The 144,179-nt window shown below is 45.6% G+C and overlaps 2 long non-coding RNA genes across 2 annotated transcripts; one reads left to right on the top strand and one right to left on the bottom strand.

Moving 5' to 3' along the window:
- Window positions 1–27,217: 27,217 nt before the first annotated feature.
- LOC126065534 (uncharacterized) lies at window positions 27,218–81,821 on the bottom strand. The gene is made up of 4 exons (XR_007514860.1): window positions 81,732–81,821; window positions 81,300–81,500; window positions 44,468–44,717; window positions 27,218–27,252 (listed from the first exon to the last, which is right to left on the bottom strand). It is a non-coding gene; the product is annotated as an uncharacterized LOC126065534 (long non-coding RNA).
- Window positions 36,527–127,693, top strand: LOC126065535 (uncharacterized). Its single transcript, XR_007514861.1, has 3 exons — window positions 36,527–36,739; window positions 40,493–40,571; window positions 127,650–127,693. It is a non-coding gene; the product is annotated as an uncharacterized LOC126065535 (long non-coding RNA).
- The last annotated feature ends 16,486 nt before the right edge of the window (window positions 127,694–144,179 follow it).

The raw sequence follows: 144,179 nt of genomic DNA, 5'->3' as shown, positions 1-144,179 counted from the left end.
AACAAATTACCACAAGCTTAGTGTAAAACCATACACATTTTTTATACGTCACAGTCTAGTAAGTCTCACCAGCTAAACTCGCAGTGTCAGCAGGGCTGCAGTCCCCGAGGTGGCTCTAAGGGAGAATCCATTTCCTGCTCATCCAGGCTGTTCCCTGGGGTTGCAGGACTGAGTCCCTTTTCCCTGCCACCTGGCAGCAGAGGGTGGCTCCCAGCCTCATGCTGCGGTCCATAGTCCGCTTTTCTGTCTCTATGGCCAGAGACAGTGGGCTGAGTCCCCCTCACACTTCCAACCTCTTCTGCCTCTTTGTCTCTCTCCCCATCTCTCTCTCTCTCTCTCTGCCATCTCCTCTTCCATTTGTAAGGGCCATGTGCTTATATGGGACCCACCAGGACGTACAGGGTCATCTCCATACCTCATCACACCTGAAAAGTGCCCTTTGCCACATGCAGTGACACATCACAGGTTCCGGGATTTCGGACATGTTCATCTCATTTTCCTTGAGGTTTCTAAAAACCCACTGGACAGCCACCTCCCTTTTTTGCTCACTTTGGAGATTTCAAAAAAAAAAAAACAAAAACCTGGTTGCCTGGCCTCGTGGAGCTGTTGCGTTTACCTGGTTTGTGGAAATGGCTCAGCTTGCCTGCTCCGCCTTCTGTAGCTGGTAGCCATGTGCAGTGAGCAGGTGTAAGGAGAGTAAAGGGCCAGTGCAGACCAGAGGTGCAGACACACTGTGTGATCTCTGGATCCTCACTGAGGGCTGTTGTTTGGTGACAGTTTCCCTGGATCTCTTCTATGGATGGAATGTTCCCCTTTCCTCTGTTAGCTCCATTTTTAAAAGTCTCTACTTCTGTTGTGTTGTAGGCTGACTACTGCTCGCTGTCGTTAGACAGAAGTCTTCAAAAGTCACTTCATGAGAGACAGGAAGAAGATGACGTATTAGGTACTGCTATAGTTGATTAGCCATCATTTTAAAACCAGGTATTTTTAATTATGCAAGATTGCCTGCATTTTTATCCACACACCTTAAATCCATAAAGCTTTTTGCAAACAATTATCCACACCCTTCTCTTTGTTCTCTTTGTATTTTATTCACAACTCTAGAACTTACGCCAGCGTATTGGCATTATCTGAATTTGGGTCTCTCTCTGATTATACAGTTCTTACAGACAGGAATTGCTGACTGGTTGTTTCGGTACCCCCAGCACCCAAGCAGAGAACTGGAGCTCGTTAAATATTTGTAGAAGTGAATTAAATGTGAAATATTGTATAAAAAATCCTGCACTGGGCTCTGGGGCGATGTCCTTGTACTTCATGCATAATAAATACACAGAGGCTTTCCACCTGAGTGGAGATCAGAGCTCTTACTGCTACTTGCCTTGCTAGGGAGCTTTCTGTCCACCCTTAGGCTAGAGCATCAGGCTTGCATTGGGGGCCTTTTCTGTGGAGGAAAGAGAAACTTTGCTAAACCAAGACAGTGACCATTTTGAACTGCTGGGGACCTGATTCTATGATGATTTGAATATATAAAAATCTTCTGGGGTCTAAAGTAGAAAGGCAGCTTTTTTTTGGCTTGTTTTTTGTTTTTCCCTGCAAATCCAGGGTGGACTTGCTTGTGAGCAGGTGGGCCCTGGCAGCACAGGAGACAAATGCAAGCCCAGTGCTCACAAACTCAAGCATTGCTTGGGGATACTGCTGACCTTTCTGATGCCCCTCAGGGCTCTCTGCCCCTCCCTTCTGTGTCCAGCCACATGGACCTCCTGTGCGTTCCTGGAACCACCAAGCTTGTTGCATCTCAGGACATCCGGCTGTCCTTCCCCTTGCCTGGAATGTTGTTCCCTTAGGTCTTCATATGGCTGGCTTTTCCTCCTCGTGAGTTCTGCGGTCAGGTGTCACCTCTGTTACAGCTTCCCTGCTCACCCCAAAGGCTCCTCACTCAGGCCTTCTCTCTCCCACTATTTGGTCTAATTTTCTTAACAGCACTCCCTGAGATAATCTTATTTATCCGATTAATGCGTTTAACATCTTGTGACCCCACCAGAATGCCGGCTTCCTGCAGGCAGGGATTGTGCCTGTGTTGTGTAACTTTTTATCCTCAGGGATATGACCAGTGCTTAGCATGTGGTGGGAACTTGGTAAACGTTTGTTTACACCTTCGGCTTTTGCATCCCACAGTTAGCTCCTGTGCTGTGGTACCTTGTGATGGAAAGTAATAAGACAGGATTTCGTAAATCCTGTCAAACGTGGAGGTTGTCCACGTCAGAAGTCTCTATCCCTGTGTCACCTGCTGTTTTGACTCTGATATTTTTTCTAAATAGTCACTTACCACCAGTTGGAAGATTTCAAGAGGACAGACTTTTAGTTGTGGAATGGATTAACCTGTTGGTGCCACTGCCCTATTGGTGTGTGATGTACAAAGACCTTGCTCTGGACTTGAATTTCCTCATTACGAATTTTTCTTTTGGGATTGGAGTAGAGGGAATCCAGGAAAGGAAAAAGATTACCAAGCTTCTCTCACTCCCTGAAGTCCATCTCTGGACTATCTTCCTTTTTTATTAAAATCCAAAATGACTTTTTAAACCTGAATTTCCCAGAGGCGTAGGGAACACCTCCAGTATCTGAATTCTCTTGAGGATTTGAACAGCACAGACCTCAGCTCAGCTCACCTGCAGATAGGTTTTCCCTCACCTAGAAGCAAACAGCGGCTGGTTCTGAGGATCCTGGTGAGTTGTCAGTTCCATGAGTCCCAGCTGTTTAGGGTACAACCTGAACCAGGGCCGTAGCTAGAAGAACACCTCCTAGGGGGCCTCGGGGGACTCAGACAAGGCTTCCGAAGGCAGCTTCTGCTGCACTGGCCCCTCCCCTCTCTCTTTCTCTTTGGCCGAGACCTGCTGTCACTTTGCTGTGCTTTGAAGTTTGACTTGGTCAATTTTTACCCCTCGGTCTTGCCTGTTGTTGCTAGGTGCCATGGAGTCAGTTTTCAACTCGCATCAAACCATGTGACAGAGTAGAACTGCCCCACAGGGTTTTCTAGGCTGTAAGCTTTACGGGAACAGATCTCCAAGTCTTTCTCCCGTGGAGCCGCTGGATGGCTTGGAAGCGCTAACCTTTTGGTTAGCAGCTGAGCACTGAACAGTTGCCCTGTCAGGGCTCTTTCTCAGTCTTGCCTAGCCAGTTATAGTTATGTGCAGGAAAGCAAATGGAGTGAAGAAGGAAAATGTTCGTGGCTAGATGAGCAATGAGCTAGACAGATAATCCCATGCTTACCTACAGGCTCACTAACTCAGGCTCATGGTTTCCTGTTGAATGAGAAAAGCCACCAGGAGCCAGATCTCATTTTGCAGTAGGGCCGGATTGCACAGCAGAAATCCGTAAGACCTGATACCACATTTCCGTCACTGTGCAGGTTAATAACACCCCTAATAGGATTTGCTGGCTGGGAGAACCAGACCAAGCTGAAAAAAAAAAAAAAAAGGCTGAAGCAAGGGTTTATTTGCCATTTGTATGTAAATCTCACTTACAATGGATACTGTGCCAGAAATTTTATTGCAATTATGTAGCATACAATGCACTATGGTATTTGAGCTAAGATACAGAAAAAGGCAGCCTCTGTGTGTGTGTGTGCGTGCGTGCACCCGTGTGTGTGTGCGCATGCGTGCAAGCATACGTGTATGAAAAATGCGACTCATTCTTGCTTCCTCTGTGAACCTGAATCTCAGTCCCTGAGTCTGATCTGTGCTCAAGGTGGCTGAGTTGGTTAAAAATACAGCAGTCGCCCAATGGCTGGGCGGTGGGGAGTGAATTGAGCAGAGAAGAGATATCCAAGCCTCCCCTTATTAATAGCTCTTAGAATGCGGTGCCAATGTGTATTTTCCCAGTGGCTCCCCAGGTGACTATAAAAAGTTTCCTATATGCGGCTAAAAGACAGATATTTTTGGAATTCATTATAGCTAGTCGTAGAATAGAGAAGCACTGTTCCTTTTCAGTAATCTAAAGAAACCCAACAGACGGGAGGCTATCGAAGGATCAGGATTTAGCTACCTGGCCATCAGTTGCTTCTGTGATGAACGTCTGGGGGCGGAGGGGCCGCTAGTGGCAGCAGGCTCTTTCTAAGTATACATCACACTCCAGACACACTGGGAGGGGCTTTTACTTGCTGTAGGTGTAGATTCTGTTTTTGGAACTAGAGAAAGTGGTAGACTCACTTCTGGTCAGAACAGCATATGATTTAAAGCACCTAGGGATAGAAGACGCCCAGACCTGACCTCCCTCGGCCTTTCTGAGTGTCCCGGGTGCCTGATTCCTCCATTCTTCCTTGTGAAACTGAGCTCTGCGAACACGGTACCACGTGGTACCTGCCAGGCCATCTGCCCGAGCGCTGCGCCTGCTTTTGCCCCGAGGACCCAGTGTGACTGCTGTCTCCCGGCCCCTGAATGGTGCACTCCCCGGGCAGCCCCAGGCCCTCCCTGGCCCCTCAGCCCCCGGGAACGCCTTGTGTCTATGTGCAGACATTTCTGCAGATCCACCCCTCCTGCATGCATGCACGCGTCTGTCTCACCGACTCCACGGAACCAGAAAATGGTCTGTTTCCTATGATAAGCCAGAAAACTGACATGCAGGCAGGACACTGGGGCTCGTGTTGGGGGCACTTGTGAACGTAAAGGGGTGCAAAGCAACTGATAGCCACCCCCCCACACCCCCAGAGGAACGGGGAAATACTAAGATGACCTCTCACCAGTGACCCGCTCTCATCTGCTATCTCACCACCTGTTTAAAATCAAATATATTTTACAGATACATTTTCCAGTCAGCACACTTAAGGCAGCCGTGTGTATAAAGACAAGGGCAGTGAAAGTCAGCAGTGAAGACCAGTGGGCCATCCAGGGGGATGCAGATAATGCGGCCACCCTCTGTGTGGCCACCACCCCGACATGCAGAGCAGGTGCACATTCAGAGCAGGGGGGCGCCGAGATCCTCAAAGCGCCATGATGCCTGCAAGGACTGAGCGAAATAATGAGTCACTTTGCTTTTATGGAATGACGCTTCTCCATTGAATGGTAATGCGTTCCCGTAAGCTCAGCCACACAGCTTCTGAACGGCCCCATTACGGGGATGTGCGCCGGATGAGGCTTTTATCCTTTGTGCCTTTTATACACAAACGACCCAATTAGATTTGAGGTGGCAAAAATTACCTGAGTTCACATTTGTCCCAGAGAGGGTTTCAATAACAATTATTTTGAATTTATGGTTATATTATTATACCATTATTATATTTTGCAGTGCAGAGTTGAGGACTGAAATAGAAAGCAGTTGAAATGATTTAAGAGGCAAGAGAAAGATATATTTTTTTATGTGCAAAGCTTGGGTGGTGCTGGCTATGGGGTAATTGACCCTTTGTGCTTGAGTGTGGTCATTTCGCAGATGGGATACCTGGGTACTGGCTCTTTACTAAGATTGAAAATATCCCAGGAGTTCAGAATACTGAGCACGTGAGCCTTGGATTGCTGGCCGGCATCCTCTCTTCCTTGGCCCGAAGGTCGTTCTTAGAATTTATGGGATTGACCTCAGCCAGAAGCAGAAAAAAAGTCATTGGCATTAACTTTGTAGCAATAGGTCGAACGAGTTGTCACCCTTGCTGCAGAGCCTTCTACAGAACCTTATGGTCCTTTTACTACCTTTCCCTTTTACTGAGCGCACACTTCCATTGTTGTTAGGTGCCATGGCGTTGGTTTCGTCTCATAGTGACCCTGTGTACAACAGAATGAGACACTGCCCAGTCCTGCTTGGTCCTCACAATCATCGCTGTGTTTGAGCTCATTGCTGCAGCCACTGTGTCAGTCCATCTTCTTTTTTGCTGACCCTCTACTTTCCCAAGCATGATGTCCTTCTCCAGGGACTGGTCTCTCCGGATAACGTGTCCAAAGTACATGAGAGGAACCCTTGCCATCCTTGCTTCTAAAGAGGGTTCTGGTTGTACTTCTTCCAAGACAGATTTGTTAGTTCTTCTGGCAGCCCATGGTATATTCAATATTCTATGTCAACACCGTAATTTAAATACATCAGTTCTTTGGTCTTTCTTATTCATTGCCCAGCTTTCACATGTAAATGAGGCAATTGAAGATAACCTTGGCATGGGTCAGGCACACCTTAGTTCTCAAGGTGACATCTTTGTTTCCTAATACTTTAAAGAGGGGCTGTTGCAGCACATTTGCCCAGTGCAATACATCATTTGATTCTTGACTGCTGCTTCCATGGGCATTGATTGTGGATCCAAGTAAAATGAAATCCTTGACAACTTCTGTCTTTTCTTATCATGATGTTTGATGTTACTTGTTGGTCCAGTTGTTAGGACTTTTGTTTGTGTTGAGGTGTAGTCCATACTGAAGGCTGTAGTCTTTGATTTTCATTAGTGTTTCAAGTCCTCTTCACTTTCTGCAAGCAAGGTTGTATCCTCTGATATTGTAGGTTGTTAATGAGTCTTCCTCCAATCCTGATGCCATGTTCTTCATATAGTCCAGTTCTTTGAATGATTTGCTTAGCATACAGACTGAGTAGGTATGGTGAAAGAATACAACCCTGGTGCACACCTTTCCCGACTTTAAACCATGCAATACCCCCTTGTTCTGTTTGAACAACTGCCCCTTGGTCTATGTACAGATTTCTCATGAGCACAATTAAGTGTCCTGCAATTCCCTTTCTTTGCAATGTTATCTGGAAATTTTTACGATCCATGGAGCTGAATGGCTTTGCCTAGTCAATAAAACACAGGTAAACATTTTCTTGTATTCTCTGCTTTCAGCCAAGATTCATCTGACATTAACAATGATATCCTTTCTAGCGGGTGCTTAAGTGGTCAGGGTAGTGGGCTAGTCTGGACATGGCTGTCCTATGCCTTAAAACCACTGTGGACTACCATTGCATTCAGCTTGGACCTGGTAGCTGCCACCACATATTTTGTTACGGTCTGTTGTTTTTTATTCTCTGGGCAGTAAACTGGTTTAAATTCACAGTGTTGGACACAAAGTTGTTGTTAGTTGCCCTCAAGTCACCTCCTACCCACAGTGACCTTATGTATAGCAGAGTAGAATGGTGCCTCATAGGGTTTTCAAGGCTATGATATTTTGGAAGCAGATTGCCAGGCCTTTCTCCCAAGACCGTTACTTGAACCACCAACCTTTTGGTTAGTAGCCTGGCGCTTAACCTTTTGCACCACCCAGGGATTCCTTGATATTGTGCTAGAGAAGTCCAAATGGGATTTTCTAGGCCTTTGCCCTCAGAAGCTGTCTGGGCACATAATGGTGTTAATTTGGTCTGTGCATAAGAAGTGTATTTTGTTGGACTATACAACTGATCGGAGCCCTGATGGTGCAGTGGTTAAGAGCTCGGCTGCTAACCAAAAGGTCGGCAGTTTGAATCCACCAGCTGCTCCTTGGAAACCCTATGTGGCAGCTCTACTCTGTCCTGTAGGGTCAATATGAGTTAGCATTGACTCGAAGGCAGTGGGTTTGGTTTTAGGTTTTTATACAACTGAACAAGTTGTAAATGTTTGTAAAAGGAAAAAATAACTGCAAACCATGGCTTCTGAGGATGAGTTCTTCATTCTCTTTAGAAAGGGTGTAAGTTTACATGAGGAAAAAAAAAAAAAGTAACCAGAGTTAGATAAATATGAGACTCTTACATTTTAATGTCCTTTCCCCTTTCTTCTCCATAATATTTCTTATTTGGCTCCACTTGTGCTATACAAAGTACAAAAACGCAAGAAAACTGCTTTTGAATTCTGTCATGCGCCTAGATAATACCTCTGTACAACCCATGGTCAAGTATGAATGAATAATTCCTCCTTTTGTACTTTTTTGGTTGTCACTGGGTTGTGTTATCAAGTAAGATGTGAAAAGAGGCCCCTGGGATGTGTTTGGCTGCAAACCAGGTGAATATAAGAATGTATGCCTGATAGAACACCCCACACAAAGCCGTGAGCTCCTCATTGTGTCAAGCTTGGGAGGAATAGAGTTGTGACAGAATAGAATGTACAATCTGTCCGAAACATCAGGCCGAGGGATTTTTCAGAAGTTGTTGGAAGGAAAGACGTGATGGGCTCTGTGAGGATAGAGAAGTTCTCTATTTGAAAAAACCTGATGAACTCTCATTGTGAAGAAATGTGCGTGATGAAGGTAAAACATACATTGCGGAGGAGTGTTGTCAGAGGAGAAGGGATTAGGAAAAACAAGCAAGGTTGACAGTGTCTTGACAGGTAACACTGGACTGAAGGAAATGCAGGTCACCTAGTGGTGTTGTCACGTGGGGACCTCATACCACCAGATGCACGGATACAGGGCGGTTCCTGGGATGATTTATGTCTGTGTCAGTGGGAGCCAATTCCCAGAGAAAATAAGCTGCACCTTCTAGGGTGGCCAGAAACCGTTGTACAGTCTGCCCTGACCTCGAAATTAGAACGGAGATCAGTGAAAAGCTCAGTGGTCCTCCAGAGAGAACAGTCTGCTACTTTGTAGTGTAGAAGGATTGCCGGACCTTCTGTCTTGGTTTTCTAGTGCTGCTATAGCAGAAATACCACAAGTGGGTGGCTTTAACACAGAGGAATTTATTCTCTCACAGTCTAAAAAAATCCATTGCTGTCAAGTTGATTCCGACTCACAGCAACCCCGTAGGACAGAGCGGAACTGCCCTATAGCGTTTCCAAGGAGGGCCTGCCGACCTTTTGGTTAGCAGCTGTAGCACTTAACCACTACACCACCAAGGAGGCTAGAAATCCAAATTCAGGGCGTCAGCTCCGGGGAAAGGCTTTCTCTCTCTCTCAGCTCTGGGGGAAGGTCCTTGTCCTCAATCTTCCTCAGTCCAGGAGGTTCTCAGCACAGAGACCCTGGGTCGAAAGGACATGCTGTTCTCCTGGCTCTTGCTTCTTGGTGGTATGAGGTCTTTGTGTCTCTGCTGGCTTCTCTCTTTTATATCTCAAAAGAGAATAGCTCGAGACACAGTCTAATCCTGTAGATTGAGTCGTGCCTTGATAACATAACTGCCGCTATCCCTTCTCGTTGACAGCATAGAGGTGGGATTTACAACACACCGGAAAATCACATCAGATGACAAAATGGTGGACAGTCACACAATAATGGAACTCATGGCCTAGCTAAATTGATGCACCTATTTTTGGGGTACACAATTCAGTCCATGACACCCTAGTACAGGTTTCTTAAAGAGACCATACACCCTTTTCCATTATAGTCCCAACTGAAGGTACAATTGGGATCAAAGGTCACTGGGAGTGCTGTTGTTGGTGGTGTGTGCTGTCGAGTTGATTCTAACTCATAGCGACGCTAGAGGACAGAGTAGAGCTGCCCCGTCTTCCGTGGAGCGGCTGGTGGTTTTGAACTGCTGACCTTTCTGTTAGCCCGAGTGCTTAGCCACCGTGACACCAAGGCTCTTTAGTGGTTGATAACCTGAAACCAACCTTGAAGGAGTCTCTGTTTGTGTACATCAATTAATCCAGACCGTATTCTAAGCATCTGAGCAGAGGATAGGATGATTATGTCGATCAACTGGAGACTCATTGCTTTTTGTGCAATTAAACATTTGAACGCTGAGCAAAAACACAGCAAGACTAAGATCCTGGGATAGATGTAATTGCATGGATGAAACTAGGCAGCCTGATTCATTATTTGCATTTATTTAATTTTTGATGAAATGTAGCATTGTTGGGCTTTAACCCTGTTTTATAGAAACTGCGAATGCTGTTCCCAGGTCCTTGTCTTTAGTTTTGTTAATATTATTATTGCTTTAGGAGATCTTCTTGATTTTTCTGTTATCAAGTCAAGCTGTCATTTTCTGTAAGGTGGGGGCTCTGCTCCTGGCGAAGCAGCAGACTGGGGATAGAAACCTACTTAGACTGTGTTTTCTAAGTTCAGTCCTGCTCCCTCACCCATGGATTTTCTGACATGCCACTGTCCTCTGCGTAACTCCCTCCCGAAGGTCATATGTCTTTTTTGGTCAGGTCATTTACCTCTTTAACTTTCAGATTGGGGGACGAGTAGCAATTAGGCATGGCTTCACTTGTGTGTGTCACGTCACATCTGACAGCTTCAGGCTCACAGATGTGACCGTGTATGTCGTACATCATGGTACTGTCACTGCTGCAGGTTGGCTTTGTGATTCTTCGTATGTGCCCTGAAGCACACTACAGACCCCTCAGCGTCAGGGGCTGGGGCATCTTTGGATTCCTAGCGGCTGGTACAGAGCCTGGCACGTAGGTGGTGCTCGGTGGCCATTGCTGGATTAGCACTACCTGCTTTTCAGAATTAAATGCAGCATCAGTATAGCTTGGCCATCCTTTCTGTTTATGGCCTGCAGTGCACTGGGTGATTTGGCTGTTGGTCTCCTATTTCTCTGTATAAGGCAGTCCATTGCCCTGAGCGGGGCCCAGAATATATTGCTCATTAAATTGAGTTCCAGACAAGACTGCAAGGGTATTAGCCCGCTGCTCCGGAGTAGCAGCAAGCCTCAAGGGCAGAGTGTAATTATTCATTTGCTAAATAACCCAGGCACACAATGGCTTAATTATAGTATTTTGCTGTGAAATAGAATTGTAGTGATTTCCACATCAGAGTATCTCGTTAGTGAGATTTGTTCACTGTTATTGGCAATATCATGAAATGCCTTTTTGCTTTAAATCACTTTTCCAAATTGCTAATGTCACTTGTGGAAGAGGACAGAGGAAACCCTCCAGTGGGGGTGAAATCTCAGGGCTTTGAAAATCTTCAGAGCTAATTTCTTCCCCGGGCGGCAAGACTTGATGGCGTGACAAACCACCTCTGAGGTGTCAGTGACTCCACTTTGTCAGCATCCAGGTGCTTCTTCCGCCGAGAGCCCATGCACCTGAGTACACTGGCAGCCAAGTGTCCTGCTTCTGTAGCCAGCTCTGCCACTAGCAGACTGCGTGACCTTAGACAAGATGGTTACCATCTCTGGGCCCTGGTTTGCTTGTCTGTTAACACAGTTGGGTTCATTTCTTGAGCATTCCAGGCCCTGTTTTGGGCACTAGGAAGACACAGCAAATGAACGGGCTCCTGAATTCAGGAACTCACAGCCTAGTAGCTAGCAAACAAACACAGTCAGCCCGTAACTGGATATGTATATGAGATAGCCCAAGCTACATTATCATTTATAAGACAAATAAAACGTGGAATTGCATTGAGAAATACTTGAGAGTGGCTACTACAAGAGAGGAGGGTGGCCAAGGATAGCTTCTCTGAAGATGCTGATGTATTAGCAGAAATTTAAATAATAAGGAGCCAGCTTTAGAGATTGTGGAAGAACGTTGCAGGCAGAGGGAATACGTATATACTTATACACGTGTGACGTGTGTATACACATATACATACACAGACAGATATACACATGTGTGATGTGTGTATACACATATACATGACAGACACACATGTGTGATATGTGTATACACATATACATGCAGATATACACATATGTATGATGTGTGTATACACATATATACATGCAGATATACACATATGTATGACGTGTGTATACACATAACATATACAGGCAGATATACACATATGTATGACGTGTGTATACACTTGTACATATACATGCAGATATATGCATATGTATGACATGTATATACACTTATACATAGATACACATATGTATGACGTGTGTATACACTTATACATAGATACACACAGGTATGACGTGTGTATACACATATACGTATACAGATATACACATATGTATGACATGTGTATACACATATACAGACAGATATATGCATATGTATGATGTATATACACATATACATATACAGACAGATATACCCATATGTATGATGTGTGTATACACTTATACGTATACAGGCAGATATACACATGTATATGACATGTGTATACAGATATGCATAGACAGATATACACATATGTATGACGTGTGTATACACTTATACATAGATACACATATGTATGATGTGTGTATACACATATACATATACATGCAGATACACATATGTATGACGTGTGTATACAGATATGCATAGACGGATATACACATATGTATGACATGTGTATACACATATACATGCAGATACACGCACACACATACATATGCATATTTCTGTTGCTTATCCCAGCTGCAGTCAAGTGTAACCTGAAAACTGGTAGTTAAAGGCAGAGCAGATCCAGGTTTCCTGGGGCCATAAGTCTCCCCTCTTCCACAAGGTGGAGCAGTCAGGAACCCCATCCTCCAGCATATTATAATCTGTGGTCCCAGTAGAGATCCAGGAAATCATTCCGGGAAGGGGAAGAAGGAAGGAGCAGGTGACCTACCAGTAGGAGGTGAGGGTGTCAGGAAACTTGATTGTCACTATCCTGGAGGCCTGGCTGGGTGATGAGTCAGCGGTATTAGCAATTTAAGGAGCCTCGGTGGTGCAGTGGTGAAGCGTTTGGCTCCTGACCCAAATACTGGGAGTTCGAATCTGCCAGCTGCTTCTTGGAAACCCTATGGGGTAGCACTACTCTGCTCTATAGGGTTGCTGAGTTAGCATTGACTGGATGGCAACAGGTTTGGTTTGGTTTTATGGGTGCACAAGGGTTAAACACTCAGCTGCTGACCTAAACTTTGAACCCACTAGTGGCTCCTCAAGAGAAAGACCTGGCTATCTGCTTCTGTAAAGATTAAAGAAAAGCTTAAAAAACCCTATGGGACAGTTCTCTGTCATATGGGTTCCCTGTGAGGAGAAAATCTACTCAACGGCAGCTAACAATAACTGGCAATTTAAAACATGAACTTGCTGAAATAAAGGACAACCTGATCCTAGATTCGAGTTTGGAATCTTCGTTGTTATCCTTTCTTAGCATGTGTTTTGTTGATAAAGTCGGGCGTGCAGATAGGAGTTAGACGTGCAGTCATCCTTCGGTTATTTCAAGAAACCTACTGACTGTATAAGCTTAATAAAACCAAATTTCTGATAAATGGGTTTATTAAACAGTTCCAAAAAAAAAGTGAGTTTAATTGTGTTAACTTAAAAAGGGGTAATTTAAGGGAATTGATCTAATGCATTTTCACTAATTTATTTCTGCTCTATAAATTAAGAGCATCAAGAGACTTGGTTGATAATCCCTTGACATACTAATAAATGAAAATCAGGCTTTTAAAATGGAGAACGGATATAATTAGAAAGCTATTAACTTCTCCCGTTCCAGCATCCTGGAGTGAGCAAGCCACAAGACACATGTCCTTCAAAATAATTAAATTTCCAAATTAACATTTTGGTTTCAGAACTATCTGATGTAATTTTTTAAGTTAAAGTGTATGTCTGTGAATATAGAGATCTGATTCCCATTTCTTTCCCTGCATTTGGGAGCTCTGCCAGCACTCACCCAGGGCTTACTGTATGCTGAGCATACATACCTGCTGTATTGTTGTTGTTAGGTGCCGTTGAGTCAGTTCCGACTCATAGCGACCTATGCACAACAGAACGACAAACACTGCCCGGTCCTGAGCCATCCTTACAATCGTTGTTACGCTTGAGCTCGTGGTTGCAGCCACTGTGTCAATCCATCTTGTTGAGGGTCTTCCTCTTTTCCGCTGACCCTGTACTCTGCCAAGCATGATGTCCTTCTCCAGGGACCGATCCCACCTGACAACATGTCCAAAGTAGACGCGGTCTCTCCATCCTTACCTCTAAGGAGCATTCTGGCTGTACTTCTTCTAAGACAGATTTGCTCGTTCTTTTGGCAGTCCATGGTTTATTCAATATTCTTCGCTAACACCACAATTCAAAGGCATCAGTTCTTCGGTCTTCCTTATTCATTGTCCAGCTTTACATGCATATGATGCGAATGAAAATACCATGGCTTGGGTCAGGTCCACCTTAGTCTTCAGGGTGACATCTTTGCTCTTCAACACTTTAAAGAGGTCCTTTGCAGCTGATTTACCCAATGCAATGCGTCTTTTGATTTCTTGTCTGGTGCTTCCATGGCTGTTGATTATGGATCCAAGTGAAATGAAATCCTTGACAACTTCAATCTTTTCTCCATTTATCATGATGTTGCTCTTTGGTCCAGTTGTGAGGATTTTTGTTTTCTTTATGTTGAGGTGTAATCCATACTGAAGGCTGTGGTCTTTGATCTTCATTAGTAAGTACTTCAAGTCCTCTTCACTTTCAGCAAGCAAGGTTGTGTCATCTGCATAACGCAGGTTGTTAATGACTCTTCCTCCAATCCTGATGCCCCGTTCTTCTTCATATAGTCCAGCTTCTCGGATTATTTGTTCAGCATGCAGATTAAATAGGTATGGTGAAAGAATACAACCCTGATGCACACCTTTCCTGAATTTAAACCAATCAGTATCCCCTTGTTCTGTCCGAACAATTGCCTCTTGATGTGTGTAAAGGTTCCTCATGAGCACAATTAAGTGTTCTGGAATTCCCATTCTTCCCAATGTTATCCATAATTTGTTATGATCCACACAGTCGAATACCTTTGCATAATCAATAAAGAAAAAAAAATCAATAAACACAGATAAACATCTTTCTGATATTCTCTGCTTTCAGCCAGGATCCATCTGACATGAGCAGTGATATCCCCAATTCCACGTCCTCTTCTGCAAGCAGCCTGAATTTCTGGCAGTTCCCTGTCGATATACTGCTGCAGCCATTTTTGAATAATCTTCAACAAAATTTTGCTTGCGTGTGATATTAATGATATTGTTCTATAATTTCCACATTCAGTTGGATCACCTTTCTTTGGAATGGGCAAAATTATGGATCTCTTCCAGTAGGTCGGTCAGGTAGCTGTCTTCCAGGTTAGCCTCTGTGTTATCATCTATTGCAACGTAACAAGTTGCCACGAACTTAGTGGCTAAAAACCGGTGTTTATTATCTCAAGGGTCGGTGGATTAGGAATCCAGGCACAACTTGGCTGGGTTCTCTGCTCCAGGGTCTCTCATGAGGCTGAAGTCAGGGTGCCAGTCAGGACTGGGCTCTCAACTGATGGCTTGACTGGGGGAGGATCTGCTTTCGAGATCGTATGGCCATTGGCAGTGTTCGGTTCTTTGTGCGGTGCTTGTTGGCTAGTGGCGGCCTTCAGTTTTTTGCCACCTCGGCCTGTCCATAGGACAGCTTACAATGTGGTAGCTTCCTTGATCAAAGCCAGCCAAGAGAGTATTGGCTAGGAAGGCAGAAGTCAGAAGTCACGGACGTGACATCCCATTCTCCCATTGGCTAGGACCAAGTTGAATGTGTCTGCCGATACTCAAGGGGTGGGGATCACACAAACCAAGCCAAAAACCAAACCCAGTGCCATCGAGTCGATTCCGACTCTTAGCTACCCTATAGGACAGAGTAGAACTGCCCCATCGAGTTTCCAAGGAGCGCCTGGCAGATTCAAACTGCCAACCCCTTAGTTATCAGCTGTAGCACTTAACCACTATGCCACCAGGGTTTCCATAGGGTGTGAATACCAGGAGGTGCCACCATTAGGTACCATTTTAGAGTCTTCCCACCACTGTCTTGGTTTAGATATTTAGATAAAGCTAGAAAACATTTACATACATGTTGTGGTTGTTGTTAGGTGCTGTCGAGTCAGTTCCGACTCAAAGCGACCATGCATACAACAGAACAAGACAGTACCCGGTCTTAAGCCGTCCTCACAGTCGTTGTTATGCTTGAGCCCATTGTTGCAGCCATTGTGTCCGCCTTTGTTTCAGTGACCTTATGTACAATGGAGGGAAATGTTATCTGGTCCTGCGTCATCCTCACACCCGCGGGCATGTTCGAGTTCATTGTTGTGGCTGTTTCGCCGGTCCATCTCACCAGGGTCCTCTCCGGCCCCCTCCAGCCCTCCGTTTCACCAAACGTGATGTCCTTCCCCAGCAGTTGATGCCTCGTGATGACGTGTGCAAAGCAAGTGAGCTGCACAGCATTCTCTTGGGATCCATACGGCTTTCACTGGGTAGTTTTCTGAAGTACATCACTAGGCCTTTCTTCCTAGCCTGTCTTAGTCTGGAAGCTCCACAAGACCTGTCCCCCATGGGTGACCCTGCAGGTATTTGAAATACTAGTGTGATATCTTGCAGTGTCACAGAAACACGCAAGCCACCACAGTATGACAAATTGACAGAAGGGAAGTGAATGTACTATCTATGGCGGGGGCCGAGGGAGGAATGAACTAATTAATATAACACTCTCCAGTTCAAGACCAAAGGAGAAAACCACAGCCCAGAAATTCTTGCAGGAATGCCAGAGAGCGTTTCTGTGAGCATTGTGAACACAGTCAGGGACCAAGGAATATCTGAGGGAAGATGCCATGGAAGAGAGAACATAAATGAATATATTTATGCCCTTAGAGACAGAGCTTCCTGGAAGCCCAGAGGACGGTGGATCCCTCCAAGCGCATCCTATTTCCAGAAGTGCTTTCTGACCCACTGCTTCCCTTCTCTATATGAAGCTCAAACAGCAATCAGTCAGAAAGTTCTGTATCTGTGTTGCAAAAACTTCCAAACATAATTAGTGCATTCTTCCACAGTAACAAAGGAGCCGCGACAAAGTTGCAAATCAAGCCACCATCAAAATTCTCCCTCTCTCCTGTTCCGCCCAGGCTTTCATCCCAAGTAGGAGACAGGTTTGAAGAGATGAATTCACACATACACTGCCAGACATCAGAGGCGTCTAATTAGCTGTCTAAAAGGCTTAGAACAATATTTTGAGGACACTGCAGAAGTTGTGCTAACAAAACATAGACAGCAGCCATTGCAGGGGCTGTCGGGAGACATCGAAGACATAGCCACCGTCACATTTTAATGCTCCCAGTCACGGTTTTGACAAATGTGGCAAAGAAAACCGTCCTGTTCCCCAGCTCTGCGGTGGAAGAGGGAGAGAAGCAGAACTTCCTAAGACCACAGATGCCCACCCACCATCAGCCAAGTGGCTACCTTCTTTTAAGAGGATTATCCCTCCTCCTTGATTAATTTTTCGGCCGTTTTTTGTAACTTCCTGGCATTCCGCTTGTGAACGTAGCTTAAGTGTCCATCCAAGAGCTGCCTTCAGAGGTCTCCTTTTAGCTGAGTGATATCCCAGGTACAGAACCAGCCATTTCAGTGAACTAAAGGAGCTCTGCTCTAAATATTGTGTTTATTTTACCTAAAACGGCCCAAAGAAAACTGTCAATTTCATGTTCTTCCACAAGAATTTGAATGAGGGTCATATGGACAGTAGTTGAAAACCAGGTCATTGTTCAGGACAGAAGATTAGAGGGGGGTCCAGGGACTCCTCCTTCCCAGGGCTCTGGAGCTTCACTTATTTTTGGTCTTCTTATTAAGTAACTTTGGATTTCGTGAGTGAATCCAGCACACTTCCAGTACATTCCCTATTTTGTTACCCCAGTTCTAACGGGGTTCTGTTCTTCCCAAGGTAACCTTCCCTCTCTAGACCGGCGTCAATACTGCGCTCTGACCTCCAAACGACATTAACACAGAGGAGCACAGACCATCATCTCTACTTTAAAAAGCAAATTAAAATCCAAAGATACTCATTATGCCAAAACTCTACCAAATGTCTCCATGGCTAATGAATCGTAACTGCAAAAAAAAAAAAAAAAGTTTCCCAAAGACACACATTTTATTTCAATAAGAAATATAGTTAAGGTCCTAGAAAAAAAAAATTATGTGTTTTACTGAGAAGGAAAAAAACAGATGAAGGAGTTCTCTCCCTTAGCTGAATGATTCTGCCAAATTCCCTCTTAGAAGGCAAGAGAGTAGGTCAAGTGAGATGGAGAAGTACGAGCTGCACCTTAGAATAACTGCTTTGCCTTGCTCTCTGGTTGGATCACTTTTCTCCTGATAGATTTTTAAAATTAGGAGACAATTGCTTTTGAGTTTGAATTGTTTCATAATGCATTCACCCACCTCCAAGTGCAAGTGACAGATGAAGTATTCCAAAAAGGGATATGAGACCGGATTAGATTGAAACGCAGAGGGAGGTAAAGTGTTCAAGCCATCAAGACGTGTGTGAATTATCTTGTGCCGGGGTTGATGGGAGCTTGGTTCTCATAGAGCTGGTGTGAAATCAGAATTAGAGGAATGTTGCCTGCGTATGGTTGTTAGTGTCCAGCGTCCAGGCGTTCTCTTCTGAAATACTTGGTACACTTCACGTACACCAGCTCCCCTCTACTGGCGCCTCACGTTTTCTGTGATTGGGAAGATTGGGCTTTATGATGTTCCATGCAAGTTATTGCTCATCATTTTCCCCAAGTCTGGACAAGAGAGCTAGAGCAGAATTTCAGATGTCTTCCCACAGAGCTGTATATGTGAGAAAGTCAAGCTTTAAATAGCAGAAGCTTCTAGGAGATAGGCATTCCAACTAGTTTTTTGCCTTCTGTAGGAAGCTCTCTTTTAGTACTATTTTGAAAAGTCATTCTTTTCATTCTCTTACACTATACATCATGTTTTCTCTTATTTTTTTATACCTTTTGTTACCGTTTTTCTCTCCCCAGATATTAACTTGAACACATTGTAATGTAATTACAAGGGCTACAGAGTAGATGACAGTTTTACATTACGAGCTGATGCTACCTTAAAAACCAGCACTGGGTTTTGCAACAACTTTTGTACCCGTAAGCGGTCAGCAGCAACGTGGAAATTAGCTTACTTAGCATTTCATGGTGTTCCAGCACAGTGCTGTCCGGTAGGACGTTCTGCAGTGATGAAAATGTCCTGTACCTGTGTTATCCAACATGGTAGCCACTAGCCACATGTGTCTATTCAACACTATATTTTATTTCAATTAATTTAATTTTAAATAGCTACATGTACCCTAGTGGCTTCTACGTTGGACAGCACAGTTCTGGAGACATCTAAATCTAACCATTTTCTAGCACAGAAGAAAAAAATAATCTTTCATATCTTTTCACCTTTTCCAAGAAAAGTGTAGGGAGACAGCATATCTCTTCAGTCTCTCTTCTAGGCCTGACAGCCACTTGATGGGACATGTATCTTTGGTGACCTTCAGTAGTTAGTTACTATAATGGCAGTGGAATGCCAGGAAATGTCAGATGGCAGGTTGGCCCTGTAGAATGGCCATCAGTGCATTCCTTTGGCAAACACACTCAGGTCCTGACAGAACTGCTGACTTTAGGGAGTCCAGGGACTTACTTCAGAGCTGGTGGTAGCTGCTGGACTGGGGACTGGGTCTGTGTGTCTCTTGTACCCATTTTCTAAATTAGAATACTTGCCGTCCTATAAATTCAGGAATTCGGTGAATCCCAACTTCCCCTTACCCCCGTTGAGTGTGAAGGTTATGTGTCAACTTGGCTGGGCCTTGATTCTCAGTGGTTCGGCAGTTATGATGAAGTCTGGCAGTTGTCTGATGATGTGGGAACCCTGGTGGCCAAATGGTTAAAGAGCTTGTCTGCGAACCAGAAGGTCAGCGGCCGCTGCTTGGAAACTCTGTGGGGTAGTTCTACTCTGTCCTGTAGGGCTGCTATGAGTCCGAATTGATTCAACGACACTTTTTTTTTTTTTTTTTAATGATGATGTGATCACCTCCATGATGAGATTTGATACAACGTGATCACCTCCATCATGCGACCTGCTGTGAGTAGCCAATCAGTTGAAAGAAGAGTTTTGCCTGCATCAAATATAAGTGGACTTTCTGGCAAGGCTCTCGGGCTTTTGCTTGCTCTGGATCCTGCAGCTGGCTCCTGTTCGTCTGACCTCTAGTTCTTGTGACTTGAGCTAGCAGCTTACCTGCCACCTTGCCTGCCAATGTTGGGATTCATCGATCTTTGCACCCTGTGAACAAGAGCCCTGCTATCTGACCTGCTGATCTTGGGTTCGCCACCCCCTGTGGCTGCATGAATTAGGAGAAGCCTCTAGCCTGACCTACGGACCGGGGGTATTCCAGACTCTACACCGTGTGGCCCACTTCCTTGATAGAAATCTCTCTCTCTATTTACATACTTTACTAGTTTTGCTTCTCTGCAGAACTTAGCCTAAGACACCCCAGCAGCAGATAATCCATGTTTTTACCAGCACAACTCAGAAGAACAGAGTTTCTGAGTTTTCAGAGTTGTGAATATTTTCAGGGTGTCACAGGGAGCACGCCTCTGGCACCTGGATCTCCCACAAATTGCTTCCATCGGGCTTAGAAGCCTGGGACTGTTGTTGAAGTAGGAAGGAAGCGGTCTTCCTGCCCTGAGGTCCTAGCCACATGTCCTGCCGTGAGGGCTCATCCTCATAGGAAAGCAGAGTAGGTGTTGACATGACGAGACTTATTCCACTAGTGACCCCGCTGAGAACCTGCCTCACTCTGCCCTGCTGGGACTTACTTTGGAGGGCCGTGGGAAAAGAAGCCAGTGTTTCGTGAGGAATTGAGTTTAGATATTCTGCAGGAGGCTATAGTTAGTACTAGTCCAGTCCTGGATTTTGCAGTGTTTGCAAAAAATAAATCTAATTGCACAAGCATTGCAGAACACCTAATCTATGCCAGCTATGTCCTGGATTCTAGCGATGAGCAATTGGGCTTTCTTTGTCTTGTCAAAACTGAAATCCAGGTCTTAAATTTGGGTAGAATTTGTCAGAAGGTAGTGGCTTTGAAGGTGCCTTCAGATTTGTCTCCTCTTGGTCATTTTGGTGGCTCAGACGAATCCCCCGAGTCCTGCTAGAAGTCCATCTACCACCCTACGTTCAGTCCATCAGTAAATCCTGCTAGCTGTAACGCAGAATTCAGCCACCTCTCACTTTCCACTGCTGTGTGTATATTCTAAGCAGGTAGTTTGCAATTTGTAAACTATTTTCACATACTGTCTTAGAAAAAAAGAATTCAAAGCTTTAGCAGAAAGCTTTGTGCCAGATTTCTCTACCCCGATCATTTGACTTCTCAAGAACCAGGTTTTTGTTGTTGTTGTTCAGCAACATTGCTTACATTCTTCACACTGTGTGAATATTCTCATTATTTTTGTTCTGCTTGTTCTGTTTCCATTTATCTATTTTCTCTGCATCCTTAGAGTCTCATCTTTGTTTTAAAGTAGTTGTTGACCGTTTGGTCTCATATAGGTGATTTTTTTTTTTTTTAAAAGAAGCACAGTACTTATGGACAAAATTCATTATTTTGTGAACTAATCTGTTATTTATCTACAGGGTGACGTCAGGGGTTAGTTTTGGTTGGAGATTTGAAGAAAATCTCAGGGCAGTAGTCTCAGGGAGTCCTCCAGTCTCAACAAGTTCAGTAAGTCTTTTTTTTTTTGGAACTTGAGGTTCTGTTCCACATTTTTCTCTCATTCTATCAGAGTCCATCTATTGTTGCCCCGATTAGAACAGTTGGTATTGGTAGCTGGGCACCATCTAGTTCTTCTGGCTCCAGGGTAGGTGAGGCTGAGGTTCAAGTAGACTATTTGTCCCGTAGATTAGTTTCTTCTTTGAGTCTTTGGTTTCCTTCTTTCTCTTCTACTCTGGATGAGTAGAGACCAATAATTGTATCTTAGATGGCTGCTTGTAAGCTTTTAAGACCCCAGATTACTCACCAAACTAGGATATAGAATACAACTTTACGAACTGTATTATACCAATTGACTGAGATGTTCCACAGGACTATGGTCTTAATCCTTCAGATGCAGAAAACCAATCCCGAGAGGTGTGTGGTTATGTCTAAGAAGTATCCACAACTGTGCCACGTGTGTGTTTATTATGTATATGAATGTATGTGCATATGGTCACGTAGATGCATATACATATATATACTCACATATACACACCTGTACACATTGTCTTAGTCATCTAGTGCTACACTAACAGAAATACCACAAGTGGATGGCTTTAACAAAGAGAAATTTATTCTCTCACTGTCTAATAGGCTGCAAGTCCAAATTCAGGGTGTCAGCTCTAGGAGAAGGCTTTCTTTCTCTTTCGGCTCTGGAGGAAGGTCCTTGTCATCAGTCTTCCATTGGTCTGGGAACATCTCAGTGCAGGAACCTCAGGTCCAAAGGACGTGCTCTGCTCCCGACACTGCTTTCTTGGTGGCGTGAGGTCCCCCTGTTGCTGCTCGCTTCTCTCTTTTATATCTCAAAGAAATTGGCCCAAGACACTATCTAATCTTGTATATCTCATCAGTATAACTGCCACTATTCCATCTCATTTCATCATAGTGATAGGATTTACAGCATATAGGGAAATCACATGAAATGGTGGACAATCACACAATACTAGAACTCATGGCCCAGCTAAGTTGACAGATATTTTTGGGGGACACAATTCAATCCATAACGCACATATATGCCTAAAGACATACATATATACCTGCACATGTATGTTCTGGTCAAGAACCAGTGTGTTTTAATTAGCCCTGTGGCATGGAGACAGCCATGGTATAGAGAAGTGTCCCATTGAGATGGCTGAGAAAATAATTAGAAGGACAATAAATACAAATTGAACGTAGGTGAGGCTGTTGAGAGCTGAAGCTTGGTATTGCACTGTTAGCATTATTAGTTGTGGTTGCACCGCCTTTGTGTAGCTAACATCGCACTGAAAACAAAGTGAAGGTAGACCAGCTAGTGTAATTTAAAGCTCCCATTTACCCCGAGCGCTAGTTGCAGCTTCCCTGGCTGGCTAATCAATCTGTTAAGCATAATTGCCATTTTCGGCTGATGGTATTTAATCATGTTTGGAATGTGATTATCAGCATGTATTTGGAATAAATTGCATGGCTTTCAACAGAGAAATGACTGCAATTAGACTATCTGGGTGCCATGGCTTGTTATCCCTTGATTTAAGAACCAGCCTGTCTGATCCTGCGGCAGAGGAGCTCAGAGGGTGCCACCTGGGGTTCGGAAGTGTTTGGGAACCATTGGAGTCTGGTTGCTAAGGCTTGGTGCCCTTAGGGATTGGGAGTCCTTGGACTGTCCATGCTTGCAGGGGCCACTTGGCTTTGTGGCCTAGTCCCGATGCTCTTAGTCTGTCCTGGCTGAAGGGACCTTAGCCCTGACACCTGCCTGAGTTAGCTGTAGAAGAGGGCAGCCCTGGCTGGTTAGTGAAAGGCCGGGGAGGGTGAATACTGTTGCTGGCCCTAACCCCCCTAGAATGTATTGCTAGTGTTCAGAGACCCACGCCTGCTCCCTGCCTACCTGCAGCTATTTTGGGTTAAGGTTCCTTGTATTCTGCACTAACAAAGGCAAACAAATATGTTAACGTTAAAATTAAGTCATTTAGCTCCTCTGTGTTTCATTTGCATTTGTCCACCCACATGGGAACCCACAATGACAAGGTTCTGGGGTGGGAGTAGGAGGTCTGGAGATGAGATGCCACCCAGAGAGATTAGGAAGTCAGAGTCATTGTCCTGCACCTGGGGAACGTCTCGGGGCACGTCTGTGACTGAGATCAGTGCATCTTTGTGTGTGGGAATCTGTGTGCATGTGTGTGTAGAATGCCTTAACGTGACAGGCTGTTCCTACCTCAGGGCCTGGTCCCATTGCCCAAGTCCTGGGCTCTCAGCTCCAACACCAACTCCGCAGAGAAGCACGTCTTCACTACTGTGTTAGATTATTCTCTCCTTCACGTCTTTGTCTCTCTGGCTGCGTCAGTGTCAGTATGAACACACTAGCTTATGCTGAGGTATCAAGCAAATCTCAGTGGCTTTAAATAGCCAAGGTGTATTTCTCACTCACACAACACGGCCGTCTCAGGTCAGCCGAAGACTCTGACCACCACACTCACTCAGCGACCGAGGCCGAAGGAGCAGCCGCCATTTTGGATGCCGCTGGTCCTTGGAGGGTCTTGTACGGGCAATGAAATGCTCCTGCCCCCCAGTGAGACGCATCACTTCTGTTGATCGGCTAGTCAGAGGACCAGCTCTAGTCCTGTACATCCAACCTCGGGTTGGTGGAGGGGACAGGAAGTGCAGAGGGAGTGCTCAGAGGGCAGGAAGCTGGGCTCTCCGGGGGAAGGCCCACATGGCTGCCACGTCACTGTCTTCTCAATGCCTCGTTTATTTTTTTGTTGGCTTGTTACTGGTCTCCTCTCACTAGAATAAAAAATCTAGGGAGGCAAGAAGCTCCCTTGCCTTTTTGCCTCACAGCCTGGCTCACGGGAGCAGTTCAGGGACATTTTACTAAATGTATGGATGAGTGTGTCTGCCCAGAGGCAGGGGCCTGGCCAGGGTACGAGTGCACGAGTGTCTGAAAGTGGAGATGGTGTGTCTTCAGCCCCTGGTTTCTTCATGGGTGTGCCGTCCTGGACTTTCCAGGGCCGTCCTACCTTCAGCTGTTCTGTTCCTTTGTTAAGCTGACACCTGATAGACACCGTATTTTGATTCTGCATTCCAAGAGTGCCGTCTCCAGCTCTCATCATCCCTCATTAGGGCAAGTCAGTCAGCCCAGGACAGAGGGAGAAGACATGCTTTTGCTCTGAGACTGAGCAGTTTTCAAAGACATGGCTCCAAGGACCTTGACCTTGAGTATTAGAGCTGGTGGAGAAATTGACTCTTTGTTGGGCTACTGGGCCTGAGCCCAGCCCCCCAGCAGGTTGTGTTTGTGTCTCAGCATGCCATTGACCCTCCCCTGTGGCTACAACGTGAGGGAAAGTGGGGCATGCCCATAAGGACAAAGGTCAGTCTAACCAGTGGACCTTAGACTGCCCACAGCCCCTCATTAGAGCAGCGTGGGCAGGGTCACAGTGGCTGGGCCACCGGCACGAACATCACCTCTCATTCTGTCCTTTTGGGCCCATTAGTGGTCTTTGTCCTCTGGGGCCTGACCTGGCACCAACCCCATTGTGATCTCTCCGTTATCCTGAATCAGTGTCATGCCTGAGATTGCACTCCTGTGTGGTCCCTGAGAATGAGCTTTCCCGCTCTGGCCATGTGCCGGAGCGCTGTGTGAACGCCTGGAACCCGTAGAAACAGTTACTGCAGGAATGCATGTGGACGGCGTGCCCTGTCCTGAGCCACACTTGTTCTTGTGTCCCCTGACTGGACCCCTGAGCAGGTCTTAGGGGACAAAGAGAAATGCTGCTTTTTACCACTGTCCCCAGTACCTCATGCGTGGGTCTCACTTAGAATTACCCGCTGAGGATAGATCCACTGTCCTAATCCAAATACGGCAGGTGAGGATGTGGGTACGGTTCCACCCACAACATTTAGGAGTAATTGGATGAATATAACCAGCAAGGGAGAAGTTGGAGAAGTCACGTACATAGTGATTCTAACTGTAGTTGGCTTAAGACCAAATTACTTTATCACAGTTGTTCTATAGCATTTCTCAGCTGGGGGTGGTTTTGCCCCTGTCCCCCTTGGGGACATTCGGCAATGTCTGGAGACATTTTGGGTTGTTGTAACGGGGAAGGGGAGGTGGAGAACTCCTGGCATCTAGTGCGTAGAGGCCATGGATGCTGCAAAACATCGTACAGTGCACAGGACGGCCCCCACTACAAAGAACTATCTGGCTGAAATTGTCAATGGTGCTCAGACTGAGAAAACCTGTCTTAGAAGACAGGCTGTTGTAATTAACACAATGGGCCAAGTAGGCAATGTGACCGAATTATAGGATTTTCATTAATTGGAGACAGATTATTGTTTGCTTCCTGAAAGAGGCCTCCTCACTTAGGGGGATTCACATACCTTGGGTTTACAAGAGCCAGCAAATCCTTCGCATTGAATTTCTGCCAAGATGAGACGTGTGGGATAGACCCCAGGTTAACTGAACATTATAAGTATTCCGATTTGCTTTTTGACTCACATGGTATCCAGGGCGCCATTTCATTTGTGGTCTAATCCTAACTCCCTCTCTCAATTTGTGAGGTTCCTGGAACTGAAGGCGCTGTTTAAGGTTGTCTTTCTAACTCCGGTGTACTTGTGTTCATAGATGCTCAGAAAATGTGCTTTGAAGTATAGTGTCTGAATCGTTGGTTGTGTTTTCTCTTTTGGAAAAAAAAAAAAGTATATATATACATACATATTTATAAATATTTTTTAGTTTTGACCTTTTTATTAATTCCTTTTTTTGCTCTATCTGCAAAATTACTGGTGTCTCTGATGTACTGTGGAGTTCCCAGGTGGTACAAATGGTTAACACGCTTGCCTGCTAACTGAAAGGTTGGAGGTTCAAGTCCAGCCAGCTGCCTTTGAGGAAAGGCCCGATGATATACCTCTGAAAAACCAGCCGTTGAAATCCCTGTGGCACACAGTTCTGCTCAGATGAATTCTAACTGACTTGTTGGCAACTGGCTTTGGGTTTTTTTTAATTGTTTTAGCTGAAAGTTTACAGCGCAAATTTGTTTTTTCATTCAAAAATTGTATACACAAATTGTTTTATGACATTGCTTGCTATCCCCGCAAAGTGTCAGCACTCTCCCCCTTTCCCTTTCCACCCCAGTGTCTCGTTTCATTTGTCCACTTTTCCTGTCCCTTCCTGCCTTGTCGTTGCTTTCAGGCAGGTGTTGCCCATTTGCTTTCACGTACTTGATTGGACTAAGAAGCACGTACCTTGTGTGTGTGGTCTGTTTTATACCTTGTGTGTGTGGTCTGTTTTATAGGCCTGTCTAATCTTTGGCTGAAAGGTGAACTTCAGGAGTGGCTCCAGTTCTGTTCGCAGAGTGTCAGGGGGCCGTAGTCTCGGGGGTTCTTCCTGGCTTTAGTTTTTTAAGGTCTTATGAGCTCTGGTTTTCTTGGAGAAAGCCAGTGATCCCTGTTGCTTGTGATACTTTTTGGGCAAGATACTTTCCTTGATAGTAGTTAGTCCTGTGTGACAAGACCTGCCTTTAAACATGAGTATTTCGCTGATGTTTCGCTGATGAACGTTGAATCTAGGTCACTCTCTCTTCTGGTGATTGTTCCTGTGTAGTTATCTTCAGTGGCCTCCAAGTTTGGAGATTGACTAATATTTATTGAGCACTAATTGGTTCAAAGCACTGTGAGGAATTCACAGATAAACTAGATCTGCTTCCAAGAAGCTGAACATGCAGCTTCAATAGTCTTCTCTGGTCAGCTCACACACTGCAGCGTAAACTGCTTCACGGTCAGAGCCTGGGTCTTGCACCTTGCCGATCTGCTAGTGCTGGGTACCCTGTAGGTACTTAATAAATACTCCAGGATCACTGGCCCAGAAGCATGTATACTGATTAAATGCAGGGACCAGATGTCGTACTTGGCTTGTTGAGATGGCGGGCTAGCCTGGCTTTGCCATTTGAAACTTCTTCTGGACAGAGGGAAGCCCCACTTCGTTAAGGGCTAAGCTGGCTTCCATGAGCCTGAAATCCAAAAAGGGAAATGTGGCCAAGTGACTGATGGGCAACAAACAAGACTATCTTAGTCACCTAGTGCTGCTATAACAGAAATGCCACAAGTAGATGGCTTTAACAAAGACAGATTTATTTTCTCACAGTCTGGTAGGCCAGAAGTCCAAATTCAGGGTGTCAGCCCCAGGGGAAGGCTTTCTATCTCTGTCAACTCTGGAGGGAAGTCTTTGTCATCAAAACTTCCCCTGACTAGGAGCTTCTCTGCGCAGGAACCCTGGGTCCAAAGAGTGTGTTCTCCTCCCGGCACGGCTTTCTTGGTGGTATGAGGCCCTCCCCCACCCCTCTGCTCACTTCCCTTTTCTTTTATCTCTTGTAAGATGAAAGGTGGTACAGACCACACCCCAGGGAAACTCCCTTTACATTGGATCAGGGATGTGACCTGAGCAAGGGTGTTACATCCCACCCTAATCCTCTGTAACCACAGGCAGAGATTACGATTTGTAACACATAGGAAAATCACAAAATGGAGAACAACCACACAATACTGGGAATCATGGCCTAACCAAGTTGACAAATATTTTTGGGGAACACAGTTCAACCTATTACAAAGACCAAGACAGGGACAGGGATGTGGGCAGGTGTGAATTCATAGGCAAGGACTAGAAATCTGAGCTGACAGGAAGATGAAGGGATATCACTGAGCCATTCATTCATTCATGGTACGTTCATTGAGTGCCTAGTATGTGCCAGGTGCCATTGTAGTTGAGGGCAGAACAGTGACACCATAGACAAAATCCCTGCCCTCTTGAAGCTTAGCATAGTGTGTGTGTGTGTGTGTGTGTGTGTGTGTGTGTGTGTGTAAGTATAGACAATAAAAGATGGTAAGGAAATAAAAATCCGTAGCATGTTAGATATTGTTAAGTGCTCTGGGGAAAAAATGAAGCAGAAGTGGGGATAGGAGTGCTGTCCTGGGTGAGGGTTTTAGGTTAAGGACAGCCTCACTTAGAAAGGACCACTGAATGAAGACCTGGATGCAGGGAAGGAGCGTGTAGTGTAGATGTCTTGGGGAAGCATGGTCCGGGGGGGCTGAGCCAGTGCTGAGGCCTGAGGCAGAGCCACCTGGTGCTGAGGGAGCAGCAGGGGCCAGAGGGGCTGGAGCAGGTGTGCAGAGGCATGTCCGCAGGGGCCAGAGGGGCTGGAGCAGCTGTGCAGAGGCATGTCCGCAGGGGCCAGAGGGGCTGGAGCAGATGTGTAGAGGTGTGTCCACAGGGGCCAGAGGGGCTGGAGCAGGTGTGCAGAGGCATGTCCGCAGGGGCCAGAGGGGCTGGAGCAGCTGTGTAGAGGCATGTCCGCAGGGGCCAGAGGGGCTGGAGCAGATGTGTAGAGGTGTGTCCACAGGGGCCAGAGGGGCTGGAGCAGGTGTGCAGAGGCATGTCCGCAGGGGCCAGAGGGGCTGGAGCAGCTGTGCAGAGGCGTGTCCACAGGGGCCAGAGGGGCTGGAGCAGCTGTGCAGAGGCGTGTCCACAGGGGCCAGAGGGGCTGGAGCAGGTGTGCAGAGGCGTGTCCACAGGGGCCAGAGGGGCTGGAGCAGATGTGTAGAGGCGTGTCCACAGGGGCCAGAGGGGCTGGAGCAGGTGTGCAGAGGCGTGTCCACAGGGGCCAGAGGGGCTGGAGCAGCTGTGCAGAGGCGTGTCCACAGGGGATGGCAGGTAGATGCTGGGCGGTTCAGACAACAGCGCTCGGGCTGTGTGGAGCCTCACGGACTTTGGTAAGAACACTGGCTCTTATCCAAACGAGATGAGAGTCCCTCAGGGGTCATGGACAGAGAGGTAACACCATCTGACTTCTGTTTAACAGGATGACTAGGCTGCTGCATCAGAGACGACAGTGGGGTGGAGATGGGGCAGAAGCCGGTGCAGGGGGACCATTTTGGAAGCTATTACGGTAACCCAGGTCGGACAGGACAGTGGCTTGGACCAGGGCGGAAGATGTGGACCTGACGAAAAGTGCTGGGGTTTAAAAACCACCATCACCACCGCCACCAACAGCGAGCAGCTTTGTCGAGGTATCACTCACATACCATGGAGTTCACCCATTTAAAGTGTGTAACTCAGTGGTTTTTAGTGTATTCACAGCTGTGCAGCTATCACCACCATCAACCTGAGAACATTTCATCACCCCCAAAAAGAAGTACTATACCCCTTATCAGTCATTCACCACTCACCCAACCCACCATCCCCTGGCAAACACTAAACTACTGTCTCTATAGTTTTGTTTATTCTGGACATTTCATATAAGTGGAATCACATGGTATGTGGTCTTTTGTGACTGGCTTCTTTCATACAGCATAATGATTTCAAAATCATCCATTTCGTAGCATCAATATGTCATTTCTTTTAATTTCTGAACGATATTCCATTGTATGGATAAAACAGAAAACTGAACACGTTGCTGTCAAGTCCATTCCGACTCATAGTGACCCTATAGGACAGAGTAGAACTGCCCCGTAGGGTTTCCAAGAAGCAGCTGCTGAATTCGAACTGCCAGCTTTTTGGTTAGCAGCTGGGCTCCTAGCCACTGCGCCACCAGGGCCCCGTTGTATGAACAGACCGTGTTTATTTATCCACCCACAGGTTGGTTGTTGGACTTTTGAGTTGTTTCCATTCTTTGTCTCTTTTGAACAGTGCCACTGTGGACATTCATGTAGAAGTTTTTTTTTTTTTTTGCATGGAAAAAATATTTTAATTCTCTTGGGTAGGCGCTTAGGTGTGAAACTGCTGGATCATGTGATAAGGCTGCGTTTAAGCATTTGAGGAACTGCCGGACTGTTTTGCAAAGTGGCTGCACTGTTTGCTTTTCTACCAGCTGTGTATGACGATTCCAGTGTCTCCTTCTTGCCAACACTTGTGGTATCTGACTTTTTGGCTAGAGTTATGCTAGTGGGTGAGAAGTGGCATCTCGTTTTCCTTTTGATTTACGTTTCCCTGGTAGCTAATGATGTTGAGCTTTTCTTAGGTTTATTGGCAACACACACACACACACATATATATATATGTTTTGGAGAACTATTCGTGGATACCCTTTGCCCTTTTTTTATTTGCGTTACTTGTCTTTTTATTATTTAGTTGTATTTGTCATTTATTATATTCTTGATACATGTCCTTTATCAGGCATGATTTGTAAAAATTTTCTTCCATTTTGCAGGTTGTAGTGCTAGGTTTTTGCATGTGTTTCCTGGGTAAAAGTGACAGGACTTCCTGGTGGATTGGATATGGGGTGCTAGGGCAACGGAAGGACCAAGGATGCCCAGAGTTTTAGCCTAGAAGGGTGGAGTTGCCATTAACGGCGATGTGGGAGCTCACAGGAGGAACCCATGGTGGGCAGTGGTGGTCGTGAAGGGCAGGATTTCAGTCTTTGACATTTTAAATTTGAGATGCCTGCTAGACATGCAGGTAGAGATGTTGAAGTAGCAATTGTATATAAGGGTGTGGGTTCTGGAGGAAGGTCGAAGCTCCATGACTCTTGCACCTTGTGGCTCCACCTCTTTGTCTGCAGTGAATCCCTCTAAGCAGTTTCAGTGAGACGCCTGGGCCCTTTCTTCATAGCCCTGAGCTAGCAGCGTATGGGCGCCTGTCTGGGACCTGGCTGTTGCCATCTCAGCCATGAAGAAGGCCTGTTCCATCTCATGGCCCCAGTTGCCTGAATGGAAACCACAGCATCATCCATCGTGTATGAAGACAGCCCTGCTGAGATGCAGTAAGGCAGCTCAGGAGCGGGCATGCGTTGGCACCCACCCCAGCTGCAGTGGCCAGCATGCCTGCAGGTGGTTGGAGCTACGGGTGTCCTCCATGGCCCCGTGGAGAAACCAGCTAACCAGCATGCTAAGACATGAACTGGGGACTCTGGCTTCATTAGCAGCTCTTCCTTCCTGGAGAAGTCAACTTGCCCTCTAGGTGATAAAGATATCATAGTAAGTGAGATGCCCCAAATGCAGGTGCAGAGCAGCCTTGCTCAGCATATCAGGGGTCTGCTTCAGGTGGAAGCAGATGACTGTTGAGAAGTCAAAGCTCTGTATGGCCATGATCTTGGCTTTCCTCGTTGTATATGCCGCCATGTCTGGGGCCAGGCTCTCAACGAAGAAGAGATCCATGAGTCAGTGAAGGAGCGTTAGGTTCAGTTCCCAGGGTCCTTGGATTGGGTGGTAGACCCTTGATCTTTTTTTCAATAGATGTCTGTCCCCCTAAGCCTTAATTTCCTCGTGTCATTAAAGTTGCTTACCGACCGCCTCTGGAGGTCTACCTTCTGGGCAAATGGTAGGATTGCTCTGCTGCCCCCGTGTGGTCAGACGGGTCATGCGCCTGGTTCTGGCAATGAGCTTGTAGGGGAAGTGGTGCCCATTCCTCCCAGGCCAGAGCTTGCCATTGCCAGGGGGGAGAACCCTGAGCTCCCATTTGCCTTCACTCAGTGACTGAGTGTCATAGGGTTCAGTGGGTGCCATTCCTGGGGCCAGAAGGAACACACGCATCTAATCATTGTGGATGCACCGAATGTCTTTGGTTGGTTAATAAAGGAAGGAATAGTAACATTGGTGTAGGAAGAGTATAGGGAGCCTCGGGGACAGGAGCAAGAGGGAGACTTTTCACTCTGTGTGATTTTGTACAACTGGATTTTGAATTCTGAGAATGCGTTATTTACTCAAGCAAAGGTATTAAATCAGAATGCAGGATTCCCACTTCCTGGCTCAGACAAACCACACATCCACCCCAGGGACCATGAGGCAAACTATTAGAAATGGCGCCCTTCCGCCGTGGCTGTCCCCGGACTCTGCCATGTTCCTCCTTAAGTTAACAAGAACCGGTTTGTCTTTTCGCCTTAGGGAGACTGAGGTGGAGATGGCCTATGCTGCCAGGGATACGTAATAGTTACCAACAGCAAGAGTTTTCATCTGGGGCCATAATGAGAAACAAAGAGAGGGATGCCTCTGAAAAGTTGTCTTTAGGGAATTAGTGAGATTATTTCTGTGCCTTCATTTCCTGGATGTTGTCAGAGAGGAAGAGAGAGAAAGAAATAATTGGGTCAATTGTCTTAGCCATCCCCAGACTTGTCACGGTGATTCCTACAAAATGAAACGAGCCACAGTGAGGCTGAGCTGTTAGAATGAGAAACAGTCGTGGGGCTGGCAGCTGAGAAAGCTGAAGTGCCTAAACGCTTGCTCATTATCAGGATTTATTGTTTTTGGCTCTGGGGAAGTGTTGGCTAAGCAAAAACGAGGTCACTCCAACCAGTCTGCCACGTAGATGCTGCTTCAGTGGAAAAAAGAAGAAAGGAAGGAAGAAAAAGACTGCAAGATAATTTTCCTGTGGTTGTAAAATGGGGTTAGTAGGTTGGTTTAAGGATTGTGAACCGAATTAGCAGTCTGACAGGGAATTTCTTGGAGCGTTGCAGATAAAAATAACATGGTTGAGATTAAAATAAATAGCAGTACAGTCCACCAGACGATAGCTTCTATTTTTAATTACTGTATATCCAACTTTCAGAAAAGCGTAGAAAATAGTGTAACCAACAACCATGTACCTACTACCTACAGGCGGTTGGTTTGTCAGCTGTTAATGTTGTGACAAATATCCTATAGTTTCTTTAAAATAAATACAACACGGCAGATACAGTTGAAGCCCTAACGTCCCTTATTCCATTCTGTTCTCTTTCCCTCCCTTTCCTCAACTTGGTGTTGGTCATCCTAGGAATGGGTTTATATTTTTACCACATAAGTCCGTATCCTTAAATATGTTTTACGAACCAGGCCCATTGCTGTTGAGTTAATTTCAGCTGACAGTGACCCTGCAGGACAGAGCACAAACTGCCCCGTAGGGTTTCTGAGGCGGTGTGATCTTCATGGAAGCAGACTGCCACATCTTGCTTCCAAGGAGGGTAAGATCCGCCAACCTTTCGGTTCGCAGCTGAGTGCTTTAACCACTGCACCACCAGGGCTCCTTTAAATATACCGTGTGTGTGTGTATACACACATATATATTTATATAAGATATATACTTATACGTACACACCCATATACGTACACACATACATATGTATCTTATGGGTATGTTTAACCTTCATATAATTGTGTTATATTGTGTCAATCCATTTGCAAGTAGCTTTTTAAAAAAATTGCCCATTTTACATGTGTGCATACGTACACACACATTAAATATCCCCACGTGTAATATATGCGTGCTCACACATACGTACGCTCAGGAGCGGAATACCTGGCTTGCTGGGCAGGCAGAGCTTCAGCACAGAGACTGCTGAATCGCTCCCCAGAGGGTTACACCAGCTTACAGCCCCATCGGCAGCGTATGAGAGTTTGTTTCCCTTTACCGTCTCCAAAAATGTGTGATATTTTCAGCCTGGCACATGTTTTCAGCCGACGCCCTCTTTTGGGGGGCATTTCCATGGGTTCTTGGTGAACCTGTTAGACACGGCAAGTTCCCAGGAGAGGCCTGTAGGTGGCAGGCCCTGGTAGGTGGGAGCTGTTCAGCATCAGGCCTTTGGAGATAACATTCCTGTCCCCTGGGATAGCCTTTCCTGGTGAAACCTCTGCTGCAAAGGCCAAACCCTCTTTGCTCGGAGTGACACCCTCTCTCGTGATGCTCCCTGAAGGCTTACTTCACACAACCAGGCTCCAGTTTAGCAGGCCAGTCCTCATGGGTCTCCCAGCTGATGGAAATGTCATTAGGACACAGGGAGATGAGGGGACAGAATAGGAGCAGAGGAGCTCTTGAGGGTCCCGGGCAAAGGGAGAGCCCAGACACTGGTCACAGTCAGCAGGAAACTGCAGGGAGGTTGACTGGGGTCAAGATGCTGATGGCCTGAGCAGTGCTTCACCTGGTCGGGCAGCTCAGCTCCTCCGGGTCTTGAAGTGGTGGACACCCAGGCACGGCCCTGGGAGTGGGGTCTGCCAGGGGTAGGGTCGTGTTGCCCCACATGGAGCCACTGTCTGGGAGAGCCCACATGGCGGGGGTGTGGAGTGATACCCTCCTGCTCTGTCTCCTCGCCTTTGGTGTGTGCGGATGCCCCTGGCTCCTCTGGGGAGACCAGTTATCTCTGTGGTGCACCCGCTGCTTCACTGGTCCCCGTGGCTGTGAGACTCTCCCACTTCCCCCCAATTCGGGCTAACTGGAAACTAGGAAAGTTTCTTGGCAGGGCATGAAATGGCTGGTGGCCTTAATTAGTCTGATGAACCTAGCCAGGCTGGGTGGTGACTTGTTCTTGGTACCTCTTGGTTCACTGTGAAAATTGACTCTGAAATGATTTCAAGGGACTGAGGCTACTTAGTTTTAGGTAGATGGAATTTGGTGGATGTAGATTTTTTTTTTTTTTTTAAAGATGGACTGTGTTAGCTGTCTGTAAATTTCCTAAGCTACTGCAGGTGGCTCTTGGTTGGGAAAGGCTAGCTAATGTGTCTGTTTCTTTCTGAGAGCACACTTTTCCCCGCATGGCATCCCTTCTCCCCCTTCTCCTTCTAAACTTGACTCCCGGTTACTGTGCTTTGAGCTTAGGAATTGATTTCCTAAGGTGATCTGGCCTGTGACAGAATCTCTCCATGACACCAGCCTACCATTTGACTACTTCTTGAAACCAAAAAGCCCAGCTGTGCATATTCAGATAAAATACACACCTTTCAAAAGGTTGAAATAAAAAAGTCCACACACTGGGGGAGGGGCTGTTCTAGGCCTCTGAGTCTTGGGCTTTGCATAGCCTCGAGCAAAAAGGTAATCTATTTATTTAAGCCAGTTTGGCCCAAAAACTTACAACATGCCCTAGTTGCAAATGCTTCTTTAAATTTTAAATATATATTTATACACACACATGTGTTGAGCCTGTCTTATTTATCACTGTGTCTCAGATACTGGGTTGTTGGCATTAGGAGCCTTAGAGTTGATTTCAGCTCGTGGAGACCCCATGTGACAGAGGAGAACCGCCCCGTAGGGTTTCCTGGGCTGCAATCTTGCAGATCACCAGGACTTTCTCCCGCAGAGTTGCTGGATGGGTTCAAACTTCCAACCTTTCGATTCATAGCTGAGTGCTTAACCATTGCACCACCAGGGCTCCTTTAGATACTGGGTATATGGTTGTCAGTAAGACAGGCCAGATCCCTTCTCTCAAGACATTTTTGTTCAGGAGAACAAAGGAGAAGAAATAGAGTAAAAGAATAAACAACAACATAGGTCCTTCCAGATTATGATGAAGCAATTGGAAGTGGTGGGGAGACGATGCCGGGATGGGGCTGTTGTTGGCAAGCCTCTAAGGAGCTGACGTTTGCACTCAGGGGTCAGTCAGGAGAGGCCAGATATAGAGTGCTATGGAGAAGGAGCATTCCAGACAGAGGTAGCTTGGTGTTTGAGGAACAAAAGAAGGCCATTGTGGCTAGAATATAGGGAGCAAGGGTGTGAGGGGAGGAGATGAGATTGGACAGGAAGGCTGTGGTCAGAGCACGTGGGGCCTTGTAGGCTGTAGAGATAATAGCAGAAATTGATGGGACCTTCCAGATTGCCAGGCACTGTTCTGTAGGCCTTAGTTATATGAATCCTCCTGACAACCCTGTAAGGTAAGTACTGTTTGTAGCCCCGTTTTATAGATGAGAACACTGAGGCACAAAGAGGACAAGTGGCTCGCCCCAAGTTATAGCTAAGTGGCAGTGCAGAGATTCAACCCAGACAGCCTGGCCCGGTGTCCTTCCACAGAACTGGTATCCAGGGTCATCATTTCTGTGCCGTAGACACCAGGTAGTCTGGTAGGGCCTGCAGACGCTTCTTTGAATAATGGCTTGAATAAAGTTTTTACCAAGAAAACCAATATTATCAGAGTCTTTTTTTAAAAAGGCAACTTGTATAGTATAGGGTCTCTGTGAGTTGGAATCAACTCGACGGCAAGGGATTTGGGTTTTTTTGGCTTATGTGTGCCTTTGTTAATGCTGTAAGTAGGAAGATGCACTGTTGGGTGTGATAATTCCCTACTTTTTAAGCAGAAGTGTACATAAATGATACCTGCCTCACCTGTAATGTGATTATTGTTTTTACTCTTTGGGGTTTTTTTTGCCTCCTTTCATTATTAAAGACCCCAGGTTAGGAACCCCTATACCACCTGGTACCGGAGCCTTGGGGGGTTCCATTGGGAGGGCAACATGACCTGGTTTGTCCCTAAATACAGTTACCACTGAAGTTAGGCCCCTGAGGCTCCTGTTCAGCAAATGTTCACTCATCCCCGATTTTTTTCCAGGCCTGGGTGTGGTGCTTGACTGACACACCAACCTGGTCCCTGTCCTCCAGGAACACCCACTCCAGTAGACCGACAGGGTTGTGGAGATGTTCAGTACAGCCTGGGGAGTGCGGTGGCTGAGCTCTGCACGGACAGGTGTGCCTCTCCACCCTGCACACGGATCCCAGTTCCACTGCCACCTCCAAAGTCCACGCCTCCTTCGTTTCCCTCTTGACGGCTGTAGGTGGGTGTTACATGGTGTGCAGTGTTCTCTGTACTCCCGGTGTATCACGGAGAATGCTTTCTGGAAGCATGAATAGCTCTACGTCGCTTTTTAGACTGCTGCATAATATTGCATTATTTAAGTATCCTGTTTATTCCTTAGCCGCCTTCTGTTGGTAGATATCTCTGCTGCTTCCATTTTTCAGTATTTTTGCTGCTACAATGCAAAATTTTTTTTTAATTTTTATTGTGCTTTAAGTGAAAGTTTACAAATCAAGTCAGTCTCTCACACAAAAACTTACATACACCTTGCTACACACTCCCAATTACTCTCCCCCCAGTGAGACAGCCCACTCTCTCCCTCTGCTCTCTCTTTTCGCGTCCATTTCGCCAGCTTCTAACCCCCTCCACCCTCTCATCTCCCCTCCAGGCAGGAGATGCCAACATAGTCTCAAGCGTCCACCCGATCCAAGAAGCTCACTCCTCACCAGCATCCCTCTCCAACCCATTGCCCAGTCCAATCCATGTCTGAAGAGTTGGCTTCAGGAATGGTTCCTGTCCTGGGCCAACAGAAGGTCTGGGGGCCATGACCACTGGGGTCCTTCTAGTCTCAGTCAGACCATTAAGTCTGGTTTTTTTACGAGAATTTGGGGTCTGCATCCCACAGCTCTCCTGCTCCCTCAGGGGTTCTCTGTTGTGCTGCCTGTCAGGGCAGTCATCGGTTGTAGCCGGGTACCATCTAGTCCTTCTGCTCTCAGACTGATGTAAGTCTCTGGTTTATGTGGCCGTTTCTGTCTCTTGGTACAATGCAGATTTTTTATGTTGGGAATGTTTACTGCTGTGTGACTCACAAAATACAATATTAGAATGAATGGCCGATTTTCAACAAGTTTTCTAATGGTTCCATCAGTCAGATCATAGCCACATGATGGAACATTATGTAGTTATTTAGGAATCACGTTTTTAGAGGGTATGGGAAACACGGTGATTTTCTCTAGATTAAGGAATTAGTCATATTTTTCTTCTTTTGATGTCCTGTGCTTTCTGAATATTACTCAGTGATCACTTATTGTTTTCATAATTTAAAAAAAGGAATTGCTTTTAAAAGTTGCTGTATCTATTTACCAAATAGAGTTTGATCAAGTTGTTCTCTTTTTATCTTTCGACTTACGTTTGCACTGCCCCCACTGTGAGGGTTTTGAGCTTTTCTTCAGGATTTGTTTTCAACTGTGTTGAAGTGTCATTGAAGTAAACTAGCAGCACAAGTTTAATCTGTACAGTTTGACGTGTGCTAACACCCGGCATCACAATTAACGGACATTTTTACCACCCGCCAGAGTTTGCTCAGAGCTCTTTTTGTGGATCCCCTCACCCAGACTCCTCCCCAGGTAACCACTGAGTTGCTTCCTGTCCCTGGAGAAGAGTGTGCACTTCTTTAGAATTGTATATAAATGGAATCATAAGTTATGTCATCTTTGTTGCCTGTTTTTCATTTAGCATGATGATTTTCGAGTCTCTTTCATGCCATTCCTTTTTCTTGCTGATTTTACTCCGTTATGTGAATGTATGATTTGTTTACCCATGCTCCTTTTGATGAACACTTGAGCTGTTTCCAGTTTTTGGTTATTAAAAATGAAATGGCTGTGAGCGTTCACGTACAACTATTTGTGAGCATATGTTTTTGTGTTTCTTGGGTCAATATCTAGAAGACCATTAGCCGGGCAGGTGATTACCTGCCAAACTCTTTTCCAAAGTGATTATACCATTTTACATTTCCACCTGCGGTGTGTGAACTTCGCCACATCCTTGCTAATGGTTAATATGGTCGGTGGTTTGTTTTGCTTTTCATTTTAGCCGTTGTGATGGGGGGTGTGCGTAGTGACATCTCATTGTGTTAGTAACTTGCATGTCTCAGTGACTGATTCTTCGCCCATTTTCTTATTAGGTTATTCGTTTTCTTATTATCAAGTGGTAAGAGCTCTTTATAGATTGTATTCATCTGGTGTATGTGTTGTGAATATTTCCTCCAAGTTTGTGGCTTGCCTTTTGGTTTTCTTAATGATGTTCTGCGAAGATCAAGAGTTTCACATTTTGATGAAGTTTAGCGTGTCGTTTCTTAAGATTCATACTTTTTGTATTTTTATCTGAGAAACATTTGTCTCAGTCAAGTTTGAAAAAAAAAAAACTCCTATATTTCTTTCTCAAACTTTGATGGTTTTACCGTTTACATTTCCTTCCATGATCCATTGTGTGTTCCTTTTTCTGTATGGTATGACATAAGGATGTTTTTGGTTGATGTCCAGTTGATTCAGCTGCATTTGTTGAAACGGTCCTTCTTTCCCTGTTGAATTTCTCGGGCACCTTTGTGGAAAATCAAGACCACATATGTGAGGACCTATTTCTGAACGCTGTCCTGTTCCTTTCAGAAACACGCCTCCCTTTTTACAGATACGAACTGTTCGGACCGCTGTAGCTTCAGAGTAAGTCCTGAAATCAGGCGAGCGAAGTCCTCCAAATTTAGTCTTTTTTAAAAATCGCTTTGCTCATTCTAGATATTTTCCATTTCTAAGCAAACTGTAGAATCGGCTTGTTCATGTCTGCAAAAAAATTGTGGAATTTCGGTAGGAATTACGTTGAACTTATATCAATTCTGAGAGAATTTACATCTCAATAATAATTGGGTTTTCTAATCTTAGAACATGGTATACTTCTCTATTTAGACCTTTAATATCTTTTAGCAGTGTTTTGTTGTTTTCAGTTTTCAGGCCTTGGATCTTTCTATCAGATTTATTCTGAGGTATTTTACATTTTTGACTCCACCGTATTTTTTTTTTTTTAATTTCATTTTCAAATTGACTGCTGCTGGCATATAACCATCTAAATCGTTCTTTTTAACCTGATATTTCAACCTTGCTAAATTAACTTTTTTGTTCTGATAACTTTTATAGATTCCCTGTGATTTCCCATCATCTGCAAATAGGGACAGTCTCACTTCTTTCTTTCAGATTTGTAGACCTCTTTTCCTTAACTGACTGCAATGGCTAAGACCTGTAGAACAGTGTTGGAAAAGGTGAGAGGGTGGAATCCTTGCTTGTTTCCAATCTCAGGGGAAATAATGCAGTCTTTAATCATTAAGTATGATGTTTGCTAAGATTTTACATACAAGCCTGTTATCATTTTTAGGGATTCCCTACTATTCCTATTTGCCTGGAGTTCCTTTTATGAACAGCATTAGGAGTTGGGCCATTTCTAAAAAGCCAAGAGAAGGACCACTGTTGAATTCGAGGCCAACTTCCCAACTTTCCCAATTTTCCCAGAACCATCTCTAACTCTGGAAAATGCCCACCCTTGGCTGATAAAGCAACTTATTCATAAGTGATGATGATAAGGGCCCACTTGGAAGCTCTCGTGGCAAAGTGGTTAAGAGCTGTGGCTGCTAATGAAAAGGTTGGCAGTTCGAATTCAACAGGCACTCCTTGGAAACCCTATGGAGCAGTTCTACTTGGTCCTATAGGGTCGCTATGAGTCAGAATCAACTTGATGGCAATGGGTTTGGTTTGGTTTTTTAGTTCTCTTCCGGGCAGATAGAAGGAATAAATTAGTACCATAAGCTGCCCAGGCAGTAGGAAGCCTAATGAGACAGAAAACAGCCTAATTTTCCAGGGGGACAGAGTCTCCCTGCTGTGATTTAATGTCCATATCCGAGTTTCCCTTGGAGTCTCCTTTGGACCACATTGCAGATGCAGCCATGTAAAACCAGTATCATTTCTTCCAGGAAGTGGGTTTTGCCATGATGAGCCTGCTCTTGCCTTCGGATTTCTGGCTGGTTTACCCTTGCTGCTTTCCCTACCGAGGTGTGTGCAAACAGGTGAGGTATGGTGACATGGGCTTTCATCCCTGTGAACGCACTGGCAAACTGCTGCATGCTAGTGACACGCCTGTGGCAAGAGGAAGCTGCTGGCAACTGAGAAGAGGGAGGATCTCCAGGGAGGAGCCATCATTCTGAGCTTCCATGTTGTAAAGGGGCTGGAAAACTCAATTAGGCAGGGACACGGGTTTCCCAGGTGTTGATTTTGTCTACTGTATGGTAAGCACCCGAGGGCATGAATATAGCCCGGTTTATAAATCTTTCAAGGTGCTTAACACAGGGCTGCAAACACCGTCAGGCCTGGAGCCTCAAATCGAATGTCCACAGAGAACCAGACATGACATGTAGTGGAGCAAGCAGGGTGGGTGGACGAGAAATCAGGGAATGCAGAGCCTGGTGAACGAGAGAACACCTTCCCGTCTAAAGGAAGCACCACTGCTGGGCTCCCCCTGTGCTTTCCACGTGGGAACGGACGACCAGGATTGCCGGATCCTCCTTTTTTCAAAATAAGCAAAATCTGTTGGCTATTTTCTGTAAAATATTTTTCACTTCTTTATAAAAATATGCCATTTTAAAAGTGTTTGAATATAATTTATAGTTATATTTCCTATTCTAGTTCTCTTATTTTCTTCTGCTAACTTAGGGAATTTTTATTTCACACAAGGTCATCTACATTATTTAAACATTTTTGGTATATAATCTTGTCTGATTTTTTCTTATACTCTTTAAAGTATCTTTGTGTCTGTGATATAACTTCTTAAGGACAAAATTTTGTATTATGTATGTAAATATTTTAAATTTTATTCTGCTTTAGGTGAAAGTTTGTAGGGCAAAGGAGCACCTCATTCTCCTATTTTTTAACGTTAGCTCAGACAAACAGACCAGCAGATTTGCAGCCCGATGGCTGATTGTCAGTCCATAGCACCCTCTCAGAGAGCGGGGAGCGTGTATTGGGTTTCGTGGGCCTAGTCTCCATGGGGGTGGTGGCAGCGGCTGCTTTCGGGTCGGCTCTGACGCACGCTGCTCCCCGTACAGCAGAGTGAGTGTTTCCCGGTCCTGCACCGCCCTCACGATCCTTGCTACGTTTGCGTCCGTCGTTTTGGCTGTTGTGTCGGTCCATCTCACTGAAGGTCTTCCTCCATTTCGCTGACCCTCTACTTTACCAACCGTGATGTCTTTTTCTAGCAAATGGTCTTTCCTGATGAAGCGTCCAAAGTAAGTAAACCAAAGTCTCTCCATCCTCCCTTCTAAGGAGCATTTTGGTTGTATTTCTCCTCAGACTGGTTCCTCCGTGTTTCTGGTAGTCCACGTGATGTTCAGTGTTCTTTGCCAGCACCGCAGTTTGAGTGCGTCGGTTCTCCCGTCTTCCTTTTTCATTGGCCAGATTCAGCAGGAGAGAGCAGCTAGGACAGTGTTTAGGTGTCCCGTGGGGTGATGCGAAGTGTTCTTGTGTCATGAGTTCATTAGTAAATGTGTGCATGGCCCCGCCACATTCCTTATAAAATCTGGCACAGGTGGAGCCTGAAGCTGGCAGGGACCGTGAGGGTTGGCTGCCCTTGTGACCAGTACATGGAAGCGGGGCAGCTGAGGTGACCCACAGTGCGCTCAGGCAAGGTATAAAATAGTCTTTAAATCCAAAGAAGAATGGGTGACCACGGGGTCCCCGCTACACTGTCATTACAGGCAACGCTGAGAGATGTGAGCGGCCACCTTCCTGTGCTGTGGCCTGGACAGCTCAGCTTTGGGGTTGGTAGTAGGGAAATCACAAGGGCAATCTTATATGCTGGGGTGGGTTGGCACAATATAGGCTTCGCTGATGCTCAGCTGGGCGTCAGCCTGTCCTCCAGTTGCTCAGCCATCTATGGGTGGGCAAACACTTCAAAAACTGTGTGAAGGGCCTTGGCCAATCCATGACCTGGAGTCCAGTGATGCTCACGGTTGATGATACTCACTACAATCTCTGTCCCCAGTTCTTGTGTTAGATACAGTTAGGAAAGGAAGGATGAGGGATAGAGAGAGACCTTGATAACCGTCCTTGGACCCTCAGGGCCTGACAGCCTCACCGGGAAGGACGAGCAACATCTGCATTGCCCGTCCCTCCCTGGGGCTCCAGTGGTGGGCAGGGGTGGAAATTGTGTGTCACAGACACAGCGCTGAGCCCGCTCCTGGTGTTTGAGTTACACGTGATTCCTGTGTGAAGGGCACAGATGTGCACAGACAGAAACAAAGATGTCTGTAGAGAAACAATAGCTTCTCCTTCATACGAAGTAGGCACACTGCCAGCTCGAGCTGCTGCAGTACGGTCATCCCATCACTGCCGTCCCACGTGGTGAGGCGGGGGAGGCTGGGGCTGGAGCAGACACACCTGCCCAGGCTGCATCGGATGCCATTAGCTGTCACCATCATGCACAGCACATCCTTAGGGGTAGACCAGCAGGTTCATTCCAATCGATTAAGGGTTCGAGAAGCCTTTGTGTTTCCACCAGAGGCTCCTGCTCGTTTCACTCCCAGTTGATTACGTTTTCTGTTCCCAATCTGTAGGCCGGTGCCCCAGTCATTCCAATGCGAGGTGCCTTTCAGAGGGCATCAGCGGTAACTTTCCTATGGTGGTGTTCCTGTTAGTTAACTCTGAGGAGCTGCACAGCAGTGTTTTGGGGTCAGCGTCATCCTTTCACTGGTAACCGAGTTGTAAAGCACCGAGTCTGCAGTGCTGAATGTTCTAGAGGTCTTCCTTCTCCTGGTTGACAGTCCTTCCTTCATCCCTGCCTCAGTAAATGGCGCCACCATGTACACAGTGCTCTGACCGCACACCTGAATGTCACCTGTGATGCCTTTCTTTTCCTTTTCCACCACATCTTCTCCATTAGCACGTCCTGGTAGCTCCGAGCAGCATACGCCCAGCATTTTCTCATTTCTCTCCATCCTAGCCCCAGCCACCAGCGCTCTCCCCCAGGAGAAAGCGCTGTGTCGGCCTCCTGTTGCTACTTTTGATACTAAAGAGGCCACTGTAGCCTCTCTGGCTCTCGGGGTCTGCAGAACAAAGCATTGCCCAGTTTCAGAAACACTGTGTTGAAAATGTTTTTAAGCAGGTTGAAATTTAATCCAGGGAATCGGTGCTTACAAAGCTCCAATAACAGCTGGGGTATCAGCAGCCAGAGTGACACCATGGAACTTTTGGAGTGAGGAACGCAGTGCTGAAGCTCCTTCCAAAAAATCAAACCAGACCCTTTGCCATTGAGTCAATTCCGACTCATAGCGACCCTATAGGACAGAGCAGAACTGCCCTATAGAGTTTCCAAGGAGCGGCTGGTGGATTCGAACTGCCAGCCTTTTGGTTAGCAGCTGTAGCTCTTCACCCCTGTACCACCAGGGCTCCAGCCAGGAATCTAGAAATTGCCACCCCCCTCAACTTGTCTTGACACCCACAGATTAGTGACTAGACTGACCCACTGCCCCAGGGTCCTCCACCTGTACCTGACGCCCACGTCTCCGTGACCGGCTTGCCAGCCGAGGCACCAGCAGGAACACGGCCCCTGCCTCACGGCCACTCTCAAGTTCTCAAGCACCGGCTATCGTCAGAACTTGGTTCTCTTCCAGGTTCCCAGCTGCAGTGGAGTCTTGGAAATGTTTTTGTTCTTTAATTTTTTTTTTTATTGTTTCAGAGTTATACATAACACATCATTTACCAGTTCAGTGTTGCCAGATTTCCATCGTCATAAACAACCTCACAGCTTCCTACACAATGACTTCCCCTGCCCCCTCTCACCACCCCTGCTAGCCTCTAATAAACACTTGGTCTGTGTGCGTTTGCCTGGTCTAGATGTTTCAGCTAACTGGAATCACACAATATTTATCCTTTTGTGATTGAGTTATTTCACTCACCATGAAGTTTTCAAAGTTCATCTGTGTTGCAGGGTGGGGTCCACCCAGATCAGGACTTGATTAAGATTGCTTCTCTGAGTCTTACGTCGAACTGAACGACAAACTAGAACCATTTCGAAAGTTCATCTACTGGGGTGAGTTACCGAGAGCAATGTGGAACTTCCGAACTAGACTTTGACTTCTGTTTCTGTGGTTTTGTTATCTGTGACCTCAGTCAGATGCCTGGCTTCTCCGACATCTGCGTCCTCACCTGTGGGGTGAAGAAAGTCAGAGCTGTGTTAGAGAGAGGCTGTGAGAAGAAGCCCGGTGTCTGGAAGAGGGCCTGTGTCTCAGGGAGGACATTTTTGCTTACAAGTTAAAGAAAACCACTCTGAAAGGACCAGGCTTGGCTGCGTGCCAGGTTTTGAACCCATTGCAAGGGCTGCAGTGCTGGGTGGCTTTAAGCTTGGTTCCCAGGGGGCACTTCTGGAACTTTGGGTGACATCAGCAGAAGAATAGAAATGAGAGGGCTGCCAGAGAACACGATTTCTCAGGACTGGGGGAATCGGTCATAGCAGATTTGGGGTGAAGTCTAACGTGGCCATAGTCGCACAGTCAGTGCCTCGCTCCCTCAGATAGCACGCTGCCTTGTCCTGCTCCGTGCCGCTGCCGCTGTGTGGCACTCCAAGATGCCAAGTTTGTTAACACCAGTGTTGAAAGCCATTTGCAAACTCTATCCTAGCATATAAACATCGAAATTAGATTGACTCTGGGCGTCAGCGAGACCTCTGAACATCACACCGCCTAAATTGCTGGGCTCGGTAACACTGCCTGTACCCTTTGGTCACGTTTCACCGGTTTTCCCAGTGTTGGGAAAAAAACCTTCTTAAATTGAGGTATCAAGTGAGGACATGGATTTTTTTTCCTGTTCACTAACAGGATCAGCTCAAATCAGACACCTAAATTGCTTGCCTGGGGTCCTGCTTCCAAATGGGATTTAGAAGGCCGTGTCTAGGAGCTGTGCACTTGAGGGAAATCTCCCAGCTGTCTTGATGCTCTGCCCCGCCCACCTACCATAAAAGCCAGTTGCCAGGGAGGCAACACCCACTCCTGGCGACCCCACGTGTCTCAGAGTAGAACTGTGCTCCACAGGATTTTCCCTGGCTGATTTTTCAGAAGTAGATGGCCAGGCCTTTCTTCTGAGGTACCCCTGGGTGGACTGGAACCTCCAACCTTTCGGTTAACAGTGAGCAGGTTAATTGTTTTCTCCCCCACGTACTTTTCTCATTTTCCTTCTCTAGGGGAGGCTAGCAGAGTCACCATCTTCCTCCTGGTCCTCCCCCGCCCCACTGTATTGGCTTTAGGACGTGACTGCTGGATCACACCACAGCAATGAGCAGGATTGTTATAAAACAGAGGTATGTCAGATCTTCAATCCTGTAGACCCCTGGGTCCCAGCTGGTGGCATTTTTTAGCAAAGAGCCAAGTAAATGGCAACATTTAAGGGAAAAGAAGTACTTCTTGGAACTGCTGAATTAGTGACCCGGTTCCCTATGGAAGTAGACAAGTATCCTATTCCAGGGGACTTTCTTTGTAAGCAGTGGTGAAACCTTGAAGGATGCTGGGAGTTTGCAGTTTGCTGAGCACTACCATTCCCATCTACGGAAAGGGAGGCCCCGACGTTGGACAGTCAAGGTCTTACATCTTAAGAATCTGCTGTCAAAACACCCAAACCAAACAAAGCAAATGGCTGTCTTCCCAGGGGACTTGTTAGGCAATAAGAAAGCATGTGACAGACTTTTCTTTGCGTTTTTCTCAAAAGGAAAAATTCAGGAAGTGCTTGTTTCCAGTGTCATTTTATGGAGTTTTGAGAAATGAGCCCACTCATCTACGATGGCGCGCCCAGTATAATAGCCACTGGCCACATGCAGCTGTTTAAATTAAAATTAAGTCGGGGTTCCGTCCCTGAGTCCCACTAGCCACACTTCAAGTGCTCGGGAGCCACAGCGGGTGCCCGGTGGTCAGTGCAGATTGCAGCGTGTTCACACGGTTGCAGAAAGCCCTCCGGGACGGGGCAGCACCGAGACTTAGGTCATGAAATGACGGACTTGGACTTGATGTGGCGCACAAAAGCAAGAATAGCGGTGCAGCAAGCGGTCCCATGAATATGCATTTGTGTCCTGAAACATTATGCGTAAACGCTGGGAAAGCCCCTCAGGACGGCTTCGGATTATAATAATTTAGCAAAGCATTAATTTGTATATTAAACTGGCTTAACGGACGTGTTATTTTACTCTGATCTGAAAGGTGGTGAATAGTTTATCAAGTAGAAAAAAATATGTGTTATAATTGGTCTCATAATTTATATTTTTCAAATGGGGCATCGGAAGAATGGATTTTCTCGGGTCCTCCTGACACCACATGTTTTCTTTTGATGAGTTCAACGTGGAAGGAATAGGGAATGGAATATAACTTCCCAAGACTCCTCTTGCTTGCTGTTTTCTTATCGGAAGGGAAACAATTCCATTGATTTGGGAGAGAAGGAGGAATAGAATTCTCTGTCAGATTTTCCCTTGCTTTCTTTCTTTTTTTTTTTTTTTTAAGTCATATATTCCATAGATCTGCCTTAACAACACACTTGCTTCTAAGACGTGTCTTAGTACTTGGGTCTTGAGTGCGTGTGGCAGGTCTGGGTTTAAAGATGGAGCAGTGGTGGTCCAGTGTTAGAATTCCCACCTTCACATGATGCCAGACAGGCTTCAGCAGACTCACACGGACTTGGAAGAAAGGCCGAGGCCTGGCCATCTACTTCTGCAAACCAGCCAATGAAGACCCTATAGGTTACAGCAGTCCGATCTCCAACCCGTCATGGGATGGTGCAGGACAGGGCAGCGTTTCATTCCGTTGTGCATGGGGTCGCCATGAGGTGAGTGGTGACTTGGTGACAGCTGACAACAGCAAGTATAAAGAAGGAAATAGCATCCTTTGCCCTCCCCCAAGTCACCGGCACTTGAACAGTACTGCAGTATTCCACAGTTTAGTCTGTGAGAGATGTGAGCTCGATGTGCTGTTTTGGGGGGATTTTGTTTCATGTGGTTTTGCTTATTTTGACGCAGGTTTTCTGTTTTAGGCAGTCCTGGTGGTGCAGTGGTTAAGAGCTCGGCTGCTAACCAAAAGTCACCAGTTCGAATCCACCAGCCGTGCCTTGGAAACCTTGTGGAGCAGTTCTGCTCTGTTCTATAGGGTCACTATGAGTTGGAACCGACTGGATGGCAGTGGGTTTGATTTTGTTTATTTGTTTTCTCTGTTTCAGACCCTGCACTGTACTTTGCACATATAAAACTAACTTAGACCTGTTTTTTCCTCTAAGGATATCCTAATACAGCCGAACAGCAGACGGGGGCCTGCATGAGGCACTGAGAATTCAGCCCAGGGCTGTTGCCAAGGCTCTCCTTGGAACCCACCTGGTACCCACGGTGCAGGAGGGTCCATTCACATTTAAATAAAGGCATTATATTAGGCTCGATTTTTAACAGTTTATGCTTTTCCTCTGGAGTGTTTCTCTCTGTAGTGCCATCGGATCAAGTTTAAATTTTAATTAAACAGCTGTCATCTGCTTGTTAGTCCTGTGGCAACCTGGTGTTTTATTAAATTTTAATTTGGTCCAAGCCAGAGAAGCAGATTCCTTCAGACAACAAAGGAACGCTATTAACGGGTTACGGTTGGGACGGAGCAGAGCTTTGCTGACGTGCTGATAGATTCAGGTGCAGGGAGGGAATTAAACATAAGCACCTCAGACATTATTATGAAGCTGTGGCCCCGAGGTGTGGGAAGGCCAGCCGGAGTTGGCAGAGGACAGGGCAGAAAAAGATGATCCAGACCAAGATTTAAACCTGCCTCTCCTCTGCCCTCCTCTATCTGCCTTTCCTTCTGCTCCACGTCTCTATTTTGCTCTTTCTGCCTCTGAGCCTGTGTTCCATTCGCACCAGTCTCTCTCTCTGTCTTTGTCTTTCCCTCTCGCCCCATTCCGCCCATCTGTAGTTGTCTGTCTCTGCTGATGACTCTCTTCATGTCTCTCTCTGTCTCTCTGCTGTCTGTTTCTGTCTCTAAGCCTGTATGTCGTCTGCCTTTTCCATCTCTCTGTCTGTCTGCCTTTCTGCAGCATGTCTCTGTGGGACTTTCTCTCTCCACGCCTGTAAGCGTGATTTCTCCCTGTCTCTCTAACTGCTCATCTCTGTTTCTGTGTATGACTCTCTTCTCTCTCTTCTGCTTTATCTCTCTGCTCTCTGTCTCTGTTCAAGTTTGTGTGCCCTCTGCCTTTCTGTCAGTCTGTCTGTCTCTAGCTCTCTGTCTGACTGCCTCTTTGCCTCCCTGTTTCGCCTCCCCTCTCCACTCGGATTGAGGATTCTCAGCTGTTCCCTCTTGGTCCAGAACTCAGGAGTTGCTCTGCCTCCAGCAGGCTGATGGGAACCTCTCCAGCAGCACCCCCTCCGGCCTCTGGACGTGGAGACTGGGATGCTGAGAACATTGTGGCACCACTCACCTGTCCTTGTCTTTATCAAAGACTGAGCCTGAGCCAGGCATCTGATTTTTCAAGTTTCTTAGACTTTTCTGTTTACCTTAAAACGGTATCATTCTGCTCAGTCACCAGCTCAGCAGACGCGACTCAGACTTTACCTCTGACAGCTGCATCCTCTCGGAAAACAATCCCCAGCAGTCAGTTGAGGGCGTTAACTAGGGTGTGTGCTTTGAATCGGCACTTCTGGGTGTGAATTCGTCTTCGCTGTGTGGTTTGGGGCAAGTTAGCTCGCATCTCTGAGCCTTAGTTTTCTCTTCTGAAAAATGGGTGTAATAATAGTAGCTCTCGTCAGGGTTTCTGCTTTGGCCCCAGCGCCTCTTTGCCCTTATTCTGAACCTACTTGGCTCACGTATGTGTCTGTATTGGTGAGCCTGCTCCCCTTGGGTCTCCCAAATAGCACACCCCCCTCACTTCACTCAACTACATCATTATATTCTGTTCTTCGTGGCTGATCATTTTCAAAGAATTTTTCAACCTTGGGAGTCTGAAGCCTGGATCTTGTTACTTCTGCTTTTATGGGTGTATTTTCAGAGCAGTGATCTTCTCATGGGCTTATGCTTGTTTGTTTGTTTGTTTTTAAATGGGCTGTTAAGGTGCAGATGGTTTCTGTGCTTTGCTGTTAACTGAGAGGTCGGGAGTTCGAGTCCATCCAGAAGTACCTTGGAAGAAAGGCCCGACAGTCTACTTCTGGAAAGTCGGCCACTGAAAACCCTGTGGTGTGCAGTTCTACTCTACCACATATGGGGTCTCCATGACTCAGAGTTGACTCTATCGCAGCTCTAAAAATTATATTGTTTGTCCATGAATCGTGGCTTCAGGACTCCAGAAGCCAGTCATACGTCATTAGCAGGCACTGAACTCTTTTTATTCTTGAGTAGAAATACAAATAAACCTTGTTGGCCCAGAGATAGTGCCCACCAGCTCATCTCTGCAATCATTAAGTGTCTAGGCTTTTGGTGTCAGCTGGATGCGCCCTGATGAGATGCCGAAGAGCTGATAAAAGGACATCACGTTGTGAAGTCTGCGTGCTCCAGGGCAGCACTGTTTCACAGCCTGGCTTATCAGAGCTTAAGGCAGTGTGTCTGATGACAGACCGGCTGTCAGTGAAATGCAGAGTGATCCTGCCGCCCACTTAGAAATGGGCAGGAAGCTGGCTGACGCACAGAGACCGCCGCCGGCTGTGACGCAGCATCTGCCTTGGCTGTGCGAGTGTGCGGCATGTGGGTGTGCAGCACGTCGGTGTGCAGTACCTTGGCACACGGCATGTGAGTGTGCAATACCCAGGCGTGTGGCACGCAGGTGTGCAGCAGCCACGGAAGATCCCTCTGGCCACAGTGTCCTAAAGGGGTTGGACTTACAGAGAAGATAAGACAGAGAGTGGCATGTTGTCTGAATGAGATCCCTGGAGAGGACACCGGAGCTACAGTACCTGAGCTCAAGGCACCGTGAAAGATTCAGGAGGAGGAGATGTGGACAGCTGCGGCAGGAGGCAGGGCCTGGCAGGGCTGTGTCAGCCACTGTGTGCCTTAGGACACTTGCGGCAGGAGGCAGGGCCTGGCAGGGCCCTGCTCATCACTGCGTGCCTTAGGCTTTCTGGTTACAAATAAAGGAAACTCAAAGCAAATGTCTTAAGGTGAAAGGGAAACCTATTGGAACGTGTACCTGAAAAGGGCCACTAAGGCTCATTGTAAAGCTTGACCAAGGAGCTCTTTGGGACTTGGCTTCTACCCTTCCCCACCCTCATACCCACTACGGTTCTCCATTCCCACTTGGGCCCTTTTTTATGTGGTTTGCTTTGTACAGTGAGCACAGAGACTGATTGCACATTGGTATGCTTGTGAATGACAGCTTACGTTTACTGAGCACTCACTATGTGCTCATGTCCCAGGCACTATTCTGGGTGCCTCTTAGCTTTTAACTCATTTAATCCTTGCAACAGCATCATGGGGTGAGCACTGTTAGGAATCCCGTCTTGGAGCTGGGGAATCTTATACACAGAGACATAAGTAATTTGCCCCAGATGCCCCAAACAGTAAGCGGCAGAGCTGGGGTTTGAACTCCATCACTTGGACCCCACAGCATATCCTCTGACCCACCACACTAATTGTGGCTGCCGTCCAGTCGGCCCCCAGCTCACGGCACCCCTGTGCACAGTGGAGCAGAACGCTGCCTGGTCCTGCGCCATCCCTGTGCTCGGTTGCAGATCAGACAGTGTTCTGTGGTGAACCCCGGGGTTTTCATGAGGTGAGCTTCAGAAGTAGATTGCCAGGCCCTTCTTCCGAGGCCATCTCACTCTGGAAACTGCTGAAACCTGTCCAGCATCATGGCAACATGAAAGCTCCACGGACAGATGGGGGGTGGCTGCATGTGGCCACACCAGCAAGACACTCCAGTGTTGCACCAGACGCAGCCCCATGGGAACAGCGAGTTGCTTATTTCAGGAGCACTTTTGTTTTCCTACCCTGGAATTGTCCCCCAACTGGTTTGCTTTAAGGAAGATCTAAGAGGTTGCAAGGTTAAGGTTATTGTCTTTCAGAGGTGAAAAGGTCTTTTTTTTTTTTTTTTTCTGACACATTGCAAATTACTGAACATAAATGTGTTTAGATTAGAAATTAAGGAACATACAAATAAACACCATAGAGAAGAACCTGAAATCCCTTTCTAGCCAAAACATGTTTGTACTGGTAGAGGCAGAGATGAGAGAACTCTTCTGATAAGTCATGTTGGCCCTGAAATGTACAGGGAACCCAGGGATGTGATGCCGTCTTACTGATGTACATCCCTGGGGTAACGTGGACACTCGGTGGGCCGCCTTGGGGTTAGGAGGTGCAGGAGGCATAAACCACGCTGAGCTGAGAGCACCGCAGTGAGACCATACAGCCAGGGGAGGGTGCAGACACTCAGCGGGCCTTCCTGGCTTTAGGCGGTGCAGGAGGCATAAACCACGCTGAGCTGAGGGCACTGCGGTGAGACCATACAGCCAGGGGAGGGTGCAGACACTCAGCGGGCCTTCCTGGCTTTAGGCGGTGCAGGAGGTATAAACCACGCTGAGCTGAGAGCACCGCAGTGAGAACATACAGCCAGGGGAGGGTGCAGATATTCAGTGGGCCTTCCTGGCGTTAGGCGGTGCAGGAGGTCTAAACCATGCTGTGCTGAGAGCACCACAGTGAGACCGTACAGCCAGGGGAGGGTGCAGATATTCACTGGGCCTTCCTGGCGTTAGGAGGTGCAGGAGGTATAAACCTGAGCTGAGAGCACCGCAGTGAGACCATACAGCCAGGGGAGGGTGCACTCAGTGGGCCTTCCTGGCGTTAGGCGGTGCAGGAGGTCTAAACCATGCTGAGCTGAGAGCACCGCAGTGAGACCATACAGCCAGGGGAGGGTGCAGACACTCAGCGGGCCTTCCTGGCTTTAGGAGGTGCAGGAGGCATAAACCACGCTGAGCTGAGGGCACTGCGGTGAGACCATACAGCCAGGGGAGGGTGCAGACACTCAGCGGGCCTTCCTGGCTTTAGGCGGTGCAGGAGGTATAAACCACGCTGAGCTGAGAGCACCGCAGTGAGAACATACAGCCAGGGGAGGGTGCACTCAGTGGGCCTTCCTGGCGTTAGGCGGTGCAGGAGGTCTAAACCATGCTGTGCTGAGAGCACCACAGTGAGACCGTACAGCCAGGGGAGGGTGCAGATATTCAGTGGGCCTTCCTGGCATTAGGAGGTGCAGGAGGTATAAACCTGAGCTGAGAGCACCGCAGTGAGACCATACAGCCAGGGGAGGGTGCACTCAGTGGGCCTTCCTGGCGTTAGGCGGTGCAGGAGGTCTAAACCATGCTGAGCTGAGAGCACCGCAGTGAGACCATACAGCCAGGAGAGGGTGCAGACACTCAGTGGGCCTTCCTGGCGTTAGGCGGTGCAGGAGGCATAAACCACGCTGAGCTGAAGGCACCGCGGTGAGACCATACAGCCAGGGGAGGGTGCAGACACTCAGCGGGCCTTCCTGGCGTTAGGAGGTGCAGGAGGTATAAACCTGAGCTGAGAGCACCGCAGTGAGACCATACCGCCAGGGGAGGGTGCAGACTACACAGCTCACCTGTTAAACAAGGGGTGGGGGCTCTCTTCCGGTTCTGTGGCCAAGTGGGGCAGGCGGCTAGCAGAAAAGGATTGTTCCTATTCATACCCTTTATTCATTCTTTTTTAAATTCCTCTGCTAGTCACTGTTTGGGTTTAATTTACCCTTGAAATAGCACTGCCACTCACTGTTCAACAAAATGCTAAGAAAATATTCTGGATTCTCTTCTGCTTTCTTTTAGAATTTCTCTTCCTCCCTGAATTAACCTCCTTAAAGACCGCCTTTTCCAGATAAATACATATGTCAACTAATAAAGGGTCTTTATGTTATTGAGCACTTCGGAAGCCTGTTTTCCAGGCCCCATGTGAATTCAGTTTTTTAAAATGAAAGTACTGACCCCAAGTACTGCCGATAAAATAAGCTTTTTTGTGCTGTGGCCCTACAGCAGCCATTCTTGTTAACCAATGGCTTCAACTTACAATTCCCTAGTATACATGTTACCAAGCACAGAGCCATACATGTACCAACTATTGCCCCGCATGCTTTGAGTATATCGCTTAATGAATATGTGGGTCACAGCCTTGATTTATCTTGAGGATAGTTGTGTAAAAAAGTACCAGACAGCCCTTTTCTGCACCCCCTCTGTGTCTGAAAATGCACCCATGGTGTCCAAGTATTTCCCATGTTCCTTATGGAAAGCCTTGCAGGGTGGCGATAACACTAAGAAAAGCTGCTGAGCTGTTAGCTGTGCCTCGACAGGCAGAGGGATTGTAGTCCTACACACTGGGTCCCCACCAGAGATTTTTGACTGTATCAATAAGACAGTATATTTAAAACACCTATTACAGGGTCTAGCATATAATAAGTCATCGATAAATATGTTAATTATGATTATAAGTAAAACCTGCAAAAGCCAGAACCTGTGTAAGCCAGAAACCTGTCAGAGAAGGAAAACTCAAATATTTTCCACTAAAATGAGCAATAAAAAAGTGGCAGGACTTCTCCCTGTCAAAGGCGAAAAACTGGTGAGACCCAGAAAAAAAGGCAGTAGTGTCTAGTTCTGGCTCTCACAGGTTTCACTGTATATGGTTCTTAACTGTATTTTACCTATTTTCATGGGGGTATGAAACATCCATGTTTTCTGGATGTATTTTATTTATAAAGGAATGGTGGAAAGAACCCACTAGATAGGGTTGTCAGGAGACCTCTTTGTACCTCTTGTAGACACTTTGATGCTACATACCATTAGAAAATCACTTAGCATCTCTGGCTTCAGTTTTACTCTTCAGCCAAAAGGTTGTAGTTGTATCTGGCCCAGCTACCCCACACAGATGGATTACCGTGACCCGCCTTTAGAACTTTAAGGAGGCCTCAGCTCACCACGTATAAATATATGCTCTCATGTAATTGCAGAGAGAGACCGTCAGAATTGTACATCATCCCATCACCATCTCTGTGATCAGAGAGGTGGGCTCTCCAGTGGTTAAGCGTATGCCTGTTAACCAAAAGATCGGCAGTTCGAATCCCCCAGCCGCTCCTTAGAAACCCTCTGGGGCAGTTGTACTCTGTCTTATAGGCCACCGCGAGTCGGAATCGACTCGATGGCAGCAGGTTTATAGCACAGTACTAGCCCCATATTATGTATTCAGAAACTTATTAAACCCAGTTTTTTCTGATTTGCTGACTAAGAGTGATTTGTTTAAAAATTCCCAAATACCCCATGTGTTTTCTGATTGTGTTCCTCCTCTCCCCCCAAAACCAGAACAGGAGGGAATGGAGCTTCAAAGTGTCCACCGCTTTCCAAGTGCTTGTCTTGCTCCTCGCATGGCCTGTAGGTTGGTTACTCCATGTAAAGGCCGCACTGTCCTTTTGTAACGAGTAACAACATCTTCATTTTATAGGCAAGGAGAGGAAGGATCAGGGAGTCAAGGTGTCTAATTGGAAATGGGGCTCGAGTTTAATTTACTTGTGTTCTGTTGGCTCTGGGCTGCCACCCATGATGGATTCTGTGTGATTTAGAAAAGTCTAATTTAGGAAAGACTTAGTGAATCTCAAGGGCTTTTAATTGAAGTGCACGTTGGGGAAGGGCTCTTTATGGTGTACAGATGTTAGGAGGGGCCTGGGATTTTTGGCCGAACAGCACTTTTACGATGAAGGCTGAAGGATTTAGTGCACACACTTGTGACAGTTAATCAAAGCTCTAGAGTGGGAATCTGGTTCCCTAGAAAATACAGGGGAACAGCCATCTTCTGTGGTGGACCACAGCCATGTTAAAGTCAGAGGCCTTTCCCTGCTAAAGAAGACACCGCTTTAGGCGCAATCAGTGGGGTCTGTTTGCGTTCTGCACTGTTCACTAGTTTGCTGAAAAATCAGCATTTGTACCAATCTATAGAACTTTAGGGACCAACATCTGTTAGACAGTGGATGCAAATTTCAGAAAAATAGTGTCTCCTCTCATTGAAGAAGGTGCTGTTTAAAGCAGGACTCCCCACCTGTTCTGTCAGTTGGAACCCCTGCTGAGAATTTACATTTCCACCCCAGGTCTACTGAGTCTGAATCTACATTTTAACAAGATTCCCAGATGATTCTTATGTATACGGATGTTAAAATGTAGATTCAGATTCAGTACATCTGGGGTGAAAATGCAAATTCTCAGCAGAGATTTGAACTGGAATGAACCAGCTCAAAGCCCTGGTTCAAAATCTCATAGGAAGAGCTCTGGCCCAGCGTGGGTTACCACCTGACCTAGCCCAGTTGCTCTGGGGGTGATTGGGGTGTGCTGAAGTTGCTGACTGGTCCTGCTTGGGTTGGGTGCCCCTGCCTACGGGCAGGGGTCCGTGACCAAAAGAAAGTGGGTGGCTGTGCAGTCATAAAAAAGAACGAGATCCCTTTTGTGGATGTTTTTGGTTGAGAGAGACATGTTGAAGATTTTAACTGAAGCTGTTTCCAAACTTAATGGTTGGGCCTGGGAAATCTGGAGATACAGGCATTGTTCTAAATTACCGAGACCTTCTTTTAGAATTCAGGCATGGAAGAGGAGTAAGCTCAGCACCAGTAGTTGCAAACTCTGCCTTGGTGAGTCCAGGAGAGGCTGTTTGGTCTTGACAAGTAGACAGGAAGGAGTTCAGCAGGTAGTCAATGAGAGCCAAGGCCCTACTGGGAGAAGGACAGCTGGAAGGAAAGCATGGTTCCCAGGTGGAGGTGCAGAGACTGTAGAGTGTGGGTCAGAGACCAGATTGTGACACTCTTTTCAACCAAGCCAGCAAGTTTGAACTTTATCCTGTCATCATTGGAAAGGCATGGGACCATTGTAATTGGGAGATCATTTTAAGAAAATACCTGGAAATAAACAAAATTTTAGCAACAGTGCAGGAGGTGGATTGGAGAGGAGAAAGAATCCTTGGAAAGTGTCTTACCTATATCCAAGTAGGAAAAACCCATTAGAACACTGCATTTATGAGGTAATTTAGCTGGAATGTAAAAGACCCAATGGGAAAGGAGCCATGTGGTCATGCCCAGGCCACACTGTCCTTTACCTGTACCACAGATGGAGGGAGAAATCCGTAATATGACAGCTGTCAACGTGTAGGGGGAGTTTGTACCCAGAACCGTAGGGACATGTGACCAGACACAGAGGAAGAGTCACTGGGACCGGTGTCCAGAGAATATAAGGCAACAAATCCCTTTATTCTAAAGTGGAATATTGGAGGCAAGAGTCAAGATAATTATAACCTCAACAGGGTGTAGGAGAATGTTCACTAAGAAAAATTAAACGCTGCATAGGGATGATTCGAGAAAATACAGCTTGCGTGATGTTTGGCTCATGCAAATACGAATAAGGCGTCAGAGGTTACCGCTGAGAGAGCAGTACGGAAACTTTGTTTCCTCAGTCACGTCACCGTTTTAGGCACATTTTGCACTTTCTTCCCAGGTTTAGAAATACTTCAGTTCCCCTCTTCACCCCCCAAAAGCTGCCCCGTGCCCTGGCTCCCCCACACACAGACTAGGGCCCTGGCAGCCATGGTAATACTCTTTGATTTTCTTCTAAGTCTTAGAGGATGGAACACCTGACTTAGTGAGCTGGCCAGTCAGAGTCAATGGAATTTCAAATTGGAGTTGAAAAGAGTCAAGTCAGCAATCTTGGTGACTAAAACCGTGGAACTTAAACACCCTTATTTCTTCTGCCCTGGAAGGGCGGCAGAACTTGTCAGTTTACAGGGAGAGAAGAAAGCTAGGAGGAGCACAAGCCAGAACGAGAAAAAGACACACACGCACACACACACGCACATACACGCGCGCGCAGTCGGGCCTGGAGCCCTCAACCCAGCCCTTGATGGGGCTCTAGCACTCTCTAGCCCTTACTTTGGCCACTCCTCCCTATATTAGAATGCAAAATTCTCACTGTTTTCAACCAGAGAATTTTAACGAATAGTTACTGAGTCCTACTATGTGCTGGTCAGTGTACTAAGCTCGTTAGATGCGCACAGATTTATGAGGTAGGGGGTGTAATCCATTTTTCTGGAAAAATTAAATCTGGCAGTAAAGATAAAACATATACTAACCCTGGTGGTGTTGTGGTTAGGAGCTACGGCTGCTAACCAAAGGGTCAGCAGTTCAAATCCACCAGGCGCTTCTTGGAAACTCTATGGGGCAGTTCTACTCTGTCCTGTAGGGTCGCTACGAGTCGGAATTGACTCAACGGCACTGGGTTTGGTTTTTTGGTTTTATGAATGTTGGCATAAGAAACAGGAAAGAGGGTAAGCGAAACAGTGGAATAATTTTCTGTACAAAGTGTGAAATATGTGAGTGAGTTTGGACGTTGAGGATATGGAAAATTGAGCCAATAAGAACTTGATGCCATAGATTCTGATGTATAGCTAGAGGGGAGGAGGTAGATGGCATGGGGAAGAGCCAAGGACACGGAGAAATTATCCTGTCTGGGTCTAGCAGATGACATAGTGAAATTCCGAGCCAACTCTAGTGAAGTCATTACTACCAGGATTTGATCACCAAAGAACAAAGTGTCCAAATAATGAAGAGGAAAGAAGGAAAGGACAGAGTTCCTGCTGCTCAGGACAGGAATTCAACTAAAACTAGCAAGGGAGAATTATTATTATTTCGCTCATGTAATTGGGAAAGGTGGTGTGTGTGTAGCTGGCAGAGTGCCTGGGTGGATACAGGAGGTTAACCAGTGTCCTTAGCGCTCTCGGCTTCTCACCACTTCCTGTCTGCGCTTTTCTTTAAGTCTTGCCCAGGTGCCTTTTACCAGTGGGCAGGACTTGGAATTGACAGCCCTTCTAGAGTCACATGATTGGAACGGGGAAAAGCATTTGCCCCAAATAAAGAGGGGTCGGAAGATGCAGGACAGCGAGTTGTCCTCGAATTAAATACCTGCTTGAAGTTCATTGTTTCAGGTGGTGCTCTGGGAGGAAATGTGTATAATTTGAAACTGGTCAAGACAGATATCTTGCAGTATATTATTACGTAGTTATAAAAGGCTTCATGGACACCGAGTTTGCTGAGAAGGCTGAGTGCCCTGGCAAAATTATCTTCATCCTTTTTATCAAACAAGACAGACAATAGCGTATATTTGAGCAGTTAATCAGTTCCATGGGCCATTTTGAGTTTGTTGGGGAGTGTTGTGTTTTTTCGTCCTTTTTGGTTTGTTTTGGTCTTTAGGTATTTCTTTCCCCATTTATTTTACAAAGACATGAATTGGTGCTGAAAACGAGGCTTTCAGATGTTCCTTATGTAATACTCAAATCAAATGGGCTCAAACAGTAAATAAGACAGTTAAATCATTTAACTGAAAAGTTTACAAATATTGCTCATTGCAGGTGGAGTTTGCTCAGCAGTGTGGCTCCGTATTAGAAATTCCCCTTGCAGGAGCAGGCTTCTCTGTAGTTTCCCGCCTCCTCTTCAGGTGGCTTCTGGCAGGTCAGCTCAATGGCAGCAGCCCCCGGCCACCCCGGGGCCACAGGGAGCAGCATCCCTGCGCTCAGCTCCGGAGGAAGGGCCTGCCTTCCCAGAGCTCCTCAGCCTGTCTCCTCACTGTCATTGGCTTGGAGCAGATCACCTGAGTATCCCCGAGCCAATCACTGTGGCCAGGAGGATGGGTCGTGCCGATTGGCCAGCCAGGGCCTCCCTTAGACGTGTCCATTCCTCATCCCTTACAGGGTGAACATGGCTACAATAAGGCTCACAGTTGATAGTTTCATCGGCCTGTGGTTAAGGTCCTGTCAGGACGCAGTAACCACATGGCGATTTGAACAGGGAATGCTCAGTGTAAAGAGTCACTGACATAACCGGGCCTTGGAATAACACAGAAAGAAGCAAAGAGAACTCCAGAGTATATAAAAACCAAATCCGTTGCCACCTAGTTGACTTCTACTCATAGTGACCCCATGTGACAGAGTAGAACTGCACGTAGGCTGTAATGTCTGAGTCAAAGCTGACTCCACAGCAGTGAGTTTGGGGGTTTTTTTGGCTAATATTTACAGGCCAGATTGCCAGGTCTTCCTCCCATGGAGTTGCTGGACGGGTTCGAACCGCCAACTTTTGGGTTAGCAGCAGAGTACATAACCACTGCTCCATCAGGTCCTTCCAGAGAATGTAAGATGGGCAGATACAAGGTGCAGGTGCTGCCCTCAGGATGAGGGTAACGTCCGAGGGAGCGGCCCCCTGGGCTGAGATTCATACGCTGTTGGAGAGGCCGTGGCTGCCCCACTGAATGGCAGGGAAGTTGCTCGTAGGGCCTTGCCGGTGGATCTTCCCGCCTGGGTGCTGTGGAAAGCCGTTCGTGGGGCGGTGTCTCATGGAGGCACTCTACCACCAAACTCCCCCAGAGAGGTAACGGCAGAAGCTGCTGGTTGCTGCTGACCACCAGGTGCCGCAGGAGCCTGGAGCTGGAGACGCTGCCCACCTCTAGGAGATGGGCCTCAGGGCACTTTAGGAGCCCCCTGAAAGGACACTGGGACCAAGAAGCAAGCGTCCTTCCTTCTTTGGTGGCTCTCCAGTGCACTCTCCAGGCAAAAGTTAACACGGGCTGGCTAGCAATAAAAAATATTTAAAGGGTCCATATCCATTTTGTAAAGCAGGTGATAAAGGGTGAATTTGTAGAAGAGAGAAATTAACTGACACTCTTCAAAAGACTCCTGGGAATCAAATGAGGTTTTGGACCGTTTTCTAAAGTGAGGTGAAAATGATTTTAGAGGATACTGAGGTCAACCTTTTCTATTGTAATGCTTGGGTATTTGTTTTAGGATATACAGGAGAACTATAAAAGTAGTACATAAAACGTGCCTATACACTGATGAGTGCTTTGGGCATGAGGTTAAATAAAAAGAAGTCAATTTAAAGTAAATTCTTGGAAGCATTAAGTGAGCAATACTAAAGGTGGTTTGTGGATGTGGCAGAAATTTTGGCTACAGTTTAGGCATCACTCGAACCATGTGTGAAGCAGTGGGAGCTCAGTGGCTGAATTCTCGCCTCCCACCCGGCCAGCAGATGACCTCATGTGCAGCCACCACCCGTCTGTCCGTCGAGGTTTCAGTAAAGCTTCCAGACAAAAAGAACAGACTAGAAAGACCTACTTCTGAAAATCAGCCAGCAAAACCCTACGGATCACAACAGTCCGATCCTGTAGTGCTCAGAGTTGCGGCAACAAAAAACAGCTGCAAAAAACAACAAGATAATGTGTGTGGAATCACTTTAAAGGGGACAGGCTGTATGGAAGGTACTCGTTTTTCATTTAACCACGATCAGTATTGACATAAGGGAGAAGGACAGTGAAACAGCTGTTGAGGCTCTCGTTCAGGTAGCAGGCTTGGGGGTTTCGGTGGGAAACCATGTCTTTGCCTGAGGCGGGCTCTATAAAGTTGTGGACTGCTTGTTTCCTGGGTCTGTGTCTTTGGTTTCTTAGGACACAGCTAAATGTGGTCCTGCTCGTTAAAGAGGGGGCAGCCAGATTGGCACACGGAAATCCAGGCCAAGTCCGAGGAAGCTCTGCTGGTGTGGTCCCGCAGGCTATTGTGGGCCTTGACGGTGCCCAGGCCGCCTACCTGCTGTGGCATTTAATTGGGCATCTGGTCTTTTTGTGCCATGCTGTGTTGGTAGTCCACTTTGACAAGTGGCTCAGAGTCCACTTGGAATGTCTTTCCATATACTCATAATTATTACTGTGAGGCTGAATTGTACTTCTCTGTGAGAATCAGGAGGATTGATAAGTAATTCTTGTTGAGGCCAAAGGGAGTCTTACGCAGACTGCAGTCTGCTTTAAATAAGACTGCTATGAGGCGTCAGTGTCTGGTATAGAGAGCCAGGCATCGAGTGTCACACCATCTGTCTGAGTTACCACCATGGTGGTCACCAAGGAGGAGATGCTGTATTCCTGGCGCTTCTGCTTAATCATCCATAAAATAGATAATGTCAAGCCAATGGCATCTTCAATATGATCGATGACTCATCCATGAGATGTGCCAACAGGCGTTTTTAGATGGACATATGGTGTGCTTTCAGGAAACAAGTCCCTAAGATCCTTAAATCCCTGTTTCCCCAACCCAGGCGCATGTGCCACTTGAGGTTTACAAAACGGTAGACGAAATTTTTATTTACGAATACTCGTAAATTTATTTCAGTATGTGTCAGAAAACAAGTATAACACAAAAGCAGTGACTTTACGGATATCATCACTTGAATTACACGTGTGTGGTCAGTGGTGCCCAGGAAAGTAAAACTTTAACAAGTGAGCGTTCCCTTCTGCCACAAGGTAATGCAAGGATGGAGAGATCAGATGATACGAATCACCAGTAGGGTTTCTCATTTCTTCATTATGAAGCACACTACTATGCTGTGTTCTTTTTGGTGACACAAAAAAATTGTAAATAGTTTGTAGAACTTGGACATGGCAGAAGTTGTGGAGGTGCCAAATGAATAAATGAAGCTTGGGAAAATTTGACCGAAGAGACGCCATGGATTCACACCTTTGTGCAGTGGAAGGTAAGTGCTCCGTTCCTTCATTCGGAGAGAGAGAGTCTGTTTTTAGGTCAGTGCTCAGGGACATTCATAAGTAAGACGTGATTTATAACCTTGAATGGCTCACAGTGTATTGGGCGAAACATAATACAGTTTGAAAAATGCTCCCCTAAATATGAGCACAAAGTATAGTGGGAACATAGAACTAAGGCCAGGGATCCAGGAAAGACGTCACAGAGGAAGTGACATTTGAACTGTATATTGAATTTGAGCAGGTGTACACCAGGCAGACAAGAACAAGGGGGGCGATTCAAACAGTGCACACATATCAACAGCTTGGGGGGATGTTAGGATCGTGGTTTGTGATGAATCTCTTCTTGTAAGTGCATGCAGGGGTGGGAGACATGGGGCAGTCTGAGGTGGTGTAGGGCAGTCTAAGGTGATAGAGAGCAGTATAAGCGTACTGGGAAAAGGAAGTGGCGTTGCATGAGGCTATAATATAAACAGGGTCTTCAAAATCCTTCAAATATATGCTGGAATTTGGACTGAATTTATGAGCCAAGATGGCAGAGACAAGACATGCATGCCACCACCGGCCCATGGTAGACATCACCAATCAATCCCCGCACTCCGTCTTGCTGGAGCCCAGATGCTTTCTCAAGGCAGAGCTCCCAAGCAGCCAGTGTGAACTGATTTGCACTGGTGAGTCAGATGAACCTACTTCCCGTTTCCACTCTAGTCTGTGGGGAGTCAGCAAACGTTTTCAACGAGGATTGGAACATAATGCCACTGAAGCAAATGTATATATCTGCAAGTCTGACATATTTAAAACAAAGAACAAACAAAAAAGTCCCAAACAAACCCACTTCAGTGCCTAGCCGGTGTCATCAGAATCGTATTATCAGGATAACCAGGGGCCAGAAGTTAGGCCTGGTCTAACTTTATTTCTCTTTGGCTCCTACTTACCTATCCTACAGTCATCTCCTGAAATATTCTAGATAAATGGTCCTGAAAAAACATGTTGTTGTGTTGTTGTTGTTAGGTGCCATCCAGTCGGTTCCGACTCATAGGGACCCTACGCACAACAAAACGAAACACTGCCCGGTCCCGCACCATCCTTACAATCATTGTTATGCTTGAGCTCATTGTTGCAGCCACTGTGTCAATCCACCTCCTTAAGGGTCTTCCTCTTTTCCGCTGACCCTGCACTCTGCCAAGCATGATGTCCTTCTCCAGGGACTGATTCCTCCTGAAACATGTCCAAAGTATGTAAAACACAGTCTCGCCATCCTTGCTTCTAAGGAGCATTCTGGTTGTACTTCTTCTAAGACAGATTTATTCGTTCTTTTGGCAGTCCATGGTATATTCAATATTCTTCAACAACACCACAATTCAAGGGCCTCAATTCTTCTTTGGTCTTCCTTATTCGTTGTCCAGCTTTCACATGCATATGATGAGATTGGAAATACCATGGCTTGGGTCAGGCGCACCTTAGTCTTCAAGGTGACATCTTTGCTCTTCAACACTTTAAGGAGGTCCTTTGCAGCAGATTTGCCCAATGCAATGCGTCTTTTGATTTCTTGACTGCTGCTTCCACGGCTGTTGATTGTGGATCCAAGTAAAATGAAATGAAATGAATGAAAAAATATAAAAAACCAAACAAAAGCAAACCCGTTTTTGTCCAGTCGTTTACGACTCATATCAACTCTATAGGACAGGGTAGAACTGCCCCACAGAGTTTCCCAGGAGCACCTGGTGGATTCAAACTGCCAACCTTTTGGTTAGCAGCCGTAGATCTTCACCACTACACCACCAGGGTTTCCATAAATACATGAGGTAAGGTAAATATCAGCTCCATGGCACCTAACAACCACCACCAGAATGGTAATTGTATTACTCTTGTAAACCCAGGTTTTCCCGTATGAGAATTTTTCAAGTTAAGGAACTTAATTTTTTTGATTTTTGAAATTAAGGAACTTAATTCTGGTATGTGGGAGGGAGCCTCCTCACGGTGTCTAGGACAGGGGATTTCAGGGTCACAGGTTCCAGCAAGTCCTTCTCATTAGTGGTAGATGGCATCTTCTAATAATGCTTTCATCTCCTGAGCATAAAAGAAACCTTAAAGTTTCCAAAGCCAGTTCTGGTCCCGATGGTGGGATGGAATTAAAATGTCTTGAACTGGGGATTTGGGGTAAAGGAACCGACAAGGAACATGTGGGGGTGAACACAAATCAGAAATCTCCACCAACAGAGTGGTGTTGAGAGTATCACTGTGGGCTGTGGGAAGGGGAAGGTTCTAGAAATAGATGATAAAAATGTGGCCAAGGGGAGGCGGCAAGGGGCAGGACTCCCATGACACTCTTCATCTCAGAGTTCTCACGAACACAAAACTTTACTTACTTGTGGGTGAGTAAGCACACTGCAGCATCCCTGGGTGGTGCAAATGGTTAGTGAGTCTGGCTGCTAACTGAAAGGTTGAAGGTTCAAGTCCAGCCAGAGGGGCCTTGGAGGAAAGGCCTGGTGATCTGCTTCTGAAAGCTCAGCCATTGAAAATCCTATGGGCGCAGTTCTGCTCTGACACACGGAGGCGCCATGAGTTAGCGCCGCCAGGAGTTGGAATCAACTTGACGGCAACAAGTGTTTTCAGGTACCCTGCGGGCGGGAGGAGGCTCTGAGGCCAGGCTCTGGCGCAGGTTCTGATCGCCTTTGTCTCCCCGCCCGTGCAGGGCTCTGGGGAGAAGCTGACAGTTTCTGAAATGAGGTGTCCACACTCTTCAGCACCTGGAGCAGCGGTGTGTGGACGCGGCGTTGTGTCAGCATCGCACGCTTCTGAGGTAACCAGAAAACGGTCAGCTGTTCTGCTTTCAGGCTGATGGAAACTTGTTATCATTTCCTCCTTACGATCCTGGACACAGGAATGAGGTTTTAACTCCCTCAAACACGCTCTGAAAGGCAGTTTCCAGCTCTGTTAGCGTGACCTTTTCGGTACGGTGTGATTTACGTGGTCGGTTGTTTGTCTTCTCCCTTTTTAAATAACAGCAGTCAGGCAAGGGACGGGGCGTCAAGAGGGGTGTTTTAGTGGAGATACGAAAGGTCCATGAATGCCCTCAGCTCCCATCCAGCAGCCTGTTGACGTTTAAGTGACCAGACTAGGTTTTATTTAGCTGTAGGGTGTTTGGCGGAGACGTGTCACCACAGAAGTAGGGATCGTGCTTGCTTTTGCGTCATTAGCTCCGGCGTTTTGCCACCGTTTCTCTCCTCCTATGGAGTAACCCACTGCTGTCAAGTTGGTTCCAACTCGTGATGCCCCCATGTGTATCAGAGTAGAAGGGCTCCATAGGGCTTTCAATGGCTGTAATCTTGAGGAGGAGGAGCCCTGGTGGTGCAGTGGTTAAGCGCTCGACTGCTAATGAAAAGGTTGTTGGTTTGAACCCACCAGCAGCTCCACAGAAGAGAGCTGTGGCTGTCTGCTTCCTTAAAGATTACAGCCTCGGAAACCCTACGGGGCAGTTCTACTCTGTCCTGTCGGCTCTCTCTGAGTCGAAATGGACTCGACAGCAGTGGGTTTGGTTTGGTAATCTTACGAAAGTAGATTGTGAGGCCTTTTTCCCACGGCGCCACTGGGCGGATTCAAACTTCCAACCTTTCGGTTATTAGACTAGCACAAACCCTTTGCACCACCCAGGGATTGCTGTCTATCCTGAGTAGCCTCCGATTATCTTCTTAGTAGACACTGAATCTCCAAGTAATTTTTTTCCCTATTAAATTATAAACCCGTTGTTATCGAGTTGATTCTGACTCATAGCAACCCTGTAGGATAGAGTAGAACTGCCCCATAGAGCTTCCAAGGAACAGCTGGTGGATTCGAACTGCCGACCTTTTGGTTAGCAGCCAAGCTCTTCACCACTGTGCCCCCAGGGCTCCTTTAAATTATAGAGGCTACTGTATTGATAACTGGAAACCTTGGTGGCGTAGTGGTTAAGAGCTACGGCTGTTAACCAAAAGGTCGGCAGTTCGAATCCAGCAGGCGCTCCTTGGAAACTCTGTGGGGCAGTTCTACTTTGTCCTATCGGGTTGCTATGAGTCGGAATCGACTCAACGGCAACGTGTTATACTGATAACTAAGACTTTGTCTGCTGTGCAATATTCAACTGAAAAATAAACTAACAAGGAGCCTCCGACCCTAATGTGAGTTCTTTCTTTGGGGGGCAGTTCTTCATTTTTGTTATTTATCTTTGTAATAAAATGTACACCTTTTTGAAATTTCAAGCAGCTTCAGTCAGTTTTGACTCCTGGGTTTTAGCACCTGAACCACTCCTGTAGTTGTATTGATTTATGGTCTTAACGTTATTCTGAAATTCTCCCATGTATCTTTACCACAAGACCCTGAAGGAGAAGGACCAGGTGCTAACCTCCTTTGGTGTCTGGTCCACAGACCTGAGTCCCGGCGAGCTATTACTGAGCAGAGATCACAGAGTATCAGGAGAAGCTAGGCAGGTTAGCACATATGGACGAAAAGGACCCTTTTCTTTTATCTTTACCTATTAAAATCGGAGAGATGAACTTTTACGAAGCCCTAGTGGACCTCACTTTTCTTCTAAAACGTATTCTTGTAGACTGCCTACATTTGTTTTCTGGGGATGCTGTAACACCTACAAACTGGGTGACTGAAAACAGCAGACACTTGTTCTCTCTCACATTTACAGAGGCCGGAAGTACCAGTCAAGGGGGTGACTGGGTTGGCTACCTCTGGAGGCTCTGAGGGAAAATATGTTCCATACCTCCTTCCTGGCTTCTGCTGGTTGAGTGTGTGTGTGTATTGTGAGTGTGTAGGTGTGGTGCGAGTGTGCGTGAGTCCCTGCGTGTATGAGTATGTGTGCGCATGTGTGAATGTGAGTGCATGAGTGTGTTTGCATGTGTATATGAGTGTGTGTAGGTATGTGAGAGTGTATACCCATAAATTGGGAGCTAGGCCCCTGTGGCGGCAGAGCTGGGAAGAGCTGCAGAGCTTTGGGATGGAGGCAGCAGGTGTGGGTGGGACGTGGAATCTCAGGCCTTCATCCAGGGTGTTCCTCTTGGATACCAAACCTCTGTGTTCCCTTTACCCAGAGAACGTGATCACAAAGACGGTCGCCCTTTGTTTTAACCTAAGACAGAGCACCGGGCAGCACTCAGAGGACTGGTGTTCATTTCTGTGAGGGTCACTTAGATGGAGAAGTGCATTTTCAAGTTTGTGGTTTCTAACTTGGCCATAAAATAATTTACAGCAACCACAATTCGCTTTTATAACAGCTTTTCCGCGACTAGTAAATCACAGTCTATAAAAGGGAGACGCATTGTAAACACACTGGGAAGAAAAAAAAAAAATCTTTCACAAACACCATCAAGAGTAAGTGTTTTCTTTAGTTTTGGAAATCATTATCTTGAAGCAGTGAGTCCCCCAGCATGGGGGTGTAACGAGAGAAATGGCGACTGCCTGGGGCGGATTATCTGATTTCCAAGGCAGAAGAGAAACTGGGATGAGGGGCCCAACAGCCTCTCCCGTTGTGCAGACGCAGAGTGAAGTAAACGGGAGGTGTTTGTGCTGGATAACGTCTTCTCATGCCTTACGTGGGCGCTGTTATCCCAGAAGAAGGCGCTTGCTGCTAATGGCCGCTCTGCTCTCCTGGCTGCTGGCAGCTGCTGATTACAGAAGGCAGAAGAGAAGAGGTGATGAGTCCCTGCCTTTGGGGATGGTGTGTGACCAGGAGTGGGGACTAAGGGCAGTGATGACAAAGGCCAAGACTTCCCCAGGAGCTGGGCAGGAGTCCTTTTCTATGCGTTCTATTCGTATTCATTTCCTTAATCATCACAAAATCCTCAGCAGTGAGTTCTTACTGGTGTCATTGTACAGATGGAGCGCCTGGGGCACTGCTAGCTGAAATCTTTAGCCACATCCCTCAGATATAAGGGTAAAGCCAGGGCGTGGACTCAAGCAGTTTGGATCCAATTCTTTTGTCTGGTGGACACAGGCTTTTCCAGGTGAGTGGGTGCCTGTTCCTGGGCTCCTGGTCTTCCCTGGGCTTCTGTCTCCCTTCCTAGCTTTGACTTTAATTTCCCCAAACAGATCGACAGAGCATCACTTGCGTTTACTTGGACTGTATCTGAAGTTGCCTTTTATTCAGGATGTTCGCTGAGGAGCAATCAGGGTATGTGCAGCCGCCCTCAGAAGATGGTGGGATCCCACACTGAGGCTTGTTTGTCTTTAAGCCATGTCTGGGAATGCTCATGATTTCCTCTGCTGTGATCCATAGGGTTTTCATAGGCTGATTTCCAGATGTAGGTTGCCAGGCCTTTCTTCCTTGTCTGTCTTAGCCTGGAAGCTCCACTGAAACCTGTCCACCATGGGTGACCCTGCTGGTATTTGAAATACTAGTGGCATAGCTTCCAGCCTCACAGCCAGTCGCAAACCACCACAGTGTGACAGACTGACAGACGGGCAGAAGCCCCTGTGTCTGGTCATTTGAGATGACTTCTCTCTGGTTATCAAATCCTGCAGGGAAGCTCAGCTGAGCACTTGCGGGTGGGACTGGTGGTTCTCAGAGTGTCTTCCTGCTCCTTATCTAGTCTGTTCAGTCTCTCAGAGAAGTACGCAGAGTCTCAGGGGGCTTTCCTCTTACGCGCTTTGACATGCCGGCGTAGATCCGTGGGCCATTTGCTTCCCAGTGGTCTAATCTGTGCTGCCCGCCTGCTGCTAGACTGTGACCTAAGGACTGGATTTTCCCACTTTTGTCAAAGCAGGTGGTTTTGGATGCTTGGGAATTCAATTTTACCTACTTGAACGAGCAAAACGAAACCAAGCCAAACTCCTTGCCATCAAGCCAGTTCTGACTCATAGCTGCCCTACGGACAGAGTAGAACTGCCCACAGGGTTTCCAAGGCCGCAGGCTTTAGGAAAGCAGACTGCCACATCCTTCTCCCTCGGAGCAGCTGGTGGGTTCAAACCCCCGACCTTTTGGTTAGCGGCTGAGCTCTTCAGTCACTGTGCCTCCAGGGATCCTTAAGCAAAACTAAGAGGCTCCAAATTGCCGTAGGCCTATTGTGATAACTGTCAATTCTGAAACTCCCCTCCATCATTAAGCATTAAGAAAACAATTTTTAAACGACACCAGGGCCACGGTGTCTCCCAAGCATCTGTTTCCCACGTGCGTCTTTCCCCGGCATTCCAGGACAGCGCAGATACCGGTTCACCAGGTGCCCACATTCGTTACAGCGCAGATACCGGTTCACCAGGTGCCCACATTCGTTACAGCGCAGATACCGGTTCACCAGGTGCCCACATTCGTTACAGCGCAGACACCGGTTCACCAGGTGCCCACATTCATTACAGCGCAGATACCGGTTCACCAGGTGCCCACATTCGTTACAGCGCAGACACCGGTTCACCAGGTGCCTGGGTTCGTTCTCCAAGCCTCTGGCATTCTTTTAGAAATACAGAGGGGAGAGTTTTCAGGCTTCCCGTGGAGATCTGTTAGATTTACACGTGTTTTCTGTTTGGTGGAATTTACCTCCTTAGGGGTCCATTTTGATTCAGTTCTCTCCACTTTTTTATACATCAGTGTGGAGAGACAGTATCCAAAAAACTTATCTTCAATCTGTCTTTCCTTCTTTTCCTCTTTAAACTCTCTTATATCAAGGACAGTTAAAAAAAAAAAAAACCTAAAAACCAGTTGCCATTGAGTCTGCTCGTACTCACAGCGCCCCCATGTGTATCAGAGTAGAACTGTGCTCCACAGGGTTTTCGGTGGCTGATTTTTGGGAAGTAGATTGCCAGGCCTCGTTCCGATGTGTCTCTGGGTGGACTCAAACTGCAGCCTTTCTGTTAACAACCAACCATGTTAACCATTTGTACCACTCAGGACCCCGATTTTTTTTAACCATTAATATATTGTCAGTGAGGATGGTCTTTTTGCATGTAGCAAATTTTGTCTTGTGACAGTTGGGGAATTATGGAGTGGAGGCTTCTGGGGTTGGAGAAGGACAGGCGTAAATGAAGGACAGAAGGGCACAAGACTGTCTATGCCAGGGCCCCACCCATGAGGTGCAAGCATGCTTAGTGTGGAGAATCAGCAACACGCGTGGATTTCAATTTCCCGTGGGACCAGTGAGGCTGTGGTGTGAGAGCTCTGAGCTGCTCACCTCTGGCCCCAGGGAGCCTCATTTGTGTGCACCAGCGAGTTGTACAAACGTTATCATCCTTTGTGCAGGCCTTGGCCAGAGAAAGTTCAGATAAAAATTCTTTATTGAACCTGGCCACCTTCCCCCAGCCCTACTGATGGTCCACCCTGGTTGCCGGGCACTCGTTTGGGTTCTGTGGAACACTCCACAGGGTTCCGTGTGGTTCGTTGTGCCAGTAGGGACTGGCAACCAGAGCAAGTCTGAAGTGTCCTTCCGTGCTGACCGCCACACCCAGTCACTCCCAGTTCGTCCTAGAGACACCGGGCAGGGCCTTGTGATGTCCTCTGAAGACAGCACAAGGCCCGTGCTGTGCTGGGTTTCCTCGGGAGATGGTGGGAAGTGCTGCTGTGATAGTTCTATGATAAGAAGCCAGCATAATTTCCAACATCGTGGAAGAGGAAGCAGTCCACAGATTGTCTGCCTGTGTGGGAGAGAACTGTAAAATGCATGAGAAGTGTGTCCTGGTTACAAAAACCTTGAGTCGCCTTCGGTGGAGACCAGTTCTTTGAAGAAGTTAGAAACTCTATGTTTGGCAGCAAGAAACAGAAATCTGGAGAGGTCCCCCTCTTCACTGGAGGACAAAATAGACTTCAGAGAACAACTAGATGAGAGCCCCCTAAACTCTTGTTCAGGGTGTGTTTACGGCTCAAGTTCAGTCGGATACAGAATGAGAAGAAAGAGAAAAAGCCCCCCAATCCCAAGTGGCTGAAGCCAAAAACCCTTCAAAAGCAGTTAAGAGGAAGGAAGAGCAACTTCAGAAAGCCTTGGGGATAGTTTGGAGGAAAATTCTCATCTTTAGGGAAGTCAAAAACTGGTGTCATAAGACGCTTGAAGGATGGGAAGAAAGAAAGAGACCTGAGTGAAGAGAAAACAAACAAACAAACAAAGTCTTGGCAACTCTAATGCAGGTAGAAAAAGTTCTCGATGATGAGAGGTCAGTTGGGGTCTCCATGGAAACCTGGCCGAAGGTGACAGATTGGCCTGCTGTTTCAAGAGTTAAATTTGGAGGGTCACAACTTGGAATTGAGTTAAAAAAAAAAAAAAAAAGTAAAAAAGTGGACACCGCCTGGATAGTCAAGTGAAACCCAGAAGTTACTGGCTAGCTTTTGGTCCCAAGTGCTTGCCTGAACTAACCCGAGTTGTCAGGGGGAAGTCACATTCCCCATGACCCAGGGCCAGTTAGACAGCAGTGTCTGAACCCCATTACCCATTAGGATGAAAATAGTGGAATTGTTGTTTCCTTGATGAAGGCAAAGGGGTGAGGCATGTTGGGCAGGCAAAAACGTCCAGGAGGATAAATCCAATGACACTTGGGTCAGGGGTCACTGTGGCCTCCTTCCAGAACACTGCTCAGAGATGTGGCTGGAATTTCAGTGAACAGCAGCCCTGGATGAGAATAAAATGCCAACCCGAGTGTTTGCCCACTGACTCGGAAAATCTGGGCTCTTTAGCTTTTCTGCAACATGGCTTTACAGTCCTTTCTTTCTCTTTGGTGCCAGTGAGGGCAAGCCCCAAGACGCTGGCCAACACTACAGGAAGCAAGGAAGACTCGGACTGCACTGTATAATTGATGTTCTTGTTTAGGTCCTTGGAATCCCTGGTGGTACAAACGGGTAATGAACTCAGCTGCTAACCGAAAGGTTGGAGGTTTGAATCCACCCAGAGGCGCCTCAGAAGAAAAGCCTGGTGATTGACATCCAAAAATCAGCCATTGAAAATCCCATGGAACACAGTTCTACTCTGACACACGTGGGGTCACCATGAGTCTGAATCGACTCAACGGGAACGGCTTCATTTTTTTAATATAGGTCCTTAACCAAATCATATTCGAGAAATGTTCCTTAGAACTTTTCTGAGCACCCCGTCTGTGGAGCTGGGACTTTCCTGTTTGTACACAATTCGTCACACACCATGCGGCCCCTCTGCTTCTGAATGTTTATGACCCTTCCTAAGTGAGGATTGACAGAGGCTCCAGGCTTGTGCGATCCACAAGGGGCTTCCTTCTTCACTGAACAAATTAATCACGTATTTCATTACCGAGTTTTCATCTCATGCTGCAAACCCATTGTCAGAGGCATACCCTTCAACACCACCTGGGTTTTCCCCCATCACAGATTCTGTCTCCCCACAGGCAGCTGTGTCCTTGGACCATCAGTAAACGTCCCTGACAGGCCCCACGATGCCATCTCCCTTCTGGACAGGGACCTATCTGATCCTAACACTGAACTTTTGCAGAGCGATTCATTAAAAAGGGGGATGATTTTAACTGAAAGTGTCTGCGGAGTTTAGCCCAGGGATCCTCGGACCACGAGGGAAGGCAAGGGGACTGTGACGCCTTTGACCTGTAACTAGGGATTAGAATCATATGTCCACTGGTGTTTGAAGGTGCTTTAGCGGGATGTCTTAGTTTCCTATTGCTGCTGAGACGAATTACCACGAAGAGTGGTGGAAAGAGCCCCTGGGTGGGGCAGATGGTTAATGCACTCGGCTGCTAACTGAGAGGTTGGAGGTTTGAGTCCACCCAGAGATGCCTAGGAAGAAAGGCCTGGTGATCTGGTGGTGAAAAACCAGCCACTGAAAACCCCATGGAGCCCAGTTCTACTCCGACACACGTGGGGTTGCCATGAGTCAGATTCAGCTCCATGGCAATTGGTTTCTTTCTTTTAGTGGCTCAAGACAATGCAAATTTATTTCTCATCCTACAGTTCTGGAAGCCAGATGTTCTAAGACGGAGGTGCTGGCAGGGCTGCAGTCTTCCGTAGGCTCCAGGGGCGAGCCTGTTGCTCTGCCTTCTCCAGAGTCCCGGAGAAATGAGGATGAAACAACGCAAAATTCAGAGTGACGTATGCTGAAAAGTGGTATCTTCCAGAACACGGGGCTTCACCTTGGCCCCTCGTCTTGCACACAGCTTTAGAAAGCACCACTAGTTTGTAAAATGAGCCTGCCTCTGTGTTTTGTGTCCTGGTTTAGTTTATGAAAACTGATACCATATCAGCCAGTCCTTGGACTCCCCTCACCCCACTCAGGGCCGGACACCTCCTCTGATCCAGTACCCTGGGGTGAAGCGTGAGTCCCCGAACGGACCAGTGTTTATTGGGTTTATTGTCCATTTCTTCCTGCTGGAGCATAAGCGTTGTGAGGGCAAGAACCTATTCCTGTTATGTGTTCTGCTGTGCCCCCTGCATGTAGGGCAGTGCCCGGCATGGTTTAATGAACTCCTCCTAGCCGGGATGGTAAATGACCAAACCTGGTCCATGAGCAGAAGATGAGATTGGACCGGGAACACCTACCAGCAGATCGTTACCCATTGTCAGCGTATGTTTCAGGTGCTGCCGTTGGCACCAAAGAAGTATAAACAATAAGAACTAAACCCCCGCTCCCCCAAAAAAGCACAAAACCAAAACAAGACAAAAAAACCATGGTCGAGGAGGCGGGGCCAAGATGGCGGACTAGGTGGACGCTACCGCGGATCCCTCTTGCAACAAAGACTCAGAAAAACAAGTGACTTGATCACATACATAACAATCTACGAACCCTGAACAACAAACACAGATTTAGAGACAGAGAACAAACAAATACGGGGAGGCAGCGATTGTTTTCAGAGCCTGGAGCCAGTGTACTAGTCAGGTGACCTTCGGCACCCGATTTGGGGCAGAGCCCAGGGGGGCAGACGGCACAAACAAGGGGCCCAGCCCTGACCCCGGAACTCATTCCGGGAGGGGGCACAGCCGGTTCGCGGCGGCGGCGCGGCGACATGGCAGGTGGGACGGGGAGTCCCTGGGAGGCCGCGACTGATTTTGGAGTCGGGAGTGCACCATCCGAGGCTGGCAGTGGAGGATCTGACCGTGACTCCAGAGGGCCAGACCCCCCGGGGGCAATCTCCACACAGCCAGCACACATAGGCAACGCGCCCCGCGGAAATCTCAGATATAATAGTCATTCCAAGCAAGACAAGCAACTCTGGCTATATTCTGAGGTGCTACTCTCCTATCTCTCTGATCCCTCCCCCACCCTCCCCAGGCGGCTTCATTAACATCCGAATAGCCTGAGCCAGAGGGAGAACTCTGATAGGGGTCTGACTGCAATTTTTTTTTAGCGGATTTTCTGGAAAAACTAGTTTCCCAGTGATGGCTCGGAGACAGCAGTCCATATCAAACCACATAAAGAAGCAGACCATGACAGCTTCTCCAACCCCCCGAACAAAAGAATCAAAATCTTTCCCAAATGAAGATACAATCCTGGAATTATCAGATACAGAATATACAAAACTAATTTACAGAATGCTTCAAGACATCACAAACGAAATAAGGCAAACTGCAGAAAAAGCCAAGGAACACACTGATAAAACTGTTGAAGAACTCAAAAAGATTATTCAAGAACATAGTGGAAAAATTAATAAGTTGCAAGAATCCATAGAGAGACAGCATGTAGAAATCCAAAAGATTAACAATAAAATTACAGAATTAGACAACGCAATAGGAAGTCAGAGGAGCAGACTCGAGCAATTAGAATGCAGACTGGGACATCTGGAGGACCAGGGAATCAACACCAACATAGCTGAAAAAAAATCAGATAAAAGAATTAAAAAAAATGAAGAAACCCTAAGAATCATGTGGGACTCTATCAAGAAGGATAACTTGCGAGTGATTGGAGTCCCAGAACAGGGAGGGGGGACAGAAAATACAGAGAAAATAGTTGAAGAACTCCTGACACAAAACTTCCCTGACATCATGAAAGACGAAAGGATATCTATCCAAGATGCTCATCGAACCCCATTTAAGATTGATCCAAAAAGAAAAACACCAAGACATATTATCATCAAACTCGCCAAAACCAAAGACAAACAGAAAATTTTAAAAGCAGCCAGGGAGAAAAGAAAGGTTTCCTTCAAGGGAGAATCAATAAGAATAAGTTCAGACTACTCAGCAGAAACCATGCAGGCAAGAAGGGAATGGGACGACATATACAGAGCACTGAAGGAGAAAAACTGCCAGCCAAGGATCATATATCCAGCAAAACTCTCTCTGAAATAGGAAGGCAAAATTAAGATATTTACAGATAAACACAAGTTTAGAGAATTTACAAAAACCAAACCAAAGCTATAAGAAATACTAAAGGATATTGTTTGGTCAGAAAACCAATAATATCAGATACCAGCACAATACAAGGTCACAAAACAGAATGTCCTGATATCAACTCAAATAGGTAAATCACAAAAACAAACAAATTAAGATTAATTAAAAAAATAATAATAATACACATAACAGGGAATCATGGAAGTCAATAGGTAAAAGATCACAATAATCAAAAAGAGGGACTAAATACAGGAGGCATTGAACTGCCAGATGCAGAGTGATACAAGGCAATATAGAACAATACAAGTTAGGTTTTTACTTAGAAAAATAGGGGTAAATAATAAGGTAACCACAAAAAGGTATAACAACTCCATAACTCAAGATAAAAGCCAAGAAAAACGTAACGACTCAACTAACATAAAGTCAAACACTATGAAAATGAGGATCTCACAATTTACTAAGAAAAACGTCTCAGCACAAAAAAGTATGTGGAAAAATGAAATTGCCAACCACACACATGAAAAGGCATCAAAATGACAACACTAAAAACTTATTTATCTATAATTACGCTGAATGTAAATGGACTAAATGCACCAATAAAGAGACAGAGAGTCACAGACTGGATAAAGAAACACGATTCATCTATATGCTGCCTACAAGAGACACACCTTAGACTTAGAGACACAAACAAACTAAAACTCAAAGGATGGAAAAAAATATATCAAGCAAACAATAAGCAAAAAAGAAGAGGAGTAGCAATATTAATTTCTGACAAAATAGACTTTAGACTTAAATCCACCACAAAGGATAAAGAAGGTCACTATATAATGATAAAAGGGACAATTGATCAGGAAGATATAACCATATTAAATATTTATGCACCCAATGACAGGGCTACAAGATACATAAATCAAATTTTAACAGAATTGAAAAGTGAGATAGACACCTCCACAATTATAGTAGGAGACTTCAACACACCACTTTCGGAGAAGGACAGGACATCCAGTAAGAAGCTCCATAGAGACACAGAAGACCTACTTAAAACAATCAACCAACTTGACCTCATTGACTTACACAGAACTCTCCACCCAACTGCTGCAAAGTATACTTTTTTTTCTAGCGCACATGGAACATTCTCTAGAATAGACCACATATTAGGTCATAAAACAAACCTTTGCAGAGTCCAAAACATCGAAATATTACAAAGCATCTTCTCAGACCCCAAGGCAATAAAACTAGAAATCAATAACAGAAAAACTAGGGAAAAGAAATCAAATACTTGGAAACTGAACAATACCCTCCTGAAAAAAGACTGGGTTATAGAAGACATCAAGGAGGGAATAAGGAAATTCATAGAATGCAATGAGAATGAAAATACTTCCTATCAAAACCTCTGGGACACAGCAAAAGCAGTACTCAGAGGCCAATTTATATCAATAAATGCACACATACAAAAAGAAGAAAGAGCCAAAATCAGAGAACTGTCCCGACAACTTGGACAAATAGAAAGTGAGCAACAAAAGAACCCATCAGGCACCAGAAGAAAACAAATAATAAAAATTAGAGCTGAACTAAATGAATTAGAGAACAGAAAAACAATTGAAAGAATTAACAAAGCCAAAAGCCGGTTCTCTGAAAAAATTAACAAAATTGATAAACCATTGGCTAGACTGACTAAAGAAATACAGGAAAGGAAACAAATAACCCGAATAAGAAACGAGAAGGACCACATCACAACAGACCCAAATGAAATTAAAAGAATCATTTCAGATTACTATGAAAAATTGTACTCTAACAAATTTGAAAACCTAGAAGAAATGGATGAATTCTTGGAAAAACACTACCTACCTAAACTAACACAATCAGAAGTAGAACAACTAAATAGACCCATAACAAAAAAAGAGATTGAAATGGTAATCAAAAAACTTCCAACAAAAAAAAGCCCTGGCCCGGACGGCTTCACTGCAGAGTTCTACCAAACTTTCAGAGAAGAGTTAACACCACTACTACTGAAGATATTTCAAAGCATAGAAAATGACGGAATACTACCCAACTCATTCTATGAAGCCACCATCTCCCTGATACCAAAACCAGGTAAAGACATTACAAAAAAAGAAAATTATACACCTATATCCCTCATGAACATAGATGCAAAAATCCTCAACAAAATTCTAGCCAATAGAATCCAACAACACATCAAAAAAATAATTCACCATGATCAAGTGGGATTTATACCAGGTATGCAATTTTGATGCAAGGCTGGTTTAATATCAGAAAAACCATTAATGTAATCCATCACATAAATAAAACAAAAGATAAAAACCACATGATCTTATCAATTGATGCAGAAAAGGCATTTGACAAAGTCCAACACCCATTCATGATAAAAACTCTTACCAAAATAGGAATTGAAGGAAAATTCCTCAACATAATAAAGGGCATCTATGCAAAGCCAACAGCCAATATCACTCTAAATGGAGAGAACCTGAAAGCATTTCCCTTGAGAACGGGAACCAGACAAGGATGCCCTTTATCACCACTCTTATTCAACATCGTACTTGAAGTCCTAGCCAGGGCAATTAGGCTAGACAAAGAAATAAAGGGTATCCAGATTTGCAAGGAGGAAGTAAAGTTATCACTATTTGCAGATGACATGATCTTATACACAGAAAACCCTAAGGAATCCTCCAGAAAACTACTGAAACTAATAGAAGAGTTTGGCAGAGTCTCAGGTTATAAAATAAACATACAAAAATCACTTGGATTCCTCTCCATCAACAAAAAGAACACCGAAGAGGAAATAACCAAATCAATACCATTCACAGTAGCCCCCAAGAAGATAAAATACTTAGGAATAAATCTTACCAAGGATGTAAAAGACCTATACAAAGAAAACAACAAAGCTCTACTACAAGAAATTAAAAAGGACATACTTAAGTGGAAAAACATACCTTGCTCATGGACAGGAAGACTTAACATAGTAAAAATGTCTAGTCTACCAAAAGCCATCTATACATATAACGCACTTCCGATCCAAATACCAATGTCATGTTTTAAGGGGATAGAGAAACAAATCACCAATTTCATATGGAAGGGAAAGAAGCCCCGGATAAGCAAAGCATTACTGAAAAAGAAGAAGAAAGTGGGAGGCCTCACTCTACCTGATTTCAGAACCTATTATACAGCCACAGTAGTCAAAACAGCCTGGTACTGGTACAACAACAGGCACGTAGACCAATGGAACAGAATTGAGAACCCAGATATAAATCCATCCACGTATGAGCAGCTGATACTTGACAAAGGACCAGTGTCAGTTAATTGGGGAAAAGATAGTCTTTTTAACAAATGGTGCTGGCATAACTGGATATCCATTTGCAAAAGAATGAAACAGGACCCATACATCACACCATGCACAAAAACTAACTCCAAGTGGATCAAAGACCTAAACATAAAGACTAAAACGATAAAGATCATGGAAGAAAAAATTGGGACAACCCTAGGAGCCCTAATACAAGGCATAAACAGAATACAAAACATTACCAAAAATGATGAAGAGAAACCCGGTAACTGGGAGCTCCTAAAAATCAAACATCTATGCTCATCTAAAGACTTCACCAAAAGAGTAAAAAGACCACCTACAGACTGGGAAAGAATTTTCAGCTATGACATCTCAGACCAGCGCCTGATCTCTAAAATCTACATGATTCTGTCAAAACTCAACCACAAAAAGACAAACAACCCAATCAAGAAGTGGGCAAAGGATATGAACACACATTTCACTAAAGAAGATATTCAGGCAGCCAACAGATACATGAGAAAATGCTCCCGATCATTAACCATTAGAGAAATACAAATTAAAACTACGATGAGATTCCATCTCACTCCAACAAGGCTGGCATTAATCCAAAAAACACAAAAGAATAAATGTTGGAGAGGCTGCGGAGAGATTGGAACTCTTATACACTGCTGGTGGGAATGTAAAATGGTACAGCCACTTTGGAAATCTATCTGGCGTGATCTTAAACAGTTAGAAATAGAACTACCATACAACCCAGAAATCCCACTGCTCGGAATATACCCTAGAGATACAAGAGCCTTCACACAAACAGATATATGCACACCCATGTTGATTGCAGCTCTGTTTACAATAGCAAAAAGCTGGAAGCAACCAAGATGTCCGTGAACGGATGAATGGGTAAATAAATTGTGGTATATTCACACAATGGAATACTACGCATCGATAAAGAACAGTGACGAATCTGTGAAACATTTCATAACATGGAGGAACCTGGAAGGCATTATGCTGAGCGAAATGAGTCAGAGGCAAAAGGACAAATATTGTATAAGACCACTATTATAAGATCTTGAGAAATAGTAAAAACTGAGAAGAACACATACTTTTGTGGTTACGAAGGGGGGAGGGAGGGAGGGAGGGAGAGGGTTTTTTATTGATCAATCTGTAGATAAGAACTGCTTTGGGTGAAGGGAAAGACAACACTCAATACATGGAAGGTCAGCTCAATTGGACTGGACCAAAAGCAAAGAAGTTTCCGGGATAAAATGAATGCCTCAAAGGTCAGCGGAGCAGGGGCGGGAGTCTGGGGAACATGGTTTGAGGGGACTTCTAAGTCAATTGGCAAAATAATTCTATTATGAAAACATTCTGGATCCCACTTTGAAATGTGGCGTCTGGGGTCTTAAATGCTAACAAGCGGCCATCTAAGATGCATCAATTGGTCTCAACCCACCTGGAGCAAAGGAAAATGAAGAACACCAAGGTCACACGACAACTAGGAGCCCAAGAGACAGAAAGGGCCACATGAACCAGAGACCTACATCATCCTGAGACCAGAAGAACTAGTTGGTGCCCGGCCACAACCGATGACTGCCCTGACAGGGAACACAGCAGAGGACCCCTGAGGGAGCAGGAGATTAGTGGGATGCAGACCCCAAATTCTCATAAAAAGACCATACTTAATGGTCTGACTGAGACTAGAGGAATCCCGGCGGCAATGCTCCGCAGACCTTCTGTCGGCACAGGACAGGAACCATCCCCGAAGACAACTCATCAGACATGAAAGGGACTGGACAGTGGGTGGGAGAGAGATGCTGATGAAGAGTGAGCTAATTATATCAGGTGGACACTTGAGATTGTGTTGGCAACTCTTGTCTGGAGGGGGGATGGGAGGATAGAGAGAGAGGGAAGCAGGCAAAATTGTCACGAAAGGAGAGACTGAAAGGGCTGACTCAATAGGGGAAGAGCAGGTGGGAGTAGGGAGTAAGATGTATGTAAACTTATATGTGACAGACTGATTGGATTTGTAAACGTTCACTTGAAGCTTAATAGAAGTTAATAAAAAAAAAAAAAACCATGGTCATTGAGTTAGTTCCGACTCGTAGCTTCCCTGTAGGACGGAGCAGAACTGCCCCATAGGATTTCCAGTGCTGTAACCTTTACTGAAACAGACTGCCACATCTTCCTCCTGCAGAGCGGCTGGTGGGTGCGAACCACCGAGCTTTCAGTTAGCGGTTGAGCACTTAAGCACTGCATCACGAGAGCTCCTTCCAATAAGAACTAAAACCAAAAAAACCAAACCAAACCTGTTGCCTTCTAGTCACTTCCGACTCATAGTGACCCTACAGGACAGAGTAGACCTGCCCTATAGGGTTTCCAAGGAGCCTCTGGTGGATTTGAAGTGCTGACTTTTTGGTTAGCAGCCAAGCTCTTAACCACTGCGCCACCAGGGTTCTCCAATAAGAACTACTATTTATCAAATGCCACCACCCACAGGGAATTGTGCCAAACATAAGCAATTTGCAGACGTACTAAAATCTATATTAGTTACCTGCTGCTCCTGTGAAAAATTACCACGAAGTTAGTGGATTAAAAAATTTTTAAATTATCTTATGTTTCTGGAGCTCAGAAATCAGACATGGGTCTCACCTGGCTAAAGTCAAGGTGTCATCAGGACTGCTTTCCTTCTGGAGGCTCCACGGGGGCCTGCGTTTCCTCGTCTTTCCCAGTTTCTGGAAGTTGACCACATTCCTTGTCTTGCAGCCCCTTCCTCTATCTTCAAAGCCAGCCACATACTTCTCTCTGACTCTGCTTCTGTCTGCTTCACCAAGTCTTTCCCTCTCGGCAGTCCTGTCAATAGATGTTCACTGAGATTAACTCTCTCGTCCACGTCCACACAGTGGTGGGGCCTGGATGGACAAGGCTTGACTCTGGAACGCTGTGGGCCAGGCCCAATAGGCAGAGGGAAAGCCCCTGTACGTGACCACACTTGCCGTTGTCACCACAACCCCGCTCTCTCTCTGAGATATGCTCTGAGCTGGGCGGTGGAGGCTGGCAGGGGTGGAAAGGGCCCAGTCTCACCTGCGGAAACACTTCTTTTGGCCCACACGGCACTTACAGATTTACTTTAGCGTCAGTGGCTAGCACTAGACAGAGGAGATTCAACATACAGCTCCCTTCTGTTGACCACGGTGGGCGGCTTGGCAACCCTGGGCTCACAATCCTAAGAGGCTGTTGTTGGCAGAGGCTGCCCCACATTCCTGGCCCTACAGCTGACCCAAGCCAGCTCACTCTTCTGCATCGCCTGCTGGACACCTGCCAGCAGTGCAGCTGCCCTGGGGCTCAGGTGTGAGTCTGTGGCCTGGACTCTGTCACGGGAGAGGTGTGGGTTCCGGGGGTGAGAACTGGGTGACACACTTGCCCCCTTCCAGGGCTGAATGAAGTGCCAGCCTCTGGTCTTCTTCTGTCTCAGAGTCACCCCCTGCAGGACCCGGGGTCTGAGGCAGTAAACGGGATGGAGACCAGGTCTGTGCCTTGACTTCTTACACGTTCACAAGCGGACCACAGTCAGCGCGTGCAGGCTCTGTCTCCCCTGGGAGTATCCTGTGTTTCCTGCTAGAGGCAGGTTCTCTGGGGCCAGTAGAGCCCACTTCATCTTGCGGGGTGGGACCACTGAAGGGCAGCACGGTCAGACTCGGGAGCTTTGAGTGCGACTTCTCTTACCCATGGCCACCTTTGATTAAGAAATAAAACTGTCTGTTTTATTGAAAATCGTAACAAAAACAGATGCTGCCAGCTGAAAGAGTGACCCAAGAACTCGGCCTCGTAGTAAAATATACGTATTTGTTCCCCTTAGAAAAGATTGATTCCTATTCACAAAATAGAAGAAATAAAATAGGAAAGAATTGCAAAATGTATTGAAGGTGGCGTTATCCATAACTCCAGCCTGTTCACCATTTGGCAAGATTACTGCCAAAATATATCACTGTGTCTCTCGCAGAGGTAGATGGGGGCGCAAACGGCTTGTTTCGTTTGAGAATCAGAGCCAGGGCCCTGAGCTGACATCGACAAGGACGGTGTTTATATATACGACACGGGTCACGACACCTCGGGCTGACAAAGACGGAACGCAAAGTAGAAACTCTTCTTTTGAAATTGCTTTTGGGGAGCCAGTCACTGTGCGAACCCCCACACTCCCGGCCTCTCGTGGAGGGTGCGGTTCCTTTAGTTTCTCTCGTCTTTTCTGGGGAAACTCCTTAGGAAAGGAATGTGTAAAGTACGGTGTTAGGTCTCGCTGGAAGCAGCTTTGGATAGAGAAAGAGGCCAGGGCACTGGCTGGAAGGTGAGTTGTGTATTAGATGGTCATTCATTGCTTCTTCCTTACAAGAATGTATATTGAGCACCTACTGTGCTCCAGGCATTGGGGATATGATGTTAAAAATCCTGCTCTCAGGTAGTTTGTGTTATCGTGTGCGTGTGTGTGCACACATGCATACAGTTAACAGATTGACAACTGTATACCTGGTAGGCCGGGGGAGTAAAGCATGTGGAGAGAAATAAAACAGGAAGGACGTAGACAGTCCTGGTGGTGGTGAGGGGAGGTGACGAGGGAGTGATGGGCAAAGGCCCAGGTGAGCGTGGACCTAAACCAGCAGCAGGGGGGAGCATTGAGCAGAGATACCTCATCTTACCCTCCAGCCCCCCCCGGCTTCTTAATGCTCACAGTTAGAAGACAAAGCGACAGCCACTCCTGCCACAGAGAAACAATGCGGGTGAATTCTTTACACACGCAAAAACATCTGGACTGATACTTCAGATTTATAACCGAAAGATAGTGAATTTGATGTTGTAGTTAATTCCCTATTCTTAGATGACTAATAAGTTTGATTGTTCAGGAGTCGACAGTTTCATTCTGTCGGAATCGCCCCCCTCTGCCTGTGATGACGTACTGTAATTGTTTCAGGTTTGGAAGGAAATAAGATTTCCTTGGCTACCTGTAGCTGCAGCTTGTAGGATCTGTCAGGCCACCTCAGAGACACCTCGCAGCTACGGCATCTCTTTACTGCCAGGTGGAATGTCAAAGCAAGTTGACCGTGACTCTTCGTAGCTCCAGGTGAGCACCTAATTCTTGACCTATTGATCCGGGTAATTGGATCAATAACCAGATCTAATTATGAACAGATAATGGAATAGTATTCAGGCTGATGGGATGTGCAGACCCATTAGGTACTTTAGTGGGAAGCACACAGTTTGCTTCACGAGCAGAATTTGGCTCACAGAGCTGTCTCTGCAAGAGACCCCAGCTCGTCCCGGATTGTGTACCTGGCAGGGCCGAGGTCAGAGTGAAGCAGTGAGGCAGGGCCACTCAAGTACAGGGTCAGATCCTGTCTTTATTTAAAATTTTGGTATTTTGCGCATCATCAATATTTTTCCATTGATTTTGATTTTTTAAAAAATACTATATTAAAATGTTATGTATCTTGATTACTGAGTCTTTTCACGGCCCCTTAAATTTTGTGCCTGGGCCAGTGCTTCACTCACCTGGCCTAGTCCTGGCCCATTGTGGACGCTGTGCCGTCTGTGTGTGCTGTGCGCCCATCATTTTCCGTAGTAAACACAACTCTTTGGCATGGGAATTTTTAGGTGTCAAGATTCAGAGAGGTGACTTCACTTGGCCAAGGTCACACAGTGAAGTCAGCAGCTGAGATTCAAATCGGTCAATGAGACTCCAAGACATTCTGACACCTTTACACAAATTAAGATACTTGTGACACACCCAGAGCAAAGTGCACACTCCCCAGTGGTAAGAAATGGACTTTCTTCCACCTGGTGCCCAGTTCACCCTATCTCCAGACCACCCGCCAGCCCCAGGTCCCGGACAGACTTGTTCCACCACACAGTTCACCAGTGCGAGCAATGAAAACCCCAAAGCCAGTCCCTAGAGTTGAGACTCTTCTGTGCAGTTCCCAAAGCTCATGCGAACACCACAAACGTCACCCCCCAACAAGGAAGGAGGGAGAAGGGGCACTGGGGTGAGGATGGGGCCTGAGATATTTCAGCATGAAGGACTCAAACCCACAGAGTCAGACCGCAGCCCAGCACTAAGGTATCTGCATCTGTCAGCGTTTTGGATGAGGTCCCTTTGATGTGACATGACAAGCTGGAGGGAGAAGAGCCCAGAGTTCATTATCCTGAGCCATCTTGGAAAGTCTGGGAACAAGTTCTGAATTAGTTAAAATGTCATTTGACTAATGTGCACATGCTATTTATTTTATTGTGGAGCTGCTCCAAGGTAAGCAACGAGGCTCCTTCCTGCGGAAGGCCCTGTGGCAGCGGGCCTGCCCATCACTATTCGGAGAAGTGAGGGTTATTTGTAACTCCCCATTATTGGAGGAAACACACACATCTGGGACACTGTGGGATGGCCGTCAGCAGCTCCGATGAAAAATGGCCTGGGGTCGCATGTATAGTTTTCCATGGGTTTTGACCCTGCTCGTTGCTGTAAACACTAAGGGCATCTAAAATCCAGCCTGTTTAATCGCCCTAAATGATACCCTCTTGGGATTAAAAGGAGCCATTTTTTTTTTTTATTGTCTAGTGAGATCTCTACTTCCATCAGACAGTGAAACCCAGACGAGGCACCCTGATGGGCACATCAGCCATGGTGGGTACAGCAGGGGACTCAGCAGGGGGAGGGGGTTCTGACTCAGAACATGTCTGGGGACCTTGATGTTGGCCTGGGTTTGAGAAAGGATGGATATGTCTGAACTGGAAAACAATGGTTTGTACTGACGTTTGGCCCAGGGAACTTGGAACTTTTTACAGGGCTGCTTAGCAGGCTGACAAAGAGAAGTTTCATGTGTATATTTCCTGCTGATGGTGGGGTAGGGCAATTGCATCTGTCGTGTGGGATGAAAGAAATCAGCTAGACTCCCACACCCTTTCCATTCCACACAGTCATGGTTTTGGCTGCATATGGTGGTCTTTCTCCATTGCCTGTGTTTGGACCCTGGAAATCTAGGTTGGAGATTTCTGTCCACTTCTCTGGGTTTGTGCCATGAAACACACACCATCAAGGCTCAAGGGTCAGAGAAAGGTGGTAGAATTTTCCCTGGAGGAGGCAGAGAATTTATGCTAAAATCACAGTTATATTATTACTCAACACAAGCAGTGTTCCCACTGTGGCATTTTTAGGGTATCAAGAAAGGTCTCATCCAACCCTTCACTGTCTTCTTCACCCACCTCAAAGATTTTCGGCTCTTACTGTTAGAATCCCAGCTCCTTTGTGAATCCTCTGGATATTCAACCAGATTTTAAACAAGAGGGTTTACTGTTTCATACACCAAGAAGCCTAAAGCTGGGCAGTTTCAGGGTGGCCTTGGCTGCTCTTCCTTATCCCCAAGGACCCAGACTCTGCCTCTGTGCTGCGCCCTCCTCAGCATGTTGGTTGGACTTGTTTGCGGACCAGCTGGTTACGTGCAGCTGAACACATATAGAGTAGTATAGCCATCTCGTAAGGGAGCCCTGGCGGCCCAACGTTCAGTGCCTGGCTGCTAACCGAAAGATTGGTGGTTCGAATGCAGCCCGTGGCTCCTCAGGAGAAAGACTTGGCAGTGTGCTCCTGTGAAGATTACAGCCTAGCTAACTCCATGGGGCAGCTCTACTCTGTTACATGGGGTTGCTGTAAGTCAAAGTCCAACTTGATGGCATACAACAGCAGCCATCTCTTACGGATGGTTATTCCCAGCAATCATGCTCCAAGAAGCAGGAGCCAGGCAAGACTTCTGTGGGCTAGAAGCAGTGGGGAGCTAAGGCTGATAAAGTCACAAAAAAACAAATATACACATAATCTTCTAGCATATGACATAGGCATGGGTTTGATTAGGAAAACAGAACCAATACAAGTATTACAGAAATGAGAAACCTGATCTAGGAATTAGATCTTACACACATGTGGATTGAGTCTGGCAGGGGAAGGTTAGGAAGGCTGCAGTTGAGGGATCAGAGAAAAAGCCACTCTTCAGCACCTCTCCTGAAGCCCTGGAGAACTTCTCCAGGAGAAGCTGGGCCTCGTGGAGAAATGTAGTAAAGTGCTGTGAGCACAAAGTGCTAGCTCGTGGAGTGGACTGTGGATCCACCACACGTGCCCACCATGGCCTCCCAGCAATAATGGTTTCCTTCCACTTCTGCTGACCAAATCTCCCTTGAGTTCCCCTTGCAGGTAAACTATAACAGGAAGCCTAAAGGCAAAAGGATTCTGGGAAATGTAGTTCCCAGTCTTCGAAGAGAATCTTGGGTGGGGAGGCCTGAGGTGCCAACAGGTAGTTCAGCACAGACACGTATGTACCAAGGAAGAGGGAACAAATGCGTTTGTTGTTGTTGTCAAGTGAACTACATTTTATTCATTTATTCACTCATCAAATAGTGGCCACCTACTTAATACTCGTCGCTGTCTGGTACCTGGGATTTAACAGTGAACAAGCCAGACACCATCCTTGATGTTGTTGTTGTGTCTCACTGTGGTCATTGCAGATGTCCACTACTTGGGGATACCTTTTACTTCCCTGGGGGAGAAAGTGCCTGGCTTTTTGATAATTGTTTGTTGACTAGAAAGCCAATTTTGTTTGATCAAAATGCAAAATTCTATCTGACCTGAAGCTAAGTGGGAGCTTGGAAGGGGGTGGTATATGAAGAGTTAAGAAAAAGAAAAGAGAAACAGCACCTTACCTCCTTGTTTCCTGCTAGCCTCCTTTCTGGCCTTCTGTTCCTTTCCCAGAGAGCAGGCATCATCGGCATGCATTCTCTCTGGCTGTAGGAATGCGTCACTAAAGTGGTCAGAGGTGTCAGTGGTCAGCACCCTTCAGTGCTCCCAGAATCTGCATGCTGGCCATCACATTTGGGTTTTCCTCTTTTCTTATAGGACTCGGTTTTCACTGCCAGTCAGTACAGTCACCCCAGTCAACCAACCACTTTAAGAGAATCCACAACCCGTGTTTCGATTAATACTTGCCAGGAGCAAGTGACCCACCCAGCTGGGTTTTGGCTCCAGGATAGATGGAGGCAGAAGGCAATAGTGTCCCCACCTCCTTTCAAGAAGGTAAGGACCATCGTCAGGCCCTCCTCTGAGTTCCGCTAAAGGAGAGAGTGCTAAATATATAAGGAGAACCCAAAAAAACCCAGTGCCGTCGAGTCGATTCATTCTCAAGCTGGCTCCCAGTTTGCTCTGACAGTTTTATGGTTTCACTGTAGTGATTCCGGCAGGATATACCTGTGTTTATGTTCAGATTAAACCGACAGAGCAGAGAGGGTGAGAGCCGGCCATCGCTGTGCTGTGAATGGAGGACAGGTCCTGGTGAGCTTCAGCTTCTTACAGGCTTTCGCTTTAGCGGATTCATAACACAGAGACTTGGGGGAGAGCATATTAGAGAAGAAACACTTCCTAAATGACAACCACGGAGGAAAGGAGGCTCCGGTCATTTATTGATCAGTTAGAGAAGTTTCCACAAGTCGGTAGGTAATATTTGTTGGGCTGCTCTGTACTGGTGAAATGAAAAGCTGTGTCAGGGGAGTGCTCGGCAGACATTCCTCTTATTTCCTCCTTCCTTTTTTTTTTTATGTAGTGCTGGGAGGATCCCGCCACTCAGAGCTAGAAATTAATATCGCACTCATTTAATATGGGAAACGAAAGCAAGGGTATGAGATGGAGATATTTTGGGCTTAGAACAATAACTCCATCGATTGACTTGAATGTGTTTAACTCTGACAGCAAGACATTCCATCTGCCTGAGTTAATCACGGCTCCCAGCAGCAGACAGGAGCTTGTGCAGCAGTTGAGCTAGAGGGGCGTGTGGGCTGGTAAACCAGATGTCCCGAGCTCCCAAGTCTGTGTACTTCAAATGGCCCAAAATTATTTGTGGATATGGGTGGATTAACATGGACAGACATATTCAGTTCACAGATATTGTGGGATTTTCCCAAAGTTCCCAAATTAATTTATAATCCAGGGTTAGGATTTCAGTTATTTGCATTGTAAGCTTAGTATGCCAGCTACTGAATCCATATGTGTGCCTGGGGGCCATTTTGAGACCATTTGCTGAACATGAAAAGTAAGCCAATATGATTCTCACCACATCCACAATAGCACTTGGAGGAGGCATCTGGGGCTGAGCCATCTCCCATCTGTCCATCCACAGTCACTCCGATGTGATGGGCCCAACTGGCCTTTGGACATAGTCACTCGTCCCCGCTGTTGAAATTAAATCAGAATCGTGCCCAGGGGAGAGAGGAAGACAAAAACGCACACAGGTAATTGCCTCAAATAACATATTGTGTAGTTAGGAGGCACAAAGAAAAATTGGGAATTATAAATTGAGGAAAAGCAGGAAACAGTTCACGTGAACCCCACTCATGCACTGGGGTGGGGGGTGGAGTGTGCTTCTTTCGCTTCATCAGGGCAGCCCCACTCGCCTCCCTTCACATCCAGATACTTCCCTCCCCGTAAGGGGTCTGGAGTGTGAGTTTCTCGGTCACTACAGTCTGTTATTTTCTCAGAGTCCAAAACAAAAGTAGGCACTACTCAAGAGTGCGTGGACGGGCGAAACGAAGTGTGTTTCCCGGGGACGTGATAGAGCTTGCTGTCACGTGGCCCACCCTCTCCTCTCCACCAGGCTCACCATCTGAATGAGGTTGGGAAGAGCGGAATCATGCATGCAACTGTTCCTTGGTACAGTCACGTCCTGAACGCTTTCGAGGTGTTCTCTTTGGAGAATGACACCCACTCTTGACCCATGACATTTGCTTTGAGTTGTGTTGTGGTTAAATGCCATCCATAGGCCTCCTGATTGCTGTAGTTACATGAGCCCCAGACCATAAATACCCCAGAGAAACTACTGTGTTTGATGCGTCCTTAAAGGGGCTTTATGTTGGAAGTGTGGCACTTGACTGTTGATGTTCCTGACAGAGGGCAAAGCTAAGAGGCAAGAATAAGAGAGTGGACACTCACCTGACTGTTGTTCCAATGTGGCCCTGTCCTGGACAGTGTCTCTTCTGGACACGAACAATGTCAGAACACATCCAGTCTGCTCATATCAGCAGTAGACGCTGGTGGGTTAGTTGTCTATTTGCCATTTGTCTTAATATCATAAAATATTGACAGGCCACTAATTTCAACCATCTGAGGTTTCAGTTTTTAAAAAGCAAGTTTAAAAAGCAGGGCAAGCTACCATTATTGCTTAGTGGAATCCTGATGGGAGAGGTGGGGGATACTTTAGTTTTAGAAAGTCTGTTTCCAGTCGAGATCCACACCCAACCCCCTAGCCATTAACACAGAGGCACTGGATGGGCTTCATCCCTAAGGAGAACCCAGGGCCTTTTGACTGTGGGGCAGGGTGGCCCATAGCAGAATGAAGTGGAAGATGGGGAAGGACAGAGGCACACCTGTGCCAAATTGGGCAGCATTTCCTGTCTACCAGCAGGAAAATCTCCTCACCCAGCTCTCACTGTCTTCGTTGAGCGATGCCCTTGCCCTGTTCTTGTTTTTCACTCTCCTTTTGGTCCCTGCTCTTTCTATAATAGGACTACCCAAAGGTCAAGATCACAGTATGGTGGGTGGACAGAGAATCTGTGGGTAATGGAGTTAAGTCCTGCCATCTTTAGGAGAGCAAGGCAGTGAGAGAGAGCGAGAAAGAGAACTAGCAAATGGTGCACTAACGAGCAGTTTACCATTGACGAATAGGGCTCGATCCCACTGGTGACTCATGGAAGACCGTGCAGAACAAAGCTCAGAGCTGGCCTGCCTTAGGGGCAGGGGAGCTGGTGTGGTATCCACCCTCCCATCGTCCCTTGAGGGTGATCCCCAGGCATTAACTTCTCAGCATGTCCATCTTGATCTGTGGCAGAAAATCAAACCTGCTGCCACAGAGTTGATACTGACTCATTGCGGCCCCATGTATTACAGAGTAGAGCTGATCCGTAAGGTTTTCTTGGCTGTAAACTTCATGGAAGCAGATCGCCAGACATTTCTTCCACCTGGATGGGTTCAAACTGCCAACATTTAGTAGCTGAGTGCAAACGCTTGTGCCACCCAGGGGCCTCCTTGATCCATAGGCTCACAAGTTCCTGCTACCATAAAAAAGCCTTTAGGCAGTGTCCTTGTGATTCTTGCAATAGAAAGCATGGGTGTGCCAGGAACCCAGAGTGCTGAGGGATTTGCCTGGGGCCCTGATGATGTCTTCTACTTGCTGAATGCCTAGCCTTCTAGTTTTCTCCCCCAAGGAAGAGCTACTCTCATCTGGGCGCTAGAGGAGTTAGCTTCCACCCTGAAAGCCCCCAAGGAAGGAGACTGAGTGGATTCTGAAGCCTGTGCCTGAGTTAGCCGGACAGTGTAAGAAAGGGCTTTCTCTCATCCTCTCAAAGCTCTTTGCAGCTTAGAAGCCAGACCTTACATCACCCCTTCCCAGAGAGAGAAGGCCCTTAGATGGTCTCCAGTTCAAGTCTACCCTTCTGTGGAAAAAGGCATCTGCCTAGGGGCTTATCTTACCAGCTCCTTTCCCAGAGGACACACAAATGGCACTCTGGGTTTTAAGTGCACAAGGGTATCTAGGAGTCTTCCCAAGTCCAAATAAAACACTGGTTGAGCTGTGTTAAACACCGACAGTGTGACGCTGCTGGCCTGGGTGCCTGATATCCTTTATTTCATTGAATCCCCCAATATCTGTATTTTACCCTTTTGTGAGTGAGGTCCCTGAGGCTTAGAGAGGTGAATTCCCTGGAGTCACAGAGCAGTTAGTGGTGAAGTCAGGATTTATACCCAATCCTTCCAAATCCTCAATTGGTGATCCTAACCACGGGCCTCTTTAAGGCTGGCTATCACAATAGAATAAATTCAAAATGCCACCATTTTCCTTTCCACCCCAAACACAGGAGGATCAGGGACGGAAAGATTAAAGACAACCAGTGTCATGGTTTGCTGATTGGAATGGATCCCAGCCTTGAAAATGTCACTACCAATTACATGTGTGACCTTTTCACATTTTTTTCAACCTTTTAAGATAGTTTCTTTCTTTCCAGAAATGTGGTAAGAGATTAGTTTCTGGATAACCTCAGAGAGCACAGTTGAACTAGCAATTTCATCCTCTGGGAGGGGTCAGCTATGAAGATATTACAACAGCCTTTCCTGGGGCCAGTGGGGGAGAGATATCTGGAGTTCACACCTCCTGTGTTCACGGGAGGAAAGCATCAGAGACTCATACATATTTATATTAAGTAACAGAGTAAATGCCAGATCTTTTTTTCTCTTGTTAACACACAGAAAAGTAAATGACCCATAAAAAAAAGAATTTTCTCTACCATGAAAGGTTTTAAATATGCAAACATTTTGATACCTAATAGAGCAGGTCCTAAAATGAGTTTGGTATGTTTTCTTGATAGAGGTTTTACAGAAACTTGGTCGGTGTACAGGTTTAACATTTTGTTCTGATACATTCCGAAACCCATTTTTTTGGATGATTCTCATTATGTAGCATTGACATCTGTAAGTATGTGTGCGCATGCGTGTGTGTTGGAGCCCCTGAGTGGTGCAAATGGTTACCATGCTTGGCTGCTAACCAAGAGGTCAGAGGTTTGAGTCCACACAAAGATGCCTTGAAAGAAAGCCTTGATGATCTGCTTCCGAAAAGTCAGCCATTGAAAACCTTACGGAGCACAGTTCTGCTCTTACACACATGGGGTCACCATGAGTGAGCCTACTCGATGGCAACCACTTGGCATTTGTGTATGATGTGTGTGCATGTACGGGTGTATTTGTGTGGGGTGTGTGCACAAGCGTCTGTGTGTGGGTACATGCATGGGTGCATGTGTGTGTGACTTTGACCTCTAGACTGAGGTCATTCACTCCCAGGCCTGCAACCCCGCCTCAGGTTGACCCCATATCTATGGTCTCAGGGAAGGCAGGAGATGCCTCTGAGCTGCCTGGTGATTGCTTTCTCTTGGTATATACCTGTAATTCTCAAGGATCTTCTGTTCTGACCCTATCACGCTGGCTATTGAAAAAGTACACTTTGCGGAATATGCTTTTTCATTAGTGGCTGTTAGCGCCATGACATGGTCATTTTGAAGCTCCCCAGACTCATCACAGTTTATCAGTCACCCTTAGCCCTCAGGTGACGATTAAGAGTCCTTCGCATCTTAGAGGTTAGTGCCACCTTCTACATCAGTTCACAAGATGCAAGATTATAAAATATCACAACCAAATTAAATGGCAAATGGAGAAGGAAGTTAATCAACACCAGCACCCTTCAGGTATCCTTATCTGGACTGTCTAAATCCTTATCTGCATTGGCCGCCCTCATTTTGTGGAATATTCTTTCCAGTAAAGGCAATTCAACAGATACATCATTAAATGCAATTCAGTGTTTGTATCATTGTGATCATGTTCCTAGTTATATAGTCACAAAGCAGAAAACATGTGTTGTGTGACCTGTGCTTTGTTTTGGCAAATAAGAGCAATGTAGGCATTGTCATGCATTGAATTGTGTCCCCCAAAAATATCCATCAACTTGACTAGGCCATAATTCCAAGTATTGTGTGATCGTCTACCATTTTGTCATCTGATATCATTTTGCTATGTGTTATATACCCTATCTCTATGATGTTAATGACATGGGATTAGCAGCAGTTATGTTAATGAGACAGGACTCAATCTGCAAGATTAAGTTGTGTCTTAAATCAATCTCTTTTGAGATATAAAAAAGAAGTAAGCAGAGAGACACGGGAACCTCATACCACCAAGAAAAAAGAGCCAGGAGAATAGCGCGCCCTTTGGACCTGGGGTCCCTGCACCTGAGAAGCTCCTCAACTGAGGAAGATTAATGACAAGGACCTTCCTCCAGAACTAACAGAGAGAGGAAGCCTTCCCTTGGAGCTAATGCCCTGAATTTGGACTTCCAGCCTTCTAGACTGTGAGAGAAAAAACTTCTGTTAGTTTGAAGCCATCTACTTGTATTTCTGTGATAGCAACACTAGATAATGAAACAGCCATCCAGGTCGTTTCTCATACAGAGCACCCAGACTGTAGCGGGGTACAGACATCCAGGGCATTTCTCATACAGAGCACCCAGACTGTAGTGGGGTACAGACATCCAGGTCGTTTTTCTCATACAGAGCACCCAGACTGTAGCGGGGTACAGACATCAGGTCATTTTTCTCATACAGAGCACCCAGACTGTAGCAGGGTACAGACATCAGGTCGTTCTTCTCATACAGAGCACACAGACTATAGCAGGGTACAGACATCCAGGTCGTTTTTCTCATACAGAGCACCCAGACTCTAGCGGGGTACAGACATCCAGGTCGTTTCTCATACAGAGCACCCAGACTGTAGCGGGGTACAGACATCAGGTCGTTCTTCTCATACAGAGCACCCAGACTGTAGCAGGGTACAGACATCAGGTCGTTCTTCTCATACAGAGCACCCAGACTGTAGCAGGGTACAGACATCCAGGTCGTTTTTCTCATACAGAGCACCCAGACCATAGTGGGATCTCCTGGAACTTGGGGATCTGGTTAAGGTGGTCTGAAACTGTGCAAACTGTGTTGGGGGGGCATCTGACCTTCTAACCTTACAAGGGGAAAAGAGAATCAAGATCAACAGCCCAAGGCCGATTCCTATGAGGTGGGAGTCAGACAGGCCTCCTCTCTCTGTCATCCTTACCAGTCCTGATACCAACCATCCCTCCACGGGTACTCTGTCTTCTCTGCTGGGTTCCGTAATTCATTGCAACGGCCACAGGTAGTACTCCTGGTCACGGGGTTATTAGGGAAATGACAAGTTACAGTTCAGATTCAGGAACTCTCAGGATACAATTCTTCGATCAGGACAGCCTCTTCCCAGCCATGTTCGTAGGCAGGCCTCTCCCTGGCCCTCGGTCTCTGCCCTGCTCAGGCAAGTGTTGCAGAGCTCTTTTAGCTCTGCCCATAAGTGCTCTGAGGCACCCCACTTGGCAGCAAGCCTCCTGCCCAAAGGCACTCAGCTTTCTGGCTCCGTGGTCTCCTGCCACTGTTTCTCGCCATCTTCAGTGTTACAGCTCTCTCTCTCTCTCTCCCCTCTCTCTCTTGCCCCGACCTTAGTTCCAGAAGCTTCTCAGGGCAGGGATCTCACGTCCAAAGGACACACTCCACTCTTGGCCCTGCTTCCTTAGTGGTGGTGGGATCCTCCCTCTTCTCTGGCATTGGATCTCTTAAGCCTACTGGGATGGCAGAACTGACCAGTCCTCTTGGTGGAGCACAATTACCTGATTTTCACAGTTCCACCTAATCACTTGGGTGGGAATTACAAGACCATGGTGAGAAAAGCCATACACAAGCAATCCATCGCAGCGCAGAAGCCCTGTTTTTCTTCTGTGGAAGTTCGAAGCCTTCTCTAGGTATTCTGAGAATCCCTGAGGCTTATGATCTTAAGATCACTTCTGCCTGTGGTTTTTAATTCCAAGCCTGTCTGTCTTGTGCACCCCACAATTCCAGGTTTAAAACTCAGCCCCTCCCTTCGCTTTCACACGAGCTTATTCACACAGCTATTTGAGAGTTGTAGTGGACAGTTGAACATGGTGGTGGGTGAAACAGACAGTTAATAAACCTGCACTTACAATACCCTTGGTCCTTGTGCCATAGGTAAATGTGCTCAGAAGCCCACCTCCATTATCCATGGGCTCTTCACTCCTTGCCATGGACGCTGGGCGTGAATACCCAATGGAAATGGCCATCAGCAGAAAGCCCGAGTGGGGCTTAAACTCAGACCAGGCTCTGCTGGCCGAGAAGTGTGTCCTCAGGGAGGGAACTGTGCTGGCCAACGAGGGCCGCATTTTCTAATCCACACAGAGGTATGCTGTCGGTGGGCCAACACCTAGGGCCTCACCTGCCCTGCTCTGCCCACCCTGCTCTCTGTTCTCACCTTCAGCCTTAGAAATAATGCTGCTTTCCTTGCTTTCTCACAAGGAGCAGCTAAACAGTGCTCTTTGTTTTAGTTTTGCTTGCTTGCTCTCTGGTTAATGCCTATGCTCACAAGACCTTCGTCCCCAGTGGCCTGTGCAGGCACCTTCTGAAGCAAAGGGAGTTGCCTTCCTTAGGGGACTCCTGCTGCAGCCTCTCGAGCTGATGGGTATTGTTTACCCTGCTTTTCTTTACTTATTTTGTTCCTCCTTTCCTGCCTTCTTTTTTTTCTAGTAGTTTGGGCGTTTAATATCCAATTCTTTTTTAAAGTGGTTGGATTTGGCTCCATTATGCTTAATGATGGATGCATTTTCTAGTTGTAATTTTCCAGCTGTCATAATTTCTGCTATGGTATTAGCTGCTGTTGAAACATGTACAACAGAATGAAAGTTGCCTGGTCTTCAGACATGTTCAAGATCATGGGTATGTTTGTCCACTGTTGTGGCCACTGTGTATTTTGAGTGCCTTCCAACCTTAGGGGCTCATCTTCCAGCACTATATTGGACAATATTGTGTTGTGATCTGCAGGGTTTTCATTGGCTAATTTTCGGAAATAGGTCTTCAGGTCTTTTTTCTTATTCTTAGTCTGGAAAAAATGCTGCGCTGAAATCTGTCTACCACGGGTCACCCTGCTGGTACTGGAAATACCAGTGGCGTAGCTTCTGGCATCATAGCAACATGCAAGAGTACAACAAACTGACAGATAGGTGATGGTATGCCTCTGCTAAACCAGAAAACCAAACTCCTGGCTGTTGAGTCGATTCCAACTCATAGTAGGCCTATAGGGCAGAGTAGAACTGCCCTGCAGGGTTTCCAAGGAGTGCCTGGTCGATCTGAACTGCCGACCTTTTGGTTAGCAGGAAAGTGCTTAACTACTGGGCCACCGGGACTCTATACCTCTGCTAAACCAAAAACCAAACCCCCTGCTGTCGAGTTGATTCCGACTCATAGCGACCTCTGCTAAAAAAAAAAACTCTGCTAAGACCCTCTAAATTCCTGCTAGAGGAGTAGAATATACAGGGTCTCCTCGCTGGTTCAGTCAACACATGTGCCCATTATTTCCTGGGGCACCTTCACCGTTTTGCTCCCGCATCCATTTCCGTTCTGCCTCTTGCCTGTCCCCAGCTGGGCAAAGCCCGGGCTCTCTTACGGGGCCGAGTCGTCCCCCGAGACAGGCCAGCTGCAGCAACATCTCCAAGGAGCACTGGCTTTCGAGACACTTCCATAAAGGCCTCTGTCTAGACACTTTCTTTGCAACAAACACCGCAATTCACGGGTTTAAATAAACTGTGGAAAACATCGAAGTAAACTCTCTGTGAAGATACTCTTCAGTGGCTTCCTGACAGAGTCCAGCAGGGAGGCGGGAAACATTCCGTCCTCCTTTGACTATCTTCGCTTTTCATAATCCCGAGTAACGAGCTATTTTTTGAGGTTCTTAGGTACCAGAATGTGGGATCCGAGTCAGTTTCCATAATGAACGAGTGTTTCTTCACGTCGGAACTGTAGGATGTCTTCCAAATTTCACCATTAATACTTGAGTTTTGCATCATTAATTTTATATCTTGATATTAAGCACTATAAGTGTATTAAGTTGAAGTTGTTTTGAAATTGATTCTGTCAGGTGAATCTGGGTTTGCACCAGATCGCACCAGCTTGCCGCGCAGCGGTTTTATCATTTCGCTTCCTCTCCTTTGAGCCACCTGCTCTGATGGAACTTGACTTGCATTTGCCAACATCACACCACTTTGCTCTGCAGTGACCTGCTCCAGGCATGGCTCCACTGGAAGAGCGTGCGGGTGTACCCTACTCAACACGAGGAAGCGCCCTTTGTATGGTTCTATATGTGAGGGGTGCCCCCTTCTTTGAGCAGTGTACGACCTGTGCGACTGTGTGTGATGGCATTTCCAACACCTCGCTCTCAGGCCTTCCCTCATTGTGGTCATGCTGTTCCCTCAGTTGGAAGGTCCTCATGCATCAGATCCCCAGTGGTTACCGGGAACCTGCCCCTGAGTTGGGACCTAGTGATAGAAGTGAGGGTACAACGTAGCCTCTGCCCCTGCCCCTGCCCCTGCCCCTGCCCCTGCCCCTGCCCCTGCCCCTGCCCCTGCCCCTGCCCCTGCTGGGAGAGGCGGGCAGTAAACAGGGTTTTCTGTTGATTGTGGGCCTCAGAATGGTACGTTGGGAGCTTCGACTCAGGTGTCAAGAAATGTAAGAGGAGATTCTTCAGCGAGGTGCGAGACAGGCCTCCAGGAGGACATGTCAAGATCAGTCACTGATGGTGGCCGTCATGGATTGAATTTGCCCCCCAAAATGTGTGTCAACTCGGCTAGGCCATGATTCCCAGTATTGTCTTGTTGTTCACCATTTTGTCATCTGATGTGATTTCCCTGTGTGTTGTATATCCCGCCTCTATGATGTTAATGAGGCAGGACTCAGTCTACAGGATTAGGTTGTGTCTTAGGTCAGTCACTTCTGAGATAGAAAAGAGAGAAGAGAGCAGAGAGACATGGGGACCTCATACCACCAAGAAAAAAGAGCCAGGAGAATAGCATGTCCTTTAGACCTGGGGTCCCTGTGCTGAGAAGCTCCTCGACTGGGGAAGATGGATGACAAGGACCTTCCCCCAGAGCTGACAGAGAGACAAAGCCTTCCCCTGGAGCTGGTGTCCTGAATTCAGTACTTATAGCCTCCTCAACTGTGAGAGAATAAATTTCTGTTTGTTAAAACCATCCACTTGTGGTATTTCTGTTATAGCAGTGCTAGATGACTAAGACAGGTGCCCACCTTGTTGGAGGTGGTAATAAGTCAGGGTAAGTGTTTTTTTTTAAGTGATAGAGGGCTGGGGAGGAGGGTGTATTTAGACATACCTGGTGTATAAACCCCACCCCACCTCAAGCAGGAAGCAGGGAGGTATCACCCCAAGCCCAGGCTGGTGAAAGGGACTTCATGAGTCCCTGCATTGAAGGGCGCAGTGGAAGGTTCCCAGCTCGCACCAAGAGAGACTGTGCCTGTCTGATGGGGCCGGAGGAGCCCTGGTGATGCAGGGCTTAAATGCTTGGCTGTTAACCAAGAGATCAGTAGTTCAATCCTCACCAGCTGCTCCTTGGGAGAAAGATGTGCCAGTCTGCTTCCATAAAGATGACAGCCCTAAAAACCCTGTGGGGCAGTTCCACTCTGCCCTATAGGGTCGCTATGAATTGGAATTGACTCAACGGCAACGGATAAGAATAAACAATGTCAGTTACAATCAAATAGACAACCAAATGTAGGATTCTTCCCAATTTCTGTGATGTTAATGTGGATATTTGGATCACTGGAATTTAAGTTACTATGGTTTTTGTATGTTTGCCTGACTCCTGTCCCCAGCTAGCCTGTGAGTTCTTTGAGAACATGGATAATGATTTTTATTTCTGTGTATAATAGGTGATAAAATCATGGATAGAGATTAATGAACTATACATAGTCAGATCACCTGAAGGGATTGTCAAATGTTTCAATGTGTCATGAGGGTCTTTTACCTTTTTAATACGGAAATCTAAACTTTTGGAAGAAAAACCGGAAAAAAAAATGGCATGATTGATCTTTTAAAAGTCCTTCCTCCCTCTCTCCCTCCCTCTGCCACTTCCTCCCTCCCTCCTTTCCTCCCTCTTCCCCTCCCTCCTTCCCTCCTTTCTTTCTCTCTTCAGTATTTAGGTTTAGAGAAGGAGAAAGACAGAAGGGAGACAGAGAGGGAGAACACGGGGGAAGGCAGCGCATTTAGACACGGCTAACTCACCCTGTGAATTACAAACCAGTTGTCTTCTGTCATTTTACACGCGCTATTTGAATCTCCTAAAGCCACAAATTGTTTCAGTCCATTGACTTTACCCTTTCTCTGAAGCTATAACTTTACTTTTATTTTACAAAGAGTTGCCTTTTATACTTCCTTAGGAACCCAGATTTTATCTTAATTTTACATTGATTGGTATCTTGTTTCCTAAAAAAAGGAGTTGAGAGATAAAAAACCAGATGACTAAGCTATGAGGTCTCACGCACAGAGGATTAACTGCCAGCGCTCGGGGGGCTGGCGAAGTGTGGGTGAGCGGCCCTCAGAGAGTGGGGGAACAAGAGTTGGCCATGTTTGCAGTGTTCAAACATCTGGGTGTCTGTAAATATCCTTCCACTGAGGTGGTAAATGCGGAACAGCCATCTGAACGTTTGGGTAAGATTTTCACTTTTCAGATGGGTTTCTAAAGACTGCTGCACATAGGAGCTTTCAGTGTCGCTCCTTACGCTTCTGGTTTTTCACAGCTGCAAGACATGACACAGTAAATTAGACAGTGGGCATCCTAAAAATTGTGGTAACGGGCCTCTCTCTATCCCATAACTGCAGGCAGCTGTGGTTCCAGAACTGTTTTGGATTTCAACTTTGGTGTGGGTATTAGTGTCCTTGGGCTTCCAGTAACAAAGTGCCACCAAGTGGGTGGCTTATGAGAACAGAAATTTATTCTCCCACAGTCCTGGAGGCCAGAAGTCCAAATTCAGGGTGTCAACAGGGCCAGGTTCTCTCTGAAGGCTTTATGGGGAGATCCCTTCTTGCCTCTCCCAGCTTCTAGTAGCCCCAGGCATCCCTTGGCTTGCAGCTGCTTCACTCCAGTGTCTGCCCCATCCTCACATGGCCGTCTTCCCTGTGCATCTCTGTGTCCCTTGTTCTCTTGTATTGTCCACCACTCAGATTGTGTTAGGACCCAGAGTACTCCGGCATGACCTCACACTAACTTAACTGGTATTAAGTGTTTTATTTTTGGGGGTTATTAGCATAATAATTTTACTAAGTATTAAATTATTAATATTCTTACTGAGCAACAGTTAAGCACCAGGCATCGTGTGAATTGCTTTGTATGGATCCTCTCATTCATGTCATCCAACCAAACCCAAATCCACTACCGTCAAGTCGACTCCGACTCATAGTGACCCCACAGGACAGAGTAGAACTGCCCCATGGAGTTTCAAAGGAGCATCTGGCGGATTTGAACTACCGACCGCTTGGTTAGCAGCTGTAGAACTTAACCACCACACCACCAGGGTCTCCTGTTATCCAACAGTCCTTTGAAATTGTGACTATAATTATACCCATTTTACAGGTGAGAAAGCTTGATTTGTCTAAGGTCACTCACCTCTCATGGAGCAGCAGCAAGAGTGAGCCCAGTCCCCTCTGACCCTAAAGCTATGCTCCTCACCAAAGGCAGAAAAAAATTATAATATCCCACGCAGGCCGGGAGCGGGGTGGCGGAAGCCAGGAGGGCCATTTTGGGTGGGGCATGTCATTCAAGAAAAGCCTCAAAAGGAGACTGCAGTGTCATCTGGAGAAGAAGCTGAGGACTTTACCAGCCACCTGAAGACATTTAACTACTTTAAACAGTGCCGGAGTTCAAAACACGCACTGTGCTGTGGATTAATACATAGTGCCATTTCCTCGTGACCAGCACAATTGCATAAAACTATTGTCATGTGTTAAAAGTACTAATTCATAGGATGTAAACACGTGAAGAGGCCTGTGGTAGAATTCTCGCCTTCCATGCAGGGGACCCGGGCTCAATTCCCGGCCGTGCGCCTCATGGCAGCCACCACCCGACTGTCGGTGGAGGCGCGTGTGTGTTGCCGGGATGCTGAGCAGGTTTCAGCGGAGCTTCCAGACTAAGACGGACTAGGACACAAGGCCTGACGATCTGCTTCTGAAAATCAGCCAGTGTGTGTTGAACTGGTCCCATCCTCATTCAGTCGTGGGGATGGTGCAGGACCAGGTAGCGTTTCATTCCATCGTGCATGGGGTCACCAGGAGTCTGGGGCCAACTCGACGGCAGCTAACAACAACAACAAACTTGAAAGACACCACCGCAGATTCTATGCACTCGTATCGGCATTTCACCTTTTAAAGAAAACATACTTGGCCTGTCGGGTCAAAAAATAGAATTGTCTGGTTCTCCAAGGAGCTCTCCTGGGCCCAGATTCTGTGAGTGGCCTCCAGGCAGTGTGACAGAAATAAAGCTTGTGTGTAAGTGATGGAGAAAGTCTCCACGGAGGGGAGTGGACAGACTCATGGCCAGTCTTGTTCATTCAATTACGATTCGGTGTTTACAACCACAGGGAAACATTGAAGAGTCGGCAAACAGAACCCAGGGTCCCTGGGCAGCCTCATCTTCTCCATCGCAGGGCAGGGCTGGCCTCAAGTGAGGAAGGAGAGCCTCTCTCTCCACCTGTCAGTGAGGACCATGGGACAGGTGAGTGGGCTGCCCAGGGCACCGGCTCGCCAAGCAGCAGATGGAGTGGCCCTGGCCTCCACGCCCCGGTTCTACAGACCCTACCTGGGGACAGGTGAAGCGCCAGTGAGGGCAGAGCTGTCAAGCTGAGGGACACCGGCTGAGCCCCTGCCCGTGGACACCATGTGCGGGAACGCCGGCCTGGGCAGGTAGTGCTGGTCCCCGCCCCACATACTCCGGCGAGCCCTGTAATGCCAGGAATCCACGTGTTTAATGAGCTCCGTTTTCATCAGAGAGAGGACGGTGTCTCCCGTGTTGATGCTTTCTCAAAACACATAAAATATTGACCACGGCAGTTTTCACAGATGGTCCAGAAATTGACTGTTGAGTGGTGATCTCACTTTTATGTTTCTTAAAATTGCTTTATTTCCCAGGCCTAAAGAATTAATTGGCCGGTGTACACAATAGCTTCTGAGCATGAAAAGCTATTTGATCTATAGACAAATTAAACCATTTTCTTCTTAGACTTTATAGCTCTCAATTCCTGAGTAACTGTTTTTCTCTAAACAAAACGTTAGAAGTCGACATCTGCCTTCTAAAGTGGACTGTTAGTTTTTGTGTCAGATCGTCTCTAAATGAAGTGCTCTTTACCTTCTCTGAGGCTTAAATAAATGTTTTCCTTTGACAGACAAATATTTAAAAATTGTTTCCACTTACCTTCAAGGGTGTTAATGTCCCCTCACAGAACTGCACATGGAACTACCCACCCCTGCACTGCACAGGCCTCCGAGGTCACTGGCCACCACCCGGGCTGTGCGATGAGTTGAAGGGCTAGGAGCCGTTCATTCCGTTTATTTCTTCTCAAGACACCCACAGAAATTTACAAACTTACAAATTTCCCAGCATTCCCAATTTGTCTGTCCCTGGGTGGCACAAACGGTTAAGAGCTCGGCTACTAGCTGAAGGGTTGGTGGTTCGAACTTTCCCAGAGGTGCCTTGAAAGAAAGGCCTGGCAATCTGTTTCTGAAAGGTCAGCCTTGAAAACCCTGTGGAGCACATTAGTACTCTGTGTGCATGGGGTGGCCATGAGTTGGAATCGACTTACTGGCAGCTGACAACAACATACACAAAATAAACTTCTGGTTTTTACCAAAATTATTTTTGTATACACATGCTACCGAGCACGGCACAACCCAAGCTAATATTTTCGCTGAATTAAGGAATACGAATTTTCTTTGAAGCTTTCTGTGATGTCATCACACCCTCCTGTTCTCTAACCTCTGCTTCTTCTCCCATCCAGTATTTTAAATTCCTTCCCCTGAGTCAAAGGCAGCACCAACCGTAATGCACTCCTAGGGAGCAGCGCCTAAAACCTAGCGCTGTCAAAACCTGTAATTATGGAAAAAGCACTTGCTTTGTATTTAAACAAATCTTTCCATTTGACAGAAACAAGCCCCTGTGACGTTTAAGTCAACATTAATTGTAAATAATGGGTTATATGCAAGAACGCAATATAAAAGTAGGTACAGGACTTCTACCAAAGTTAGAGTGAATTCATGAGAGGTTTTGTACGGACTGTTTTTTTTTTTTTTTTTAATGTCTGTTATTTTGTTATTAGTGCTACTGGTGGCAAATGATTTATTATATCAAGTTATGTAAAATGTAGTGAAATCAATTCAGTCTTTTCGTGAAATGTTAGTACCCGTTCGATCTGATAGTTGCAGGTCCAAATGTGAATTCTCTCCTTTAGGAATGGTCCTGTGGGGTATTGTACCTGTTGTGCCTAAACCCTCCTGTAGGGGGCAGCCAGGACCCCGGGTTAAAGGAGCCCCTGAGGCTGATTAGCACCGATTTAGGACAGTAGTAACCTCAAGGGAAGAAACAGAAAATACAGTTGAGGAGAAATACCCGGAAGGCTTCAGCAGTATTAACTCATAATGTTTTATTGATAAATCCTGCCTTGTGTACAGGGGCATCTGTTATATTGTTCTTTATGCTTGAAACGGGATGTCATGTGGGGATTCTTTCTGGATGAAGAAAACAATGGGAGGAAAGTACTCTCACTTTCCAAGTCAGGTGCTGACCACAGGTATAAGTAAGTCTTTAGAATATAAAGGGGTTGAAGCTGAAGAGTCCAGAAAATTGGAAATCTGAGAGGAAAGGAGTCACTTTGCTGAGCATTCTGTGTGTTGCAGCCTCCTGCCCGTTTGGGAGAGAGGTGGGAGACTCTCCTCTCAGGCTAACCAGGTGGAGGTGGGTTGGTCTTCACGTGGGTTCACCCCCAGCAGGTCCTGATACCGGATGTGAGTGCACAGGGCTTACCTGGGCAGTGATTGCAGGAAGCACCTGTGTGGGGATGGGGAAGTGAGGTGGGGAGGAGAGAGCCAACAAGGGGAGTGTCACAGTTCTTACCACTGAAGGGCGACTGGGGTACCATCCCCCTGGGTAACCTGGGAGAGAGTGTGGGGCGTTTACCTCAGAGTTATTCTTCCTTAAATGTATGTGGAGGCCGGGTGGGGCAAAAAACAAAGCACCAGCTAGTTGCCATCTAGTGGATTCTGACTCATGGCGACCCCGTGTGTGTCAGAGTAGAACCCACGCTCCATAGGATTTTCGATGGCTGATTTTTCAGAAGTAGATGTCAGGCTTTTCTTCCAAGGCACCTCTGGGTAGACTCGAACTTCCAACCTTTCAGTGAGCAGCCAGCACGTTAACGATTTGCAGCGCTCAGGAACTCCTCCTAGTGGCAGTGCCATGATTTCTAGAGCGCCCCCTTCAGGTCATGCAGGGAAGTGGCAGGGTTAAGAGAATCTTCCAAGTCAGGGCCCAACAGATGGTGTCAAGTTCGGGAATCACTTAGCCTCAACTTGGGAACTACTGTTTATCACCAGTCCTCTGACACACCACCAGCATGGCTACCCCTAGGCTGCGTTCCTCAAGTCACAAATGGTGGAATTTAGGGAACCAGCTGAGTATTAGCCCAACCACTGAGGAAACTTTTACCAAACTGCAGAATTCAGACGAGGAGAAAGCGAAGCCTGAGGGTGGGCGTTGGGGAGCAGAGCAGAAGCTGCCCCTGTGGGCATGCTGAGCTCCGGCTTCCATGTCACCCTCCTGCCAACTCTGCTTTCTCAAATGACCAGAAAAGCTCCTTGGTGGGAAAGAGATGTGCATTCTGCAAATACGCCCAGGTTCCTGTAGGATTTATAGTGCTTTTTGTTTTGAATTTCAATGCAAAACCGGACTTGCTTTCCATGTTATTAATAGTTGCTTCTCTAAATTTAGAAAAATGGTTTTAAAAATAAGAGATGATACCTAGAGCACCATCGCAGTGTTTAAATGGGTGTGAAATCATGATTGTTCATGAGAACACCTGTAACTAGGAACTAACTTGATCGCCTGCCAACGCGTGTCCTCGTGTATGCCTGATGTCCCTGAGAAATTCCTAGAATCTCTTTTACTCTCGGGAATGTCCCAACATGGATAATGAATTATTCTGCCATCCTACTGATAAGCTTCTTTCAGGGTCTTTTCTTTCTTGGTGTTTAAATATGTTGTTTGAATTAAGATCCTTTTCAGGAGCCCCGTTGGCTGAGCAGAGAGGGTGGTGGGTGCCCTGGCCCTGTGCTCATGGCTTTGTGCTTAGGTGGGTGGAAGGAAGCCGCATGAAGGCTGGGGTGTTAGTAAGGTGTTGGCAGCACCTTGCGGTGCGTAGGCTCAGTGCTGGCATGGCTCCACACTGGCCAGGCCAATGGACTTAGCGTCCTGGAAACTTCATGTATGCTTATACTTAGGAGCAGTATTGACCATAGAATAGAAATAAAAGAAAGCAAATAATAATAGAATATATATATATAGTTTCTTAAAATAGAGTCATGCCATTTGCTCCTCCTACAAAGTATTCCAGCTTGTGAGGGTTCAGTGTTGAGATTCTCCTACCCACTCTGCCACAGGGAGCAAGAGAACTCCTGGGAGTTAGAATTGAAGCCCATTTAAACACCTAAGCTGCTCCCCACCCTGTAAGCCCAGTGTCCCCATCTCGATCTGTCCTCAGGGAAACCAGACTCCTCCAGATGCCCTAGAAGAAACTCCCTTTCCTGACCTGGTTCTCTTTGCTCTGCGGGCCTGGAAGTGCCCACACACCTGGGCAGGTGACACCAACCTCACTTCCTTCCTGAATTCCGGAGGACTGTGGGCTCTGGGGTTCCAAGCATCTGCTTACAGGTGGTGGGTGATGCAGTGGGGTGACCTCATGGAGGCTCAGTCACTGAGAGATGTGGAGGGGGATGCAAGGGGGCAGGACCTGAAAGTAGGCCCGTCTGTATGCTTCTACTTTGTCCCCTCCTACCCCGCCCAGAATGTTCTTATAGCATGTCCAACAGGTCTGGGCCTGGGCTTCAATGCTCCCTTGGGCTCATTGCACAGTAGTGATGCCCACCCTCGGTGGACTGGCGCTACCTACCTCTCAGCCTCGTGCCCACTCTTTACTTCTTACTCCCTGTCAGGCCACACTACATTTCCCCCTCTTCCTCCGACACACCAGTTCTTATCCACAGCCCTCCATGTGCCCTTGCCTCTGCTTGGAACACCTCCAATCCCCTGCCCATCCCTGCTCCCATAAACCAGAAAAGCCAAACCTGTTGCCATCACCATACCAACTCATAGTGCCCCTGTAACACAGAATGGAACTGCCATAGGGTGTCCAAAGCTGTACTCTTTTTTTGTTTGTTTGTTTAGGTGAAAGTTTACAGCACAAATTAGGTTCTCATTCAAAAATTTATACACAAATTGTTTTGTGACATTGGTTGCAATCCCTGCAATGTGTCAGCACTCTCCCCTTTTCCCTTTCTGTCCTGAGCTCTCCATGTCCATTCATCCAGTTTTGCTGTCCCTTCCTACCTCTCATCTTTGCTTTTGGGCAAGTGTTGCCCATTTGGTCTCATATACTTGCTGGAACTAAGAAGCACATTTCTCAAATGTGTTATTGTTTGTTTTAGAGGCCTGTTTAATCTTTGGCTGAAAGGTGAGCTTTGGGAGTGGCTTCAGTTCTGAGTTAGCAGGGTGTCCGGGGGCCCCAGTCTTGGGGGTTCCTCCAGTCTCTGTCAGACTAGTAAGTCTGGTCTTTTTTTGTGAGTTAGCATTTTGTTCTGCATTTTTCTCCTGCTCTGTCGAGGACCCTCTATTGTTATCCCTGTCAGAGTGGTCAGGTGCTGGTGGCCGGGCACCATCTAGTTCTTCTGGGCTCAGACTGGTGGAGGCTGTGCTTCATGTGGTCCGTTAGTCTTCTGGACTAATATTTTCCTTGGGTGTTTGGTTTTCTTCATTCTCCATTGCTCTGAACATGATGGGACCAATAGATGTGTCTTAGATGGCCACTCTCAAGCTTCTAAGACCCCATATACTACTCACTAAAGTAGGATGTAGAACATACTATCTTATGCCAATCGACCTAGATGTCCCCCAAGACCATGGTGCAGCGGGGGCTGGCAGGTGGGGGTTGGTGGGACCTGGGGCAGTGGGGGGCCGGCAGCTCTCTCCCTGCAGCGAGCTTCATGGGAAGGGGTAGAGATGGGGTATGGGGCTAGTTGGAAGGGAGAAAGAAAAGGAGGAAAGGGAAAATAAATAATGACACGGTGGGAGCTGACTATTAGAGGCAGGGGGGACCTGTGCTGGCAGTTGGCCAGTAACTCTGTACCCATGGTGGTACTGCATGGCCTGGCAGGAAGGGGTTGAGGTGACATACGGGGCAAAGTGGGAGGGAGAAAAAAAGTAATAAAGGGGAAAAAGATGACGTGGCAGGAGCTGATGGCTCATGGTGGGCAGGTGTCTTTCTAGCCAAGGCGGCATGTCATAGCTTGGTGGGAAGAGATAAAGGTGAGGTACTGGTAGCGGAGAGGGAAAAAGAAAAGGAAGAAATGGAGAAAAATGGCATGGCAGGAGCTGGCAAGTGGGGGCAAGGCAGACCCAGGCTGGTGGCTGGCCAGCAGCTCTCTAGCCAAGGAGGCTTCGTGTGGTCTGGTGGGAAGAGATGGAGGTGGCATAGCGGGCAGACGGGTGAGGGGTAGGAAAGTGTGTTTCTCTGGTTACCAGGTGCTGTGTCTTCTGCTGAGCGCTCCACGAAGTTGCCATCTCATGGTCCCTGTCCAGGGTCGTTGCTGGTTATGCTCCAAGATGGCAACACCGTGCCATATTAGTTGGTGGGGGACCGCCACTCGTGTTTCTCCTTATTCTCTGTTTTTCTTCAGTTTCTTCTTCTATTTGGTGTTTGATCTAGTCCTTTATCCCTTCATTTGATGCTTAGGCTTCCAGGATTGATGTTTGTATCTGTTTTATTTAGTTTTTCGGGTCTTTGCTGCAGAGGGATGGCATGGTGCGTCTGTCTAGAGTGCTGTCTTGGCGGCACCTCTCCAAGGCTGTAATCTTTATGAAAGCACACAGCCACATCTTTCTCCCTTGGAGTGGCTGCTGGGTTCAAACCTCTGATATTTCTGTTAGCAACTAAGCATTTAACCACTGCGCCACCTGGGCTCCTTCCCACTTCCATAGCCTGGCCAAACCCTGTTCATCTTTCCGGTCTCAGCTCCAACGTTTCTTCCTTCCCAACTGTTCCCATCCTAAAAACAATAAAGTCTGTTCTTTCCTGGCACCATAAATGGCCTTTGTACCACTTCTTACACCCTACTCATTTATTTGTTTAAACATTTTTCTGTTTAACCTCTGTCTTCCTAGGATATGGGATTATGTCTCCCCCCTCCCCCCCCCCCTTTTTTTTGGTTTGTTTGTCATTAGTTCACCTTTGACAAGTCATAAACTGGAAAATGGCCACAGGCTATTCTCCATCCTTATTTAAGTGAATTTGCCGTTCTGTCCACGAAGGGGTGGAATCTATTTCTTCACCTCTTCAACGTGGCTGTGGTCTGAGGAATTGCTTTGGTTAGTGGCACACTAGTGAATAGGACTTAAGCAAAGGATTAAAAAAAACCCTTGCTCTTTGGAGCTTGCCTTCTCTTACTTCTCTTGAGAATCCTGTGACTAAGCAGACCTGGGCTAGCCTGGGCTAGCCTGCTGGATGATGAACACATGCATGGGACCTCCACCACCTCTGCCACGTGCCAGCACCAACCGTCAGACTTGTAGGGAGGCCCTTGGCCTCTGTTGCCTACAAATACATGAGTGGGCCCTCCTCAGCTGAGGCCAGACCAAATTGCCACTTACAGAATTGCAAGCAAACAGAGTTTTATTTAAAACCACTTTGGGGTTATTTTCTGATTGCTTGCTTGTTTGTTTTTTCGTGCAGGAAAAGTCTAACTGACATAACCAGCAAATATTTGTGTAAAGTATGAATGAATGACAGTCTCAGCCATTTAAAAAACAAGCTAGACATTCGTGTATGTATATTTACTTATTTTTACTTATATCAAGCAGTGTGGATTATACATATTTATCTCCTTATGTTCAAGATTAAGGGAAACAGATCTCTTCCTGTTAAAACTCTCACTTGCCCAGTTGGTTTCCTATAAATATTGCCTTATGAAAATTGAGTACAGGTGTTCTGAGCCGGAAGGAAACTAAACGTGATCTGCTCCATAATCCAGGATTTGGAGGAGAGGAAACTGAGGTGGAGAAGGAACATGTCTAACATGCAGTTAGCGGCGATCTTCAGATCTCAGATGCGAGCGCGGAATATATGGTGAGGAGGAAGGGTGTGGCTGTCCGCTGTCTGTGGTAGGCAGAGCTAACACAGCTTGCTCCTAGGGATTGCATTTGTCAGGCAGTAGGGGCTGCGTTGAAGGCCTGACGGTGCAGCTGGGCCCTGGAGAGAAGCCCGCAGAGAGAGGAGGAGGTGGTGATGTGGTGATGGTGGTGGGACCGGGCCTAGAAGGGACGTAGTTCATGCCTGGTACTGCCTGGCAAGTGTATAGGTGTGAAGGACTCAAGTGCAGGGTGCGATGTTGTCAGGGGAGGGAAATGAGCATCACCAGTGCTGCAGAGCTGGAGGTGGATGGAGGCAGAGGGCCTTATTCCGCTCCCCTGTTGCCATAACAACTTCTGCAAACGCCAGCTTGTTGCCATGGACACATCAGTGTAGCTGCACCAGTATCATCACCAGAGGAGAAATTTCTAAGAAAAGGAAAAACAAACATTTACTAGAATACATCAGATCTCCTAACAGTTTTGCATTCATTTTGTGTTATCACATCAGCTAATGTTTTGTTGACTTCTTGCCTCTGCCTTCATCTCCGTTTTTGAGGAGAAGGAATTTTGATGACTCAGATTCTGGAAGAAGAGAGGTGACAAGCCCGCCATCTAAACCACCGTGGGTCACTATGTAGAGTTTCCACAAGTGCACCTCTTAGACAGGCACCCTTTTAATAAAAATACTTTTTTTTTTTTTTTATTTTGCTCATAAGGCTTCTGGCAAATAATGTTTTTATTTCTCAATTTAGTTTTTTTCTTCCATAAAGGCTGAAAAGATGACGTAGAAAGGTCAAACTGCACAAATATCAGGTTTTTAAAAAATCTCTTGTTAAAAAATTCTAAAACCAATTTTTAAAAAACTTACACAAGTGGCTATTTAAGTGATATAAATTGTAGCCATGCTTACCTAATTTCTAAGAAAATAAAATAATATTTAATAAGTTTTATGGGACAATGAATAAGGAAGACCGAAGAAGAATAGATGACTTTGAATTACCGTGTTGGTGAAGAATGCTGAAGACACCATCGTGATGGTCAACGTTGTGTGTCAGCTTGGCTGGGCCCTGATCCTCAGTGGTTTGGCTGTCATGATGTAGTCTGGCAGCTTTTTCATGATGTAATCAACTGCATAATGAGATCTGATATAATGGGATCACCTCGATGATGAGATCAGTTGTGAGCAGCCAGTCAGTAGAAAGGGAGTTTTGCTGGGGGTGTGGCCTACATCCAGTATATGTGGACTTTCTGGCAAAGCTTGCTGGCTATCGCTCACTCTGGATCCAGCAGCTGGCTCCTGTTCATCTGATTTCTGGTTCTCAGGACTTGAGCTAGCAGCTTCCCTGCCATCTTGCCTGCTAATCTTGGGGTTCATCGGCCTCCACAGCCTGTGAGCCAGAAGTCTGCCGTCTGCCCTTCCCATCTCGGATTCGCCAGCACTTGGGGCTACGTGAGTCAAACCTCCAGCCTGACCCACAAACTTGGGACTTTCCAGCCTGTATAACCGTGCGAGCCATTTCCTTTATATAAATCTCTCTCTATATAAATTTATACTCTGCACTGGTTTTGCTTCTCTAGAGAACCTACCTGAGACAGCCATGAACTGCTAGAATGGACAACTCTGTCTTGGAAGAAGTACAGCCAGTACGCTCCTTAGAAGTGAGGATGGTGAGACTTTGTCTCGTATATTTTGGATGTGTTATAAGGCGGGACTGGTCCCTGGAGAAGGATATCATGGTTGGTAAAGTAGAGGGTCAGTGAAAAAGAGAGAGACCCTCAATGAGATGGATTGACACAGTGGCTGCAGCAACAGGATCAAGCATGGCAACGATCATGAGGATGGCGCAGGACCGGGCAGCGTTTCCTTCTGTTGTACGTAGGGTCACTGGGAGTCAGAACTGACTCGATGGCACCTAACAACAACAAAAACGACGGGTCAATTTCTTTGGTGGAAAAGTTGCTTTGGCTTTTTAGTAGTTAGAATTTTGGTGAAGCCCCTAACTCCAGCCTGCCTGGCCTACCCCTCCGTCTGACCGACACGAGGTCGTCTTTAATTGACCACCTGCAGGAGTCAGAGGCACTGGCCTTAACATGACAGTGCTTTGTCCAGATTTATAGGAGATGGGGAGTCCACTGGGGTAATGGACTGTATTTCAAACGAGGAGCTTGATCTAGAAGGCATACACTTGGCCTGTGAAAGATTCTGAAATGCCTGTAAAGCTGTGTCAGAGAGAAACAGGACTTCCGTGAGCTGTAAGCTTAATACTGCTTCCATGGGAGTGTGGCTTAAGCTCAGGCCCAAAAGGCATTAACAGGTCCTTTCAGAAACCAGTCCTAAAATATATGACCACCCTGTGAACTCCATCAGTAGTAAATCAGAAAAACGTTGGCTGACTCATTGCTTTTCTATGCTATATTTAGGTTCAAATTACATGTCTGTCTTTCTTGGAAATGTTATTTGAAATCGAATTTACTTTGAAATTAAAGGCGTTGTTGTTTGAATTGTGGTATTGGTGAAGAATATTGAATATACCATGTACTACCAGAGGAATGAACAAATCTGTCTTGGAGGAAGTACAGCCAGAATGTTCCTTAGAAGTGAGGATGGCGAGACTTTGCCTCACGTACTTTGGACATGTTATCAGGAGGAGCCAATCCCTGGAGAAGGACATTGTCTTAGTCATCTAGAGCTGCTATAACAGAAAAAACACAAGTGGGTGGCTTTAACAAAGAGGAATTTATTTTCTCATGGTCTGGTGCTTCAAGTCCAAATTCAGGACATCAGCTGCAGGGGAAGGCACTCTCTCTCTCTGTTGGCTCTGGAGGAAGGTCCTCCTCGTCAGTCTTCCCCTGGGTTAGGAGCTTCTCCACCCAGGAACTGCAGGTCCAAAGGACACGCTTTGCTCCCGGTGCTTCTTTCTTGGTACTAGGAGCTTCTCATGTCTCTCAGCTTGATTGTTTCTTTTATATCTGAAAAGAGACTGGCTTAAGACACCATCTAATCTTGTAGACCTCATCAATATAACTGCCGCTAATCCATCTTGTTCCATCATGATGATAGGATTTAGAACACACAGGGAAATCACATCAGATGATAAAATGGTACACAGTTGTACAACACTGGGAATCATGACCTAACCAAGTTGACAGATATTTTTTGGGAGACACAATTCAATCCATGACAGATATCATGCTTGGTAAAGGAGAGGCTCAGTAAAAAAGAGGAAGACCCTCGAAACATGGATTGACGTGGTGGCTGCAACAATGGGCTCAAACATAGCAATGATTGTGAGCATGGCACAGGACTGGGCAAACATTTCATTCTGACTCAGTGGCACTTAACAACAGCAGCATTTTTAGGGATATAGCTGAAAAATTACCAAATTTGTAATTCTGACTATTTCCAGTCTGAAATGAATGGCTGAAACTATTTTAATGACTGTGACATATGATTTGTAAGACCTAGTAAAACCCAGAAGCCTCACATGCCTGGGTGGTGCAAATGGTTTGCATTTGGCTGCTAACCAGAAGGTTGTCAGTTCAAATCCACCCAGCGGTGCCACAGAAGGAAGGCCTGGCAATCTGCCTCTGAAAAATCAGCTGTTGAAAACCCTGTGGAGCGCAGCTCTCCTGTAAAGCACACGGGGTCTCCATAAGTCAGAACTGACTGCACAGCAACAGGGTTGGTGTTTGGTTGGAAACCGTAAAAAAGGTGAACAATGACATAACTCTTCTTAACATGATTTCCTCCTCTACTGCTTTGCAGAATTTCACATTTCCCAGGCGATTTTGAAAGAATTCTTTCTTGGTACTTCAGAACCAAACACTCCACTAAGTATTGGGGTGTCTTGTTCTGCGTCAGAGAATAAGTGAGACCCACAGCCTCCCTCCCTCCCGTGCCGGACCGTGGGTCTCCTTGAGAATGAAGCAGGGGCTGAGACCCACGTGGGACCTGCCTGCACGGAGCTCGGAATCTCCAGGTGTTGCCCAAAAACATGGACGAGCTCAGTAGCCCTGTTGATGGTGAGTGAAAATACGAAACAGGCCCCGGGGGGTCAGGGCAGTGCTTGCCGATACCAGACATGGATGCAAACTTCTTCATGTGTGTAATTTTAAATTCTCTAGGAGTCATAAAAAAAAGTTAAACAAATAGGAAAAAATAATTTCGGCAATAAATGACTAAATATAAAACCATATTATAAACCAGCTGCTGTTGAGTCAATTCCAGCTCATGGCAACCTCGTGTGTATCTGAGTAGAACTGTGCTCCACAGGGTTTTCAATGGCTGATTTTTCAGAAATAGATCACCAGGCCTTTTCTCTGAGGCACCTCTGGGTGGGTTCGAACCTCTAACCTTTTGGATAGCAGCCGAGTGCATTCGGTTCCATGTTAGGAGAGTGACTTGTGGTCCAACTGCACACAGTTAGACACAGCAGGCACCTCTCCCCCCAGGAGCGCAGGCCCCTAGTCTTCTCACAGCTCCACGTGGGGACAAAGCCAAGCAAATATACCACAGCAGTCTTTCTGCGTTCCGATTAATGACATGTTTTAGCATCCTGCAGCCTCTGTAAAACCAGAGGGTCATTTTCCTGTTTGGAGCATCAGAAACAAAGGGAATTTTGAGCTACTGGACGGAGTGTGCGATTCCGACCTTCTGTTAAACGTCTATCTCTTTCCAAGTTGCGTGGATTGCTCTCGGAGAAGGAATGCACAGCAAGCCCTTAACTGGACTGGTTGCAACCACATTGAGGGCACTGTTCTCAGCACCGCTGGGACGGGTGGGCTGCAGCACTATGCCCGGCGCTGCTCCGTCACGTGGGCTCTGGTTTTGAGTCCAGAGGCCGCCAGGCATGCGGCTGTCCTTCTGGAACGTGGCCCTCCCCAGGCGTTGTGCATGCCCCAAGTGCACTAGACTCAGAGCAACGGGACGGAGTTGTCAGCGTTCTGATGCGAAAACTCAAGAGGTACAGAAACCATGAGAGCTGAAACGCTGAAACCAGGAGCGCATAGGTTTCTTTTACCTTTGTTTATTCTGATTTCTTCTAGAAGCTTAGTCCCCTGAAGCCAAAGAGTGGCTGTCAGGGAGATGTAGAAAAGGGGAGAAGTTGAGAATACAGTGATGGGACAGGATCAGCTGCCACAGTGTGATGGTCAGGATTATCAGTGAGAGAAACAGTGAAGGGTGCTAGGGAAGGCGCCTCCCTTTGTCCCCTGATGGATGGATAGCACCCAGGGACACTCAGCAATCAGTAAGGAAAGATTCAAAGCTGAGAGATGGATCAAGTACAATAGTCTGTCACTGAAAGTTAGGGAAAATGATTTCTGTGACGAACACTCTCAAGTGAGCTAGAGTCAATAGTTGAGGTCCCACCAGTTGGTAGTATTTACTGATGCTAAATAGATGCCTCGGAAACCCTGGTGATGTAGTGGCTAAGAGCTACGGCTGCTAACCAAAAGGTCGGCAGTTCAGATCCACCAGGTGCTCTTTGGAAGCTCTATGGGGCAGCTCTACTCTGTCCTACAGGGTCACTATGAGTCGGAACCGACTCGACAGAACGGGTTTGTTTTTTTTAAGTAGATGCCTGCTTTGTTTCCCTGCAGTTCTGCTCCTAGTTGTCTGCCTAAGGGAAATGAGTCCATATGTGCCCCAAAACACATGCACAGACATGCTTACGGCAGCTTTATTCGTAACAGCCGACGACTGTCAGCAATCCAAATAATCCGTGATAGTTGAATGAATGACAGAACTATTTTATATACAATGAGACATTGTGGACTGGAATTTAAAAGAGAAGAATGAATTATTGCTACATGTATAGCAACTTAAGTAACTCTCACAGAAATAATGTTGAGCCAAAGAAGTCAGTCTCTAGGACCAGAATATGTCTGGTTCCAACCAAAAGAGGTTTGAGAACAGGTAAGCCAATCCATGGTGCTAGGAGTCAAAATAGTAGTTATCTCGTGGTAGATAAGTAGTCGGTATTTATAGGGGCCAGAGGGGGCCTGCTGAGCTGAGGTGCTGGAGATGGTCTCCATCCATGCATAGATGATGACTTATATGTGTGTATGTATATATATACGGAAACCCTGGTGGCGTGGTAGTTAAGTGCTGTGGCTGCTAACCAAAAGGTCAGCAGTTTGAATCCACCAGGCACTCCTTGGAAACTCTACGGGGCAGTTCTACTCTGCCCTATAGGGTTGCTATGAGTCGGAATTGACTCGAAGGCAGGGGGGGTTGGGGTTTTGTATACATATATACACAAATACATACAGATATCATTTCATAATGTATCACATTCAGAGGTACGCTTGAGAGTTCAGTATGTCTGTTATATATATATCTATGCATCAATCTTTGAAAATAGTTGTTTTTTTAATTTCAAAAAAATAACAGCAATGATATTAATACCCAATAGCCAAGAATTACTAAACCTTTATTATGCCAGTGAGTCTACATTGACTTGCTCACTTTTTCATATGATGGAGTAATTTTTCATCCCAATTTAGCAATGAGGAAACCTTTGATAACTAATAGCTTGTTCCAGGCCCCATGCACAGCAGATTTACTGGCCCTTGAGCCTAGAACTCCTCAGTGGAGAACATCTGAGAAGAAAAGAGACAGGAAGTGGACAGACGGACATTGAAGAGTCTAAGGGAAAGTGGACAGACCATCACCTCTGCCCTTGTCTTTGTAAACCTCTTCCAAAGTGCTTTTATGAATCCTGAGCCAGAGTGACCAGCCCCAAGGCTTTGCCTGGAACAACCTTCCCCAGGGTGTGAAAGATCCCAGATTTCGGTGATGGGTGCAGACGGGGTGGGGTGGGAGGAGGGGTACAAAGCCTAAAATCTAGGGGCTGAACAACCCTTAGTGTCAGATGGGAAGTGCGCTGATTATCTACCTTCTATAGTCACTGTTGCTCTTCTTTCTCCTGACCACTGATGGTGCTGGTCACCATGATTGCAGTCCAGTAATACGACGTAAGCCCCCAACTTAAGGGCATTGTGGTTGTGAGCCTTATCAGTTGTCTCTGACTCGATTGTGGATTAAATGTTTTTATAGATGGATCCACAATCAACAGCCATGGAAGCAGCAGTCAAGAAATCAAACAACACATTGCACTGGGCAAATCTGCTACAAGAGACCTCTTTAAAGTGTTAAAAAGCAAAGATGTCACCTTGAAGACTAAAGTGTGCCTGACCCAAGCCATGGTGTTTTCAACTACCTCATATGCATGCAAAAGCTGGGCAGTGAATAAGGAAGACTTAAGAAAAATTTATGCTTTTGAATTATGGTGTTGGCAAGGAATATTGCATATACCATGAACTGCCAAAAGAATGAACAAATATGTCGTGGAAGAAATACAGCCAGAATGCTCCTTAGAAGAAAGGACCACAATACTTCATCTCATATACTTTGGGCATGTTGTCAGGAGAGATCAGTCCCTGGAGAAGGACATCGTGCTTGGTAAAGTACAGGGTCATCGGAAAAGAGGAAGACCCTCAATGAGATGAATTAACACAGTGGCGGCAACAGCGGGCTCGAGCCTAACTACAATGGTGAGGATGGCGCAGGACCGGGCGGCGTTTCATTCTGTGGCACACGGGGTCACTATGAGTCGGAGCTGACTTGACAACACCTAACAACGACATTGATGCAGAGCACTTGGCTGACAAACAACTGGTCTACCAAAACAAGATATGAAGTGGATGGATATTTTTGGAGAGCCAGAATCTGATTCCTATAAGGCCCAAATTTGCTATTTCTAGTAAAATCTAGAGTTCCATGCCCAAACACTTTTTATTGAGACTGATTACATTGGCTTGATAACATCACATTGGATTTTCCCACTGCATGACAGACAGGAGAGATGCCCTGACTCCTCTTCCGCTCACCCTTCTCCACCCCACTCCTCCCTGGAACCTCATTTCTTGATTTTCACTATCACTTTGTTACGGCTCGTTCACATTTTGTCTTATTCAGGACTGTCCCCAGAGGCTTTCTCTCCTAGGGGACAGGGTCTCCAGTGGCCAGTGCCTTCTCTGGGGACTTTGGGGCTTTCCCTTCTCCTGCACAGGCTGTGGGGACACTTTTCTAAAGCCTTCATTGCCTAGGACCACTGGTGACGAAGGTCTCCCCTGTGATTAGTAGAATTTTTGTCTTTTGTAAAACTCTTCCTTATACTAAACCTTCTCCACTCACACAGCAAAGTGAAATTGCACCCTGTAAGATACAGGAGACAGACACTGGAAAGGAGACATGAGCGCAGTCCTATTCTGTATTATGATACATGTTTTCTGTGTGGTAGAAACGTAGGAGACCGTCCAAAGAGTGTGTATATCTACGTGTGGTAGTTGTGGAAATCTGCTCTTGTGAAGACAAGCAGGCCCCAAGGAAACAGCCTTTTCTGCAGCTTCTGACATTCATTAGGAACATTGTAAACCAGTGGAGTGCCGGCCCACCTTGAGCGTGTGATGATCAGATGACCAGTCTCACGCTGACTCTAAGCAGAGAGAGAGCTGAACAGCACACAACCGTGGACCAGCGGGGCCGCCTACGACACCGAGCTTTTGTGCCTTTTTCTAATGGTTTCCAAGTGCTCTGAGAAACATCAGCACTTTTCTGAAAAGCCTGACATCTAATAAAAAGGAAAGCCTGCAGATTCCTCATTTTCAGACCGTTAACTCTCCTAATCTGCGCCTTCTGACGTGGTGTTTATCAGCCCTGTTACATGTTAGAATCATCTGTGGAACTTAAAGCTACAGATGTCAGGATAATTCGGCCATTTCTGTCTCCCATTAGAATGAAGGCAGGGACTGTGCCTAAAACTATGCTGATATGTAGTAAAAACCAAAACCAAACCCACTGCTGTTACGTCAATTCTGACTTACAGCAACTCTATAGGACAGGGTAGAACTGCCCCATAGGGCTTAGCTAAGGAGTGGCTGGTGGATTTGAACTGCTGACCTTTTTGGTTAGCAGCCAAGCTCTTAACCACTGGGCTCCAGATATGTAGTAGCTACTCAATAAATATTTGTTAAATGAATGAATCTTTTCCATAGTACATCCCTTGAATTATATTTCTCCTTCCTGAAAAGGAGATATTCCTAGTAATTGGACATTTTTTACCCTGAGTCCTCTTCAGATTGATCAATGGAAAGACTGAATTCAGGACATACTCTAAAAACTTTCCACAGCAGTTAGCAAAGAACGGGCATGAAATCAGCCTCCTCCCAAGTTTTCTGATACTTCAAAAGACAGCTCAGTGGGTTCTACTACAAACACCCTTATTCCCTTGGTAGCAGTTGTTCTTACAAAGGACCACGTAAGGACTCACGCCTCATGTGTTTTTAGTTCCAGGTTATGGATAAGAAAAAGAAGTGATTTCTGTGCCTATCAGATAAGGGCAAGATAACCCACGAACTCCCGAAGTCTCATATATTTCTAGGCATCTGTTTTGTTCGTGGTGGTGGTAGTATCTGCTCCCCTCCCCATTTTTCACCTCTGTGTTTGCACCCATCTTAGATACACAGTAATTACAATGGAGACAAAGATGACATTCCTGTGGACAGAACTTAGAGAATTTTAAAAGTAAAGTGCAGCGTATCTGTGATGGTGACTTTCCCTGTTCATGCATCCAACTCTCAGAAACCAGCCTATTTAAGGCAGTCACATGAATATGTCCTTGTTATGGATTGAAGTGTGTCCCCCCAAAATATGTATCTGTTTGGCTAGGCCATGATTCCCAGTATTTGTGGTTCTCCACCATTTTATGATCTGATGTGATTATCGTATGTGTTGTAAACCATAACCTCTATGATGTTAATGAGGCAAGATTGTTGTCGTTAGGTGCCGTCAAGTCTGTTTCGACTCATAGCGACACTGTGCACAACAGAACGAAACATTGCCCGGTCCTGCGCCATCCTCACAATTGTTGCTATGCTTGAGCCCATTGTTGCAGCCACTGTGTCGGTCCACCTCGTTGAGGGTCTTCCTCTTTTCCACTGACCCTGTACTCTGCCAAGCATGATGTCCTTCTGCATGGACTGACTGATCCTCCTGACAACATGTCCAAAGTATGTAAGACACAGTCTCGCCATCCTTGCTTCTAAGGAGCATTCTGGTTCTACTTCTAAGACAGATTTGTTTGTTCTTTTGGCAGTCCGTGGTATATTCAATATTCTTTGCCAACACTACAATTCAAAGGTGTCAATTCTTCTTCAGTCTTCCTTATTCATTTTCCAGCTTTCACATTCATATGATGTGACTGAAAATACCAAGGGCTGGGTCAGGCACACCTTAGTCTTCAAGCCGACATCTTTGCTCTTCAACACTTTAAAGAGGTCCTTTGCAGCAGATTTACCAATGCAGTGTGTCTTTTGATTTCTTGACTGCTGTTTCCATGGGTGTTGATTGTGGATCCAAGTAAAATGAAATTCTTGACAACGTCAATCTTTTATCCATTTATCATGATGTTGCTCATTGGTCCAGTTGTGAGGATTTTTGTTTTTTTTATGTTGAGTTGTAATCCATACTGAAGGCTGTGGTCTTTGATCTTCATCAGTAAGTGCTTCAAGTCCTCTTCACTTTCAGCAAGCAAGGTTGTGTCATCTGCATAACATAGGTTGTTCTGGAGTCTTCCTCCAATCCTGATGCCCCGTTCTTCTTCATATAGTCCAGCTTCTCGGATTATTTGCTCAGCATACAGATTAAATAGGTATGGCGAAGAATACAACCCTGACGCACACCTTTCCTGACTTGAAGCCACTCAGTATCCCCTTGTTCTGTCCGAACAACTGCCTCTTGGTCTCTGTACGGGTTCCTCATGAGCACAATTCAGTGCTCTGGAATTCCCATCTTTGCAGTGTTATCCATAGTTTGTTATGATCCACACAGTCGAATGCCTTTGCATAGTCAATAAAACACAGGTCAACACCCTTCTGGTATTCTCTCGTTTCAGCCAGGATCCATGTAACATCAGCAATGATATCCCTGGTTCCACTTCCTCTTTTGAATCCAGCCTGAATTTCTGGCAGTTCCCTGTCAATATACTGCTGCAGCCACTTTTGAATGATCTTCAGCAAAATTTTGCTTGTGTGTGATATTAACAATATTGTTTGATAATTTCCGCATTCGGTTGGATCATCTTTCTTGGGAATAGGCATAAATATGGATCTCCTCCAGTCAGTTGACCAGGAAGCTGTTTTCCATATTTCTTGGCACAGATGAGCGAGCACCTCCAGCACTGCATCTGTTTGTTGAAACAGCTCAGCTGATATTCCATCAATTCCTGGAGCCTTGTTTTTTGCCAGCGCCTTCAGTGCAGCTTGGACTTCTTCCTTCAGTACCATCGGCTCCTGAACATATGCTACCTCTTGAAATGGTTGAATGTCAACTAATTCTTTTTGGTATAATAACTCTGTGTATTCCTTCCATCTTCTTTTGATGCTTTCTGCGTCGTTTAGAATTTTCCCTATAGAATCCTTCACTATTCCAGCTCAAGGCTTGAATTTTTTCTTCAGTTCTTTCAGCTTGACAAACACCGAGCATGTTCTTCCCTTTTGTTTTTTGTTTTTTTTTTAATTAATTTTTATTAAGCTTCAAGTGAACATTTACCATTCCAATCAGTCTGTCACATGTAGGTTTACATACATCTTACTCCCTTCTCCCACTTGCTCTCCCCCTATTGAGTCAGCCCTTTCAGTCTCTCGTTTCGTGCCAATTTTCCCATCTTCCCTCTCTCTCTATCTTCCCATCCCCCCTCCAGTCAAGAGTTGCCAACACACTCTCCAGTGTCCACCTAATTTAATTGGCTCACTCTTCATCAGCATCTCTCTCCCTCCCCCGCTGACCAGTCCTTTTCATGCCTGATGAGTTGTCTTCGGGGATGGTTCCTGTCCTGTGCCATCAGAAGTTCTGGGGAGCATTGTCTCTGGGATTCCTCTAGTCGCACTCATATCGTTAGGTATGGTCTTTTTATGAGAATTTGAGGTCTGTATCCCATTGGCCTCCTGCTCCCTCAGGAGTTGTCTGTTGTGCTCCCTAGCAGGGCAGACATCGATTGTGGCCGGGCACCAACTAGTTCTTCTGGTCTCAGGATAATGTAGGTCTCTGGTTCATGTGGCCCTTTCTGTCTCTTGGGTTCTTAGTTGTCGTGTGGCCTTGGTGTTCTTCCTTTGCCTTTGCTCCAGGTGGGTTGAGACCAATTGAGGTATCTTAGATGGCCGCTTGTTGGCATTTAGGACCTCAGGCGCAACAATTCAAAGTGGGATGCAGAATGTTTTCATAATAGAATTATTTTGCCCGTTGACTTAGAAGTCTCCTCAAACCATGTTCCCCAGACCCCAGCCCCTGCTCCGCTGGCCTTTGAAGCTTTCATTTTATCCCGGAAACCTCTTTGCTTTTAGTCCAGTCCAATTAGGCTGACCTTCCTTGTATTGTGTGTTGTCTTTCCCTTCACCCAAAGCAGTTCTTATCTACTGATTGATCAATAAAAAACCCTCTCCCTCCCTCCCTCCCTCCCTCCCCCCTTTGTAACCACAAAAGTATGTGTTCTTCTCCGATTTTTCTATTTCTCAAGATCTTATAATAGTGGTCTTATACAATATTTGTCCTTTTGCCTCTGACTCATTTCGCTCAGCATAATGTCTTCCAGATTCCTCCATGTTATGAAACGTTTCAGAGATTTGTCACTGTTCTTTATCGATGCATAGTATTCCATTGTGTGAATATACCACAATTTATTTACCCATTCATCCGTTCACGGACATCTTGGTTGCTTCCAGCTTTTTGCTATTGTAAACAGAGCTGCAATAAACATGGGTGTGCATATGTCTGTTTGTGTGAAGGCTCTTGTATCTCTAGGGTATATTCTGAGGAGTGGGATTTCTGGGTTGTATGGTAGGTCTATTTCTAACGATTTAAGATAACGCCAGATGGATTTCCAAAGTGGTTGTACCATTTTACAATCCCACCAGCAGTGTATGAGAGTTCCAATCTCTCCGCAGGCTCTCCAACATTTATTATTTTGTGTTTTTTGGATTAATGCCAGTCTAGTTGGTGTGAGATGGAATCTCATCGTAGTTTTAATTTGCATTTCTCTAATGGCTAATGATCGGGAGCATTTTCTCATGTATCTGTTGGCTGCCTGAATATCTTCTTTAGTGAAATGTGTGTTCATATCCTTTGCCCACTTCCTGATTGGGTTGCTTGTCTTTTTGTGGTTGAGTTTTGACAGAATCATGTAGATTTTAGAGATCAGGCACTGGTCTGAGATGTCATAGCTGAATATTCTTTCCCAATCTGTAGGTGGTCTTTTTACTCTTTTGGTGAAGTCTTTAGATGAGCATAGGTGTTTGATTTTTAGGAGCTCCCAGTTATCTGGTTTCTCTTCATCATTTTTGGTAATGTTTTGTATTCGGTTTATGCCCTGTGTTAGGGCTCCTAGGGTTGTCCCTATTTTTTCTTCCATGATCTTTATCGTTTTAGTCTTTATGTTTAGGTCTTTGATCCACTTGGAGTTAGTTTTTGTGCATGGTGTGAGGTATGGGTCCTGTTTCATTCTTTTGCAAATGGATATCCAGTTATGCCAGCACCATTTGTTAAAAAGACTATCTTTTCCCCAATTGACTGACACTGGTCCTTTGTCAAATATCAGCTGCTCATACATGGATGGATTTATATCTGGGTTCTCAATTCTGTTCCATTGGTCTATGTGCCTGTTGTTGTACCAGTACCAGGCTGTTTTGACTACTGTAGCTGTATAATAGGTTCTGAAATCAGGTAAAGTGAGGCCTCCCACTTTCTTCTTCTTTTCCAGTAATGCTTTGCTTATCCGGGGCTTCTTTCCCTTCCATATGAAATTAGTGATTTGTTTCTCTATCCCCTTAAAATATGACATTGGTATTTGGATTGGAAGTGCGTTATATGTATAGATGGCTTTTGGTAGAATAGACATTTTTACTATGTTAAGTCTTCCTATCCATCAGCAGGGTATGTTCTTCCACTTAAGTATGTCCTTTTGAATTTCTTGTAGCAGAGTTTTATAGTTTTCTTTGTATAGGTCTTTTACATCCTTGGTAAGATTTATTCCTAAGTATTTTAACTTCTTGGGGGCTACTGTGAATGGTATTGATTTGGTTATTTCCTCTTCGGTGTTCTTTTTGTTGATGTAGAGGAATCCAAGTGATTTTTGTATGTTTATTTTATAACCTGAGACTCTGCCAAACTCTTCTATTAGTTTCAGTAGTTTTCTGGAGGATTCCTTAGGGTTTTCCATGTATACCGATCATGTCATCTGCAAATAGTGATAGCTTTACTTCCTCCTTGCCAATCTGGATACCCTTTATTTCTTTGTCTAGCCTAACTGCCCTGGTTAGGACTTCAAGTACGATGTTGAATAAGAGTGGTGATAAAGGGCATCCTTGTCTGGTTCCCGTTCTCAGGGGAAATGCTTTCAGGTTCTCTCCATTTAGAGTGATATTGGCTGTTTGCATAGATGCCCTTTATTATGTTGAGGAATTTTCCTTCAATTCCTATTTTGGTAAGAGTTTTTATCATAAATGGGTGTTGAACTTTGTCAAATGCCTTTTCTGCATCTATTGATGAAATCATGTGGTTTTTATCTTTTGTTTTATTTATGTGATGGATTACATTAATGGTTTTTCTGATATTAAACCAGCCTTGCATACCTGGTATAAATCCCACTTGATCAGGGTGAATTATTTTTTTCATGTATTGTTGGATTCTATTGGCTAGAATTTTGTTGAGGATTTTTGCATCTATGTTCATGAGGGATATAGGTCTAAAATTTTCTTTTTTTGTAATGTCTTTACCTGGTTTTGGTATCAGGGAGATGGTAGCTTCATAGAATGAGTTGGGTAGTATTCCGTCTAGTTCTATGCTTTGAAATATCTTCAGTAGTAGTGGTGTTAAGTCTTCTCTGAAAGTTTGGTAGAACTCTGCAGTGAAGCCGTCTGGGCCAGGACTTTTTTTTGTTGGAAGTTTTTTGATTACCGTTTCAATCTCTTTTTTTGTTATGGGTCTATTTAGTTGTTCTACTTCTGAATGTGTTAGTTTAGGTAGGTAGTATTTTTCCAAGAATTTATCCATTTCTTCTAGGTTTTCAAATTTGTTAGAGTACAATTTTACGTAGTAATCTGAAATGATTCTTTTAATTTCATTTGGCTCTGTTGTGATGTGGTCCTTCTCGTTTCTTATTCGGGTTGTTTGTTTCCTTTCCTGTTTTTCTTTAGTCAGTCTGGCCAATGGTTTATCAATTTTGTTAATTTTTTCAAAAAACCAGCTTTTGGCTTTGTTAATTTTTTCAATTGTTTTTCTGTTCTCTAATTCATTTAGTTCAGCTCTAATTTTTATTATTTGTTTTCTTCTTGTGCTTGATGGGTTCTTTTGTTGCTCACTTTCTATTTGTTCAAGTTGTTGGGACAGTTCTCTGATTTTGGCTCTTTCTTCTTTTTGTATGTGTGCATTTATTGATATAAATTGGCCTCTGAGCACTGCTTTTGCTGTGTCCCAGAGGTTTTGATAGGAAGTATTTTCATTCTCGTTGCTTTCTAAGAATTTCCTTATTCCCTCCTTGATGTCTTCTATAACCCAGTCTTTTTTCAGGAGGGTATTGTTCAGTTTCCAAGTATTTGATTTCTTTTCCCTAGTTTTTCTGTTATTGATTTCTAGCTTCATCGCCTTGTGGTCTGAGAAGATGCTTTGTAATATTTCGATGTTTTGGATTCTACCAAGATTTGTTTTGTGACTTAATATGTGGTCTATTCTAGAGAATGTTCCATGTGCACTAGAAAAAAAAGTATATTTTGTAGCAGTTGGGTGGAGAGTTCTGTATAAGTCTATGAGGTCAAGTTGGTTGATTGTTGTAAGTAGGTCTTCCGTGTCTCTATTGAGCTTCTCTTACTGGATGTCCTGTCCTTCTCCGAAAGTGGTGTGTTGAAGTCCCCTACTATAAATGTGGAGGTGTCTATCTCGCTTTTCAATTCTGTTAAAATTTGATTTATGTATCTTGCAGCCCTGTCATTGGGTGCATAAATATTTAATATGGTTATATCTTCCTGATCGATTGTCCCTTTTATCATTATATAGTGTCCTTCTTTATCCTTTGTGGCGGATTTAAGTCTAAAGTCTATTTTGTCAGAAATTAATATTGCTACTCCTCTTCTTTTTTGCTTATTATTTGCTTGATATACTTTTTTCCATCCTTTGAGTTTTAGTTTGTTTGTGTCTCTAAGTCTAAGGTGTGTCTCTTGTAGGCAGCATATAGATGGATCGTGTTTCTTTATCCAGTCTGAGACTCTCTGTCTCTTTATTGGTGCATTTAGTCTATTTACATTCAGCGTAATTATAGATAAATAAGTTTTTAGTGCTGTCATTTTGATGCCTTTTTATGTATGTTGTTGGCCTTTTCATTTTTCCACATACTTTTTTGTGCTGAGACGTTTTTCTTAGTAGATTGTGAGATCCTCATTTTCATAATGTTTAACTTTATGTTTGTTGAGTCGTTATGTTTTTCTTGAGTTATGGAATTGATATTCCTTTTTGTGGTTACCTTATTATTTACCCCTATTTTTCTAAGTAAAAACCTAACTTGTATCCTTCTATATCGCCTTGTATCACTCTCCATCTGGCAGTTCAATGCCTCCTATATTTAGTCCCTCTTTTTGATTGTTGTGATCGTTTACCTATTGATTTCCATGATTTCCTGTTATGTGTATTATTTTGTTTATTTATTTATTTTTTAGAATTAATCTTACTTGTTTGTTTTTGTGATTTACCTATTTGAGTTGCGTTGATATCAGGACGTTCTGTTTTGTGACCTTGTATTGTGCTGGTACCTGATATTATTGGTCATCAGGCCAAACAATCTCCTTAAGCATTTCTTGCAGTCTTGGTTTAGTTTTTGCAAATTCTCTAAACTTGTGTTTATCTGTAAATATCTTAATTTCGCCTTCATATTTCAGAGAGAGTTTTGCTGGATATATGATCCTTGGTTGGCAGTTTTTCTCCTTCAGTGCTCTGTATACGTCGTCCCATTCCCTTCTTGCTTGCATGGTTTCTGCTGAGTAGTCTGAACTTATTCTTATTGATTCTCCCTTGAAGGAAAGCTTTCTTTTCTCCCTGGCTGCTTTTAAAATTTTCTGTTTGTCTTTGGTTTTGGCAAGTTTGATGATAATATGTCTTGGTGTTTTTCTTTTTGGATCAATCTTAAATGGGGTTCGATGAGCATCTTGGGTAGATATCCTTTCGTCTTTCATGATGTCAGGGAAGTTTTCTGTCAGGAGTTCTTCAACTATTTTCTCTGTATTTTCTGTCCCCCCTCCCTGTTCTGGGACTCCAATCACTCGCAAGTTATCCTTCTTGATAGAGTCCCACATGATTCTTAGGGTTTCTTCATTTTTTTTAATTCTTTTATCTGATTTTTTTTCAGCTATGTTGGAGTTGATTCCCTGGCCCTCCAGAAGTCCCAGTCTACATTCTAATTGCTCGAGTCTGCTCCTCTGACTTTCTATTGCATTGTCTAATTCTGTAATTTTATTGTTAATCTTTTGGATTTCTGAATACTTTCTCTCTATGGATTCTTGCAACTTATTAATTTTTCCACTATGTTCTTGAATAACCTTTTTGAGTTCTTCAACAGTTTTATCGGTGTGTTCCTTGGCTTTTTCTGCAGTTATCCTAATTTCATTTGTGATATCTTTAAACATTCTGTAAATTAGTTTTTTATATTCTGTATCTGATAATTCCAGGATTGTATCTTCATTTGGGAAAGATTTTGATTCTTTTGTTTGGGGGGTTGGAGAAGCTGTCATGGTCTGTTTCTTTATGTGGTTTGATATGGACTGCTGTCTCCGAGCCATCACTGGGAAACTAGATTTTCCAGGTAATCAGCTAAAAAAAAAATGCAGTCAGATCCCTATCTGAATTCTCCTTCTGGCTCAGGGTATTTGGATGTTAATGGAGCCGCCTGGGGAGGGTGGGGGAGGGATCAGAGAGCTAGGCGTGTAGCACCACAGAATATAGAGCTGATCCCCATGTTCACGATCCGCCCCTGTCCGCCAGAATCCCGGCAGTACGGCTCCCGGGCTGAGACGCTACTCTCCCTGCTCCAAGATCAGTCACTTCCTCCCGGGGACTTCTCCCTCCGGTGCACCGCACCGCTCGCGCGAACTTGGTGGGCGTCACCCGCACGACCAGGTAGGCCTGCCCCCGGGGTCTATTCAGGGTAATATAACTGATCCCTGCACTCACACCCCACCCGCTTTAGCCAAAATCCCAGCGGGACGGCTCCCCGGCTGGGACGCTGCTCTCCCCGCTCCAAGACCCGTCACTTCCTCCCGGGGGTTTCTCCCTCCGGTGCGCTGCACCGCTCGCGCGAACTTGTTGGGCGTGGCCCTCACGGACAGCTGGGCCCGCCCCCGGGGTCTATTCAGGGAAATGCGCTCACACCCCGCCCACTCTCGCCAAGATCCTAGCGGGATGGCTCCCCAGGTGGGACGCTGCTCTCCCCGCTCCGAGACCAGTCACTTCCTCCCGGGGATTTCTCCCTCCGGTGCGCCGCACCGCTGGCGCGAACTGGGTGGACGTGGCCCTCACAAACGGGTGGGCGTGGCCCTCACAAACACCTGGGCTCGCCCCCGGGGTCTATTCAGGGGAATGCGCTCACACCCCGCCCCCTCTCGCCAAGATCCCAGCAGGACGGCTCCCCGGCTGGGACGCTGCTCTCCCTGCTCCAAGACCAGTCACTTCCTCCCGGCGATTTCTCCCTCTGGTGCGCTGCACCGCTGGCGCGAACTGGGTGGTCGTGGCCCTCACGAATGTCTGGGCGCCCCCCCCGGGGTCGCTTTAGGGAAATATAGGTGATCCCCACGCTCGCGCCTCGCCCGCCTCCCGCCAAACTCCCGGTGGGATGGCTCCGCGGCTGGGACGCTGCTCTCCCCGCTCCAAGGTCAGTCACTGCCTCCCGGGTGTTTCTCCCACCGGCTGCGCCGCTACGCTGCCAGCGCCAACCAGCTAGAATTCCTCCCGAGATGGGTTCGGGGGGGTAGGGCTGGGCCCCTTGTCTGTGCCGTCTGCCCCCCTGGGCTCTGCCCCAGCCCGGGCTCCGAAGGTCGCCTGCCTGGTACACTGGCTCTTAGTTCTGAAAACGATCGCTGTATGCCCGTATTTGTTCGTTCTCCGTCTCTAAGTCTGTGTTTATTGTTCAGAGTTCGTAGATTGTTATATATGTGATCGATTCACTTGTTTTTCCGAGTCTTTGTTGCAAGAGGGATCCGCGGGAGCGTCCACCTAGTCCACCATCTTGGCCCCGCCTCTCTCCCTTTTGGTTTTTTATCTCCAGCTCTTTGCACGTGTCATTATAATACTTTGTCTCCTTGAGCTGCCCTTTGAAATCTTCAGTTCTTTTACTCCATCATTTCTTCCTTTTGCTTAGCTGCTCGACATTTGAAAGCAAGTTTCAGAGTCCCTTCTGACACCCACCTTAATCTTTTCTTTCTTTCCCGTCTTTTCAGTGACCTTTTTTACTTTCTTCATGTATGATGTCCTTGATGTCATTCCACAACTTGTGTAGTCTTCGGTCCTTAGTTTTCAACATGTCAAATTTATTCTTGAGGCAATCTCTGAATTCAGGTGGTATATACTCAAGGTTGTATTTTGACTCTTATGGACATTATCTGATTTTCTTCAGTTTCACCTTGAACTTGCATATGAGCAATTGATGGTCTGTTCCACAGTCAGCCCCTGGCCTTGTTCTAACTGATGATATTGAGTGTTTCCATCGTCTCTTTCCAAGATGTTTTTGATTTGATTCCTGTGTGTTCCATCTGGCGAGGTCCATATCTATAGTTGCGGTTTATGTTGGTGAAAAAAAGTATTTGCAATGAAGTCATTGTACTTGCAAAATGCTATCATTCGATCTCCTAGCATTGTTTCTATCACCAAGGCCATATTTTCCAACTACTGATCCTTCTCCTGTTTCCAACTTTTGTGTTCCAATCACTAGTAATTATCAATGCATCCTGATTGCATGTTCAATCAACTTCAGACTGCAGAAGCTGATAAAAATCTTCAGTTTCTTCATCTTTGACCTTAGTGGTTGGTGCGTAAATTTGAATAATAGTCGTATTAACTGGTCTTCCTTGTAGGTGTATGGGTATTATCCTATCACTGACAGTGTTGTACATCAGGATAGATCTTGAAATGTTCTTTTTGATGATGAATGCAACACCATTCCTCTTTAAATGGTCATTCCCAGCATAGTAGACTATATGATTGTCCAATTCAAAATGGCCAATACCAGTCCGTTTCAGCTCACTGATGCCTAGGATATTGATGTTTATGTGTTCCATTTCATTTCTGACGATTTGCAATTTTCCTAGATTCATGCTTCCTACAGTCCAAGTTGCGATTATTAATGGATTTTCACAGCTGTTTCTTCTCGTTTTGAGTCGTGCCATGTCAGCAAATGAAGGTCCAGAAAGCTTTACTCCATCCATGTTATTAACGGCTACTCTACTTTGAGGGGGCAGCTCTTCCCTAGTCGTCTTTTGGGTGCCTTCCAATGTGGGGGGCTCATCTTCTGGCACCATATCAGACAATGTTCGGCTGCTATTCGTAAGGTTTTTACTGGCTAATTCTGTTCAGAAGAAGACTGCCGGGTCCTTCTTCCTCGTCTGTCTTAGTCTGGAAGCTCAGCTGAAACCTGTCCTTCATGGGTGACCCTGCTGGTATCTGAATACTGGTGGCATAGCTTCTAGCATCACAGGAATACACAAGCCCCCACAGTAGGACAAACTGACAGACACCTGGGGGGAGGCAAGATTAGAAGCAGTTATGTCAATGAAGCAGGATTCAATTTATAGGATTAGGTTATATTTTGAGTCAGCCTCTTTTGAGACATGAAAGAGAGAAGCCAGCAGAGAGGAGAGGGGGACCTCATACCACCAAGAAAGAAGTGCTGGGAGTGAAGTGCATCTTTTGGGTCTGGGGCTCTTGCGCTGAGAAGCTCCTCTACCGGGGACGATTGATGACAAAGACCGTGTCCCAAAACTGACAGAGAAAGCCTTCCCCAGGAGCTGGCATCCTGAATTCAGACTTCTAGCCTCCTACACTGTGTGAGAATAAATCTCTCTTTGTTAAATTCTTGTGGTATTTCTGTTATAGCAGCACTAGATAACTAAGACAGTCTTATAGATGAAGTAATGCTGTAGGGCCTTAAGGCTGCTCAACATGGGAAGTTAAATAGGAGTGATCTCAAAGAAGAAGAAACTCCCAATGAGTTAAGGATCTGAATGTAAAAAAAAAAAGGAAATAATACAAGTACTAGGAGAAAACATGAGTCAATTCCTCTTTAACCTGGCATAGGGAGATGGTTTTTAACTTATGACTCGAATCTAGAGTCAACAAAATACAAAATCAATTCATTTGGGAATCTAAAAAAAAAAAAAAAATCACTGCATAACAAACAGCAACCAAAAAAACACAGAAAAAAAGTCAAAAGAAAACTGACAACCTAAGACAGTTTTTATTAGCTCTCTGTGGTATAAGTGGCTGACACTCTCTTCCAAGGAGCATTCTGGCTGTACTTCATCCAAGGCAGATTTGTTTGCTCTTTTGGCGGTCCATGATACATTCAATATTCCTCACCAACACCATAATTCAAAGGCCTAGATTCTCCTTCAGTCTACCTTATTTATTGTCCAGCTTTGCGTGCACATGAAGGCGATTGAAAATACCTTAGTCCTCAGAGTGACATCTTTGCTTTTTAACACTTCAAAGAGGTCTTTTTTAACAGATTTGCCCAATGCAATACGTCGTTTGAGTTCCTGACTGCTGCTTCCATGGGCATTGATTATGATCCAATAAAATGAAATCCTTGCCTTCAGTCTTTTCTCCATTTATTATGATGGTGCTTATTGGTCCAGTTGTGAAGATTTTTGTTTTCTTTATATTGAGGTGCAATCCCAACTGAAGTCCATAGTCTTCGATCTTCATCAGTAAGTGCTTCAAACCCCTTCACTTTCAGCAAGCAAGGTTATGTCATCTGCATATCACAGGTTGCTAATGAGTCTTCTTCCAATCCTGATGCCCCGTTTTTCTTCATGTAGTCCAATTCCTCGGATTATTTGCTCAGCGTACAGGTTGAATAGGTATGGTGAAAGGATACAACCCTGATGCACACCTTTCTTGATTTTAAACCACTTAGTATCCCCTTTTTCTGTTTGAATGACTGCCTCTTAGTCTATACACAGGTTCCTCATGAACACAGTTAAGTGTTTTGGAATTCCGTTCTTCACAATGTTATCCATAATTTGTTATGATCCACACAGTTGTATGCCTTTGCAGAGTCAATAAAACCCAGGTAAACATCTTTCTGGTACTCTCTGCTTTCATCCAGGATCCATGTAACATCAGCAATGACATCCCTGGTTCCACGCCCTCTTCTGAATCTGGCTTGAACTTCTGGCAGTTCCCTGTGGATGTACTGCTACAACCGCTTTTGAATGATTCTCAGCATAATTTTACTTGTGTGTGATATTAATGATATTATGTCTAAAATTCCTTCTTAACACAGATTTAATGTTTAATCATATGGACAGATATTTCTTCAAGTGCGTTTCTCCTCATTGAAAATGCTCCAAGGTTTGAGACACGTGACATCCATTCAGACACTGCAGTGCCCAGTTAGAGAAGCGGGCCAGGTGCAGAGGCTCAGAGGCACTCCTGGGTACATAGAACTGTGTCCTTGCGCAACGTCAATATATCATGCCTCAGCAATAGCAGACGGCAAGACGAGAAGCCTCAAAGCAAAGCACTAGGAAGTAAAACATCATATTACAATTTTGCTTCCCCCGTGGAACAGCCCTGTCTTCTTCATCCTGAGATTTCTGTAGGAACCCTAATGATCACACACGCGTTCTCAGGCTGTAATGAAGTATCACAGAACAGCTGTGATTCACTCATCTGAGTAGGATAAGCTCTTCCAGGAGGACCTCTCTCTCTGTGTTAGCTTGCTCAGCTTTCTGTCTTTCTGCTCCGTGTGCTTTCCTGTGCCTCCCAGTGTGACCCAGATGCTCTCAAGCGCATGGGTTCAGTATGTCTCAAATATTTACTGCTCAGGCTGTTTCCCATAGGAATTCACTCTTTTACTCAAACTTTTCCCAAACTCCATGCCATGCCCTCTCCTAAAGTGGGACTCACAAGACCCAGTGTCCTGCTACCACTTATTTCTATTTATTTCATGTGTAATTTGTTGTTGTTGTTGTTGAGAATATGCACAGCAAAAACACACCAATTCAAGTTTCTGCATGTACAATTCAGTGACATTGATTATATTCTTCAAGTTGTTTAAACATCCTCACCCTCTTTTTCTGAGTTGTTCCTCTTCCGTTAGCATAAACTCACTGCCCTCTGAGGTTCCTAGGACTTTCTGTTGGATATTTGTTCCCATACAGATAATTCTTAAAAGAGCATAATACTGAAGGCAGGCCTTTTTTACTAGCTGTTATGGACTGAATTGTGTCCCCCCAAAATGTGTGTCAACTTGGCTAGGCCATGATTCCCAGTGTTGTGTGATCATTCGCCCTTTTGTCATCTGATGAGATTTTCCTATGTGTTGTAAACCCTACCTCTATGATGTAAAGGAGACAGGATTAGAGGCAGTTACGTTAATGAGGCAGGACTCAAGCTACAAAATTAAGTTGTATCTTGAGTCAGCCTCTTTTAAGTTATGAAAGAGAAAAGCAGAGAGACAGAGGGACCTCATGCCACCAAGAAAGAAGCATGAGAGTGGAGCACATCCTTAGGACCAGGGATCCCTGTGCTGAGAAGCTCCTAGACCAGGGAAGATTGAAGACAAGGACCTTTCCCCAGAGCTGACAGAGAAAGCCTTCCCTTGGAGATGACTCCCTGAACTTGGATTTCTAGCCTCCTAGACTATGAGAGAATAACTTTCTCTTTGTTAAAGCCATCTGCTTGTGGTATTTCTGTTATAGCCACATTCAGAAATCTAAGACACTAGTTAAACTAAACTAGTGTTTGGTTTTAAGAAGACTTTGCGGGATGTTTCTGGTTTAAGGCTTAAAGACTCTCTTTGGGCAATAGTTTTGGGGCTTGTGTCATTGTTTTGATGTGTGACTTGCCGTCATTACCATGAGGAGGGCTCTTTCAACTGGGGCAGTCTCAGGAAATGTTTGGGTAACTACTTCCATTCTAGCCAGGGTGTCTCCTCCCACCCTTTTAGACTCCAGGTACATACTCCAATCACTTAATTTTTGTCTTGGAAAGAATGTAGCCTCCACACAGTTGCTTAATCATCCCTTTGCCTGTGTTTTCATACATCTGACTGACCAGTATCTCTTCGCCTAAACCCACTAAGTCCATAATCCTGTTTTAAAGAATGCAGTACTTCCTGTCATAAAGTATTACATAATAGTGCCTTTGAAGCCCTTTAAGTAAATACATTATTTACTAATAACCTAGAATATCTGTCACATTCACTAAAAATAGATTTCTCTTCTGGTCAGTAATACCCAAATTAGTACACTGCCGTTTCTCCACCACATACTGTAACAGTAGCCAAGAAAACATGGCAGAGTTGATATGTACAAACAGTTCTGTCCAATCTCTGACACAGCAAACACCATAGACATGTCTGATATTTTTATTAATTCCTTATATACCATACTGAGCCCTGATGGTGCAGTGGTTGAGAGGTTGGCTGCTAGCCAAAAGGTCAGCAATTCAATCCACCAGCCCATCCTTGGAAATCCTATGGGGCTTGATGGCAGTGGGTTTGGGTTTTGGTTTCACGCTTTTATGTCTTTGTTCACACATTTCCTTCTACTTGGAACATGCGTTCCATCTCCTTCAGGAAGCTTTCTCTGCCTCTCCAAGGTGAGCTAAGTAGCCTCCACCTTATACCTGTTGTATAAGTTGACTGCACCCATCTAGATTTTCAGCTTCTGTATTAGTTTTCTACTTAAAATATAAGCTTCTTGATGAAAGAGATTACGTCTCAATTATCGCTAAATTCCAGTGTCCTTCTCAGTCCATGGAACATAGGAGTTCTTGGTAATATTTGGAATAAACTAAGGGGATTCATTTGAATCGTTTTTCAAAGCTCTTTCAGCGCTGATATTTTACTCTACAAAAAAAAAAAAAAGACCAAAGAAGGATCCATTTTTCTTAATTGGCGATGTGAGGACTGTCAGGCTTCTGGCCCCAGTTCTATTCGCAGCACAGCCAATAAAAGCTTCCTATGATTTATCGAATCTGCTGAGCCCATATAGCACCATTCATCACTCTGGCCAAGAAGCTGCACCACCTTTCAGATTTGGGAATTGTGAACACAGCGACTGCTTTAGAGTCTAGGAACTAGCATTTCTGTCACCTCTACGGTAACCTCTGTCTCATGCACAGAAATTCTATCTTTGGATTGGATTGTGTTGCCTGAGGTTAATGCGTTCAACTGCTAAATGAGAGGTTGGTGGTTCAAGTCCACCCAGAGGTACTTCAGAAGAAAGAGCTGGTGATCTACTGCCCCGAAATCAGCCACCGAAAACCCTGTGGCACTCCGTCTGCTCCGACACACGTGGGGCCGTCAGGAGTTGGCGTCAACTGGATGACGGCTATTTTTTTTTTTTTAGCATTGGTTGGAATGGGCTTGGGGAAGCACTGGGAAGAGGGGTCTTGAATTAGAGTGTTTGTCACTGGCTGCTACAACGTACTCTGAAATCTCGTAGCTGGGAATTCTGAAGGCCTGCTTCTCGTGTGCGTCTGATGTGGTTCTGGCAGCTGTATTCTCCACTGTAGCTGTGTCTGTAGAACAAGTGACTTTCAAGGTCCTTGCAGCAGGAGCAAGAGAGAGGGCTGGAGGAAAACACTGCCTTTTCACCACCTCACCCAGAATTGAGCATTGTCACTTGTCCTTCCAGAATGAGTCGCGTGGCTCCAACTTACCTGTGGGGGAGTTGGGAAATGTTGGGAGCACATGGGTATACCCAGGGCTCTGTCTCTGCCACATACTTCCAGCTGCAGGGGGTGTTATCGAATGCATTCCAGTGGCTCAACTGGAGCAGGCCTCCTGTCTGCAGAGTCATTTCACTGTCAGTCTTCTAGATTCTAGAATCTGAAGTCTGGCGACTTAAATTCCCCTCACGTATACAACTGCCTTTGGCTCAAGCACAGACATTCTTGGACTTCAAGTTGTGGTGTTATGTTAGTTATTTGAGGCCAAGTAAGACAAGAAGGATGCAGGTGCCAGAGACAGATTCAAACAGGGCTGGTGGTGGACCAGTTTCCTCCGTCTGTCGGCTTGTTTTCAGGTCTGTTTCCTGGACCTATTCTTCTAATAAGCATTTAACGACTGTTCCAGCTGATTTCTTGTGTGAGTGCCTGCCCACTGCCTTCATTTCTTAGAAGACAAATCAATTAAGCCCCAGGCCTTCCTGACCTGGCCTTGTCTTCCGCCGTATTCTGACAACTCGTTTTTCATTAGCATACTTGGAAAGGCCTCACCCCAATTTGTTTCTCCAGATGTTTTGGTCCTCCTGTGTCAGAAAAAGATAAATGCTGCTTTTAAGCATCCCATAGTTCGGCGCTAGAGGCTGTGAAGCCTTTTTTGGGTATTAATGACCCTTCCCACGGGAACTCTATTGCTGAGCTTCCCAGGTTTATCAAGATTCGTGACTTGGTACACGGGCTGAAGGAGAGGTTGTGTGGGGCCAGAGATGCTGAGGATAACTGTGATCCAGCAGAGAGTGTCAACACTCTAGACTGTTGGCACTTTGACATGGTCCATGCTCAGGACCCGTGTGGTGACCTGTGCTCATGCTGAAGGACAGAACAGAGAACTTTCCTCAATTTCTTATTCTGAACAATCTACTTTGGGCACCTTCTTTTCATTTTTTCCCACTGAATTAATTTCCTTTATTGTATAGACTTATGACAATGACACACACTCACACACGTGCGCAAGCACATACAAACACATAGTTGGAGGGCAGGGACCATGTCTGTTTCATACACCACTGTTTCACTCAGAGAGTACCTGGGTGGCGCCAACAGTTAACAGGTGGCTGTTTGAACCCACTCAGGGCACTAAATATATTACATATTACATAAGGTCACCACGAGCCCAAGCAGACCTGGCAGCAACTAACAAGAAGAGACAGACAGACAGCGCCATGGATTGAATTGTGTCCCCCCAAAAATATGTGTCAACTTGGTTAGGCCATGATTCCCAGTATTGCGTGTGGTTGTCCTCCATTTTGTGACTGTAGTTTTATGTTAAGAGGATTAGGGTGGGATTGTAACACCACCCTTACTCAGGTCACCTCCCTGATCCAAGGTAAAGGGAGTTTCCCTGGGGTGTGAAAGGGAAGCAGGCAGAGAGTGGGGACCTCACACCACCAAGAAAGCAGCCCCGGGAGCAGAGCGTGTCCTTTGGACCTGGGGTCCCTGCACCTGAGAAGCTCCTCGACCAGGGGGAAGATTGAAGACAAGGACCTTCCTCCAGAGCTGACAGAGAGAGAGCCTTCTCCTGGAGCTGACGCCCTGAATTTGGACTTCTAGCCTACTAGACTGTGGGAAAATAAATTCCTCTTTGTTAAAGCCATCCACTTGTGGTATTTCTGTTATGGCTGAACTAGATGACCAAGACAAATAGATACACAGCTTGTTCATGTATTTTCCATGAAGTTTTTGGTCTTCTGTTCTTCAATTTTTAAGAACCATTTATACATTAAGGGTATTAGCTCTTAGTGGTGTAAGTGGTTGTGTTTCGTTCTATTGTACATAGGGTTGCTATGAGTTGAAACCAACTCGATGGCTCCTGAGAACTACAGCAACAACAAAGATAAAATTTTGTATGTCTTCAAATATTGTGTAGACTAGACCCTTGATTATTTCCTTATTATTTCCTTAATATATAAAGAAATCTAACAAATAAAAAAGAGTAAAGAACACAAATAATTCACGAAAGGAAAAAACAACTGAAAATTCAACTTTATCAAAAACAAAATACATTAAAGATGCCATCCATACTGATAGTTTTTTTTAAATGTAGATAATTTTTTATAGTTGTATATTATTTCTGTAGATAATTTTTGAGAAAAAAATTTTCTCATTATCTAGTGCTCTTATAACAGAAATACCACAAGTGGATGGCTTTAACAAACAGAAATTTATTCTCTCATAGTCCAGGAGGCTAGAAGTCAGAATTCAGGATGCCAGCTCCAGGGAAAGGCTTTCTCTCGCTGTTGACTCTGAGGGAAGGCCCTTGCCATCTTTTTTCCCCTGGGTCTAGGAGTTTCTCAGCACAGACACCCCTGGTCCAAGCTATGTGCTCTGCTTCTGGCTCTTCTTTCTTGGTGGTGGGAGGTCCTTCTCCTCGCTGCTCTGTTCTCTCTTTTGTATTTTAAAAGAAATTGACTCAAAATACAACCTAATCCTGTAGATTGTGTCCTGACTCATTAACATCACAGAGGTCGGATTTATAACACATACGAAAACCACATTAGATCACAAAATGGTGGACAATCCCACAATACTGGGAATTGTGGCCTAACCAAGTTGACATGCGTTTGTGGGGACACAATTCAGTCTATAATAAAATTATATATAAAATTTGTGTACTAAATGATAACATCGAAAATTGGAACAGTTATTAAGAGGCAGAAATTCGCAATATGCATATGTATTTTTGTACTTCAAATTACAACGTTTTTGTACAACACTCTTACAATATGCACCAAAAGCCGTAAAAGGTAGTATATCATATATATAACACAACATACCCAGTGCCGTCGAGTCAATTCCGACTCATATAACAGAACATATATATAAATATATAATAATATAGTATATTATCATATGTAGACTTTAATCCAGCTGTGTCATTTTTTGACATTAACCTTGAGAGTTTAATCAAAGATTGAACAGATTTCAGGTCAAATGTGTTCACATCTACGTTGTTTAAAGTAGTGAAAATTGAAACTAACCTAAACGTCTACAAAGTGCAGGTGTGTTAGATCTCAAGTCGCACGCTGGAAGTCATGAGGACATTGAAGCCTGCAGACATTTTCTCCTTGGCCAACTCAGTGATTTAAAGAAAAGCACAATTATTTGCTAATATTAACAAATAGAATTTCTAAAGTAAAATCCTGTAAGTTTTACTTACCTTGAAAGATGAGAAGATCTGACTGCACTGCGTTCTCACATGCCAAAATTGGCTGCCACTAAGTGTTAACTGCCTTCCTTGGGCCATGTAAACGTTCTCCCATTTAACCCAGCACCCCACCACTCCTTACTCGGTTACTTAAATCGTTTCCTTCACTTGTCTGGATCTGTAAGTATTTGAGTTAATGAGTCTTGGGTTACATAACACCAGTTGTTCTTATTAGGTGCCATTGAGTAGGTTCTGACTCATAGCGACAGTGTGTACAGCAGAAGGCCACACTGCCCAGTCCTGCGCCATCCTCACAATCGGTGCTGTCTTTGAGCCGTTGTCGCAGCCACTGTGTCAGTCCACCTCTTTGATGGTCTTTCTCTTTTGCGCTGTCCCTCTGCCAAGTAAGATGTCCTTCTTCAGAGACTGGTCCCTCCTGATAACGTGTCCAAAGTACAGGAGGCGAAGTCTCACAATTCTCCCTTCTACGGAGCATCCTGGCTGTACTTCTTCCAAAACAGGTTTGTTTGTTGGTATAATCAATACCATCAATATTCTTTGCCAACACCATAATTCAATTGCATCTTTTCTTCTTCGGTTTCCCTTATTTATTGTCCAGCTCTCATGAATATGAAGTGATTAAAAATACCATGGCTTGGGTCAGGCACACCTTAGTCCTCAAAGTGACAGCTTTGCTTTTTAACACTTTAAAGAGGCCTTTTGCAATAGATTTGTCCAATGAAATACATCATTTGATTTCTTGACTGCTACTTCCATGGGCGTTGATTGTGGATCCAAGTAAAATGAAATCCTTGACAACTTCAGTGTTTTCTCTGTTTATCATGGTGTTGCTTATTGGCCCAGTTGTGAGGATTTTTGTTTTCTTTGTGCTGAGGTGTAATCCATACTGAAGGCTGTGGTGTTTTGTCTTCATGAGTAAGTGCTTCAAGTTCTTTTCACTTTCAGCAAGCAAGGTTGTATCTTCTGCATATCACGAGTTGCTGACGTAACACATAGTTCATCCATTATTCTATTATTTATCAGCCATTAAAAATGATGCTGTTGAAAATATCTTATAAAGGGAAAAAACATGCTTGACATAAATGTGTCAGAAATGTCACTAATTGTTATTTATAACATGATTGTCAGCTCCAAAATGTATTTCTGCAAAGAAGAGAAGACAGGCAGGTTTGCACCAAAACCTTAACGAAGGTTGCCTCTGAGTTCTGGGAGAGCTGGTAACTTTTATTTTCTCCTTTGTACTTGTTTGTGTTTTCTGAATTCTCCACCATGCCCACATCTGCCCTTATCCCCTGTCCCTGTCCCCCTTGTCACCTCACTGTGGTCACCTCCTCAGTTCCTCCCGTGCTCTCACCACAGGCCTCTGCTGCTCCCAGGAACGCTCCTTGTAGGTCTTGGCGGACCGGTCCTCCGTCCCTATTCGTGTCTTGGCCCCAATGCCGTGAATACCTGATTCTCTGGAACTGAAGGGCTCAGAGCGCGGGCTTGAAACTCTGCCCCCAGCACTGCTCTGCTGACCTCTGTGAGTCTGTATTAGTATGAATGTAGTGGAGCTTCAACAATAGGCTGCAAGGTCAGAAATCCGGGACCAAAATGTCTAACAAGTATAAAAAGCCCATTGTTGTCGAGTCAGTTCCGACTTGGGAATGATCTTTAAAAAAAAATAGAACTTGGAGAAAGAGAGAGAGAACCTCATTACCCTCAATGTATCCATTGCTATCATGCATTTTGAGTGATAAAATCTTTCCCCCAAGCATTGTCCCCAGCCTTGCAGAGGCCAGCTCACACTTGCCCTAGGCCTGTAAATAACTGCACTTCTGCCCCTCCAGAGAGACAGTAGCTTAACATTCCATCTCTAACTGTGGACTCCAAGACCAGGCCACCCCTGTTTTGGAAAACACAACCTCACTGGGCTCCTGGGTTTGCACCCCTGAGAAAAACCAGACAGATTTCTTCTCAGGTTTTCCCTGTTTTGGTGTATATGCTGATGAGCCTCTGGGCTTAAAAAAAGATGGAGAAAGCTTATACTAACCACAATCCACTATGACTCTGAAAATGCAGTGTTAAACTGTGGAGAGTGAGAGGGGAAAAAAAATTAAAAATGAGGGAATTTTTCTCGTTTACTTAGGGGAAACATTTTTAAACACTGTAGTTCCTTTTTTTTTTTTTTTTTTTAACCACAAGGAGCGATTCTATTTTAATTAACAAAAACAACAACAAAATCCAGAAGAAAATACTAAGCGAGAGCAGCTGACTGTTTTGCAGTGGTGTACTGGAAGAGATTTCACTATTCTGGGCGGGTCCTTTCTCTACTTTTGTTTTAGAAGCAGAGGCAGCCTTTTTAGTTGTGTGTCTGAGGGGCTGCTGTAGCTGCTGATAGGCTCATTCCCACTTTTTTGCAAATAGGCCTGTGTTTGTTTCCTATCTCCCCAGCTGTCAACAAAGACATTTGAGGAGTAATTCCAGCACTCAGGAGAGTCTGCCAGTGCTTTATTGTGGGCATTTGAAGAGTTAGCCCACCGAGGAGTTCTGAGCAAAAGTTGGGCCTGGCATCCAGGGCTATATTCCTTGGCCCATGGAGATGCATTACTTTTGTAATTAGAAAACTTTAAAGAGGTAAATATCTGTTACATGTAAACTCTTAAATGTAAACTCTTGGTGAAGGAGCCTTGAAAAAATCTCGGTGCTAGGCATAAGGAAAGGCTTCTGCCAGAATTGCAGGCTGGACTCCGTTTTTGCTGTTCACTTTCGGCTAGCCAGCAGCATGCCTCAGAAGCCCACCAGCTCACAGCATGCTGCCAGGAAGGTTATTCACTCAGGTTGGCCCCTGAAATATCCATAGATTAAGGAGATTTTACCTGACTCAAACTTTATAACTAACAAAACAATGCTTACAGGATCTTGGAATTGTCTGGTGTCTGTAAAAGCATGATTTTGTAAATGCCGGCCAATCAGAATTTCTCCTTGTAAATTCTGGATTTTCTGTGAAAAATTCCTTTCACTGGAGCACTTTTGAGAATCCTCATGGAGTGCTGTCCTCTACGGATCACTTTATTCCTTCAATAAACCTCTGCTTTACTTTTAACAGAAACTCCACCTGCTCTTTTACACTCTTGAATCTAAAACCTTCTTGAATCTAGGCAGCCGAAAATACAGTGGTTTTCTGCTTTTATCCCATAATTCCTACTTATTCAAAATGAAGAGCAACACACACACACTCACACATACACATGCACAAATGCAAATGTCTGGCATCTTTGAAAAAACGAGAAAAAGGCACTACTGAGTTGAGGTCCACGTGGGTAGACCCTATGCCCCCATTGGACAGACGTCACTGAGGTTCACCAGAGTTCTCTTTGTTTCTCTATTTGGAGTGTCCTTGTTTCTGGACCTCATCCATTCACTCATGTGTGTTATCCACTTGTAGATTTGAATATGTGACTCTGAAAAAACTTTGGGGCATTTTTTGTCGGTTTAATTAAGAATAGGATGTTGAGAAGTTTACCAGGTAGAATAACGGTGAAACTGAAGACCGCAAAGCTGAGACTCTATCCCTCGTGATTTGTTGTTGTTGTTGTTGTTAGGTGCTCTCAAGTTGGTTCCGACCATAGCAACTCTACGTACAACAGAACGAGACACCTCCCAGTCCTGCGCCATCCTCATCATTATTGTTATGCTTGAGCCCATTGTTGCAGTCACTGTGTCAATCCCCCTGTTGAGGGTCTTCCTCTTTTCCGTTGACCCTCTACTTTACCAAGCATGATGTCCTTCTCCAGGAACTCATCCCTCCTGACAACATGTCTAAAGTGTGTTAAATACAGTCTTGCTTCTAAGGAGCATTCTGGTTGTACTTCCTCCAAAACAGATGAGTTCATTCTTTTGGCAGTCCATAGTATATTCACTATTCTTCACCAACACCACAATTCAAAGGCGTCAATTCTTTTTTGGTCTTCCTTATTCATTGTCCAGCTTTCACATGCAAATGATGTGATTGAAAATACCATGGCTTGGGTCAGGCGCACCTTGGTCTTCAAAGGGACATCCTTGCTTTTCAGCACTTTAAAGAGATCCTTTGCAACAGATTTGCCCAATGCAATGTGTCTTTTGATTTCTTCACTGCTGTTTCCATGGGTGTTGATTGTGGATACAAGTAAAATGAAATCCTTGACAACTTCAGTCCTTTTGCCATTTATCATGATGTTGCTTATGCGTCCAGTTGTGAGGATTTTTTTTTTCTTTATGCTGAGGTGTAATCCATACTGAAGGCTCTGCTCTTTGATTTTCGTCAGTAAGTGCTTCAAGTCCTCTTCACTTTCAGCAAGCAAGGTTGTGTCATCTGCATAACGCAGGTTGTTACTGAGTCTTCCTCCAATCCTGATGCCTGGTTCTTCTTCGTATTGCCAGCTTCCTGGGTTATTTGCTCAGCATACAGATTGAATAGGTATGGTGAAAGAATACAACCCTGACACACACCTTTCCTGACTTTAAACAAATCAGTATCCCTTTGTTCTGTCTGAACAACTGCCTCTTGATCTATGTAAAGGTTCCTCATGAGCACAATTAAGTGTTCTGGAATTCCCATTCTCACAGTGTTATCCATAGTTTGTTATGATCCACACAGTCGAATGCCTTTGCATAGTCAATAAAGCACAGGTAAACATCTTTCTGGTATTCTCTGCTTTCAGCCAGGTCCATCAGAGAACAGCAATGATATCCCTGGTTCCATGTCCTCTTCTGAATTCAGGCTGCATTTCTGGCAGTTCCCTGTTGATATACTGCTGCAGCTGTTTTTGAATGATTTTCAGCAACATTTTGCTTTCCCTCATGATTTAGGGCAGTGTTTTTCTTTGTTTGCTTTTTAGTAACCATAGCAGAGCAAACTCATCGCTGTGGAGTCGATTTTGACTCATAGCCACCCTATAGACAGAGTAGAGCTGCCCCGTAGGGTTTCCAAGGAGCAGCTGTTGCATTCTAACTGCTGACCCTTTGGTTAGCAGCCGAGCTCTGCTATTTGCCTGTTTTACTCTCTTTCTCTCAGTGTGTACACAGTGTGTACAGTGGAGTTTTCCAGAGGCCATCTGCCATGACATACCCCAGCAGGTTGAGTGCAGATGTCTTCTCTTCAATTGGATGTTAAAGAGATTATCAAAAATGCAAAACACTGCTCACAGATTTTCTTTTGGAACAATGTAGTTATTTTTATTTTAAAAATATGTTCTTTATGTTAACAAGCCATAGATTTAGTATTTTTTAAAATGAATTCATCAATATGTATTTAAACTGTTTTTCAGTTTTATTTTTTAATTTCAGAAAAGTTGATAGGTATAACCCACATAAACAAAAGGTCTTTGGAGTGGTTAATAATGTTTAACAGCATAAAGGTATCCTGAGGCCAAATGTTT

Source organism: Elephas maximus, chromosome 22, assembly GCF_024166365.1.
Source record: "Elephas maximus indicus isolate mEleMax1 chromosome 22, mEleMax1 primary haplotype, whole genome shotgun sequence".
NCBI classification, from domain to species: domain Eukaryota; kingdom Metazoa; phylum Chordata; class Mammalia; order Proboscidea; family Elephantidae; genus Elephas; species Elephas maximus.
The sequence above is the reverse complement of the archived record's forward strand: the minus strand, read 5'-3'. Positions and strand labels throughout refer to the sequence as shown.